Source organism: Melitaea cinxia, chromosome 30, assembly GCF_905220565.1.
Source record: "Melitaea cinxia chromosome 30, ilMelCinx1.1, whole genome shotgun sequence".
NCBI classification, from domain to species: Eukaryota; Metazoa; Arthropoda; class Insecta; order Lepidoptera; family Nymphalidae; genus Melitaea; species Melitaea cinxia.
The window spans coordinates 1,736,763-1,880,941 of record NC_059423.1 but is presented as its reverse complement, the minus strand read 5'-3'; the positions used below and the strand labels follow the sequence as shown (position 1 = coordinate 1,880,941).

The window sequence follows — 144,179 nt, the reverse complement described above, 5'->3', positions numbered from 1 at the left end:
TATTTAAGGGTCCCATTTAAAAAACCGTGATTTTTTAAATCGTTTTTGCTCCATATTAATAAATTCACAGAACATTTAGTTAAATATTCACTTTAAAAATAAATAGTTAAATTAATATAAAATAAAAATTTAAGTGGGGCTCCCATACAACAAACATGATTTTTTTTTGCCGTTTTTATATATAATGGTACGGAATCCACAGTGCGTGAGTTTGATTCGTACTTGGTCGGTTTTTTAAGTATTTGCAAAGTGATCCGTTGTAGATGATGAATTAATAATCCCGTAACTAACATAGATTTTAGTTTCCACTACACCATGAAGATCGTCACGAACTCACGATGTTTGATATTTATAGACGAAGAAAAACAGGGTCGAAACGTGTTAGTGTAAACATGACCGTTATTGGAATGGCATCTAGACTTAGTCACGAGATTATGATATCTCGCTGGAAACTGGTTTAATTACAAAAAAGTTTCATACTATTTATAGAATGAAATATAAATCTATAGGTACTTGTATCTATTAGTCTGTCTTAGGGCCTGTTTCACCGGCTTTGGATTAATTTTATCCCGCACATAAGTTACGAATAGTCTATTGGGGCCTTTCTCAGCTTAAACTAATTTATGACTTTTTGAATCATATTTGCGAATAGAAATAAATAAATAAATAAATATCTAAACAATACACACGTCTGTTCCTAAAGTAAGCAACTCAATGCTTGTGTCAGGTATAGGTAAAAGCCGACTGGTATAGCTACATATATTTTTTTTTTTTTTTGATAAACCTACTTATAAATAATACGTATATAAATAAATATATATATTACACCCAGACTACGGGTGGGAATGGGATCTTCTGGATCTGTGCTAAAAATGGGCGTTCCACAGGGGTCGATTCTGGGTCCATTTCTTTTTTTAATATATATAAATGATCTGCCATTTTATGTTGAATATATTTGTGATACAGTGCTATTTGCAGATGACGCTTCTCTAATATTTAAAGTTGATAGGAAAAAAGTAAATTATGATGACGTGAACGCTTCTTTGTCGCGAATTCAAGATTGGTTTAAAATAAACAACTTGGTTTTGAACGCCAAAAAAACCAAGTGCGTTGTGTTTTCGTTACCTAATGTTAAGCATCCAAATTATAATTTTATAATAAATAACGAGAGGCTACAGATTGTCAATGATACTACAGTTTTCTTAGGGATACATTTGAACTCAAAACTTCAGTGGAATTCCCATTTGTCATCCTTGAATGGTAGACTCAGCTCCGCGGCATTCGCAGTTAGAAAAGTACGACAACTGACCGACGTTGCAACTGCACGCTTAATATATTTTAGCAATTTCCATAGTGTTATGTCTTACGGCCTGTTACTGTAGGTTATGCTGCAGATATTGAGACTATATTTATCTTGCAAAAAGGGCTATTCGCGGCATTTACGATCTTGGAGTTCGAGTCTCCCTACGGGATGTTTTCCAAAAGGTGGACATATTAACGATCGCCTCGCAGTATATTTATAACAATATTATGTATATCCACCAAAATATTGATTGTTTTGAAATAAATAGTAATAATCGCATTGTAAATACGAGAAGGAATAACAAAATTGTAACTCCAAGTTTCCGTCTGCGCAAAGTAAACGTTTCCTTTCTGGGTCATAGTATTCGCATGTATAATAAAATACCACAAACGATTCTGGAATTGTCTCAACATAAATTTAAAGTTTTTATTAAAAAAAAATAATAGATAAAGCTTATTACTCGGTGCAGGATTACGTAGTTGATAAAGATGTGTGGACTTAGTGACGCTGTATTTGCAACATGTTTCTAATTTTGCACTAAAACACAGTTTTAAATGAAATGAAAATGAATGAAAAAAATATTTATTTCAGTACCATCGAGTTATTTTTACATATTGTGATTGACTCCCTCAATTAGGTGCAGAAAGCACCTGAGCCAGATGGAGTCGCTCTTCCATTATAAACTAAATTCAAGAAAAAACAGTACTTAGCGCTAATTCATATAATATATATATATATATATACTAACTGTGCCCGCGGCTTCGCCCGCGTTTAAATCAGTGTCACAAAGTTTTCCTGGCAAACTTCCAGTGAAACTCTCATCAAAGTCGGCTTAGCCGTTCCGTAAACCTTCCTCTTGAAGCCCCCTCTCCTTTGGTGAAACCGCATGAAAATCCGTTCAGTACATTTTGAGCGAATCCATCACATACACTTTTGGAGACTTTGTTTTATAATACACTAACTGTTGCCCGCGATTACGTCCGCGTGATTATGCAGATATGCATTACTATTAAGATGTTTAACGCAAATTATTTTTTTATTTCAGTCACTTGAAATGCTTATCAAACTGAGTAACTTTTTAAAAGGCACAATTTAGTATAATTTAATAGTTATTTTTATAAAACCTCTGTATACACCACATTTTTAGTTTTATTTTCAGGCTGTATATGTTTCATACAAACTATCAACCCCAATTAAACCCCCTTAGCGGTGGAAATATCGCAAAATCCGTTCTTAGCGGACGTCCACTACTACACTATAATCTACCTCCCTGCCAAATTTCATTTTTGTCCATCCTGGATTGATGGACCATCTAGCGGTTTTTGAGTTCTCGTGATGAGTAAGTCAGTGACCTTTCTCTTTTTTATATATATATTACGATGCATTATTTGGACATCTTCTCATCATCTATAGAGCATACATTTTAAATTTCAAGTCTCTTACTTCAAAAATATAGGACTTTGATACAAATTCCAACCCCCATTTTATCCCTTTAGGGGTCGAGTTTCAAAAATCCGTTCTCAGCGGATGTCTACGCCCTATAAGAAACCTACTTGCCAAATTTCTAGTTTATAGCTGTTTTAGTTTTGGAGATTTCGTGATGAGTGAGTCAACCTACCATCCCCCGTTTTAACCTCAAAAAGGAGTTGATTTCTAAAGATACATTAATTGAACACCTTCTCACCATCTAAAGAGCAAACATTTTAAATTTTAAGTTTCTTACTTCAAAAACATAGGACTTTCATACAAACTTCCATCCCCCGTTTTATCCCCTTAGGGGTTGAGTTTCGTAAAATAAGTTCTTAGCGGATGTCTACGCCCTATAAGAAACCTACGTGCCAAATTTCAAGTTTGTAGCTGTTATAGTTTCGGAGATTTCGTGATGAGTGAGTCAATCTACCATCCCCCGTTTTAACCCCAAAAGGGAGTTGCTTTCTAAAGATACATTATTTGGACACCTTCTCACCATCTATAGAGCATAAATATTAAATTTCAAAAACATAGGACTTTCATACAAAATTGCAACCCCCGTTTTACCCCCTTAGGGGTCGAGTTTTGTAAAACCCGTTCTTAGCAAATGTCTGCGCCCTATAAGGAGCCTATCTGCCAAATTTCAAATTTGTAGGTGTTATAGTTTCGGAGATTTCGTGATGAGTGAGTAAACCTACCATCCCCCGTTTTAACCCCAAAAGGGAGTTGATTTCTAAAGATTCATTATTTGGATACCTCATCATCTATAAGGTATACATTTTACATTTCAAGTCTCTTACTTCAAAAACATGGGACCTTCACACAGACTTCCAAGCCCCGTGTTAAGGGTCGAATTTCGTAAAAATCGTTCTTAGCGGATGTCTACGCCTTATAAGGAGCCTTTCTGCCAAATTTCAAGTTTGTAACTGTTATAGTTTCGGAGATTTCGTGATGAGTGAGCCAACCTACTATCCCCCGTTTTAACCCCAAAAAGGGGTTGATTTCTAAAGATACATTATTTGGACACCTTTTCACTATCTATAGAGCTTACATTTGAAATTTCAAGTCTCTTACTTCAAAAACATAGGACTTTCATACAAACTTCCAATCCCCGTTTTACCCCCTTAGGGGTCGAGTTTTGTAAAACCCGTTCTTAGCAAAAGTCTACGCCCTATAAGGAGCCTATCTGCTAAATTTCAAGTTTGTAACTGTTATAGTTTCGGAGATTTCGTGATGAGTGAGCCAACCTACTATCCCCCGTTTTAACCCCAAAAAGGGGTTGATTTCTAAAGATACATTATTTGGACACCTTTTCACTATCTATAGAGCTTACATTTGAAATTTCAAGTCTCTTACTTCAAAAACATAGGACTTTCATACAAACTTCCAATCCCCGTTTTACCCCCTTAGGGGTCGAGTTTTGTAAAACCCGTTCTTAGCAAATATCTACGCCCTATAAGGAGCCTATCTGCCAAATTTCAAGTTTGTAGGTGTTATAGTTTCGGAGATTTCGTAATGAGTGAGTAAACCTACCATCCCCCGTTTTAACCCCAAAAAGGGGTTGATTTCTAAAGATACATTATTTGGACACCTTTTCACTATCTATAGAGCTTACATTTGAAATTTCAAGTCTCTTACTTCAAAATATAGGACTTTCATACAAACTTCCAACCCCCGTTTTACCCCCTTAGGGGTCGTTTTTCATAAAATTCGTTCTTAGCGGATGCCTACGTCCTATAAGGAGCCTACCTGACAAATTTCAAGTTCCTAGGTGTTATAGTTTCGGAGATTTCGTGATGAATGACCTTTCGCGTTTATATATATTATAGATACATACAATAAATAAATAAAGAAGTAGTTAAATATATATACATAAATATACATGTGTTTGTGTACGCGTGTATGAGTGTGTGTACGCGTGTGTGTGTGTGTACGCGTGTGTAGTGTGTGTGTGTGCGCGTGTGGGTGTGTGTGTGTATGGGTGTTTGTGTGCGTGTGCGCGTGCGCGCGCGCTTGTATGTTCGTGTGTGTATGTGCGTAATTGAACGTATGCGTGTGCGTGTACATGGTTCAGCCTGATTTTATTTTATTCAGAAGATTTTCTGTCTGGTCGTAATCTAAGGTTTTAAGCCAATTCGACAACTTATGTCTACATTTACGAAGTGTCAACGGATGAATATTTAGGAATTTATTGATATTATTATATAAAAACGATGACATATATCCGAACTGACACTAAGCGAATTGTGAGTACGTTTAGTGGCAAAAACATTATTCTTTCTTCTCTTCTTAAAATTTACTATATTGTAATCTGAGGAGGTATGCTTCCTTAAAACTGTATGCTGAATGTAAAGTTTTCTGACTGATAATACCTCCGATGTTGTGTAAAGGCTAGTGGTCGAATATTGGCGTTTTTTAAAATAATAAAAGTATATACAATATTATTTTCAAAAAAGTAACTGCGGAGTTTCTTACCGATTCTTCTCTGCAGAATCTACATTTCGAATCGTTGGTAGCTTCACTTTTACAAAAATAATAATTTATTTTTAAAGTTTTAATTTGTAAAATGACGATTCTAAAGTGCTCTTGGAGCCTATTTGAATAAAGCTATTTTTGATTTTGATTCGAACCCACAACCCCCAAAAAACCGTCTCATTAATATAGTGAAATTTGATATTAAAAAAGTATAATACATCAAAAAAATTTATCTGTTGGATACCGTTATCCCTCAAATATCGCTAACGATAACCGGTGAAACAGAACGTTAGTGATTCAAAGCTATTAGCCAGTAGGTATAGGTATTCGTAATTATCTGCCAACCCGCATTGGAGCAGCGTGGTGGATTAAGCTGATCATTCTCCTACACGGGGAAAGAGGCCTATACCCAGCAGTGTGATATTACTGGCTGAAGCGATATTCGTAATATATTTTGGAATGTTCTGTTACACTTTGGGACGATTTCATCAGTTTTTGATAAAACTTCGGAATTATCTGACATTAAGCGGTATTCAACAGATAATAATTTTATTAAGATTTCTCTATTTGGCCATTAAACTCTACATCATCTCTAAGATATTTTTATTTAGAAACTGCAAAAGCAAAAAATTGTATTTTCTTAAATGAAACATGGCTAAGAAACGTAGCTAAGACCTGTTTTTACCTCATCCCGATTAAGACAATTTATTTATAACTTATTTACGGACAAACTTTTTTAACAAACGTTGAAATACGTTTGATATTTAAATATTGGTATATGTGTGAAAACAAAGATAGTAGAATCGCATAAAATTACTACTTTTTAATTAAAAAACAATTCAAACATTTTCCGGTAATTATCATTCTTAACGATGTGATTATAGTACCTACTTCTTTATTTGATTACGTATCTTAAAAGAATGTTGAGTTTAGCTTATCTAAAGGTAAGAAACACAGAAGCGTACAAGGAGACATATTTTGCTTACAATCTGGATCAGTCTTGACTGGGGAAGTACCTCGACCGTACAGAAGAGCACAGATAAATAATAATGGTTACTCCCCAGAGCCAGATTCCGAGCTCCTGGGGAGGGTCAGGGGTAGGGTTGGTAACTCGCTTGCGATGCTTTTGGTGTTGCAAGTATCCTTAGGCTACGGTAACCGCTTATCATCAGGTGGGCCGAACGCTTGTATTTTTTATACGATTAAGGCGAAAAGAAAAGAGAATAACGCTGTGTACGATAGGCATGTGCATATAGCAGCGCTCCATTTTAAATAGAATATAAGACCTTAAAAATGTATACATTGTTGCACTCACCCTGAATATAAACAATTGGAATTATAACGACAATGTAGGGCGTTGTTTTGTTTCAAGGTTTCTTAAGATATGGTTGAAAGAATGTATTTTAATGACGTTTATATTTGCAATTATACAGTTTTGAATGCGGTATAGACATTTGGGTATATTTGACACGATTAGGCCGGCAAACGTACGACCAATATGATGGTTAACGGTTACCATAGCTTATAGACGCCTGGAACACCAGAGGCATCGCGAGCGCCTTGTGAACCTACCCCCGACGTTTCCTACGAGCTTTAGCCACCTTACTCACCACGGGAACACAGCACTACTTGAAAGCAGTATTATTTGCCTGTGATATCCTGTAGGTTGGTAGACTATGTTGATCTCATCAAAAACCTCTCGATTGCAAACGTAGACTCGGACTCGATTGATTCTTGTAAAGATTGTTATTCTCAGAGGTGCGGAAAAATATCGCCATAAAACCAGCATATGTTGTAAAATTGAAGTAGAAATCGCTAGAGAGATTTAGAAGCGTTAAGACTGCCTGTTTTAAATTCGATGTTAGAAAATAGCCGGTACGAAGTTCGAAGAGTCAGTTAAATTGTACTATTTTTATCGGTGTGTAAAGACGTCAGTCAGTCAGTCAGTTCAGCCTATTGCAGTCTGCTGGACGTATGCCGCCCCAAGTTCGCGCCAGACATCCCGGTTTTTCGCAATCCTCATCCAGCCCACATCGGCAATCTTACGTAGATCGTCGGTCCAATGAAAAAAAGACGTAAAATAAATAAATAAGAACAGTTGTGATAGAAAAGACAGGATCATCCACCAAGAAGGCCTTAATGCTTTGTTTCAGCCACATCGTTGTCACAGAATCTTTTACCCTCTTTTGTTCCTTGAGTATAAACATCAGCTTATTGTTATGTGAAAAGATTGTAACCATGCGCAAAGATACACATATGCTTATGTTGTTCATGCATGATATTATAAATTTTGTACTAAAACCCAGTTTATATATTATTTTCAAAAGAGTAACTGCGGAGTTTCTTGTTGATTCTTCTCTGCAGAATCTACATTCCGAATCGGTGGTAGCTTCACTTTCAATAATAATCACATCAAAATTGTAATTTGTAAAATGACGATTCGAAGGTGCTTTTGGGGTCTATTTGAATAAAGTTATTTCGAATTTTTTAACCGACTTCAAAAAAAGAGGAGGTTACTCAATTCGACCGTATACATTTTTTTATGTATGTTCGGGGATAACTTCGTCGTTTATGAACCGATTTTGTGGATTCTTTTTTTGCTGGAAAGGAGATATTCTAAGTGTGGTATCATGATAAGGAAACTATCTGATGATGGCATCCCAGAGTAATCGAGGGGATTACTTGAAAATCGTAGTGACGACTAGTGCGTTTGTTAATTTTTTTTAACTATTTACGTTGTTATTACTTGTCGATGTAATTGAAGTCGTTTTTTTTTCGTTTGCTATCAAATCCAATTATGATTTTTGTTTTTGAATGTTTTAGCCACGTAAAATTATCCTTCTTTGAATTAATTGTAGAGAAAAACGAATTGTAGAGAAAAAGAAATTAAAGTAATACTTAAAATATAAATATTTGGTGACCCTTTTTGGAAAATATTTGATACTACTCGAATTTATCATACAACAGCTTGGTTCGGAGAAACAGTTTGGTAACATTACACACGGGCATATAGCAGCAGGATGCCAAATTGAGTTTTTAAAAGGAAACGAATTTATATCTCGTATCGGATATCAAGAAATACGTATTGTCACTTAGGTACATAATACTTTGTCTGGTCTTCGTATTTATTCGACTTTATTACTTTCGATTATTCGTACTTTATTGTACACCACAAATACATTACAAACAAAGCATAAAGATAGTTTGTCAAAGTAAAGTACAATAGGCGGACTTATGGCTTAATTAACCATTTCCATTTCGTCCAGACAACCCAGGTATAATCATTGTTTTAGGTACATATAAGAAAATTTGACTCGATCATTAAACGGTAAACCGTTATACGAAAACGATTGTTTACGATATTAGCGGTGTTATCAAACAGACCGGTTTTATTCTTGCATTAAAAACGCATAAGTGCCATTTTGTATTTCCGTCGATAATAATCATTATGAGTGCATTTGCGAAATACGGTTGTTTCCAAAACATTGTTAATGAGTTGATAAAATATTTACATATAATTAACTAAGGATATATTATTATCTCCTACATGGAGTAAGAGGGCCCAGCTGTCGGATGTTATAGGCGCGATGTTATAATGAGATTTTACGATATCGATGTGGATATTATACCATCATGTGAAATTGCTTAAATTGAGTGTTTTGTTGTCTGCGCTATAACAGTAGTAATTATAAGTCAAGTATTGGAAACATAAGTAGAATGTTACAACATTAGTGTAGATAAAATTAATTATGTTCGAATTTCGAACTCTGGGCGACCACTAGTAAAGTTTAATGTTTGTCATTTATATCTTACTTGGTCTCTTTTTCTTCTTGATATACTCTTACGAAATAGTCAAATGCATGAAATTAAAATAATCGTTACCTTTCTGTTTATTTAATTTAATTTTCTGAGAAATATTTAATTTTAATTTTTTTATCCATAAGAACTTTTAACAAAGTACTATTTTTTTTTTTTTTGGCTAGAATTGGTTTAGCCATTATTGAGTATTGCGCTTAATAACACATTCAGCGAATTATTTTTATCAATAATATAGATTGATTAATTATAAACTAGTGAGAGACCATGCTTTCTCAAAAAAAAAAAAAAAAAAAAATGCCTATAATTTAAATTTAAATTTTTTTGTAATATATGGATTTATAGGGACGAAAAAGTAAATCTAGCTAAGACTATATATCTAGGGACAAACTATACTGCTCAATCCAGGTACTAATAAGTTAGGTATTTTTATGGATATTGATCGCCTAGCGACAGAGTGAAGATCGCTTAGCGCATCGACAAGAGCTCGTAATAAAACAATAATTTTGTTCAGTATAAAAATAATGAATGAAATATTTCGTACCTATACTCATTAAAATATGTTAATAGGTGACGATAACAATAAAATACAAAAGTATAGAGATATGGTTCTAATAATTTATGACAGAATAGCAAGTTGAATGGATTTCAAATCATTAACGGGGCCTTGATTTTATAGTTTTTTTCTGTTAGGGCCATGGTGGACACCATGTAGTCGACACACAATTGTTTCGTTGGTGCCGCGACAGACCCACATGACCGCAAGCCAGAGTCGAGAGAGAATAATTGTGTTTGCAGACAAACGAAAAAAAACCGACTTCAATTACATCGATAAGTAATAAAACGTAGATCGACTAAAAAAATAGTCAAGTAACTACGCGTTATCAAAGATTACTTAAAAAGTAGTTGTCAGATCTCGATAAAATTTAAATGTGACCATATGATGAACATCAGCTTTTCATTAAATTACAAATTTAATAAAACACTTTTTTCGGATTTTATCGCGGTTTATTGTTAACTTTTGATTCCCGACGTTTCGGATACTTTACAGCAACCATGGTCACGGGAGGACTCCTCCCGTGACCATGTAGTAAAATTCGCGTAAACATAAATTACAAATTATCAAAATCGGTAACCCAATAAAAAGTTATTGCGTATTTTCGAGAGTTTCCCTCGATTTCTCTGGGATCCCATCACCAGATCCTAGTTTCCTTATAATGGTACTAAACTAGGAATATCCCCTTTCTAACAAAAAAAGAATTATTCAAATCGATATATCCAGTAGAAAGTTATGCGGTAGGTATAATACAACGTAGGTCGGCGAAAAAAGCGTCAAGTAAAAACGCATTATTAGATATAACTCGAAAAGTAGTTGTTAGATCTCAAATAAATTTAAATGGGATCAATTCACACACACCACCTTTCGATTAAAAAAAAATTGTCGAAATCGGTCCACCCGGTCAAAAGTTCTGATGTAACATACATAAAAAAAAAATACAGTCGAATTGAGAACCTCCTCCATTTTTGGAAGTCGGTTAAAAATAAGTAAGTTCTGTAAGAATGGGTATGGTAGTGCAATAAAAACTTATTATTAAAATTTTGTGAATAAGCGCTTTTAAGCTGGCTCCAACGGCACCAACGGCTACATAAGTGAGGTCCAATGGTGACCCCCATTGCGTTCAACGTGAATTTTCATAAGTAGGCTGACGTAGGGCTTACGTGTGGGCGGTATAGCGCGTGGGCGGGCGTGAGTGTGGGCGGTTCAACGCTGCCGTATAAATAAAACAATGCCTTTGTACGTGTAACATTTATGAAATTGTTTTGTACCTTTAGCCGTTAGCATGAATATTACACACGTATTTCGTATATTTAAACGATATTTTTTGTTTACGAATTTAAATGGTTCCGCTACCCCGACCGTCCCCAGGTCCTCTGACCACCTTGGTCACCCAGGAATACAACCAAAATCAAAATCAAAAACAGCTTTATTCCAATAGGCTCCAAGGGCACTTTTGAATCGTCATTTTACAAATTAAAACTTTAAAAATAAATTTATTTATTTATTTATTTATTTTATACTTTATTGTACACCACAAGTATATTACAAACAAAGCATAAAGATAGTTACAGATAGTGAAGTACAATGGGCGGAATTATGGCTAATTAACCATTTCTTCCAGACAACCCATTAAAATTAAATAAATTATTTTTTTTGTAGAAGTAAAGCTACCACCGATTCGGAATGTAGATTCTGCAGAGAAGAATCGGCAAGAAACTCCGCAGAACTTACTCTATTGAAAATCTTAATATATATAAATCTCGTGTCACAATGTTTGTCCTCAATGGACTCCTAAACTACTTAACCGATTTTAGTCAAATTTGCACACCGTGTGCAGTTTGATCCAACTTGAAAGATAGGCTATATTTTATTTTGATATATTATGTTATTATTATATTTCAGAAAAAAATAAGGTGATACGAAGTTCGCCAGGTTAGTTAGTAATATATAAAATGTGTTTTAGTACAAAATTAGTAACATGTTGCATAAAATGCAGAGTCACTAAGTCCACACATCTGTATCAACTATGTAATGCTGCACCGAGTTTAGCTTTATCATACATATTAAGCTTATTGAGCTTTATCTACATATTAATTTATTTTTAGATAAAAACTTTAAATTTATCTTGAGACAATTCCAAAATCGTTTGTGGGATTTTATTATACATGCGAATACCATGACCCAGAAAGGAAACGTTTACTTTGCGCAGTCGGAAACTTGGAACACAACACTAGTTAGTTTAATTCGGCATTATTTAGCTGTGATCTTCTGTAAGTTTGACCCACCTTTATGCTGTCCCTCAAAAACGTTAGTCTTATATAAATAAAAATGAAATGCCAAAATGTATGTACTTAGGTACGTACATTTTGGCGTTTCATCACGTACCTACCGGCCAAACATAATACCATATTACCATATACTGTACCAATTCCGCCACGTTGGCGCAACGGTCACGGTACTGGTTTGTGACTGTTGGTCATACAGATGTTTGACGTGGTCCGGGTGTTTGTGCTGTCCTTGTGGATCACCCCACCGTGCCTCGGAGAGCACGTTAAGCCGTCGGTCCCGGTTGTTATCATGTACACCTGATAGCGATCATTACTCATAGTAGGGAATATATCCGCCAACCCGTATTAGAGCAGCGTGGTGGATTAAGCTCTGATCCTTTTCCTACATGGGGAAAGTGGCTTATGCTCAGTAGTGGGATATTACAGGCTGAAGCGAAATAAAAATGAAACGCCAAAATGTATGTACATGTACATGCCCGTTGGGGTATGACTTAATGTCATATTACTGTACCAATTTAGATAATTCTGTAAAATATCCATTCGAAAAGGAAAGATTTATTCACGAAAAAAAATGGCGTTATGCGTTGGTCGTAAATTTTATAAAATTTTCAGTAAGATCTCGTCTACAACCTGTCTATTATGTATGTATTATAAGTTCATTAAACTAAACAATAGTACTGTTTATAATATTTTATATAAACAGCTATTATGAATGAATGTTTATATAATTTCTATAAAATACCTCCGCCATGTTTTGATTTTAGCGCGCACGTACGCCATTGGTCGTTTGACTGTCAGCGATGACAGATTATTAAATTTTTTATTTTTTATTTTTTAGATAATTTTGTAGGATCTTTTTGGTCAGTAACAAGTTACAAAAAAAAACTATTTGTGAATAAGGCGCTATTTGGTAACTATATTTTACATTTCGATTTTTTATTATTTAAGTTCATGTAACGATATGTGGATATGATACGGACTAGGGCGTGCGTGTTCAGAAATTTTTTACTTTGAATTTTTTGAAGAAGATTTTTAACAATCATAATATTTACTAGAAATCTATACTTTATTAATATTATAAAGCGGAAAAGTTTCTTCGTTACTTTAAACGCACTAATCTCAGGAACTAGGTAGTGGTTCGAATTGAAAGATTATTTTTGTGTTGTATAATCCATTTATCGAAAAAGGCTACAGGCAGTATAAAATCACTCTACGACCAAAAGGAGATGAGTATTAATAAGAAATGTTAAGAAAGTGGAAGTGAAGGAGTGAATATTCTTTTTTGAGATCTTCCCTCGCGTACGTTGTTTTATCGGTTAGTTACTCAAAAATTATATTTGAGAGAATTGATCGCCAATTAATGGGTGTAAAAAAGGCCTAAAGGTCTAAAAGTAGTCTTTTTTTTTTCATGTCACTAGGTCGGCAAACAAGCGTATGGCTCACCTGATGGCAAGCGATTACCGTAGCTTATAGACGCCTGCAACACCAGAAGCATCGCAAGCGCGTTGCCGACCCAATCCTCAATCCCCCTCGTCTTCGTCAGCATACGTCTATCTTTTAAGGCTAACTCATTTATAAACTTTTTACGGTTATCAAGTTTGTTCTAAAATCATGGATTATTTGCGAAGGTTTTATAGACATGATATAAATCCTTATCAAAATAAATACGTTATTCGTCACAAGTATTTCTTTTTGAATAGAATTGTCCTTGACATCGTTTGATTTCAATGATTATTATCTTAGAAGATATCATAGTTTTAATATAACTCCACTATACTAACTGAGGTAGGGCACAACAGGAAAATTCCTGATCAAAATATGCAGCAGCCCGACTGGGGTAAGTACCTCGAATTTATAAAGATCACAGCTAAATAATACTGGTTTCAAGCAGTAATGTGTTCCTGTTGCTGAATAAGGTGACCAGGACTCCTGGAGGAATTGATGATAGGGTCGGAAGTGCGCTTGCGATGCTTATGGTGTTGCAGATTTCTATAAGCTACGGTAATCGCTTACCATCAGACGAGCCGTACGCATGTTTGCCGACCTGGATATATACCGTAGCGTGCATTTCATATAGGCAGAAAGGTACTGCCTACCTTGTCATGTTACTAAAAATGATATATAAAACATGAACATTACATATTTTTGAAAAAGACAAACCATATATGTAATTCAATTTAAATCCTCTTCAATTGAAAAACCCGCCGTCATATACCTATGCGATATCAGCGAATCGACGACGGGCCTTTTATGAAACTTCTGCCTAAAATCGCTAAAAAAATGTTAGCAATGACAGTAGGACATTATATAATCCTACAATTTTATAATGTCGCTCGTCATATGGAATACGAGTATTGTGTTTTTAACATTGGTCGGTTTAACAATGACAGTAAGCACAGCCTAAGAATAACCTGTCAAATCAAATTGTCTTGAATTCGATACCGTTTTTACCAATAATTATGATTTTGACATGGTCGCATAATCGTAACATTCCACAGAGTAATTTAGTAAGAGTAGTAATTCGCTTTGAATTTTTCGTTTATGCGTTCTCTTTATTAGTGAAAATATTAATATATTAGTGATGAATAAGTTTACTTATGAAATATGTAACGGTGATGTGTGTTTGATGAAAGTAAATAGTGCATCGAAATTCAACACGTTCGATTTTACGGATAAATTAAAAACTCTTCAGGCGTATCGATTTAACACATAACATATAAATAACAATGAGGATATAATTTTTCATTTATTAATAAATAAACAAGTACTTTAATTAAGCATACAATTTCGTAACCAATTAATAGTGTTATCAATGATTTCCTATGTTTGACACAAACGAAATTATTAGAGAGCCGGCCTTATGAGGTCACAGTCTATCCAGTAACTGATTTCTTTGATAAGTATCAGTTGGTTGCTGTACGTGTATTTGTATGCCTGCATTATTATAAGTATAAATTCACTTTACCTGTCCAATAATTTACTTGTCTGTTCTTGAAATTATCTAAAAGTCTCTATTCCCAAGAAAATTAAAATAAATTAGGAAAAAATTGCGAGAAAGTAAGTGCAGTGTGGCTGTTCAAAACTTTTTTTGACTGCCTACCCCGTCTAAAAACTTTATGCACGCCACTGGATATATCTATAATATAAAAATGAGTCGCTGAATGTGTTGCTAAGCGCAAAACTCGAGAACGGTTGGTCCGATTTCGCTAATTCTTTTTTTAAAATATTCCTTGAAGTACGAGGATGGTTCTTACGGAGAGAAAAATTCTAAAAAAAAAATAATAAAATTAAAGAATCGACTGTTAGGCGATACGAAGTTCGCCGGGTCAGCTAGTACTATATATATATATATATATAGATATATAATTTACCGTATACCCTATATCTTCTCTACAGTCTAACCACTTTCTAGGAAGAAGTTTACATAGCTTGAAGGCACCTTGCAGGAAAATTGTCTCATATTTATTTGTATCCGTGATCGACCGGATCTGCAAATGTACAAAACCTTTACCCGGATATTTATAAATATGCCTATCAAACACACGGTCGTTTAAGGTAGTCAACTTGTTATAGGTAAACAGTTTGTTCATATAATATTTATTATCATCAATACATATAGTAGAAAAAAAAATGTAAATGTAATATGTTTGTGCACGCTAATCTCAGAAACGGTTTATCCGATTTAGATGCGGTTTTCACTAATATGTTGTGGTAAGTTTCACTTAACATAATTAGTATTTTCATGTCAATTGGTACGTAGATAAAAAAGTTATGCCAATTTAAAGAATCACGTTAAACATGTAAATTGAATACCCAAACGACTGTGTTTATAATCCAAAATAGACCAAAAGATATATCCTAAATATGCTGTCCTAAGTCACTATACCGCGGGACGAAGTAGTATCCGTAGGTAGGTTCCTATTTTTTAACCGACTTCAAAAAAGGAGAAGGTTACTCAATTTCATAATTCTTTTTTGTTGAAAAGGAGACATCCCTGGTATGGTACCATGATAAGGAAACCAGGATCTGATGATGGAATCCCAGAGAAGTCGAGGGAAACTCGAAAATCTGCATAACTTTTTACTAGGTGTACCGATTTTGATAAATTTTTAATTTAATCGAAAGCTGATGTTTATCATGTGGTCACATTTCAATTTCATCGAGATCTGATTACAACTTTTAAAGTAATCTTTGATAACGCGCAGTTACTTGAGTATTTTTTCGTCGATCTACGTTGTATTACTCGTCGATGTAATTGAAGTCGGTTTTTTTTCGTTTGCGAGCAAATACAATTATTATATTTTTAATCTGTAATATTTATATGTACCGCGAGTTTTTTCCTTCAGCTTATTTTTACGGACATTACTTTATGTTATTTATTTTGTTATTTAATAAAGCCGAAGATAAAATAGGAAGGTAATGTCTACCGAGACATTAGAAATTTTGAGTAACTTAATATTTTGACAAAGTTAAGGTTGCTTATAACACTTGGTACATTACCTTTTTTTTTTTTTTGATATCGCGGGGTAACCCATTCACGTCAGATAGCTTTATTAATAACCGGTGAAATGTATCCAATTTTTTTTTTTGAATATCGAATTTGTATCCTTCCATTCCGAACCAGTCAACCGCAGGTCCACAGATAATTTTAACTGCAATTACATTAATTAAAACCATAGTAGGTATATAAGTATTATCATCTAATAACATCACTATACAGTATACACACGACACTATTGTCGATAAATAAAGCGATGCAGCGCTCGAAATACAGCGGATTTTATTTTATATGAATTATTTTAAAATTATAACTTTTTCTTAAAGCGTAACTGTGGAGTTTTTTGCCGATTTTTCTGTGCAGAATTTCTGTGTACATTCCGAATCGGTGGTTTCTTCACTTTAACTATAAGTAATTAAATAAGAAATATATAATTTTAATTTGTAAAGTGTGATAAAGTGTCGGAAGTGCTTTTGAAGTCTACTTGAATAACGTAATTATTGTCCCTACCCCAATCCCTCCAGGAGCTCTGGTCACCTTACTCACCACAGGAACACAACACTGCTTGAAAGCAGTATTATTTAGCTGTGATCTTCTGTAAGGTCGAGGTACCCCAGTCGGGCCGCTCCATATTTTGAGTAGGATATTACTGCTGTGCTCTACCAGTATACCTACAAAGTATTACAAAACTTAAAAACCAAAATACGTGATTCGGTCCAGCCGTTCTCGAATTATGTACTTTGAAACACATCCAGCGCTTTATTTATATTTATATGGATACAATAGTTTAATATGATTTACCGCTTTCAGCATTGTAATGTTCAAGTTTTATTTAATTTTAATGTAATTGTGTTACATAATTCGAAATTAAATTATAATTATCTTAGAAATTAATGGTAAAATGTAAATTACAATACAATGAGCGCTTTTAAAATTTTTACACCAAAAATATATAAATAATAATATATTCACTTGAGCGTTTGCAGCGCTTTATTGTTCAATATTTGCACACAGTACGTTGTGTGACGTCACGTTCCAGAGTCTTACCAGTTAAGACCTAACTGTACAATAATTGTGTGGACAAGGAAAATTTTGAATCGTTCAATAATTTTAGGAAAGTGAAGTTTGAATGTTGTTTTGTGTTATCAAATCGTCATCAGCGATTAATGTAAGTCAATCATTTTGTGTAGTTGTCCGTGCTCTGCTTGTACGACGATTAGACGATTTTGAGCAATAAATCTTCCCTGAACTTCCACGAATATTTCAAGATCAAAATCAGCCAAATCGGTCCAGTCGTTCTCAAGTTTTAGCAAGACAAACTAACAGCAACTGATTTATATATATACTAGCGACCTCTGTCCTTCCATATCTTTTTACACGATAATTAATCACCAACATATCATACACTAAAACCTTCTCCGAAACACGCTGCATCTTATGGTATAAGTATTATTCCGATCGGTTCAGTAGTTATCGTAGAATACCGAAGAAAAAAAAACCGGCTCTCCATTTATTAGTATACTAGCTCCTGCCCGCGACTTCGTCCGCATGGAATAGTTACTTTGGGCTACACTTCAGCCTGTAATCTCCCACTACTGGGCATAGGCCTCTTTCCCCATGTAAGAGAAGGATCAGAGCTTAATTCACCACGCTGCTCCAATGCGGGTTGGCGGATATATTCCGACTATGAGTAACCATCGCTATCAAGTGTCCATGATAACAACTGGGACCAACGGCTTAACGTGCTCTCCGAGGCACGGTGGGGAGACCCGCAAGGACTGCACAAACACCCAGACCACGGCAAACACCTGTATGGCCAATACAAATGTTTATCACGTGCGGGGATCGAACCCACAACAGCCAGCGCAACAGGCACAATCCATACCTGTGACCGTTGCGCCAACGCGGCGACAACTTTACTTTACTATTACTACTTTGGGCTATCGTTAACTTTAATAATTTGCGAACTTTAACTGTTTACGCAGCGCACGCAGTGGAAGCTCTCAAAAGGAAAAAATTCCAATTTTGAAACATTCTTCATTGGTGCTCTGCTTCTATTGATCTTAGCGTGTTATTATAGCCTATAGTCTTCCTCGATAAATGGACTAACACTGAATGAATTTTTCAAATCGGACCAGTAGTTCCTGAGATTAGCGCGTTCAAACAAACAAACAAACTTTTCAGCTTTATAATATTAGTATACATAGATAGATATTTTAATACGCGTGAAACTAATATGAAAGAAAATTATGAGACGAAAAAGCAGTGTCCGTGTGTATGTCAAAGTAAGAAATCGAAAAAAGTTCTATTTGAAAAAGATTAATTTAACCAAATACTCTTTGGAGGATTTACTAAAGTAATAGATAAATAATTAAACAACATACGAGTCAATATAAGATAGTATGACTTTGTCAAAATAAATATATATGTGCGTATATCGTGCGCATTGCATGAATGGGCTAAATTTCTCAGAAACCGGTTTACACCGGATAAGTTGGATTGCAGTTGGTACTTGTGTAATGTTCTACATTTTGTGATATTATCGAGTGAAGGCGGCTTCACACGTAATGCGGTGATACTAGCGCGATTTTACTTTATTTTATGTTCTGGTAGAGCCTTTATAAACTTGATCCTTTTCTTAACAAGTGATAACTACTGTTAAATATTTTACATATGTATTGAAATTGTCAATTTAATGTTTTTGTTTACGGTAATGATTCGTAAACCATTGTTTAAATTTGAAAAAGTTGTTTTGTGATTACAATTTTTTTTTTTTTTTTTATAATTCATCCGTGAGAAATTCAACAAAAAAGTTAGTTCTAAAATAAAAGTAGCCTAAGTTACTCCTTATTATATCAGCTATCTGCCAGTGAAAGTCCCGACAAAATTGGTCCAGCCTTTTCAGAGATTAGTCGGAACAGACAGACAGACAGACAGACAAAAATTGTAAAAAGTGTTATTTTGGCATATGTACCGCGTGCATTTATATGCGGTAATTTTAATATTACAAACAGACCGTTTCTAGGGGTAGTACTTCGACCTTACAGACGATCACAGCTAAATGATACTGCTTTCAAGCAGTTTTGTGTTCCTGTTGGTGAGTAAGTTGATCGGAGCCTCTGTTGGGAATTGGGGATAGGGTCGGCAACGTGCTTGCGATGCTTCTGGTGTAGCAGACGTCTATAAGTGATGGTAATCGCTTACCATCAAGTGAGCCGTACGCTTGTTTGCCGACTTAGTTGTATAAAAAAAAAAAACATAGTAATACCGTGTAAACCGACTCTTACATCTTTTATACACCGTGAGACAAATCTGTTTTATTCTCAAGGGCAATGGCACTATTGCTGTGACCTTACTTTTACTACTGTCTTAGTGTAACCAACTGAACCATTTGAGTGAAAGATAAATTGATTGTGATTTTTGAAGTTAAACTTTTTTTACGCATACCTGATTTGAGGAGTAAGCTAGTGAATGTGTAAAGTGCGAGCTGTAGAAGTTTTACTTCAGTCGTGTGGTCTAAAGCACACTCGATTTTTTTTTCTTAGACTAGTCTCACTCAAGTATAGGCTTCAAATTCAAATTAAAATAAAGCAAATTTTGCAATATTAGTTACCCATACCACATACAAGACGAAATTGTATTGTATCTACCGTTAGCCTGCATATTCCCACATACATTATATATGGCGAACAATAGAGAAATGCCTAGATTGTTCAATTCATAAAGTTTACAATGATTGTGTTATTTCTCCAAAAAAAAGTGACTTCAATTTACACCAACGAGAATAGTACAATTAATAATAATTAGTGGTCGCCTAATGGTCGAAATTCGACCAGAATTCATTCAAATTATAAGTTTGAACATTATTAAGGTTCTGTTGTCAGAGACTTCTATAATAATAATAAAAAATAGTATATATGCATGTGTGTGTCAAATACACGGTAGTATGTGTAATGTTTTTGAAACGAAGTTCCTTACGGCAGGCTTGACATTTGGCTGGGCGACCGAACTGAAAAAAATGTGATACTAAAACCGAAGTGACGTAATATCAGTCACACGACTGTATAATATGACGTTTGTAAAACTAAAATATTACTAGTAAACTTTTTTTAAAATAATATATGTAATTTTATACTGTCGACAAAAATAACTAAAGGCATATGTTTTTTTATTTCACTTATAGTTTCACTTTGATTTATTTTATTTTACGGTAATATTTGTTATTTTCTAAAATACTAAATTTCCTAAATACTTTTATGTACTTAATTAAAAACCAATCAACAAAAAAAAAAAAAAAAATCAAGAACTAGAATATATAATATATAAAGTTAAACAATTTTTTTTTTCAAATTGTGTTGCTTCTATACTATCCGAAGGAACGTTGTTCCTACCTGGTATCCCATGACACCACATTTTTTTTATTGATTTTACGTGTTTTTTTATGTATAATTAAAAAAATAGCATTCTGCACTCCTCTATATCTATACATAAGTCAAAACTGTACATTGAATATTTTTTTAAAAGAATACTTGGGGTGTGATCTACCATCGATACCGAAGCCAAAATATGGTTTTTCGAATTTTTGTCTGTTTGTCTGTTTATAGTGTGAAGCTAGCTTGTACATATATAACGCACGCAATTTTTTTTTTGTATGCTTTATAGTATGTTTAATTCTGCGTCAGTGGTCCGGAAACACAAAAGACCAGACCATGACAAACTGCTGCATGGCCTGTACAGACTTTCGCAACATGTTATAACTAAAACAATCGTCAACGAAATATCCAGTTACTGTGACTGCGTTAATTTGTCACTACATTGTTTTTGTTAGAATTATCATTAAATTTAAAATACAATTGTTCCAAACTAGTGTGTCCGCTTGATGGTAAGCGCCCACCGTAGTCTAACCGTAGTCACCGTATTTTTGTAATTACCATCAGGTGAGCCGTAAGCTTGTTTGCCGACCTAGTTGTAAAAAAAAAGTACCATGAATACCACAAACCATGTCCCTATACTTAAGGATTGAGAAATAATAAGTCTCTTAAGAAATAGTCGCCTACAACATCCGGAGTATCGCAAACCCATTTTCGACCTCACACTCGACCTCTCCAAGATCTCTGATATTTCCTGATAATCTATTCATGGCGTATTTTTTTTTTTTTCAAATATATATTATACGCTGAATAGTATTTAATATGTAAGCAAATATCGTTACGTTAACTGAGGTAGGGTAGATCAGAAAATATTCTGCTTAAAATATGTAGCAGGCCGACTGGGGAAGTACCTCGACGTTACAGATGATCACAGCTAAATTATACTGCTTCCAAGCAGTGTTGTGTTCTTGTGGTGAGTAAGGTGGCCAGATCTGATTGGGGGTATGGTAGGCAACGTGCTTGCGATGCCAGTGCTGCGTGCGTCTATACTTTAGGCCATGGTAATTACCATCAGATGAGCCGTATGTTTGTCGTATGTTGCCTAGTTGTATAAAAAGAGTACCGTGAATATCATAGACCATATACCCATACTTAACGGTTGAGTATTTACTCATAATATCCTATCTCCAAAATAAATAAGATAAACACTCTTCTAACTTTGATAAAACTTATCGAGCAAACTTCCTACAACTGATATTTTTATCAGCTCCAAATGTATGTACATGATCTGTATTTATTTATGTTATATTTATAGCGCTGTGAGTCTCGTTTTAACTTTGGAAACTATTTTGTTACGATCCATTGTTCAGGGGCCGTACCATTAAATATGGAACTCGAAATTGGAACTATAGGATTCTGCTTTATGCTCTGGTCTTTGCTAACTAAATAATAATTATTTTGTTTAATTCAACGCTAATGAAGTCGCGGGCACATTTAAATATCACATAAAATAAGAAATATTGACAAGATATCGTATATAACAGTCAAGTTTACACTAATGACTAACGCAAACAAGAAGCAGAAAACAAACATAGTGACAAAAATATTTGGAATCAGAAATGAAAACATTAAAATCATAAATTTGAACTTTTTAATTAAAAAATATGCAATTATTTGATTAAAAATTTTTTAAAATTAATATAGGATATATAATTGTGATGTGTTATTTTTTAAAATTTATACTTTTATCACAATAAAGTATGCATAATAATAATGTACGCCTGCTACCTAAAATACATTAAGTTGGTAAAGATACCCAATCTTAGGAACATACGACCGTACGTATATTAAACAAATTTTTCTTTTTAAATAAGTCTTTTCTCTGAAAGGTACGCTAAGATGACTAGCGCTAATAAAACAAGCCGTTAAAATTGATTTATTTAACGGTCAACTTTAACAGTGTTTTGTAACGCATCTCAAACAAGTAATGATCACGTTCTTGTATAATACCTATGGATATTCGTCCTTCTATATAAACGCAAAATTTAGTACCACAGTAACTTTGCGAGGAATTTGACCCTATGTGTTTATCCAGCGTCTCCTATACTAGTAGTTGAGATACTTTAAGACTAATTAATACCTTAACTGAGGTAGGGCACAGCCGGAATTTCCTGCTCAAAATATGGAGCAGCCCGACTGGGGTAGTATCTCGACTTTACAGAAGATCACAGCTAAATAATACTGTTTTCAAGCAGTATTGTGTTCCTGTTGGGTGAGTAAGGTGACCAAAGCTCCTGGGGATTGGGGATTGGGTCGGCAACGCGCTTGCGATGCTTCTGGTGTTGCAGGTGTCTAGAAGCTACGGTAATCGCTTACCATCAGGTGAGCCGTACGCTTGTTTGCCGACCTAGTGACATAAAAAAAAAAACTAATTTCAACAGGCTATCAGTAGGGGTTAATATAACAACTTACGGTTTTTTTACGATATCGTTTTCTGTACATGAGAAATCTATACTAATATCATAAAGAGGTAAAGTTTATAACTTTGTTTGTATGTAGGGGGTAATCTTCGCAAAGACTGATCCGATCATGAAAATTCTTTCACTAACAGAAAGCTACACTATTCAGGAGTGACATGGGCTATATTTTATTGTAATTGAACAAAAAAAAAATTTAATCAAATAATATCAAAATGTTAAATAAACTAGCGCCATCTATCGCTGTTAGAAAACAATTTATTAGTCTTTCGACGTTATTAATTTAGTCTTATTTTAGTCTATCGACGACGTTTTCTCGATTTTTGATAGATGGCGTTGGAGCAACATATTATTTATTTAAGTGCTATAAGATTTGTTGTTTAAAGTATGTTATTTGGTTCTGTAATTTAAAATAATAAATACACGGGAGCAACATATTATTTATTTAAGTGCTATAAAATTTGTTCTTTAAAGTATGTTATTTGGTAAATATAATAATAATTAACGCCCAACGAAGTGGGCACGGGTCGGCTAGTATTTACTAAAAATTAATGAGTCCCTAATAAAAATAGGACTAAAAAAATTAATTATTTTTAGCATTTGCTCATTCTATGTTTGTACCGGTGTTCGGTAGATCTAACTTGTATCTGGTGTAGGTATCCTAATTCTATTTCCTTATTTTTCTTCCAGTTACAATTTAAGAAAAAAAATTCTAATACATAAAATCGATCATATATCGCTGGCCCCGGGCAATAAAGCGGTATACGCCGGTTACACCCTTTTTAATGTTATTTGATTTTTGGCTTCTCTGAGTATCAATCTATCACTCTAATTTTTTTCAGTTTTTTTTATTAATATTTCGTTAGAATAAATGACAATAACCGTTTTATTGCATGGATAATTCTCTTACGACTAAGCTATGTATTATTGCATTACTCTAAGAAACATAACACAAAAAACCGGTGAACATCTTTACATTAAATTTCTAAACAAAAAGTAACAGTAATAAATTTAACCACGTTTTTGGAAATAAACGTATTATATCAATAAACTGTAAACACTTAATACTAAGTAATCGCAAAATATTTTATTCTGTACAATGCTATTACGCCTTTCTTCCCGGAAACTTATTGTAACCAATTCAGGCCAAGTTTATACTGGTACTAATTCGAAAAAAAATTTTGATTCCAAAACGATGAAGGAAGCCTGTAAATGTAATAAGAAATGCGGTGAAAATATTTCTCAAGTCTCTCGGCAGGCTATATTTGACGAATTTTGGAAACTTAGTGATCACGAGGATCAGTGGCACTATATCTTACGATATGTAAATATTAAAAAAATGCAACTAGTTAGAACAATAATTGTGTTTGCTCGCAAACGAAAAAAAAACCGACTTCAATTACATCGACAAGTAATACAACGTAGATCGACGAAAAATTGTCAAGCAACTACGCGTTATTAAAGATTACTCAAAAAGTTCTTATCAGATCTCGATGATATTTATATGTGACCACATGATAAACATCAGCTTTCGATAAAATTAAAAATTATCAAAATCGGTACACCCAGTAAAAAGTTATTACGGATTTTCGAGAGTTTCCCTCGATTCCTCTGGGATCCCATCATCAGATCCTAGTTTCCTTATCACAGTACTAAACTAGGGATATCCCCTTTCCAACAAAAAAAGAATTATCAAAATCGGTACATCCAGTAGAAAGTTATGCGGTATAATACAACGTAGGTCGACGAAAAAAGCGTCAAGTAAAAACACATTATTAGATATAACTCGAAAAGTAGTTGTTAGATCTCAAATAAATTTAAATGGGACCAATTGGCACACACCACCTTTCGATTAAAACAAAATTTGTCGAAATCGGTCCACACGGGCAAAAGTTCTGATGTAACATACATAAAAAAAAAAAAAAAAAAAAAAAAAAAAATACAGTCGAATTGAGAACCTCCTCCTTTTTTGGAAGTCGGTTAAAAAACAGGACACAAACTATAAGGTATTTTTTCAAAATAAATGGATCAGAACCAATTGACGTTTTAAAAAAAATTTTTTTGAATACACTTAGCATTACCGAAAAAACAGTTTATACAGCAATAGAGAAAGGGAAATTTGAAGAAGTCAAAGATAACAGGGGACAGCATAAAAATAGACCACGGAAAATGAGTGTTTTAACTGAGCAAAGTGTTATTGCACATATAAAACAATTTCCAGTTAAAGAATCACATTATGTCCGAAGAGATACTAAGAAGTTATATTTAGAAGAAACACTGAACATTTCCAAAATATACAGGCTGTATTCTGATGAATGGTTTAAGAGTGCAAATTATCCAAATGATGTAAAGATGGCCTCAAAACGACAGTATGAAACTGTGTTCAATACAAATTTCAATTATTCTTTTCACAAACCTAAAAAAGATATGTGCGGCCAATGTACATTGTATCGTCAAGCTTCTGGTGAAAGAAAAGACCAGCTCCAAGAAGCTTACACAACGCACATTAGAAACAAGGATTGTGTACGTGAACTCAAAACTAAAGATAAAATAGAAGCCGATTCTAGGACTACTGTCGTTGCTATCTGGAAAAAGTCCTGACGATTCCTCAATCAGACGTGGGAATCTTTCATTACAAGCGAAAGTATCCTATATATAACTTTACAATTTACAACTCATTAAGTGGAAGAGGTTACTGCTATCTTTGGCACTATCAAGTGGCCAAAAGGGGTGCCAATGAAATCGGCAGTTGCGTCCTAAATTTCATTCAAACTGAGACACAACGTGGCATCAAGAATTTTATATTTTATTCCGATGGTTGTGCTGGGCAGAATAAAAAAAGGATTATCTTTGCTCTGCATTTATATTTGTTCAAAAAGTATGGAGTTAATATAACACATAGGTACTTTGAAACTGGCCATAGCCAGTCTGAAGGAGATTCGATGCATTTCTCTTATTGAACGCGCAAAAAAGAACCATACGATTTATACACCAGATCAAATGTATGGCATAATTATGAATGCGAAAATCAATGGTGAAAAGTTTCATCTTAAGGAAATGGAACAGAATAATTTCTTTGATTTAAAGGAGTTAATGAACAAAAGGCACTGGTTAGGGGCAGACCAAAATAATGAAAAAGTTAGCTGCACAAAGATTCATGAAATAAAGATTACTCAAGCGCATCCAGATGTTATTTATTTAAAGTATAACTTTGACGATGAGTATATTTCTTTAAATACTGCATCAACCACCAGATCTTCAAGAGGAAGATCCAAAAAGACGCCAGTGACTGATGTTTCAGCAGATGAACTGAAAAATCTATACATAGAGCCAATCGCCTTACCAAAACCACTTTATGATGATTTGATGAGCCTTTGCAAAACTGAGGCAATCCCGAAACATTATCATACATTTTACAACAATTTGCATTGTGTTGGGAACTGTGAAGAAGAAATCGATATTGAAAGCGAAGATTCAATTTAATTTTTTTTTGTAACTATATCGGATATTTTTTTTTTTTATTTAAGCGTACGGCTCACCCGATTGGTAAGCGATCACCGTAACTTATAGACGTTTGCAACACCGAAGCATCGCAAGCGCGTTGCCGACCCCATCCCTAGTTCCCCCCAGGAGCTCTGGTCACCTTACTAACCAACAGGAACACAACACTGCTTAAAACAGTATTATTTAGCTGTGATCTTTTGTAAGGTCGAGGTACCCCAGTCGAGCTGCTCTATATTTTGAGCGGAATTTTCCTGCTGTGCCCTTACCTCAGTTGATGTAGCATAATAGAAATCTAATTTTTAAGATTTTGACCATTTTATTTTTGTTTCCGAAGTATAATAGTTCATAAAAATTATGTGATTTTATTCAAATTAAGGCAATATAGTATTTTTTCTTTTTAAGGGTTTTTTGTTTCCAAAGGTTAATATTTAATAAAAATTATGTGATTTGAAATGATTTTTTTTTTAATAATTATCATTTAAAATTTAAGGAAACACAAATTAGGTAGTAATAACATTAAAAAAAGATTAATTTTATATAATACTGTCAAAAATATGGTTAAAAATAAAAATAAATCACATTATACGGTCAGTCTGTTACAATGGTTACATAACAAACAATATGTTTGATAGGTTTCTAAAATGGCGATTAGTGAATAATACAGCTAACATTTGGCTATAAAATTTCCCTGAAGAAGGTGGTAATCGACTAGTACGCTCGAGATCTAAAGTGGAAATTGCGTCGTATTATTCTCTTACATTTCTGAATCTCAGTGGTTGTTGTGTTTATAAAGTTGTTAATGATCTTGCAATTAAAATAGTATCATCTATGAATTGTATTATACATTTTTTTAATTATTTCATTAAAAAATTATACGATTCCAATTATTTTTTAAAGGTTAAATTGGTAAAAAAAATAGCTTTCATTTGACATATTCAACGTCTGTTTTGGATCACTGTACACTGCACTATAAACAAATTAGCTTCTTTTATTTCTCCTGTAAAATTTGATTTTTGATATTACCGCTTTATTGCCCGGGGACAGCGATATAATAATCATTATATTATTGGCGTAAGTAAGCGTCATTGGTCACATTTACTTGTACAAGCTAAAATATTTGCGACCCCTGCGCGATGCGAAAATCGATCCCTAGTCTGCCGCTGAGCGCTCAATATCCGTAACAATAACCATAATAAAAAATTAGATGAAGTCGCAAATGCCTGATAAAAAGACTTCGTAAATGTTAAACTACCCTTATCTTATTCTAATCTAATGCAAGTTTAACTAAAACTTCTTTTCCCTTGTCAACAGAGATTCCGGTCAGGAGCTGGTGGCGGTTCGAGTGCCAATCAATGGCATGACATGCCAGTCCTGCGTGCGGAGCATCGAGGGTTCAGTACGAGAGCTGCCTGGCATCCAGCACGTTAAAGTAAGTTTTGATATACTATTATGTGGTTAACAGGCGTTTCCCTGCTACACCGGGAGCTTCACTACGGCGTTGTCTTATCCTAGAACCTTACCAGTAGCTCAAGCTATTTCACAGGCATACAACACCGCTAAAGAACGGTATTATTTGGCTCTGAACTTCTTCAAGGTTAAGGTTAAGGTCAACTAAGTCGAGCTACTTTGAAGTTTGAGTTAAAATATTTCCAGCTGTGCCACTTCCTCGATGAAATCAATTCGAAGATATCACGATCACGAAAGAAGTTAGTTGGGATGAAAATTTCAGTGATTTTTATTGCCCAGTACTTGCTTTTGTACGAAAAAGAGGGATATCATGTTTTTATTATTTACCAACAAAAATAAACTAGGTATTGACTGATTTTTAACCGACTTCAAAAAAGGAGGAGTATTTTTATCATTTAAATTTCATCGAGATCTGATTACAACTTTTGGAGTAATCTTTGATAATGCGTATTTACTTGACTATTTTTCGTCTACCTACGTTGTATTACTTGTCGATGAAATTGAAGTCGGTTTCTTTTCGTTTGCCAGCAAACATAATTATTATTAGTAGTACTGGAATTAAAAGAAATTTATCTATACAGTGTGTGATAAAAACATTTTCGTCTCCAGGTAGAGCTATCAGAACACGCAGGATACTTCAGATATGATCCCGGCGTTTGTTCTGTTGAGGCGATTCGCTCTCACATAGAGGATATGGGGTTCGATGTGCCTGCCGACAGCAACGACGAAACGAGGTTCGTATATGTGGTCTACCATAGAAGACCATAGAAGACCATAGTAGACCCTAGTAGACCCTAGTAGACCATAGTCTTCTATGATATGTTAAGTTATTTTACGATTTGCTATGTCATTAATGAGCAGTTAGCACGGTGGAAACTAACTCCATTACTGATATGGTCTTCTTTATGGTCTTTGGGGTTCTTCCTGAAAACCGCCGTGTGAGGATACTTTTTTACCTTGAGTACTACTATATTCATAAGATAATTGTATTTGCATATATTGATCTTAAAGTTGCAGTTTAGGAATTTTGGAGAAACAGCTTTCTAATGGATAATTCAATCAAACAGTTGAACAGATTATAAACAGTAAATGTCTAAGTTGAATTTTATATGAAAAAGAAGCTAAATATTTTTGATCTTGATATATATTAAAATACTAGCTGACCCCGCAAAGGTTGTTTTGCCATAAGTGTTACTAACCCCTCCTTAATCCCCCCCCCCCCTCCCCTAAAATGCACACAAACTTTCATAAAAATCAGTCCAGCCATTTCGGAGGAGTATTGTAACTAACATTGTGACAAGAGAATTTTATATATAAGATGTTATATCATATAAAAGACGACTGACTTCATACTATATTTGTTAATTTTGGTTAACTTGTTCAAACAAATAGACTTTTAATACGTTTCAAACCAATATTGAAAAAAAATGTTTTTCTTCAAATTTCCAGGATTCTTCTCCCCCGCGAGATACCGACAGACTTGCTTATCGACATGACGGGTTCGAGTCCGGCGAGTGAAAGCACAGTTCTCATATCCGTCACAGGAATGACTTGTCAGTCCTGCGTCAATACTATTGAGGGTGTGTATGTGTTCTTCTTTCGTACAATGGCTTCAGATAGTGCCAAGACGGTACAATGCTTTCGCTATATCGCTTATCATGTAGAAGCTTATGCATTACTATAAACCATGGGCGTACCACAAACCGGTCACCAACCCGCCTGCCCAGCGTGGTGACTATGGGCAAAACACATGAGTTCACGTTATTTTTGGCGTAAACTTGTGGAGGCCTATGTCCAGCAGTGGACTGTATAGGCTGTAATGATGGGCGTACCCACGGTGGGGCGTGGTAATGTTATGTTATTTTTAAATTAATGTGCATAAACAGTTTGAGGTACGATTAATAAGATAACAAAATCCACAAGGGATAGTGCGTAATGCAAAACAAATATTTATCTTTTAGACAGTTTTAGAACTGATGGTCTGAAGTAAACTATTGTAAAAAAAAATCTCATGCCGATATTAAAACTAATATTTTATGTAGTACAAATGGTATGGACAACTAAAATCCCGTGGATGTTGTTAATATAATTAAAAAAAATGTAAAAAAATAATAGTGTATGCAGTGTCTATCAAGTAATAATAGCAAACAATACGATTCAGCTCGTAACACCCCACTGCTGGGCATAGGCCTCTTCTACCATTCAGGAGAAGGGCCGGAGCTTAACCCACCACTACTCATTAAGCCATACTCATGTCAGGACCACGAATGTGTTAAATATTAATGGCAAATCTGAGCTTCTGAGTAAATTTGTTTAAGTAAAAATCTGTAGTAATAATTACTACATTTTTTGGAATTTTACAATTTTCTCCTCAATTTTCTTATTGTTTTCACCCATAAGAACCTTATAAATTAACTATAAAATATGATTATACTCAATCGAATGAAAATTCAGAAGCACTTTTTAAGTCATCTTAAATAAAACAAATTTAAATTAAAAAAAACGTAAATAAAAAAAATAGATAATAAGTTTCCTTTTTTATGTCTGGGTTGTCTGTAAGAAATGTATAATTAGCCATAAGTCCGCCCATTGTACTTCACTGTCTGTGACTATCTTTATGCTTTGTTTGTAATATATTTGTGGTGTACAATAAAGTATAAAATAAAATAAATAAATAAATAAAACAAAAATTAAATCTGAATTTTTTCTTATATTATCTATCTCTATCATCCCTATACTGAGGGGCTCTACAGAGAATTTACAGTTAAAAACGAGTCATGAGACATCTTTGCAGATAACCTAGCTATATTTAAGAAGAATCGATTAAAGTCCTTTGATTCCTCAATTCAAAAGCTATGTAGCACTAATATTAATTTCTAATAGTAATAGTTATTTAGTTCTTTCTTTTGTATGTATTTTTTTTTTTTTGTTTAAATCATGAATGTTCAAAATTTTTTTAATAGGCAGATGATTTAATTATCTAAAGCGCATTCTGTAACTATTTTTAAGAGGTATATATGTATACAATATTTAATACCTTGGCATATAACTTGTAATTTTTTTTTAACATGTAATTCTGTTGGTGGTTCTTGCTAAATAAATAAATAAATCTCAGTATAATCTGTAAAATCGTATTTTTATAAAATAAAAAAAAAATGTTCACAGGTAGTCTAAAAGAAATGCCAGGCGTGATCCATTCAACTGTCAGTCTGTCTGACAACACAGCCCTTGTTAAGTTTACACCGAAGTCGATAACTCCTAAACAAATAGCTGACGCCATTTACTCTTTGGGTTTCGACGTCAATATCATCAGTGTGGACGATCAAAATTATACAGGTGAAGAGATATATTTAAAAATATATATAGTTGTTGCATTGGTACAATAATCACATCGTCTGGCAAATGTGCATTGCGGGTTCGATCACTACTCATGACAATTGTTTGAATACTCTAGTGTACACAGATAAATAATAAATAAATAAACGCTTCACACTCAACGGCCCCCAGTAGGATTTTCTCCTGTGTCGGGGGTCCGGAAACACACACAATACACGAGCACAACGCCCAGACCACGACAAACATCTATGTGGCCAATACTTGTCGAACTCTGAGCTTTTTTTTTATGTAAACTTAAAAAAAAAGAAAAAAAAACTTAAATTTATTTAACTCAGAGATCTGTGGCCCATTAAAATTTCACTCATAACCTAGCAACACGCAGGCTCTCCTATACTGGCTCTAATATACTTGATCTTTAGAAATTCTTATCTGTCACATTATGTAGCTATATCAGTCGGCCATTACTTATAACGAAGCGTGTCGGTGCGTGTCGGTGCGTGTCGGTGCGTGTCGGTACTTGTCGGCGCGTGTCGGCGCGTGTCGGCGCGTGTCGGCGCGTGTCGGCGCGTGTCGGTGCGTGTCGGCGCGTGTCGGCGCGTGTCGGTGCGTATCGTTGCGTGTCGGTACGGGACGGTGCCTGTCGGTGCTTGTCGGCGCGTGTCGGTGCGTGTCGGTGCGTGGCGGTGCGTGTCGGTGCTTGTCGGTACGTTTCGGTTCGTGTCGGTGCGTGTCGGTGCGTGTCGGTCGTGTCGGCGCGTGTCGGCGCGTGTCGGCACGTGTCGGCGCGTGACGGCGCGTGTCGGTGCGTGTCGGTGCGTGTCGGTGCATGTGCGTGTGCGAGTGCGTGTGCGTGTGCGTGTCCGTTCGTCCGTGCGTCCGTGCGTCCGTGCGTAGTGTGTAGTTAATATCTTAACTAATATATTTTGAAACCACAGAACATAAATAGAAACGTCCGAACCCAGTCCCAGTCCGATTCCAGAATCGAAACAACGCCAGTTACACTATTGCACTAATATATTTATTTAACCAAATATTTATTCATTAATCAAGTCATGTACAATATTTTTATGTCATTTGTTACAGAGTTGTCACAAAATAAAAGCGAAGAAGGTTCAGGAGATCGTGTTAAAACGTCGCCCGTTAAAAATAGGACGCAGCAAAATGTAAGCGAAAATACTAATTACTAATACAAATTCTATGTTTTCAATATAATCTAGTTCCTAAACAATTTTATAAACTTTTACAAATATAGTTCGTCGATTACTCGCCGGCGGCAGCACTGTGGCTCGCTTGGTTGTATTGCTTCTGAATTGTCACTCGACAGCAACAATTGGACAATTATTGCTGTCATTGCAAACGACTTTATGGACCCGTTCCACCGGTTCCTGATTAAGTTTATCTTGTAAATAAACAGATTTTAATGTAACGTAAATTAAAACAGGCCCCATAAATCGTAACAAGCAGTTGAATGATATTAAATATTTCTGATTTGCTTATATTTTTAACACAGTTTCTTAAATTTAAGTAAAACTTATAATTAATCTTAATTATTGAAGTAAAACTTCATGACGCACTTTTGAATTGGGGCGTAATATGGTAAATGTGTAACGAGAGCGCTACGAAAAGTGTGACCGGGCAAGGCGAACGGAGCAAGAGAGAGAGGTGCACATATTTTGTTTCTCTCTTTCTCTCATAGCCAGTTACGTTTCGTATGTCCAAGATACAGTGCAAGCCTATTGCTAAAGAAGTTTTACTTCAGTCGTGTGGTCTAAAGCACATTTTATTTAACCGAGTTCAAAAAAAGGAGGAGGTTTAATGAAAATGTAACGGACAAATGACGGAAATGAAATGGACTCCCGTGACTATGGTTGCTGTAAAGTATCCGAAACGTCGGGAATCAAAAGTTAATAATAAACCGCGATAAAATCCGAAAAAAGTTGTTTCATTAAATGAGTAAAATTCGCGTAAACATTAGAAAACAAAGGAGGAGGTTACACAATTCGACCATATATATTGTTTTTTTTTATGTATGTTCGGGGATAACTCCGTCGTTTATGAACCGATTTTGATAATTCTTTTTTTGTTGGAAAGGAGATATCCCTAGTTTGGTACCATGATAAGGAAACCAGGATCTGATGATGGGATTCCAAAGAAATCGAGGGAAACTCTCGAAAATCCGCATAATTTTTTACTGTGTGTACAGATTTTGATGATTTTTAATTTAATCGAAAGCCGTTATTTATCATGTGGCCACATTTAAATTTCTTCGAGATCTGATTACAACTTTTGGAGTAATCTTTGATAATGCGTACTTACTTGACTATTTTTTCGTCTATCTACGTTGTATTACATGTCGATTAAATTGAAGTCGGATTTTCTTTGTTTGCCTGCAAACACAATTATTAAATATTCTATTCGTATCCCAGGGCACGATATCTCCTCCAGGGGAGATAGCTCGCTGCACGCTTGAAGTCCGAGGGATGACTTGTGCTTCTTGTGTTGCGGCGATAGAGAAACACTGCGCTAAGATTAACGGTTTGTTTTGTTTATATTTAACACACACACACACACAAACAAGGTTGTTTATTCCTAAGGTAGACAACTAACTCCTAACTAATATATGTATATTTTTATTTACCCTACTCTCGAAGTAGGACTCGAACCCGTGACACTGCTATCACACGACCACTGTAAGACGCTGTAGTCTAAAATTAAAAAAAAAATGTTGGTTACTGCTATATGGGTGTCAAATTAAAAAGCTCGTCATGAGGATTTTTATCAAATTAATGTATCTAAATTATTTTTAACGAGCTTTTACCCGCGGCTTCGCTCTCGCATTGAATTTTTTTTAAATAAAAAGTATCAAAGTTTCATGATGATCGGTTAAGTAGTTCTCGCGTGAAAGCGTAGCAAACAAACTTATTTTCACATTTATAATTTATAATATTATATACATAATGACAGAAAAAATAACAATACATATAGAAAAATCCTAAGCAGCTGAAACTATATAGTCAATTGGATTGGATATTGACGTGACCGTCGATAATACAGTGCAACGGTATTAGAGTACTCAGGGTTGGAACTTCATTACTGGACTGCTAAGTGGCGTTGAAGTAGCTAGATTTCGAGATTTTTTGAAAACAATTTTTTTATTTTTCGTAAAAAAAAAATTTCTTTTTTTTTTATAAAAAGTATCCTATGTTACTTCTAATACCTCCAAGAATATGTGTACAAAGTTTCATGACGATCGGTTGAGTAGTTTTCGCATAAAAGCGTAACAAACAAACTTACATTCACATTTATAATATTAGTAGTATGTTATGTATTATGATGATGTCATATAAATGTTTGAAAATAAATATTTTTAAATATAATTGTAATTTAAAGTTTTTTCAAAACACTAGCTGTGTTCACGACTTCGTTCGTGTGAAATAGTGACCAGGGACAGCATTTTTTGGTTTATTTTAGATGATAAACACCGTCGTTTACGTATTTACATGTTCAACGTAATTCTTTCAATTGGCATAACTTTTTTATTTATGAACCGATTGACATGAAAACACTAAATGTTAAGTCAAGTTTACCACAACATATTAGTGAAAACCACATCTAAATCGGATAAGCCGTTTTTGAGATTAGCGTGCACAAACATATTACATTTAAATTTTTATTATATGTATTGATCTATGTAAGTGTTAATTAAGTTGAGGATAATCATTATGTACGTAATTATAATAATATAGCCACTAGCCCGTTGTCGCAGTTTGTAGTGGCCCTGCTTTCTGTGGCGCGGTTTGCGGGTTCGATTCCCGCTGAGTCCGGGTGTAATATTTGTATTTATATATTTCTATGTATATTTATAAAAAAATATATAGTTATAACAGTCGGCTGTTACCTGTAACACAAGCATTAAGTTGCGTACCATAGGAACAGACGACCGTGTGTGTATGTTATAAGATTATATATATATATATATATATATAAAATAAAAATTTAATACACACGTTACTTATTTACACAGGGGTCCACTCAATAGTGATAGCTCTACTGGCCGCTAAAGCTGAAGTCAGATACGAGCCGGCCAAGGTATCAGCTCTAGCCATAGCCGAGTCCATCTCGGAGCTGGGCTTCCCTTCCGAGCTCATCAGCGACAGCGGCGCTCCAAGGGATCTGAACCTATTGGTGAGTCTGACAATCAAATCGAATCTAATAATAATTAATTTAAATTATAAGTTTCAACATTATTAAGGTTCTGTTGTCATAGATTATACTTCTGTAATAATAACCAAAATAGTATATGTGTGTGTGTGTCAAATAAATGGTAGTGTGTGACGGTTTTTTTCATTTAATGTCTTTTTTAAGCATAATTTAAAAAAAAATATTAACATTCTGCACTCCTCTATATAAACTATAGGTATGTAAAATTTCATACAGTATATAAGTGTACAAAGTTTTTGCTTCGCGTAATAATATATATATATATATAGATGTTATGCTTCGAATCAAAATTGAAATAAAAATTACTTCATTCAAATAGGCTTCAAAAGTAATTTCGAATTTTACATAAATAAAGAATATAAACGCCTCACACTCAATGACCCGCACTATTAACTCCTGTGTCCAGAAACAATACACAAGCATAAACGCCCAGGCCACCTCAAACATCGGTATGACCAATACAAATGTATAAAACATTGTATACAGGCTGTATTAGATCATGTTATTTATTTTACAGATAAAAGGCATGACTTGCGCGTCGTGTGTTAACAAAATAGAGAAGTCAGTACTTAAACTAAACGGTGTTGTTTCCTGTTCCGTCGCCTTGACTACGTCCAAGTGAGTATATTGTGGGAGTCTTTGGTGTGCGTACTTTTGTGCGTGCGTGTGCGTGCGCGTGCGTGCGCGTGCGTGGACTTATTAAATATTTATAAAATATTAAGTAAGGTTTAGATCATCGCTCAATATACGATCAACCATAAAAACTTATAAAGATGTTGCCGCGCTTTGGGTTTGGGGGGTTGTAGAAATAGAATAATATACTAGTTTTTAAGTTATAAATTTTTAATAGCACGCGGTCAGAAAACAGGGGGTAGGTTCGGAATCAGGCGCGTTAGGCACCTGATTTTCAGCCTTTATTTCCTTAGCTGGCCCACGCCGCGACAACGTACCTTAGAAAGTAATATGGAAGGACACTGGCCTGACTAATTCCCGGTGATGATGGTCTTCAGTTCCGTCTTCGTCCGATGACCGGCGGAGATCTCCACCGGTGTAAATGCCGGTAATCAGTCAGCCCGATATTAATCGAGGGCAGTGACTCGATTTGTAGCAAAGTATAATTAAAGATATAAATCTTAAAGTAAAAATAAATCCTGGAACGAAGAAAGTTCCGAGTCAGGAAAAGAATAATTCAGAAACCAGTGTCACAATTAGCAAAATAATAAATAATTACAATTTTCTCGTTAAGTTAAGAACACCAGCAATATGTAATTATAATAGATATCATGAGAACTTACCCCAGCGGGATTTAAGCCGAGTTAGGGTCGAGGTTAGGTCTCGAGGTTCGGCGGCAACGAAGTGCAAAGAAAAAGAGAAGCAAAGACACGCGAGCAAGGAATATTGACAAGCAAAAGTCTATGCGTTAAGCATAGTCTGTATTTTTATAAATTATTAAGTTTAAATTTAGATATTAAATTATTTTATAATTTAAGGAGTAGACAGGAATATTAAATTTAGAATTTCTAATTACAATTAAATTGATTTTATTAAAGAAAGATCAATAATTACCAAAAAACATCAGCGGCATCTATCAAGTCCGTTAGAGAAAAACGCCGATATGAAACACCAATAGTCACGAAGTGTTGAAATATGCCGATAGATGGCGCCACTAGTAGAAGCATGATAAAAATAAAGTGAAAAAACTTAACTTTTAGTACAAGATCTTATTTATTAGAGTAACGTTCCAGCACAACGTTACAATGTATGAAAGCGGTTCAAACACATATTTAACGATGTTTCACTTTAAATGTATTAGTATGCGTGCGCACGAAAGTGTGATTGTTCGAGTCTGTGTCATCTCTTCCGCCAACCCGCAGTGCAGCAACCTGGTGAATTAAGCTCCAATCCTTCTCGTACATGGAGAAAGAGGCCTATGCCCAGCAGTGGGATGTTACAGGTTGAATGCTGGTCGTCTCTTATTTTACACAACGCACCAAATTCAAGGGACTGATAGAAGGAACCCAATATTAATTCTATATCGGCATTCTTAAATTTTCTTTATTAATTATGTTTAATAAAATCATTTAATATCTGATACAAGCATCGATCAATATTGTATCATTAGAATTAGTCTAATTGTAACATTCATTAATAATTTTAATAAAGTATTTTATAAGTACAAAATTTAAGTTCTCCGACTATCGCAAACGTAATTCGTGTGTAGGTTTGTGTGTGTGTGTGTGTTTGTGCGTGTGTGATCTCATGTACATAAGTGATTTTATATCATTATGAATATATATTTTATTTAAAATATGTTTTTTCTTTTCCAGAGGTAAAATAAAATACGACCCCGAGATAATCGGAGCTCGTCGTATATGCGACGCGGTGACCGAGCTGGGGTTCGAAGCGACGGCCATCAGCTCACAGAACCGCGGGACCGCGCACTACTTGGAGCATAAGTGAGTTAATCTATTTCATATGTATTTATAGTTAAGTAAAATAAAAATTACACCAAAATGAAATATCGCTTTATTCGATTATTCGGCTTTCGAAGCGATTTGAGTTTACATGTCATCAAAATAAATTTTGTTCATTAGCTGTGATCTTCTGTAAGATCCGAGGTTCTTCCCCAGTCACGCTGCTCCAGATTTTGAGCAGAATATCTCCTACTGTCTCCTAATTTAAATACCCGACCTTACTTTAAATATTTTTTCCAGGGAGGAAATTAGAAAATGGCGAAACGCATTTCTAATATCACTATTATTTGGTGGTCCCTGTATGGTGGCCATGGCGTATTTCATGGCTATGATGGGACACCATACCGCTGAAGATATGTGCTGCATCCTGCCCGGACTCTCGCTAGAGAATCTGTTGCTGGGGTTATTGGCTACACCAGTACAGGTAACTGAGCTATTACGGGTTCTGTTTTTTTTTGGTAAAATACGGCTCGAAGGACCAAATTATTATATAGTTGATTTTGGTTTATTTTTAAACTATGTTTATTATGTACAGTACTGGATACTTCAAGTCTTAATATTAAAGAAGAATTTTAGAAGTAAATAAACTAAAGCAATAATAAAGTTGAATTCAATACAATTTGAAAATATTAAAATGTATAAATAACCGAATTTCTTGCAAATTTTATTTGATGATAAAAAAACGATAAGTTAACGGTTTGGAATGTATTCAACTCGTTTGAATTGGCACTGAACCACATAAATTACATAAAATTTCTAAGCCACATTCAAAACAACAGTCCAATAGAAGACATAGTTTCAACTTAACTAGTAAAAGTATCTTAAAAATGGTATGTAGTGTATCTCACTTCAGCCTATCGCAGCCCACTGCTGGACATAGGCCTCCACGAGTTCATGCCAAAAATGTCGTGAACTCATGTGTGTTGCCCATAGTCACAACGCTGGGCAGGCGGGTTGGTGACCGCAGAGCTGGCTTTGTCGCACCGAAGACGCTGCTGCCCGTCTTCGGCCTGTGTATTTCAAAGCCAGCAGTTGGATGGTTATCCCGCCATCGGTCAGCTTTTCAAGTTCCAAGGTGGTAGTGGAACTGTGTTATCCCTTAGTCGCCTCTTACGACACCTACGGGAAGAGAGGGGGTGGCCATATTCTTAATGCTGTAACCACACGTCATTGTGTATGTGGTTTAATTAAACGCCTCTCGCTTTGTATTCAACTTGTTAATATTATTAATTTCTTTTCCTCAGTTTATTGGTGGATGGCATTTCCACAAACATGCGTACAAGGCCTTAAGGCACGGTACTTCTAACATGGATGTACTTATATCACTGACGACCACTATCAGGTAATTATTTATCTATATTAATAAAAAATGTACTAAAAACTGTACTAAAGCTTACCTTGGAGAGTGAGCTGGTGAATGCGTGACGAGAGCGTTACGAATAGTGTGATCGGGCGAGGCGAACGGAGTTAGAGAGAGGTTCGAGCACACATTTTCTTTCTCTCTTTCTCTCATAGCAGAAGAAGAGAAGTGCAGAAGTTTTACTTCAGTCGTGTGGTCTAAAGCACGCTCGTTTTTGAAGTTATAATTCTTTTGGTGTGTTAGAGAAAAATCACACACCACACCGTCACGACAAAAACCAACACCTTAGCTAGTCAACAAAGAAGAAGTTAGCTACGTAAAATTAGTTAACCAATGTAGTGTAACTTTTTACGTGCGTACACACGTTTTTTTTAAATATATTTTTTATAGGTCCGATATAGTTACAATCAAGGTTCATTTTTCAAAGATTTATAAATGCGACATCACAGAGATTTACAAAAGATTATATATTATAAAATATTCACTAATCCACAGATAAAATATACATAGAATAATAATGAACCGCTAAATGCTAAGGGCAAAAGTCGAGGTCGGTTTGACTGATTCGGCTAACTTTTTCAAGTTTTCCAATACATTGTAGAAGGTTCTTAAGTGAAGAAAAATTAAGAAAATTGAGGTGAGGCAAAATAAAATTTTTGCTCAAAATCTAGAGCAACTCGAGCTTACAGAAGATCACAGCTAAATAATACTGTTGGGGAGTTGGGTATAGGGTCGGCAATGCGCTTGCAATGTTTCTGGTATTGCAGACGTCTATAAGCTACGGTAACCGATTACCATCAGGCGGACCGTACCATATTATAGCTACGATAGCACTAATATTGCTAATAGGCTATATTTGTTCCAGTTACGCCTACTCCCTAGCGGTGGTGATAGCAGCGATGGCGCTTCAGAGGAACACCAGTCCTGTCACATTCTTCGACACGCCCCCTATGTTGCTGGTCTTTGTGTCTCTAGGAAGGTGGCTCGAACACATCGCCAAGGTATACATATTAAAGCCTAGACTCTTGTCTTAGTGAATAACTTGTGAAATCTGGTAGTTTCTAACTCATCGTAGGTAAGTAATTTAGACTAGCCCGTTGGTGCTGCAGTTTGTAGTGACCCTACTTTCTGTTCCGCGTTTTGCGGGTTCGATTCCCGCTTGAGTATTATTTCTATGTATATTTATCAATCAAAAACATTTAGCTGTATCAGTCGCCTTTTACCTATAACAAGCTTTAAGTTACTCACCTTAGAATAGACGATTGTGTGTCTGTTACAAGCTATAAAAAAAAATACTATGCTCAATACAGACTATTAGTACTCATTATTAGACGATGCTCTGATGCAGCGGTCACAGCACTGCCTTTTGCCCTAGCGGTGGCGGGTTCGATCCCCGCGCATGGCAAACATTTGTGTAGACCACACAGGTGTTTATCGTGATCTAGGTGTTAGCGTTTGTAATATTTATTTTTGTACTACCCACACTTAGGGAATTCTAAACATTTTTAATATCATATCAAAAATCGACCGTTCCAGCGGGGATCGAACCTGTATCTACGACTCACCATGTCAGCCAATTAAACTATGGAACATGGAATATATGGAAGATATGGAATATTGAACTGTCGATTTTTTGATATGATATTAAAAATTGTTGAATTCCTTGTGGGTAACGCAAAGTACTGGGTCCATTGAGGATGAGGCGTTTAATCTAATATTAATTATTACTATTAATTATAATAATTTCGTACAGGGCAAGACGTCCGAAGCGTTATCCAAGCTGTTGTCTCTGAAGCCGACTGAAGCAGTTCTGGTGACCTTAGATCAGGAAGGTCGTGAGGTCGGCGAAAAAAGTATACCAGTGGATTTGGTTGAACAGGGCGATGTTCTAAAGGTTAGAAGGAATTTTTATATGTTTTTAGAGATTAATTAATTTTGATATCTGATCTCAAATAGATATTGTAATTTATTAAAGGCATTTGATTGCGTGAAGCATGTATAAGCATAATATACAGGCTGTTCGACTCCTAACTGCGTTCCATCAAATGAAGGGTTCTGTAGGTGTATTCGATTAAAAGTAAAAGACGAGATTCTTTTTTCCATTCTATTTTTTTAATGCTACCTCATAACTTTTTTGGTGCACGGAATTTTTTTTTTTTTTTTTTTTTTTTTTTTTTGGCGTTGCTTGTAGGGCCCCATCGTCATTGTGTGAGATCTGACGGCTAGTTTTTGAGTTTATCTAGTTTCACATTACTTGTAACTTCCACCAGGTAGTACCCGGTGCGAAGATACCCGTTGATGGCAAAGTTATATCCGGACAGAGTACCTGTGACGAGTCTCTTATAACCGGGGAATCGATGCCGGTTGCAAAGTCGAAAGGTGAGTCTTGTATTGTCTTCACATCTATAATATAAAAATGAGTCGCTGAATGTGTTGCTAAGCGCAAAACTCGGGAACGGTTGGACCGATTTCGCTAATTCTTTTTTTAAAATATTCCTTGAAGTACGAGGATGGTTCTTACGGAGAGAAAAATTCTAAAAAAAAAATTTAAATTTCCTGAAAAAGTCTAAAAACAACACTTTTCTATACTCCCATACAAAAGATTTGTGATAATACTTAAAAGTCAATTTGAACTTTAATACCATACGATAAAGTTTGTGTTAGGCGATACGAAGTTCGTCGGGTCAGCTAGTTTAATATAATTATTAGAAATAGCAACTAATTAATGAGTATGGTTGGAAAAGACTAGCCCATTCTTTCTGCTCCAGTGGCTGTGAGTTCGAATCCTGCCTCGAGTCTCGGTGTAATATATACAGTATTTATTTATATAATGTAGTTTTTTTTACATCCACGGGCTCTTAGTATCGTACGGGCTTAGTACGGGCTCTTGTATATATATACGGCGTGCGTTTTTTTTAACCATAGTTTTATAGTATAATGTTTCTAGCTGATCCCGCAGACGTTGTTTTGCCATATATGTTATTAACCCACCTGAACCCCCCTATAACTAGGGTATGAAAAATAGATGTTGGCCGATTCTCAGACCTACCCGATATGCACATTAAATTTCATAAACATCGGTCCAACCGTTTCGGAGGAGTACTGTAACTAGCTCTGTGACACGAGAATTTTATATATAAGATATTATTATCTATTATTTTCTAATGTTTACGCGAATTTCACTCATTATAATGAAAGAACTTTATCAGATTTTATCGCGGTAGGTATTTAGTGAAACGTTCAATCGACACTTGAGTGCCGGCTCACCCTCGCCCTACTGCGGTAATGCCTACATTTCCTAGAGATAGTAATGAAAATTCCCTGAGGCGTGACAAATTCTATTTCGCTTTACATTACGCTGTAAATACGTTGAATTAAGTTTTTTAGATGTGTCCGACGTTTCGGATAATTTACAGCAACCATGGTCACGGGAATTTATTTTCCGTTTGTGAAATTGTTAAAGAATTTTGTTATATATAAATATTACTCTATCTCTATTATTTTACTAACGCAATAATAATATTTTAATAATACAGTAATTACCGACATTTTTATGGAAGTGAAGTAAGACGAGATTCGTTTCTAAAAGTTCACCAGAGGCGCCCTCGATCTACTCGTTCGGAAACCCGTACTAAATAATGATGTCAAACAATTTATTTATTTATATAAATAGCAAATTTATATCTAACATTACAAGGAAACTAATGTGTTAGTTAAGTTGATTACAAGACAGATTTTTATTATAATCCTACAGATTTTTGTACTACAGATAAATAACATTAAATTTAACAATTAAAATTCAATTCAATGAAATTTTTTAAAAATAACAATATTAATTCTGAGTTTAATTAATTTTATTTGTTCACCAGATTCGATGGTGATCGGGGGTAGTATCAACCAGCACGGGGCGCTATTGGTCAGGGCGACACATACGGGCGAGGCGAGTACACTCGCGCAGATCGTACGACTGGTGGAGGACGCGCAGAGCAGTAAGGCGCCGGTACAACGCCTCGCCGACACCATCGCCGGGTGAGACGCTCCGACTACTGCTTTCGTTTATAGAAACAAATAAAAAACCGTTAACAACCGCTCTGGTGTAGTGGTACGAGTAGTCGACTAAAACATCGACGGTTTGCGGGTTCGATTCCCACTCGGTATGGATATTTGTATTTATATAAATATTTCTTTCCGATCTGGATGTCTGTCCTTATTGGTCTCCTATTTTACTATTTAATTGATTGATTCATTTAACTATTATAATTTTAATATTATTATTATTATATTATTATTTTTTTGGTAATCAGATAAACTTTCCTAGACGTTCCGCCATTATCAAAGTATAGTAGCCTAGGGTGGCAGTCACTGCAAATTTTGATGTTCTTTTTTGTATATTTTGTAATTAATAAATAAACATCCCAACTTCAGTGTGAGTATTTCACAAGGTGCAAGGCTTATGTCATCCAGCCGTGCTTGAGTATATTCCAAAATTTTCGCTTGGGCTCCCCCTACTATCGTGTACTATAAAGCAGATAATACTGAACATAGCATACTAAAAACGCATTTAAGCAATGGCTAATTTAAAGTCATTAACCGACTTCAAATGATTGTGTTTGCTCGCAAACGAAAAAAAAAACGACTTCAATTACATCGACAAGTCTACCTACGTTATATCACTCGTCGATGTAAATGTTAATATTCAAATATACATTTTTATACTCTAGGTACTTTGTGCCGATAGTGATGTTCCTGTCCGTACTCACTCTGGTCTGCTGGATCATCACCGGAGCGATTGACATCAACAGGATCAAAGACATAACACCGGTAAGTGACGTCTAACTGAAGAAGTGGACTGGTCGATACAATCTCAATCCCTGTAAATAATGTGATCAAGTACATCTTCTCTTGGTATTCTTGTGGTGTAAAATATGTACAGACATAAATATTTAAGAGAATTGACCTAGAACCTAGATTCGGTAATTAGGTAGCCTAGTAACGAGCTAATTGAGATGTTTATTTATTTCAAAACTTTTATTAGGATTACATTTTTTACCTATCCCTGTTATTATTTATAATTTGAAGTTGATAATATCACAGACATTTGACACACATGACATTATTGACAGTAGAGTTTTTAATAGCAGATTGCTAACTTGACCGATGACAATATGTATTCAGTCTGTATCATCCCACTGCTGGGTATAGCCCTCTTTCTCCATGTTGAGGAAGAATTAATCCTCCACACTGCTCTACTGAGGGTTGACGAAAATGTTAGGTATCTTCTATGAGTAACGATCGCTATTAGATGTACATGATAGCAACCCGGAGCGCCGGCTTATCGTGCTCTCCGAGCCACGGTGGGGACCACGGTGGACACCTAGAGACAGACACCCAAACCGAAAAAAAAAATTATACAAATACAAATATCCATCCCGAGCGGAAATCGAATCCGCAAACCGTGGGTGTTTTAGGCGACTGCACCAGTGCGGTTGATGACAAGTATCAATAATGCAGTTTATGTTTGTGCAGGAGATGTACCGGCCCTCCGGGGAGTCCCCGTGGGAGCTGGTGCTGCAGACGGCGTTCCACTTCGCGCTGGCCGTGCTGGCCATCGCGTGCCCGTGCGCGCTGGGGCTGGCCACGCCCACCGCCGTCATGGTGGCCAGCGGCGTGGGCGCGCGCCTGGGCCTGCTGCTCAAGGGCGCCGAGCCGCTGGAGAACGCGCACAAGGTGAGGGGGCTGGGGCTGGGGCTGGGGCTGGCCACGCCCACCGCCGTCATGGTGGCCAGCGGCGTGGGCGCGCGCCTGGGCCTGCTGCTCAAGGGCGCCGAGCCGCTGGAGAACGCGCACAAGGTGAGGGGGCTGGGGCTGGGGCTGGGGCTGGCCACGCCCACCGCCGTCATGGTGGCCAGCGGCGTGGGCGCGCGCCTGGGCCTGCTGCTCAAGGGCGCCGAGCCGCTGGAGAACGCGCACAAGGTGAGGGGGCTGGGGCTGGGGCTGGGGCTGGCCACGCCCACCGCCGTCATGGTGGCCAGCGGCGTGGGCGCGCGCCTGGGCCTGCTGCTCAAGGGCGCCGAGCCGCTGGAGAACGCGCACAAGGTGAGGGGGCTGGGGCTGGGGCTGGGGCTGGCCACGCCCACCGCCGTCATGGTGGCCAGCGGCGTGGGCGCGCGCCTGGGCCTGCTGCTCAAGGGCGCCGAGCCGCTGGAGAACGCGCACAAGGTGAGGGGGCTGGGGCTGGGGCTGGGGCTGGCCACGCCCACCGCCGTCATGGTGGCCAGCGGCGTGGGCGCGCGCCTGGGCCTGCTGCTCAAGGGCGCCGAGCCGCTGGAGAACGCGCACAAGGTGAGGGGGCTGGGGCTGGGGCTGGGGCTGGCCACGCCCACCGCCGTCATGGTGGCCAGCGGCGTGGGCGCGCGCCTGGGCCTGCTGCTCAAGGGCGCCGAGCCGCTGGAGAACGCGCACAAGGTGAGGGGGCTGGGGCTGGGGCTGGGGCTGGCCACGCCCACCGCCGTCATGGTGGCCAGCGGCGTGGGCGCGCGCCTGGGCCTGCTGCTCAAGGGCGCCGAGCCGCTGGAGAACGCGCACAAGGTGAGGGGGCTGGGGCTGGGGCTGGGGCTGGCCACGCCCACCGCCGTCATGGTGGCCAGCGGCGTGGGCGCGCGCCTGGGCCTGCTGCTCAAGGGCGCCGAGCCGCTGGAGAACGCGCACAAGGTGAGGGGGCTGGGGCTGGGGCTGGGGCTGGCCACGCCCACCGCCGTCATGGTGGCCAGCGGCGTGGGCGCGCGCCTGGGCCTGCTGCTCAAGGGCGCCGAGCCGCTGGAGAACGCGCACAAGGTGAGGGGGCTGGGGCTGGGGCTGGGGCTGGCCACGCCCACCGCCGTCATGGTGGCCAGCGGCGTGGGCGCGCGCCTGGGCCTGCTGCTCAAGGGCGCCGAGCCGCTGGAGAACGCGCACAAGGTGAGGGGGCTGGGGCTGGGGCTGGGGCTGGCCACGCCCACCGCCGTCATGGTGGCCAGCGGCGTGGGCGCGCGCCTGGGCCTGCTGCTCAAGGGCGCCGAGCCGCTGGAGAACGCGCACAAGGTGGGGGGGCTGGGGCTGGGGCTGGGGCTGGCCACGCCCACCGCCGTCATGGTGGCCAGCGGCGTGGGCGCGCGCCTGGGCCTGCTGCTCAAGGGCGCCGAGCCGCTGGAGAACGCGCACAAGGTGAGGGGGGGTGGTCTGGGGGGACCTGACCCTGACCTGTGTAGTGGGTTGTGTGGAAGGAGGGTCGAGAAACGTAGGACTTGGTCCTCTGGAGTGCCCAAAAGCTGTAAGAAGTATGCGTAGTTGCTGTGGTGAGTGAGGCTAGAACTCCTTAGCAGGGTCGGGAGTTGAATAGGTTACGTACGTTAGTGCTTTCCGTGATTTTTTTATACCCATATTATACCAAATAAACATAGAATCCGCCAGACAGCTGTCAACACATACACATACCTTACAACAGAAACACGTGCCTTCTTTAGAGTAGTATCATTCGTCTGTGATCTACTATATATAAGATAATAAAAAAGTGTGTGTGTGTGCAATTCACACACAGCAGAAGTAAAACTTCTACAAAGTCCGTAGGAAGATAAGCCGTTACGATTTGTTCCGTCGACGATGATCACTGTCTCGTGAGAAAGGTCGTAAGCGCCATAGTATGGGCAGTTATGTATTCTGTCTCATTCTCTCCTATACATTTGTGTTTGTTTCTTTATCGTGACGCATTTTCGTTACATCGAGTTTCAAATCACAACAATTCCGAACAAGTATCAATACAAAATTGCAATGTTTATTTGTCGGGCAGCAAATCTCCAACGATAAAGTCGAGGTACTTCCCCAGCCTGACTGCTGGCCACGCTGTGCCCTACCGCAGAAATGTAGAAATTATATTCTTCAAAATATTATTTTTTTATAAATGAACTGGATCATCATCATAATCATTTCAGCCTATCGCAGTCCACTGCTGGACATAGGGCTCCACAAGTTCGCGCCAAAAATAGCATGAACTCGTGTGTGCTGCCCACAAACTGGACAACATCAATAATGAAATGGATATTTCTTACATTCAGATGACATTATAAAATTTGACATTATCAACTTAATTTATTATTTGATTTAATTTTGTAACTCTCCGTACAGGTCAAAACGGTAATCTTCGACAAGACAGGAACAATTACACGCGGTAGTACGACAGTTGCAAGAGTTTCACTACTGACGGGCGAGCCGTCAATGCTACCGGAAGTACTCGCTTGCATACTATCCGCGGAATTGAACTCCGAACATCCAGTTGCGTCTGGTAAGAAAATTGATTAAATTTGTACTATAAAATCAGAAATTTATTTATTCAGGGAGGCCTCCAACTCACAATAAATCGTCATGTTACTTGTTAAAATTATTTTTGAATTTAATAAATTATTATAGACTAGCATCCCGCCCCTGCTTAGCACGGGTATTTAACAAAAATATCAACATAAATTGAACCCAACAGTGAAAGAATTTTTCAAATCGGTTCAGTAGTTTCGGAGCCTATTCATTGGCAAATAAACAAACAATCAAATCGTTCTTTATAATATTAGTATATATAATGTGTAGCTACCACCGATTTGAAATGTAGATTCTGCTGAAAATAATCGACAAAAGTTAAAAACGGTTCAAGTTAAAAATGGTCCTTCGAGCCGCATAGTTTTACTAATTATATGTAACCACTACAGCGATAGTGAAATGGTGCTCAAGTGTGGTGGGTGACGCTCGGGCTACTTGTAGCGGGTTTGCTGCGGTGCCGGGTTGCGGGCTACGCGCTAAGATTACATTGAGAAGTGATTTCCAACAATCTCCTCAGTTGCAGGCAGCTTTGGCTAATGCTAGGTAAGTTCAATTTCATATATATTCCTATCTGATATATAAAATTCTCGTGTCATAATGTTAGTTAAAATACTCCTCCGAAACGGCTGTACCAATTTTTACGATACTTTGTGTGCATGTTGGGTTGGTCTGAGAATCGGCTAATATCTATTTTTCACACCCCTAAATTATATGGGAGGAGGGGTTAATAACATACGGCAAAGCAATGTTTGCGTGGCCAGCTAGTTATAAAATATATTGTACTTTGAAATTAAATTATATTGAAATTCCTTGTGTAAGAAACTATTACTATAGAAACTATCTTTTATTGGTTATCCCCTTTATAAATAAATACATCTTTAAATGACAGTCGTAGATTTGTCGGAGTAAAATCGGCAAGAAACTCCGCTAATACTTCTTTAAAATAATTGTAAATGAATCCCTATTTCCATTGATCACGCCATAAGCTTAGAAAATTGCACATGAATTTAGAATGTTACAAGAAAAGTAATATTAAATTTCGCGCGTACGATGACAGGTCTAGCGTTTGACAGTACAACGTATGTCGCCAGACAACTAGATAATATACATTCAGATGCATAAAGAAATAGCTAATTGAGGTATAGTATATAAGTAATTTAAAATGTCGTAACAGGGAAGGATCAACGATCCAGCTGCAAGGTGTTCCAGTGGAAGTGGTGGGGGGAGCGGGGGACGCGGCGCTCAGCAGCGCGCAGGCCGCTGCGAGGCTACACGCTCTCATGCCTTCTACTGGAGAGGTGGGCCACACGAGTTAGAGACCTGCGTAGGCCCAAACTTTAGCTCTATTTGGTAAACAGTGGGTTTTGAGGATAAGCAGCAGAGTACAGTAGAGTAAAACTTTGGCCCTACTCAGCAAATAGTAGGTTTTGAGGATAAGCAGCAGAGTATAGTAAAGCAAAACTTTTGGCTCTACTTGGTATACTAGAAAAGGGGTTAAGAAGATTAGAAGCAGAGTAGACTAAAGCAGAACTTTGGCTCTACTCCGTAAGCAGTGGGTTTTGAGGATAAGTAGAGTAGATTAGAGCATAACTTGGCTCTACTTAGTATACGAAAAGGGGGTTAAGAAGATCAGAACAAAGCAAAGGTTGTTAGAGAGTTTACTTCTAGCAGAATAAAGTAAAAGTTTGGTGATAGAATTCTCACGTATTTTTATTAGGATAAAGGCATACTTATGAGATGCTGTGTGGTTACGGCATCAAATAATATAGCCTCTCTTCCCGTGGGTGTCGTAAGAGGCGATTAAAGGATAATACAGTTCCAACTACTACCTTGGAACTTAAGAAGTCAATCGATGGCGGGATAACCATCCAACTGCTGGCTTTGAAACACACAGTCCGAAGACGGGCAGCAGCGTCTTCGGTGCGACAAAGCCAGTACTGCGGTCACCAACCCGCCTGCCCAGCGTGGTGACTATGGGTAGGCCTATGTCCACTAATGGACTGTGAAAGGCTGCTGTGATGATAATGATGATACTTGAAAGGTAGATTTCTTAATAACAGTTAAAACAATGCGGATAAGTTTTCGTTGCAGTGGGTATATTAATCTATAAAAATATTATAAAGCTGAAAAGTTTGTTTGTTTGAACGCACTAATCTCAGACACCACTGTTTCGAATTGAGCTTTTATTTGTGTTGTATAACCCATTTACTGAGAAAAGTCATAGGCTATATTGTATTTAAGTGCTTTTTTTTTTCTTAAACTAACGCGTGTGTACTGTGTGTGCTGGGAACAGCTAGTAGAATAATATAACCAAAATACTCTTTTGTGCAATGGATGAAATAAATATTTCTGCTATTTTTCCTCTATTATTGAAGTAAAAGTTCTTTCGCACGCTTGACTTGGCTAGTAAGCTTGGGAGAATGCGTGACGGGAGCGTTAAGAAAAGAGTGATCGGGTTAGATGAACAAAGCAAGAGAGAGAGAGGTGTGAGCACACATTTTCTTTCTCTCTTTCTCTCATAGCCAGTTACGTTTCGTATATCTAAGACACAGTGCAGGCCTATTGTGCAGAAGTTTTACTTCAGTCACATGGTCTAAAGCACACTATTTTTTTAAATTATTATTATTTATTTTTAATTTTTCTTTAAAGGTAACAGAACAATTAGTGCTAATCGGTAATCGAGAATGGATGGCGAGAAACGGAGTATCGGTACCGCGAAAGGTCCAAGAGACCTTACAAAGGGATGAGGAACTTGGTCGGACCGCTGTACTGGCGGCTATTAATGGTAAATATTATTTTTATAACTTTGACTAAATTTTGTCTGACCCATTTGTACGATTTCTATTGACTCTGCCTTCTGTTCCAAGGATTTTGGCTTTGATTACTGAGTCCGATGGTAATAATATGATTATATGTATATTTATGCGATCAGCTCATTGATGCAGTATGCAATGACACAGCTATATTATCAAGCAATAACAGTTGGCTATTACCTAATAACACAAGCATTGAATTATTTTAGGAACAGACGACCGTGTATTTGTTTTTTTTTTTTATATCACTGTCGGTAAAAAAGCGCTTGCTTCATCTAATGGTTAGCGACTACCGTAGCCTATAAGCGCCTCCTAAGCGCGTTTCCAACCCTTCCCCGTCACCTTACTTACCAACAGGAAAACAACACTGCTTGAAAACTGTAGTAATCTTCTGTAAGGTCTAGATACTTTCCAAGTCGGGCTGCTCCATATTTTGAGCAGGAAATTTCCTGCTGTGCCATACACTGATGTTGTTTAATATATATTTTAGTTATGCAACCTAGTTTCCTCCGTTCAATACCCATTTCAATGGGTAATATTCAAAGGTCCGTATGTACACCATAGAAAAGACATATAAAAAATATTTATACGTTTGCCACCCAAGCAAGATAACCAAAAAAAAATATAAATCAATTTATCAAGTTTTAAACATACAATAATATTTCCAGATCAGCTAGTGTGTACAATCGGAGTGGCTGATGAAGTTAAGCCGGAAGCACATCTAGCGGTCTACTGCTTGAAGAAAATGGGCCTAGAAGTGTGTCTTCTCACTGGTGATAACAGGAAAACTGCGGTTGCCATTGCTAGACAGGTATTTATATTAAAATTAGCTGACCTGGCGAATGTCGTAGTGCCATATTTGTCATCGTGAATATATCGATTTGATTTCCCAATGTAATAGAGAGATCATTACAATTATATTGCATTGTTAGTAATATTTAAAGTTACGCATAATTCTTAGTGTTTCGGAGAGCACGTTAGGCCCTCGGTCCCGGTTGTTATCATGTACACCTGATAGCGATCGTTACTCATAGTAGGGAATATATCCGCCAACCCGCATTGAAGCAGCGTGGTGGATTAAGCTCTGATCCTTCTCCTACATGGGAAAGAGGCCTATGCCCAGTAGTGGGATATTACAGGCGTAAGCGTAGTTACGCATAATTCTGAAACCGAACTCCACTTCCACTGAAAACCGAAATTTCCAAAAAATTAGGTTTACAAAGTTCGCCTCATAGCGAGTAATTTTAAAATTTACAAATAATATATGCAATAAAGACGGATTATAGAAATATGAACATGTAATTATGTATTTTATTCATAGGTTGGAATAAACAAAGTGTACGCAGAGGTGCTGCCCTCACACAAGGTGGCGAAAATACAGAAACTACAGGAACAAGGACAAAAAGTTGCTATGGTAAAATAAATTTTAATATATTTAACAGTAAAACTTTTTTATGCACGCTTGAATTGAGGAGTAAACTAGTGAATGCGTGACGAGAGCGTTACGAAAAGTGTGATCGGGCGAGGCGAACGGAAGCTGAGAGGGAGATATAAGTTAGTGAAGATAGAAAGAGAGAGTTACGTTTTTACGTCTTTCACGTTTTCATAGTACAGACACAGTAATCGTATGAGGGTATACAGAACCTAATTCTATGTTAACCCCTCTTCCCCAGGTGGGTGACGGTGTAAATGACAGCCCGGCTCTAGCTCAAGCGGATGTGGGCGTGGCCATCGCCAGTGGTACTGACGTAGCTGTGGAGGCTGCAGATATTGTTCTTATGAGGGTGAGTGACTTCTAAACCCCCCCCCCCCCAATTTAGTACAGGACCCCCCTAATGTAGGTGGGACATCAACGATAGAGTAGGTGCAGCAACAACAAAACCGCGAGTTTACATTGTAAAATGTTCTTTATTATGTCTGTTTCAGAACTGTTTATATAGAACAGTCACAAAGAATTTTTTTTTTTTTCGTATCCTTAAAAAATCCATGGCCATAGCGTCAATGAAAAAACTAAGAGAACTGGCAGTAACAATTTAACTAAAAAGATTACAGTAGAGATTAGTTTTTAGTCGATCCTAAAAAACATGTTCGAAAATATTGTACAGTGCTTACAAACCTTTGGTACTTAACCAAGGTTTTCTGACAGTGGCCTTTGACACTTAAACGACCTATACCCAAACATTTTTCGAGAAGCTACCATTTTAATATAGTTCATTGATTATAAAACCTTTGGCGCTTGATCAAGTTATATAATAGCAGTTATAAGCCTTTTGGCACTTAACCAAATTTTCCCAATTTTTTTTTCCAAAAGTTTACTCTTTATAATTATAAATTTCCAGAACGATCTGCTAGACGTGGTCGCGTGTCTGGAACTCTCCAGAACGACGGTTCGACGGATAAGATTAAACTTTCTGTTTGCCTCCGTCTATAACCTACTGGGTATACCGCTGGCCAGCGGAGCGTTCGCTGCTTATGGGCTACAGTTACAGGTAATGTGCTGTTTTATGTTATTTATATCTAAGCTAATATTTGTTAAGGCAATTCACATTTTTTGCTCATTTCGCTTAAATCAAACTGCCTTAACTCCATAGATCCTTTCATTTTAATTTTTTGCTTGCGTAGTTGCAAATTATCAGCCTTTTATTTCAAATTCCTTTCAAATAACTCATTTTGCATTAATTAATTTTGTGTTGGTAATATATATATATATCGCTTCAGCCTGTAATATCCCACTGTTGGGCATAGGCCTCTTTCCCCGTGTAGGAGAAGAATCAGAGCTTAATCCACCACACTGCTCCAATGCGGGTTGGTGGATATATATATATATATATATATATATATATATATTTCTATGTTTTATTTTTAAAGGGTATTTATAACTAGGATTAATTTATCTATACCAGTCGGCTGTTACCTATAACACAAGCATTAAGTCGCTTACCGTAGGATCAGACGACCGTGTGTGTGTTAAAGATATCTTAATAAATATTTGCAGACTATTTACGCCAGTATCTGTGTAATTTCATACCTTACTTACCTTCAATTTTTAGTACACTTTTTTAGTTGCGGTATGTTAGAGGGAGTGACATTAATGATTCATAGTTGTTATTGTGCTTATTGCCAACATTAAAATACCCAAAGTCCTAATAAACATAATATCATCCAAATGGATAGTATAATGTTGTACTGAATTTCATAATAACATTGCTTTTTTTTCGATTCCTTCTGCGCAAATTGATTATTTGAACATACAACCACATTCTTAACGCTCGATGTATGAATTAAAAAATATATATCATTGTCAGTCATGCGCGTTTCACTACCAGGACGCCGCGCGCAAAAAAAAGTAGGTCATTCGAATTCCCGCCATTTTTCTTCGATATATATATTTTATATATCACAGGTCGGCGAACAAGCGTACGGTTCCCCTGATGGTAAGCGATTACCGTAGCGTATAGACGCCTGCAACACCAGAAGCATCGCAAGCGCGTTGCCGACCCTATCCCCAATCCCCCCAGGAGCTCTGGTCACCTTACTCACCAACAGGAACACAATACTGCTCGAAAGCAGTATCATTTAGCAGTGATCTTCTGTTAGGTCGAGGTACTTCCCCAGTCGGGCTGCTCCATATTTTGATCAGGAAATTCCCGCTGTGCCCTACCTCAGTTTATTTATTTCCCCGTCATTTTATTTATATTATGGGTGTAGATAAAGTCTTGCATGCAACTGTTGATAATTAAGTATTAAAACACTCATGTGATACTATTATCACACGAGTGTTATACAACAGTTGGATAAATAATAGTGCAGAGTAATAGAACGATCCGACATTTTCCAGCCGTGGATGGCGTCAGCGGCTATGGCGATGAGTTCAGTGTCCGTTGTTTGCTCAAGTTTATTGCTCAAAACGTGAGTATTTGTGTACTGAGTTGATAATATTGTTTCATTTTTTTTCATTGTTACGACCGTCGATGGCCAATGAAGCGTTTTTGTTTTTGATTTGATTGTAATGTGTGATTGTATTCAGCCTGTAACATGCCAATGCTGAGCCTATGCTCATCTCTTTCTCCATGTAGGAAAAGTGTTTTTTATTTATTTAAATATAAATTTTACATCTATGGGCTCTTAAGTGCCATGCCTTTTTATTTACATTTTAATTTTCAAAGCGTTGAGGCGTATTATTTGCAACACTGCTTACTTCAAATTACGAACTAAAGCTTATTTTCTCTAATTCGATGGTGAGTCCAAAACTGACCATGAGAGATTTTTATAACACACTACATGCTATATACATTACACGTGTAACTCTACAATGTTAATTTACCGCATTGTCGACGGCCACTCTCATTTTTCTAAAACAGCGCCCGCCGCCAGCTTCGCGAGCACATCCTCAATAACGTTCGCATCCCTATTATGGATCGCCATTTTGAGTCTGTGCTCGAGGATTTGTCAGAAGTTGGAGGCAAACCGTAGGAAAATTCTTGGAGCTTAATCCACAACGCTGCTCCACTGCGGGTTCTCTACTGTAACGATCGCTATCAGGTATATAAATAATAACAACCGGGACCGACGGCATAACGTGCTCATTCGAACCGGAGAGAAATATTTGTACAAATACGAATATCCATCCCGACCGGGAATTGAACCCGAAAACCGTCGGTGTTTTAGGGCACCACTACGCCAAAGCGGTGTGTGGTCATTTGGTGGGTGGCTTAAGTAATTTTTGATTCATATTTTGCAGCTTTAGAAAACCAACAGCCGAACAGCTGAGGACAAACGAATATCTCCAATCAATACATATAGAAGAATTGGACTCTGTTTCTGTCCATCGAGGGTTAGACGAAAAGATAGACCCCATAGACAGGACCTCGCCACTAGCCAAGTATGTATACGGTACATTTAATCGTTTTGCTAGCCTAAGAAAAATCGTACCTAAATATTATATAGTCTGTAGCCTAGTCTGTAAGCCTTCCTCCGTAAATGAACAATCCAAAACGAAATTAATTTTCCAATTAGAACCAGTAGTTCCTGAGATGAGAGAATAAATAAACTGCTTACCTTAACAATCTTAATATATATAAATTACGCGTCACTTTGTTTGTCCGCGATGGACTCCTAAACTACTTAACCGATTTTAATCAAATTTGCACACATGTGCAGTTTGATCCAACTTGAGATAGGCAATTTTTTATTTTTATATATGTAATTATTATATTTAAGAAAAAAATAAATAAAATTTAAGGTGGTATGCAGTTCACCAGGTCAGCTAGTATTAGTATAAATAGTAAATCACAAATATATGATTGGAGTTCACCACTTAAACGATATAACTTAGAAAAAGAATAACGCCTTATGGACTTTTGACTAATTAGCCATTTCTTTAACACTTAAATATTAAATAATGTAAGAAAAAAAAATATTTATAAGACATAGGTTCTCAAACTTTGTGCTATTAATCCCCTAGGTCATAAAAATATCACATATATTACTAGGCCGTAGGCACAGTGTGCAGTGACCCCGTTTTCTGCTCCGTCGGTTGTGGGTTCGATTCCCGCCCCGAGTCTGGGTGTAACATGTATTTATTTATAGTTTACATGTTTTTTTTACCTACAACACAAGCATTAAGTTGCTTATCGTAGGTATAGAGGATCGTGTGTGTATGTTAAAAATTTAGTAATTTAAATTTGGTAGTAATTCTTTGGATTCAAAAGACACTTTCAAGAAATATAATGCCGATGCCGCTTTGTTTGCGGTAATTTACGGTTAACGTTTGTTTCACCGGTAACTTCCAGATAGTTATCTGATATATAACGATATCCGCAACAAAAGTTTTTGATATTTTTTTTTCTTAACAATTTTAATATCCTATCAAAAATCGACCACTCCAGCGGGGATCGAACCTGCATCTCCGACTGACCGTGTCGGCGCTCTAATCAATTTTTTTTTAATTTGCTTATCAAATAAACAATATTGTACATATTTAATATAAATAGCATTAAAAACCACGCAGGTTTATGACAATGCTATTTAGTAACCAATGAACTAAATATATATATAAAATAATTACATAATTATCCACCCTCCTATTAGAAGCAAGCTGGCAAACTCAAATAAAAAGATGCACACCCCTAAATATGTCAAGTCACAATAGTATCATGAAAGTAATTTTTAAGTTTATTTTTTAAGTTAATTGGTGTAAGACTTTCAATCAATTTTGATGATAAGTCATTAAGCTATGGAACGATGTACCCGCTAGATCGAAATTTTTGATATGATGATTTTATATTCGGTGTAAGCGATCGTGGCGCCGTCTATAGTAGTAGTGTTTTTTTTCTTGTGTCATTGTCAAACTACACTTTATATTGAAATATTTCTGTAATTTATTTTGCATACAATATTATGATTGGATATCGGATATAACTTTATCAATAAGAGTTTAAACAGGCTCTAGCTATGTATTTAAATCGCTCTTTGATTGAAATGTTATGTAGAAACTACCTGAGCCGCAAACGTTATTTTGCCATATATTTTATTAACCCCCTTAGTCCCCCCCCCCTATAACGTGGGGTATGAAAAAAATAGATGTTGGCCGATTCTCAGACCTACCCGATTTAAACACGAAATTTCATAAAAATCGGTCCAACCGCTTCGGATGCTAACTAACATTGTGACACGAGAATTTTATGTATAAGTTTGGCCTTCAAAAAGCGAATAAGGCCTGCTTATTGAGCATATATACGTAAACGTAGGCTTTATTTACAATTGTATTTTATATCCGCACATATAATATATATATAAGCACATTGTACGCACTTTATCGATACATGTGTTCCGAAATATAATCCAACATTATTTACGAAAGATATATTTTTTTTTTTCATGTAATTGAAATTAAGTTTTTCAATGGACCTTATCCATATTTAAGGAATCACATGTCTGTGATACGAGAGTATATTTCGGATAGTAATTCAATTCATATAATATCTGAGCCAAGAAAGTTAAGCGTAATAAAGACTCAACAACAAGTAGTAACAATACTATTATAGAGCCTTTACTCACGAAATATTAGATTTATTATTTTGTGAATTTTTTTTTAATAGTTAATTTTATATACAAATGGACTTTGTGGTCAATTTTTTTGGTATTATTGAAAGCCACAAATCTAAATTAATGTTTGTAAATTTTCCCATTTAAGAAGTTTCGGCGTTAAATCTCTCAACTTTCTTTGAATCAGATATAAGTACATTTAAATCAATAATATAATAAGTTTATCACAATTCACCAGAAAGCGAGATTCGCTGAAGTCCGCACTGTTAAAGCTATGGTAATGATAATTGATATTTTTGTCTGTTTGTGTGCGTCGTTTGACGGTGATGGTTTTATGTGAGTTTCTAGATATATATACTTTTTGCTTCGTAAACTTTATATAGTCATATTATATATAGTCCTGATTTCTATATTCACAAAACGATCCGTTAGGCTAACGAATCGTTCTATATTAAAAACAGCAAGTTTGTAATAATAACAATAATATGAATACACGTTGATTAATATAATAAAACACCTATCTGTACAATCTATTCTACAGATAAAAATTTATAGTACTAAAACTCTTCGTAAACAAAACGAACCGTTTTATGATTATAGAAATTGGCTGTCGACCTTTATTTTGATTAATCATAATATGACATTATGAAGTAAATAAATGCCACGTACTTACCATTCACTCATTTTGAATACTATTTTTTTACGTATTATGTATGGCACGTTTAATCATATGGGGTTGTGGATTTCCAGTGTGTGTTTGGGTGTTTATATATGTGTTTGCGTGTGTTTTTATAAAGTCGTGGTTTTAATTTTAGTATTTAATTATAACTATGACGTTAAGAATTACGTTTGATGGATTGATTTAGCCTGTAACATCCCACTGCTGGGCAAAGACCTCTGTATTTATACTGTATAAACGTAATTCTTAAACGTTTCGTTATTACAAATATTTCTTAAAACAATGCTGTAATTAAATACAATATAAATATATAAGTTATCGAATATATAAATTATTTAGTAATTTTTTACAAAAGCATTGTTTGAATTAAACAAATTTAAGACTCTTATTAAATAAATCATTTGCCTAGTTATCACAATTTGTAATTCTTTAAAAGTTAAGAAAATGCGTTCAATTATTCCTTTAGAAATATGGTCGAAATCTTTAAAAACAAACACCTTTTAGACCTGACAAACGCATATCAAAAAGTGAAATTACTGTAACAAATATGATATATATTCTAATATTACTAGAAATCCATCATATTTTATATAGAAATAACGAAAAATAACTTTTTCCAAACAGATTGCTATACCGCAGTAAGTCTTCAAACGGCTGCCTCCTACAAGGTGAAGATGACATGCTAACAGTGTCGTTCATACCGAGACGACCCACCCGGGACGCGCCCAGTTTGAACGGATAAAATTACTACAAGACAATTACTACGAGAAAATTGTTAGAAGACACGCGTGGTTTCGCTTGGATGTCTTTATACGCTGGGTGGCAAATTTTGACAAACGCTGGAAAATTTGTTAAAGCATTTGTAATACATTTGGTAATATTAGTCTCCAATACCTTATTTTTTAACCCCCGTTGTTTAATTATTTACAAAAATCTTCGTTTAACTTAAAAAAAACTGTAATTCCTTACATAAAGCTTCCATCAAATTCTAAAGGAATGGGTCATTTAATATATCATCCATTGAACGGGTAAGATTACCAGAAGACGCGCGTCATTTCACCTGGATATCTTTACAGATCGGGGGTTTGACAAACGCTGGGATATTTTTTAAAGTATTTGTAATACATTTGAAGTTTATTAAGGCTAATGCCTTATTTGTTAGTTTAAACGGGTAAAATTACTAGAGGATGCGCATGATTTCACCTGGATATCTTTAGAGATCGGGGGGGGGGGGGTTAGGTTTGACAAACGCTGGGAAACGTGTTAAAGTATTTGTAATATATATATATATATATATATTAATATTGGTCTCCAATACGTTGTCTGCCAACCCCATTATTTAATTATGGAAATAAAGATTTGTCTAACTTGATAAAAAACATACCTTAATTCTTACCTTAATAGTTCAATCTTCTCCCAACACCAAAAAAAAAAAATGGATCATTTAATCAATCTACCAATCACTCATTCAATCACTCGCTCAATCACTCGCTCAATCATTCATTCAATAAATTTAATAGATTATTATTGTACAGTAAATCGTACAACTGTGTACAAATTGTAAAGAAGTTCTCGCAAATGATTTTAGTTGATCAAAAGTTGGTGTAAATATTTAATATATAGTGTTTTTGTGTGAGACTTTTTTGTTTTGTTATTTTTTGTACTATTTTGATCAAATTTACAAAATAATCAGTAAAAAAAACCATCTTTAGGTGATATAAGTAATAGGCATTGAATTAAACCACAAACGCTACGTACCATTTATAAGGTACTTGCTATACTACGGCTTTGCAAGGGTGTAAAAACTATCAGTGTTCCTCTACTATATTATGCATGTGTTATACATATAAATCTTCCTCTGGAATCACTCTATTTTCTAAAGAAAACCCCATCAAAATTCGTTGCGTAGTTTTAAAGATCTAAGCATACAGACACCGTGAAGCGACTTTGTTTTATATTATGTAATGATAGTTATGATGTTTTGTGTGTAGCTTACAAATGGTATGTAGTGCATGAGCTCTGAATCATTAATCCTATATACTTTTTATATACATTTGTTTTAAAAGATATTTCTCGAATCAAACATTTTTAAGCATCATTTTTTTTTTAATGAAAAATGATTTTCCAATTACCATTTTTATTTATTTTTGTAATAAATTTTTGACGTTTCGAATACTGTATATACTATATAAATGTATTGTACATAATGTATAAGCACAATTTTTAATTGCCTATAAAGAAAAGTCTCAAATTTTTAATTCTAAATAAAATATATAACTAAAAATTAAATTATAATCTTAGTAATAAATATATAGTATAACTTGTATATAAATACATATTTTGATACAGAAATTGTAATTGTAGAAATATATACAAATTAATTTATATTATTATTGTCTGATTTTAAAAAATAAAAAATTTTCTGTTATATTTTTACTGATATAATTTTCGTCATCCAAACAAAATTTCTTCGAGGCTAGTTACCAGTATTTATATAAAGAATAAATGAAAAGGACGCGAATTTTTCAAGTGTATTATTTTCACCTTTTTTCTATATGTAAGCTTACCAATTCTACAAAATACGTTTAAATTACTTTAGTTATATTATAAATATCAACTTTTCTCTTTTAAAGCTACGCTTAAGATTGAAAAATTGACTCAAAGACTGACAGGCAATAAGTACTAATAGAATATAATACATTTGGATATGGAACCCTTCGTCTGAAAATAATCTAATAAACCTCGTAAAACATAGACAAATACAAACCAAATTCTCATACCAAGTTTCATAACTTCTGTTGTATCTGATCTGTATGTCTATGTCTACTTTATTTTCATATTCATCATTTCAGCCTATCGCAGTCCACTGCTGGACATAGGCCTCCCAAGTTCGCACCACAAATGATTTGTTTTGCCATAGTCACCCCACTGGGCAGGTTGGTGACCGCAGGGCTGGCTTTGTCGCACCGAAGACGGTTTTTATATTAGCCGTATCATATTTGAGAAAAAAGTTTTTTTTTATTTTTTATGTCACTAGGGCGGCAAACAAGCGTACGGCTCGCCTGATGGTAAGCGATTGTCTTAGCTTATAGACGCCTGCAACACCAGAAGCATCGCAAGCGCACTTCCGACCCTATTATCAATTCCTCCAGGAGTCCTGGTCACCTTATTCAGCAACAGGAACACATTACTGCTTGAAAACAGTATTATTTTGCTGTGATCTGTAAGGTCGAGGTATTACCCCAGTCGGGCTGCTCCATATTTTGAGCAGGAAATTCCTGCTGTGCCCTACTTCAGTTAAGAAAAAGTATAAAGTATTTTTATATATCAATACAAATATAAAATGTGTCTCCTAAATTACCAAACTACCCTCGTGACCATCGTATCACCCTTCTCCCATTGGCCGATTAAATTTAAATATAGTAACGCCATCTAGTTGTTGACGCATGACTCACAAGCTTACCGCGTCGCGATAGTGGGGCACCGTACCTGCAACGCCTGCATTTATACATGTTCTAATGAGGCTTATTAGATTTTTTCCATTGGGTTATTAATAACAAAGCTATCTAATAAAAACCTAAAGATAAATAAAAAGTGTTACCACATTTTAAAAGTCTTAAACACAAAATTTTTATTGTTATTATATGAGAGGAAAATGACATTTTCATGAACGCACACAAATTTCTAAAATACAAGTAGCCTAATTTACTCCTTATTATATCAGCTATCTGCTAGTGAAAGTTCCGTCAAAATCGGTCCAGTCGTTTCAGAGATTAGCCGGAACAAACAGACAGACAATCAAAAATGTTAAAAAATGTTATTATGCTATATATGTACCGTGTATACATATGCATTTATTTAGTAAAAAGCGGTTATTTTAATATTACAAACAGACACTCAAATTTTATTTATTTGTATAGATAAAGAAAGACTATTACTTAAGTTTATTAATACTTCCATTATTTTTCTGACGTAATCACGCAGTTTTTTGTAAAATATGGATCATTTCTAGAAGTCTTAGAAAGAATAAAACAAATCTCAAACGTTAATATTAATTTTAAAGACAGAGAAAACTAAACTTTCTAATTTAAATAAAAATAATATACTAAATTGTCATTGCAACATGGCATGGAATAGCCATTTTTAAAACGTAAAATGAAAGGGAAAATAGAAAAAGTTTTAAAGTAAATATGTGGCAAAGGTATGCTAATACATAGTAAAATAAAACTAATTACATATATATTTATGATTCTATAAAATAATTATATGAAATAATATAAGGTGCCAATATAACCAAACTCCCTCAATGTAAAAGAACTTACTTCATCTGTAATACATATTTTATATGTTTATTATAAATAGTTGTATTGTTGTACGCAATTGTTGTAAATAGTAATTACATGAAAATTGTATATTTTTTATTAAATAAATCGTTTAATCTGACTTTATTTTTATTTTAATCTTACTTTATTAACCAACTTCAAAAGAAGGAGGAGGTTGCTCAATTCGACGGTATATATATATATATATAAATTTATATATAAAATATATATATTTATAAATATATATATAAATATATATATTTATAAAAATATATATATATATATATATATATATATATATATATATATATATATATATTTAATGTATGTTCGGGGATAACTCCGTCGTTTATGAACCGATTTTGATAATTTTTTTTGTTAGAAAGGTGATATTCCTAGTTTGCTACCATGATGAGGAAATCAGGGTCTGATGATGGGATCCTAGAGAAATCGAGGGAAATTCTCGAAAATCCGCATAACTTTTTACTGGGTGTACTGATTTTGATGATTTTTAATTTAATCGAAAGCCAATGTTTATCATGTAAGCACATTTAAATTTCTAACTTTTGGAGTAATCTTTGATAATGCGTATTTATTTGACAATTTTTTCGTCTACCTACGTTGTCTTACTTGTCAATATAATTGAAGTCGGTTTTTGTAAAAGAAATATCGACATTTCACTGGTTTTATTTTATTTAGTGCTATTGTTATCTCTCATATTGATTGATTCAGCCTGAATCACCTCAATGCTGGTCATAGACCTCTTCCTCCATGCAGGAAAAGGGTCGAAGCTTAATCCACCACGCTGCTTCGCTGCGGTTTGGCGGATATGTTCCCTACTACGAGTAACGATCGCTAATCGCTTTACTCATTGCTGGACATAGGGTTGTATAAATAAACAACTATAAAACTGAAAGGAAGTAGAAATAACTGATACTTCTTTACGCACGCATGACTATGACTTACGAAAAGTGTGATCGGGCGAGGCGAACATAAGTTAAGAGGGAGACAGGGGCGTAGCTACCGCCGTATCAGCCGTATCAATGATACGGGGCCCCCGGACTACATGGGCCCCGTATCATTGTGCCCCGTGCCACACATAACGTGTATAAGCAAAAAAATTAGTAAAATGTTATCCATAATGTTACTTAATTTCGTGCTTCCCGGGATTTCCAAAACTTACTTTATTATAATTGGATTCCCCATTTCTAGGAGGAAGTGATAACTTATAGTCAATAAATATTTATTTTAATTTAATGCAAGCATGTTTGTTTCTTTTGTGAGAAATCTTTACCCTGCTTTTGGGAGCCCAAACTAAATTTGATACAAGGCCCCTCAAAAGCACGCTGCGCCACTGGAGGGAGATGTAAGTTAGTGAAGCTAGAAAGGGAAAGAGTTACGTCTCGTAAGTTTTACTTCATACATGTGGTCTAAAGCGCACTTGTTTTTTTTTTTTTTTTTAAATTAAACATCATTTAATGAACAATTTTATTGATTAGTACCTCGTATTTCATTTATTATCTGCTGATTAACAGTTTTAAAACGCGTTAGAAAAACTTCCACATCCTGTCTTGTCTCTCTTGCCAAGATACCTAACAACTGTGCGAACTGAACCAAACTCATTTCTTCTCTATTAGGACACAGTCGTTCGAATGAACGTGTAAATAAGTCTTCTGTGACGTATCTCCCGTCGATAATTTTACAAATGTCAAACCACTTATGGATGGCGTCGTATTTGGCGCCCTTTCCACCGCTGGCACCTTTTAATGTTGTGTACATTTCTTCTATAGTGAAACTCATATTTTTTCTAATTTAAATTATTTTATATGATTTAGTAAACGATAAATTGGTTATATTTGCTTAATTAGTATAAATTCAAGATGGTTGTGATTCGCTAGAATTATTTCTTGTGTTGCGTGTGTTCAGAGTGTTCATATGTGGTGAATTGGGCTTGTGTTGCTCCTGGTGTTGCAGGCGTCTATTGTCTACGTTGGTCGCATACCAGGTAGAATGTATGCTTTCTTACCATAATTGTAGTATAAAAAATATTATGCATGAAGCAAAGAATACTACATTGATTATTTTATCGCTGTTTTTAAGTTTTTTAAATGCCCGACGTATCGGATACTTTACATCAACCATGGTCACGGGAGAACACCCCGTTGTCGGGTATGTAAAAAACTTATATTAAACTTAAATATATCAAGGCCTTTCTTAACTTTCCTTGACAATTTTTTATGAAAATGTTTAGCAAAAAGTTTACATTGTGATCAACGGACTTTAAAATTAACGGCTTATACTAGTGCTGAGACAGAAAAGGTTTTATGAATAAATAAATTTTGACATTTACTTAATGCCAAAAACAGATTGGTTTTTTGACACCATTATAAAGTTATACATTACAATGTATTGAAATTCAGTTTCTATAATGGAAGAGACGTTTAACAAACTTAAACAAGATCGACGAAATTCTCTCGATAATCTTATACAATGGATGAAAGATTGTAAGTAGACTGTGTAGTGATGCTAGCTTGATCTTCACTAATATCAAGAGCAAGAAATGTCCTGCTCAAAATCTGGAGCAGCCCGTCAGGGAAGTACCTCGACCTTAGAGATAGCAGCTATATTATATTTCTCTCAAGTAGGTTTGTATTTTTGTGGTGATTAAGGTGACCAGAGCTCCTGCGGGGATTAGGGGTAGAGTCGGCAACGCGCCGACCGATCATAATCAGTCAGTCAGTCAGTGCAGCCTATTGCAGTCCGCTGCTGGACATAGGTTTGCCAAGACGCGGTCTCCACTCCAGGACCCGTCTGCTCCAACGGCCATCGGTCCTGCGACACAGATGTCCAGCCCACTGCCACTTCAACTTGCTAATTTTATGGGCTATGTCAGTCACTTTCGTTCTCTCGCGGATAGTCTCATTTCTAATCCTATCTTTTAGAGAAACCCCATCATAATGCCAACTTCCAATACAAGATTTAGTACATTAACTTTGTTTTGATGCTATTTAATCTTTATGATCTTGTAAAAGTATCATCATAATCAACTTAAATAATGTAATGTTTTTTAGCAAAAGTCATTGATGGTGTTAAAGTTACAGAAGATAAAGCGCGAAAACTCTTCGAAGACGTCGCTGATGCTAAAAATATAGAAATTGGTAAATTCAAAGAGGCCTTGACAAAATTAGCTTCAGAACAACAGAAGAATATTGAAGAATTCACCAACATTCTCGCCAAAGAAGGTCCTAAGTTTGTAAGCGCTATGCTAGAAGCAGCAAGTGCAGCTGCGAGCACGCTTAAAGAAAGCTTAGCAAAGAAATAAATGCGTTGAATTTATTTGGAATTTTTATTTTAGAAAATCTGCGCTTGCGACTTCTTATGCAACACATTTTGACTTTCTTCCCCTCTCCCAACGCAACTGAACTAAATTTCACAATGAAAAATGTCAGTATTTGGCTCGTGACGTAGAATTAATCAACTTTCTAATTAAAATCGATTCAATAGTTTCAGAATAAAGTGTGAGGTTACAGACGAACAAATTTGAAAATTATAAAAAAACAGCTTATCTTTTTAACCTCTTATTACTTCGAAATCCTATAAAAACTTAAAATCTCTTCAAAGTATGTAAATAGTAGGTACTGTTTTATCATTATGTATAGGTTAAATTATACTATAGTGGTTCATACGCCATATAGGCGTTCATACGTCCACGATTTCTTAGATGGGATGAGGATGGGACTCCCCACCGCGCTTTGGATAGCACGTTAAGCTGTCGATCCCGGTTGTTATCATATCTGTAAGCAATCGTTACTTATTTTAGGGAATATATCCGCCAAACCGCAGTGGAGCAGCGTGGTTGATAAACCTTCAATCCTTCTGCGTGTAGAGAGAGGCCTTTCCCAGTGGTGGGACGGTACAGGCTGAAGCGATTCTTTATTGTACACCAAAGAAAAATACAGTATATTAAGATTAGTCTTAGCTTTGTACAATAGCCGGCCTTATCGCTAAAAAGCGATCTCTACCAGGCACCCATGTTGCGGAGGATATTATGACCAGTGAACACAGACAGACATAGGTGTACTTATAACATATAGAATAATATTATTGTATATTTATATAAATATATAAAAATAATAATAAGAAGAAAATAGACGTAACGTACATGTCTTATAGCACATATGAGGCCTCTATCTCCATTGAGAAGAAAGTTTGAAGCTTAATCCACCACGCCGCTCTACTGTAGGTTAGCGAATATGGTCTTACTATGAGTAACGGTCCCTGTTAGGTGTTTATGATAACAACCGGGACCGACAGCTTAACGTGCTTTATGAGGTACAATGGGGAGACTCACGTGGCTAGACTTGTGGTACAGATGAAACAGAAATATTTTTACAAATACAATTGGATTGAATTGCAAAAAAATATTTATTGAGGCTTTTCTTAAGTTTGCACGATAAATTTTCATCCAAATGTTTAACAAAAAGTTTACATTGTGATGAATTGATTTTAGAATTAGAGAATAAGTAATTTTGACATTAACCTACATGTCAAAAAAAACTGTTGTTATCTTTTTAGTGTAATATATTTTTTGTTTATATGAGAAAAGGATAAATTTATTATGATATTTTTCTATAAATTTGGTAACGAAGTCTTGTATCAATTGTAAATTATTGTTTTTTGGTCTGTAATATAATGGATCTGTAAAAAAATGGAAGAAGCTTTTAACAAATTGAAACGAGATCGACAAAATTCTGTCGACAATCTTATCAAATGGATGAAAGACTGTGAGTAGATCCGTTTTGAAGATAGTTTTCCAATTGTAATTATGGCAATATTTCTGTGTATTAAGTTTTTATCGCGGGTTCGTACCTCAAAAGTTCCGATCTCATATGAATATCGGAAAAAGTGGCCAAGTGTCATCTTTGATTTAACTATCAATGTACCGAGTTTCATTAAAATAATTTCAGTGTTATTTTGCGTGAAAGAGTAACCAACCTCCAGTCATCGATCTACTTATACATCAAGGCTAGGCTTTAGATTAAGAACCGCATTTTGAAGTTAGATAGGTTAGGGTTATTTTTTTTTGTAACCAAATTACGCCGATAAACGGTTAAATTTTGAGCATATATAATTCGACGGTTCTTAATCTAAAGCCTTACCATCCATCTGTCTATCCTTCAATCCTCGCGAATTTCGCACTTACAATAGAAGTGGTGGAACCACTTCTTTTGCTGGTTTGTTTAACATCGCGTCTTGATTCTTTAAATGTTAGGTAATTTATTAATCGATGTTCATTACGCCAGCAGGGATCACTGACAAGCTATGGAGCTAGAACAGCAGCGGTGGTGAATTCAACCCTTGCCCATTGTAATTGCTCGTAAAGGTCCTATAGATGTTTGCCATGGTGTTTCTTGATTGTGATTTCAAATTCTTGAAGTAGAATTTCCTCTTACTTAGGTTCTAAGCTTTCATCGATTTTACCATATTATGACCTTTTACATTTTTTTATACTACTAAGTCGAAAATGTAGCGTACGACTCACATTTTGGTAAGCAATCACCGTAGCTTATAGATGACTACAACACTAGAAGCATCGCAAACACGTTGCCAACCCTACTCCTAATCCCCCCCCCCCCTCAAGATCTCTGGTGACCATACTCACCACAGGAATACAACACTCCTTGCAAGCAGTATTCAGTAGAGTATATCAAGGTACTAACCCAGTTGGGCTGCTCCAGATTTTGAGCATGATATATTCTGCTGGCCTTAATCTCAGGAAATATTAGTAAATTGTAAAAACTATAGTTACAATATTAATTTTAGCAAAAATCGTAGACGGTGTTAAAGTAACAGAAGATAAAGCACGAAAACTTTTCGAAGACGTCGCTGATTCTAACAATATAGAAATTGATCAATTTAAACAGGCGTTGACGAAACTAGCTTCAGAACAACAGAAGAACGTTAAAGAATTGACTAAAACTCTTGCTAAAGAAGGCCCTAAGTTTGTAAACGCTGTGCGAAAGGCATCAAGTGCAGCAGCTAGTACGTTTAAAGAATCTTTAGCAAAGAAATAAATGCATTTAATTGATTTTTTTTTTTCGTTTTCATTTCAGACAATCTGTGCTCGAGACTTGTTACGTTTTTTATTTTGACTTTCATCAACTTTTCCAAGGGGATTAAACTGTGTTTCATAATTAAAAAGATACTGTATTAGCTCGTAGGATAGACTTAAATCGTGTCACGTCAGCTTTTTGCTTTCATTTCTGTAAATTCAAATTAATTTAATAGTTAAAGTTAAAAAAAATATTTTGACTTCTATGTAAACGTTAGTAACCATAGAAAAAATTTAAAAAAATCTTCAAAATACAGAATGGATTAGTTTTGACTGACTTCCACTTATAATTTTATTATGAGTAAAGATGGAATAATCATTAAAGTTTAAATAAATTTACAATATATTATTTATCTTAGTCCCAGATATTTAACTCTAACGTAACCGTATCCAGACAGATAACGGTATCCAACAAATACACGTTTCTGATATGTTTTTTCTGCAACACCATTAACCTACACTTCATTTGTCAAACATAGCAAGCTGTTAGCCAGTGAACCTTAAACCTATAAGTTTATCTCGCACGCAAGTTACAGATGTATTGGTTAGACTGTCTTAACTACCTTTTGAGACAATTTTTAAAAACCGTAAAACCCTCTAAAAGAAGTGATTTATGATTGGTTCAGACTGTCATATTACACTTCTGGAGACAGGTCTCTTTCCCATGTAGAGGAAGATAAAAAATGAAGTAGTCAATCGTTTAAATCAAATTAAAACGTACTCGAAACCTCTATGCCGCTTTATTCTTATTTATGACGATGTGTTGGCGCAGCGGTCATAGCACTAGCTCGTACGCTGGCGGTCGCGGGTTCGATCTCCGCTCACGACAGACATTTGTATCGGCTATATAGATGTGTAGTGTGAAGAAATGAGAGATTTTTTTAGACCCGACGGGTGTTGTGTCCGGCGGGCTACTGCGCCCCGACAGTTGTTGTCGGGTTCTTGTATATATATACTTAATTACTTTGAAAACTCTGATAGCGCGATGTAGCATACGTCAATTTTTTCTGTTCGTAGTCATTCATATTTCGCGTGATAGATGTCGTCACAGATGTTTGTCGTGGTCTGGGCATTGTGCTTGTGTATTATGTGTGTTTCCGGACCCAACACAGGAGAAAATCCTACTGGTCCTACCGTTGAGTGTGAAATGTTTATTTATTTATTCATTCCCTTTTTCTTAAGGTTGTCTGGAAGAGATCTCTCAGCCATAAGACTGCCTTTTGTACATTTCTTTTTTTTTGTTATTTTTTCTTGCATATTTGATGTTAAATGTATTATTTCTGGTTGTACAATAAAGAATATTTGTATTGTGTTTGTATTTGAAATAATACAATTACAATAAGATTAATACAAATGTAATAAGGACAGACTTCTGTTTCTGTATATTCTATAATCGATTCGTATATAATCATTATATACTTAATACATAATGACATTCTTAACACATTTTACATAGCTATAAGTTTTATAAAGTAAAATCTTTTTTCCCCTCGAACATTATCACGAAGGTACGTATCTGAGTTGGACGTAGTGTTATGATGTAGTCTTGTTCAGTTTGCTCGGCACTCTGCTCAGGTTGATCTTCGACAGCTCTTTAAAAAAATAAAGTTTAAAATATAAAAAATGTGTTGATTTTTTTTAATACTATAATACCGTGAATTTGACTAGCCCGTTGGCGCAGTTTGTAGTGCAGTTGCTTTCTGTTAAGGGGGTTTTGGGTTCGATTCCCACCCCGAGTCTGGGTATATCTTGTTTTTTTTGGAAAAGTCCTATTTGGTAAACAAACCGCTGTCAATCGTAATTCACGTTTTTTCCGCATTTATCACTCACTTTCACAACATATTAGCTTACGGACATTTGCAAAACTCCATTTACTATTTATTTCACTAAAAACAAATATCAATTTATCATTTTAAACACATAAAAACTACAAAATACGAATTCCGAGAGTACAGATAACTAATATTTTCGAATATGACATTTCAATATCTTTTTTTATAAGGCAAATAGGGATGTGGTCATAATATTTTTAGAAGTGAATACGTATAAGTGAATGAACAGCATGAGCGATAAAATAGGCCATGTTCTTTAACTATATTTTAAAATATCACGAATTATAACTTGTTAAATAATATTACAGTAAAGCGATTTGTTATTTATTTGTATTTTGTTATTAATTGTTTTTTTTTTTTCTTCTTTTTTTTATGTTGAGCGCACAAAAAAATGCTTACAAAATATTGCAAATGTCAATCATTTATGGTAAAGTGTTCATTGTAAAGGTTTTATTTTATATTATGAATATTTCTGAATATCAATTTCATCCTGAACATTTTTAATGCTATCCCATATAATATTAAAGTATACCACATAGAAACGGCATAAACGTTTACTGTAGTTCACAGGAAAAAAATTTGAGACTTTAGGATGAGACTTAAGATTACCCAATGAGAGCTTCGTGGAGTACAATGTTATTAGTCCTTTTTTTAGATGTTAGAGAGAGTGTGCCGCCGGCGCAAGGTTTTTTATTCATAGTAAATACAAATAATGTGACAATAATATTAATAGGGTCGACTTTTTTTAGACACAGGCGGCCCCTTTATTTTGTTGTAAATTTTATTTTTGGCATCTTTTTTTACCGACCATATCACATAAACGAAATATATAGGGGACTGTCCACTTTGTATGGGGGTTTCGGCCCCGAGTGGACAGTCACTGAGAATAATAATTATATATTAAGTTAGTAGTACTAACAAGTATGAATTAGAAAAATGATATAGTTTTGTATGCAGGTGTTTCATTTTTTGTTTTTTTGTGGATAATTACAAGAAGGTTTCTGAAATAAAAAATCATTGTTTTGTTATTTTTGTTTTACTAATCGGATTCGTACGTTAACAGAATGTTATCTAAAAACTAGGCAGGTAGATTTATAAAATCTTGAAACCTTTTTCAGCCCAAAAACCAAATAATTTCATGACATGGGCACAGCAACCTACTGTCCGTCGACCAACCATGCAGTTGCAATAATATTTTTTTATGGCTTCTCTGCCTGACCTTTATTGTTTACATATAAAATAAATACAAAATATATTTTCCTACTTATGAATATGCCTACTGTGTATTTTACGTCGCAGTAGTGATGAATTCTCAGTTGACGGAAAACCTTTCAGTAGGTTGCTATATCACTATGAAAGTATGAAAGCATTAGGCAAGTCAAATGAATGTATGACGCGACGCGTCTGTAGTTTAGGGCTGCCATAATAAATGATATTTTCAATAAACAAATAAATCGATTAAATCGATAATCGAATTTAATATAATTAATTGCTTGCTTTTTATTTAGTCAATAACAATGTTTCTAAAATAGTTTATTTTTCACCAAAGTTAAATGTTTTTTTTAATAAAGACACTTTTATAGACTTTTTTTCTTTTTTTTTTTTTTGATTTAAAAATATTTTAAAATCGATTGTTCGTTAATAATAATTGTTTGTTTAAGACTGGCAACGTGTTGTAATCAAATCACCAACCGAAAATAAACTGGAAGTATATAATTAATGAATTAAAATACTTATTAAATAAACTTTTCATCAGTTTATATTGATAAAACTGCAATTCACGAATAAACATGATTTAATATATGAAAATTTTTGGTATATTTGTTTTTTTGTATGAATTCTGTTCACCTTGGGCCAAAATGGACAGTCCCCTTTGTTGCCTTTTATGCTCGATGCTCGATTAATATTTTTTTTCGTAATTCTGTACCTTTACTAATTATTACCAAATTATTTAATATATTATTAGTTTTTGAAATAATTTCAGCAATATGGTATCATTAAATATTTCGATGTAAAATTAATTTTACTTTGTCTATGGCTTATTGATATTGTTCATTCATTTGCTCTTTGTGTCACTTCACTAAGCTACACTATACTCTAATTCTCTGTGGTCATAAGTACGCCATATTTGTTTACCAATTAGGACTCTTCCAAAAAAACGGACCTTACAAACACCACGACACGAGAATTTTATATATAAGTCAATTGTCAATAAATAAATAAAATAATAATTATACAGTTTTTTTTGTTTGTGACAATCACAAAGTGTTCATTGCTCGCTATGTAACAACGTAAATGTAATTTTTTTATTTTAATTGGACCTTTTTCGTTTTAATTTTTCAATATCATAAAATAACTGAGAGTACGGAATGGATAAATGGTTATATAGGTTAGTATAAATAAATGATTGTTGTGTGTCTGTGGTGAGTAAAGTGACCAGAGCTCCTGGGGGAGATTCGGGGTAAGGTCGGCAACACGCTTGCAATGCTTCTGGTAATCGCTTACCATCAGGTGAGCTGTACTCTTGTTTGGCGACCTAGTTGTATAAAAATATTATAAATATTTATTATGTCTTATTTTTATCATAACAGTTAGGACAATTTTTTTTATATTATCTCATCTGTTATGCTACGAAAAGAGATACATTTTTTCGATTTTGGAATATTTTTATTTTATTGATCGTTGTAGCGTAATATTTTATAGATTGCTTTCGTCAATGAATTGGCTCTCAAATATCATATCATATATTATATCAATACACTTAGGTTAAGATGTTTGCCTTCCTATTTGGGAAAAATCTCACAATTACTCCACATAAATTGTATATCGCACTGTGAGGATTTATGGGTTAAACTTGAACTGCTAAATACCAATGGTTAAACTGATTATCTGTACATTTGCACCGTTTATATTCCCCCTCCGGTACAGAAACATATCTTGGAACACTTCATTTTAAATGCAAATCATATTATTGATAAACTTAGCTCCTTTAACATAATCGTTCTTGGGGATTTTAACTTGGGTGGTCTGTGTTGGAGCTAGACGACTGGCCCTGCACTGACTCCGATAACAACGAATAATTTGTTGAATAACATGATTACTGATTTAATGTCATCAAATGCTCTTACCCAGTATAATCGTTGTAAAAATAATAAAAATCGCGTTTTAGACCTAGTAATTAGCTCTCTGGTTATCTCCCAATTGAGCGAAAGCAAGGACCCTCTTTCCGGGATAGAACCATTACACCCTCCTATTGAGTTTTCCGTTAAAATTAACTTTCAGGAAAACCTCGAATCTTGTATTGGGGCTAGGTTCCGCTTCTACAAAGCTGACTATGACAAAATTACAAGTGCCCTGTATAATATTCTTGGGAGAAGAAATTGTCGAGTTATGATTGCTGACACGGTCTAGTAAATATCCGCTATGGTTTTCTGCAGCACTGATAAAGTCATCAATGAAAAATTTAAATATCGTAAAAATGACAACCCTCGTGATTTAATTACTTTTAAGTTGCTCAGAGAGCGTGATTTAATTACTTTTAAGTTGCTCAGGGAGCTTCATAATCTAAACTATAAATTGTATTTGAATAGCCTGGAAACAACTTTGTCTTCAAACCCTAAACTTTTTTGGAGCTTTATCAAGCGCAAAAAGGGTAAGTCAATTTCCTATCCTGCTACGATGTCCTTAGATGGCGAAGTGGCTTCTTCCGGACCTGGACCTATAAATATCATAAATAACGATTTGTTATTAAACAGGTTTATTATTTTTGTTGGCGTCCTGTCCTGTTGGCGCATTGGTGTGTTGGCATGTTGGCGTGTTTGCGTATTGGCGTGTTGGCGTATTTTCGTGTTGGCGTGTTGGCGTATTGGCACATTGGCGTGTTGGCGTGTTGGCGCATTGGCGTGTTGGCGTGTTGGCGTGTTGGCGTATTGGCACATTGGCGTGTTGGCGTGTTGGCGCATTGGCGTGTTGGCGTGTTGGCGTGTTGGTGTGTTGGCGTATTGGCGTGTTGGCGTGTTGGCGTGTTGGCGTGTTGGCGTGTTGGCGTGTTGGCGAGTTGGCGTATTGGCATATTGGCGTGTTGGCGTGTTGGCGTGTTGGCGTATTGGCATATTGGCGTGTTGGCGCATTGGCGTGTTGGCGTGTTGGTGTGTTGGCATGTTGGCATGTTAGCGTAATGGCGTATTGGCGTGTTGGCGTATTGGTGTGTTGGCGTGTTGGCGTATTGGCATATTGGCGTGTTGGCGTGTTGGCGTATTGGCGTATTGGCGTGTTGGCGTATTGGCGCATTGGCGTATTTGCGTGTTGGTGTGTTGGCGTGTTGGCGTGTTGGCGTATTTGCGTGTTGGCGTGTTGGCGTGTTGGCGTATTGGCACATTGGCGTGTTGGTATGTTGGCGCATTGGCGTGTTGGCGTGTTGACGTATGGGCGTGTTGGCGTGTTGGCGCATTGGCGTGTTGGCGCATTGGCGTGTTGGCGTGTTGGTGTGTTGGCATGTTGGCGTGTTGGCGTATTGGCGTGTTGGAGTTTTAGCATGTTGGCGTGTTGGCGTATTAGCGTGTTTAAGTTAAGAGGACAATAAAAAAAATGTCGATGTTTCCGACTTTAGTAATTTTCCAATATGCAATGAAACAAAACTAATGAATGAATACTATTGCTAACGGGCGTCAAATGTAGCCCGAACGACGACCATTGACTACTGCGCTCAGTCAGGCGTTATACACATTATATAATTTATATGTAGAAAGCCGGTAGAGATAACTCTAGAAAAGTCTCTTCCAGTTGACCTGCGGTAGTTGTTTTATTTATTTTTTATTTTATTACTGGACTTTCATTTGGACAAAATCTCTGTGTTGTTACGGCAATAAAATATATAGCCGCCCCCTATCTTCCCGTGGGTGTCGTAAGAGGCGACTAAGAGATAACACAGTTCCACTACCACCTTGGAACTTAAAAAGCCGACCGGTGGCGGGATAACCATCCAACTGCTGGATTTGAAATACACAGGCTGAAGACGGACAGCGGCGTCTTTGGTGCGACAAAACCAGCCCTGCGGTCACCAATCCGCCTGCCCACCGTGGTGACTATGGCAAACACACATGAGGAGCTTGAGCTTGCGGAGGCCTATGTCCAGCAGTAGACTGTATCAAGCTAAAGTGAAGATGATGATGATGATGAACACGGAATCGACTATCTGTTTAAGCGTTATATCAAGTCAGTCAGTCAGTCCACTGCTGGACAAAGGCCTCACTGAGTTCGCGCAAGACATCCCGGTTTTCCGCAATATAACAATATATTTATATATAATTACTAGCTGTGCCCGCGCCTTCACCCGCGTTTAAATCAGTGAGTCACAATTTTCCCCGGCAAACTTCCAGTAAAACTCAAAATCTCATCAAAATCGGCTTAGTCGTTCCGTAAACCTTCCTCTTGAAGCCCTCTCTCCATTCGTAAAACCGCATGAAAAGCGGTTCAGTAAATTTTGAGGGAATCGATCACATACACTTTTGGGGACTTATTGTTATAATACACTAACTGTTGCCCGCGACTAACTTCACGTGGTTATGAAGATATGCATTACTATCAAGATGTTTAAGCAAATTATTTTTTTATTTCAGTCACTTGAAATGCTTATCACGCTGAGTAATTTTTAAAAGGCACAATTTAATATAATTTATTAGTTATTTTTATAAAACCTCTCTATACACCACATTTTTAGTTTTATTTTCAGGCTGCAATATAAATAACCTTGCAGGCGAACTTATAGCTGCTGTATATGTTTCATACAAACTATCAACCCCAATCAAACGCCCTTAGCAGTGGAATATCAAAAAAACCGTTCTTAGCGGACGTTTACTAACTATAATCTACCTCATTTCATATTTGTCCATCCTGGATGGATGGACCATCCAGCGGTTTTTGAGTTCTCGTGATGAGTGAGTCAGTGACTTTTCTCTTTTATATATATAGATTACGATGCATTATTTGGACTCCTTTTCACCATCTATAGAGCATACATTTTAAATTTCGCCTCTTACTTTAAACACATAGGCCTTTCATACAAACTTCCGACCCCCGTTTTATCCTCTTAGGTGTCGAGTTTCCTAAAATTCGTTCTTAGTGGATGTTTACGTCCTATACAAAACCTACTTGCCAAATTTCAAGTATGTAGGTGTTATAGTTTCGGAGATTTCGTGATGAGTGAGTCAACCTACCATCCCCCGTTTTAACCCCAAAAGGGAGTTGTTTTCTAAAGATACATTATTTGAACGCCTCCTCACCATATATAGAGCATACATTTTAAATTTCAAGTTTCTTACTTCAAAAATATAGGACTTTCGTAGAAACTTCCAACCCCCGTTTTACCTCTTTAGGGGTCGAGTTTCATAAAATCCGTTCTTAGCGGATGTCTACGTCCTATAAGGACCCTACCTGCCAAATTTTAAGTTTGTAGGTGTTATAGTTTTGTCGATTTCGTGATGAGTGACTTTTCGCTTTTATATATATATATATATAACTAGCTGTGCCCGCGGCTTCGTCCACGTTGAAATCAGTGTGTCACAAAGTTCGGCTTAGCCGTTCCGTAAACCTTCCTCTTAAACCGCATGAAAATCCGTTCAGTAGATTTTGAGGAAATCGATTCCATACAATTTGGGAACTTTGTTTTATAATACACTAACTGTTGCCCGCGACTACATCAGCGTGGTTATGAAGATATGCATTACTATTAAGATGTTTAACGCATTTTTTTATTTCAGTCACTTGAAATGCTTATTACACTAAGTAGAGAGTAACTTTTTAAAAGGCACAATTTAGTATAATTTAATAGTTATTTTTATAAAACCTCTATACACCACATTTTTAATTTTATTTTCAGGCTGCAGTATAAATAACCTATCGACGAACTTATAACTGTATATGTTTCATATAAACTATCAACCCCAATTAAACCCTCTTAGTGATGGAATATCGCAAAATCTCTCTACTCTACTACTATAATCTACTAACTATAATCTACCTTCCTGCCAAATTTCATCTTTATCCATCCTAGATGGATGGACACTCCAGCAGTTTTTGGGTTCTCGTGATGAGTGAATCAGTGACCTTTCTCTTTTATATATTATATAGATTACGATGCATTATTTGGACACCTCCTCACCATCTATAGAGCATATATTTTAAATGTCAAGTCTCTTACTTCAAAAACATAGGACTTTCATACAAATTTCCCCTGTTTTATCCCTTTAGGGGTCGATTTTCATAAAATCCATTCTTAGCGAATGTCTACGCCCTATAAGAAACTTACCTATCAAATGTCAAATTTGTAGCTGTTATAGTTTCGGAGATTTCGTGATGAATGAGTCAATCTACTATCCCCTGTTTTAACCCCAAAAGGGAGGTGATTTCTAAAGATACATTATATGGACACCTTTTCACCATCTATAGAGCATACATTTTAAATTTCAAGTCTCTTACTTCAAAAACATAGGACTTTCATACAAACTTCTAACCCCCGTTTTATCCCTTTAGGGGTCGAGTTTCGTAAAATCCGTTTTTAGCGGGTGTCTACGCCCTATAAGGAACCTACCCTATAAGGCCCTATAAGGACTTCACCTTGTCGAGTAGAGAAACTCGTGCTGCCCTTACAAAAAAATATACCATTTTTTTATAACGCAACACTGGTATATTTAATTTTTTATTGAGTACTTTTAAATTACTAAACAATTCCCTTCATCAACCGACTTCCAAAAAAGGAGGAAGTTCTCAATTCGAGTGTATTTTTTTTAATGTATTACCTCAGATCTTTTCACTGGGTAGACCGATTCCGATATTTCACTCACTTTTTTATTGAAAGACATTTTTATGCCTCAATATGTAAAAATTGTACACCTAAACCTAAGTCCTAACAAATAATAAGAAAAAAACTAACTATACACTATTTTTAATCGAAATCTAAACTATATATACAATGAATATAAACACTAACTAAATATTACTAACTTACAACACTAACTAACTAACTATTAAACTAATTTAAAAAACAAGAAATATAAGAATCTTAAAATTTCGCCTATCACTTCCAAAATTCAAAACACTTTGTAATTCGTTCGATTATGAAATTTTAATAAAGAAGGAATTTCAAAAATTAAACATTATCAACCATAATCACAACTGAATATCATTCTTATTTCTTATGTCGTAAGGTTGAATTTTGACCAATCGTGCCAAACCGGGATGAGCCAACGTTTGGATTCACAGTATAATTTCAAACGAGTGACACATGTTTTATTTAACAATGTTCTCGGCCTTTTGGCTAAGATAAAAAGTGTATATCTAATTTTAAAAATCTAATATGGAAAATAAAACGGCGTAAGTAAATGAATTTAATTATATATGTAAAACAATATGCTCGTGTTGTGCTTTATATCTTGTCGCACATTAGATAATTGTAATTCTATCACGTATTGTTTTAGAATAAGAAGCAACAGGGCGCAAATACGTTTTTTGTGCCATTATATGGCACACTTCACTCGACTTTTCGCGCTTCCCGCTCTTCGTATACCGAAATTATATAATTATAATAGGGAAACGCCATGGTATACAAAATATAGGCACCCGGTTTTATTTATTTTTTATTTATCGTCTTTCTCGTCGATAATATTGAAAACGAGAAGTTTCTCTTCTTAAAACGTCAAAATTCGACAAAATTACGATGTCATGTTAGCTCCCGTAGAGATAAATATCACAGATTAAAAAATTTAATGATTATCTCTTCTATTGACGTAACGAGAAGAGTATCGCGTGCACGCATGTTAGCTACTTTAGACATAGAGAGATAATACGAGAAAAGGGGTAGACAAAATTTTATCGTCGCGCGCATGCTAGGCCTGCAGGACCCTCCTAATAATCAACTCCCCAGATAAAAATTAAAGTTAATTATAAAAACATACCGCTTCTTTCTTCTATTGTCGTAATCTTCTTCCTCGTCTGTAGTTGATTCATCTTGTGACTCTTCTGTATCATTGATTTCGTGTCTTTTATTTCTATTTCGATTTTCATGTCTTCTAGTACCTTTATTAATAGTTAAATTGTAAGTTAGTGTTTTATAACACAAATAAATAAAATTGGACTGTCTGTTTTGTAATATTAAAATAACTGCCTTTTGATGACTTAGTTATATATAAAAAAACAGACGGCTATTTTCATTAAAATTTTGCTTTACATTTACAGACTATATGCACACTACGATGATACATTTAAAAAATTTCTAGTCAATCTATTTACCGTGTGTGTGTGTTATAAGATAGATATTATTTATTTATATAATTAATGCGTCAAATTTCGCATTAGTAGTTCTGTAACTTAAACTTTAAAAGTTATAACTTCTTATGGGAGGGTAAACCGCTTCGTTACCTAACGCGTTACGGTGCCAGTCTGGCTTCCCTTTCTCTCACGCATACGGCAGCGGTAGGCAGGCTCCCCTACTCTAACCCACAGCGTTAGATTAGTTTAAGTTATTACTTCTGTCGGCGTCCCGAGACAAAAACATTTTTTAAAGCGATAGGACACGTGTATCGTCCGTCTGATGTATGAGAATATAGGAAGAAACTACGAACACTCGCAAGACTAAGTTAAGTAAGCGCGTTGCCGACTCTACTCCCGACTTTCCCAGGAGCTCTGATAACCTTACTCACCACAGAAACACAACACCACTCCTCAGTATTGTTTAGCTGTGTTGTCTGTAAGATTACGTTACTTCAGTCGGGCCGCTCCATTTCAAGAAAGGTACTTCCTATTGTCCCTTATTCCAATAAAAGACTTATTACCACAACTTGATTTAACATGTTTAAATTGCCTTACCTTTAGAATAAAAACCATTGTTACGCCTTCTTCTGTTACCATCACGTCTTTCTTCACAAGAGTCACAATAATCCATTCTTCTATCCTCTACTTTTTTGTTATATGAATATCTCCTATTTTCAACAAAAAATGGACTTTCATCTGCAATTCTTTTCTTACTTCTCCTATTTCTTCTAGTAGTGAATTCAAAAGAGTCATCATTGATTCTCTCATTATGTGCCTCTTTAGTATCTTGTAAATATCGCAGATAGCGTTTATTTGGTTTTGCCTTGATTCGATAATACATATCATAAATAGATTTTGTGACACCATCGTCTGTTTCTCGACTATCTGCAAAATGTTTCAATATATTCGTAAATTTACTGTCTGCTTTTTCCTGGACCAGTTTTTAAAGATTTTTATTTCTCATAAAGATTAGATAAGCCTAATTGTTTTGGCCTTATTTTATTTTTTCTGTAACCTGGTATAGGTTATAGTTTTTATCATAAATATTTTTAAAAATTTAGTATTATAACTAGCTGTGCCCGCGACTTCATCCGCGTGGTATTAAAAAAAATCTTGTTCAGCTCACAGAGTTACAAAATAAAAATATTTCTAAAATAAAAGTAGCCTAAGCTACTCTTTACTACATCAGCTATCTGCTAGTGAAAGTCCCGTCAAAAACGGTCCAGCTGTTTCAGAGATTAGCCGGAACAAACGAACAGACAAAAATTTTAAAAAATTTCGTATTGGTATATGTACTGTGTATACATCCATATGCATTTAGTAAAAAGCGATTATTTTATTATTGCAAACAGACACTCCAATTTTATTTATTTATATAGATAATTTGTATGGGAATCGCGGTGAATTATTGTAGGCGTGTACTACTTTTTATGATAGAAATTCCTATCAGTAATATAATCAAAGACTGTTTTAGCACAAATTAAGACTAAAAACACTAATGGTCAAAGAAATTCTAAGATATATTCGAAAATCAAGATAAATTATACTTGCTTAACATCTGAGCTCATACCCTTTTTTTTTCAATGGATAAATTTACAAGCTGTGTGGCTACTAGTGTTCTTATAGCCACCCCCTCTCTTCCCGTGTGTGTCGTAAGAGGCGACTAAGGGATAACAAGGTTCCACTACCACCATGGAACTTAAGAAGCCGACCGATGGCGGGATAACCATCTAACCGTTGGCTTTGAAACACACAGGCGACCAGCCTTCAAGACGGGCAGCAGCGTCTTCGGTGCGACAAAGCCAGCCCTGCGGTCACCAACCCGCCTGCCCAGCGTGGTGACTATAGGCAACACACATGAGTTCACACATTTTTGGCGCGAACTTGTGGAGGCCTATGTCCAGCAGTGTACTGCAATAGGCTGGAATGATGATAAAGAAACTTACGAGCTGCTTCATTTTGAAATTTCTTTCACCAGTCGAATGCTACGTTATCACAAAGTAACATAGATTATATTTTAACGTGAGAAAATGGATCTGCCAAAGAAGTGTAATCAGGTGTAAATGTTGCCAGAAAGCTAATTAGCGATATAATTTACTTACTTGAAATATCATCACGTTTGTAATCCTTATTCCTAAATCGCATCTTTTTCATTGTCCCCTTTTTCTTTCTTATATCGTCTTCAGAAGAAAAATCGTCCCTTTCTTGACTGCCATCATTAGTCTTCTCTGGCATTTCTGAAGTTAGGAAACCCAGTATTGGTGTTTTGGTTGTTAATAGTTTTATCGGATTCCCTTTTTTGTAATTTCTTGTTTTATTAATAATTACATTAGGTGATGTTTTATCTTTGAATGAAATACTTTTGTTTTCAGAATTATTTAAAAAAGCATTTATTGTAATGTTGTTTTCATTAAATTCAGTGGAATTTATTGATCTCTTTCTTCTATCATTGTCTCTTTGTGGTATTTTATATTGACTTCTACCAGCTTTTCTTCGATTCGGCGTTTTCTTTCTTGAATACGTTTCTTCTGAGTAATTTTCTGTAATAAATTAAACATATTGTTGTAAAGAAATTCATATTCTGTAATACGCTTCAGCCTGTAATATCCCATTACTAGGCCTAATAGGCCTCTTTTTCCATGTAGGAGAAGAATCAGAGCTTAATCCACCACGCTGCTCCAATGCGGGTTGGCGGATATATTCCCTACTACGAGTAACGATCGCTATCACGTGTACATGATAACAACCGGGACCGACGGCTAACGTGCTCTCCGAGGCACGGTGGGGAGACCCACAAGGACTGCACAAACACCCAGACCACGGAAAACACCTGTATGGCTAATACAAATGTTTGTCATGTGCGGGGATCGAACCCGCAACCGCCAACGCAATAGGTACAATCCATGGCTGTAACCGTTGCGCCAACGCGGCATCAATATAATAACATAAAACAAATAATATAAATAAGGAGTTGTCACTGAAAACGTATGTATGCATACCGCGCGATTGGATGTTTCTATTTTTTTGTTCTTTACAAAAAAAGGAGGACGGAAAAGGTTTTGAAAAAATAAATTCATACAAAAACAAAATATTTGAATATGTTTTGCCAAAATTCTTCTTTCTTTTATTACGGTTACGATCTTTAAGTAGAAACGTCTTATAATTTTTTTTTTTTTTTTTGGGATCAGCGATCAAATATAAACAGACTAAAAAAGCTTTTGAAGTTACTTCTCTTACCAGAATCTTTCATTTCCGTTTGTTTACTAAATTTTAGCTCTTCATTATAATCAGGGTTGTCCTCTGGTAGAATACCGTCATCTCCTCCAGAGTACACATACCTACACGATGTTACATATTTATAATTAGAATATATAATATTTTTATTTTTTTATTTTTTTAATAACTGTATTTTATTTATAGAAAATATTATACATATTTACAATTCACAACTTAAGAACTAAACATTTACAGATAGTTTTGGTATAAATCATGTCCGCGTGGAATTGTGCCAAGAATGCTGGCAGCATTTCCCCGTTGAATCGCTATGCCAATTCTCTGGGCAAAAAATGCACCAGCCCTCTTGTCACCAGTGGAGGCAATAAGGCGAGGTGTTATCTCATTTAAAAAATTTTTAGCACTGCTACTCCAAGGTCCAAGTGTTGCGACTGCAAACGGCACAAAGATGTAATTTGGAATAAGTGACGAATATTTGTGCCGTTTAGTCGTTTCAGCTTTTTCCGCTGCGGCTCCCGCTTTTAAGGCTGTTTCCCTGACATGAGATGGAGTGTGTCGATGCAGGTTGCGTCCCACAAAAGCGCCCGTCCCCTTTCCCAGGGAACAAACGTCAATCCATCAGGTCTCTTGCCATCATTGCGACTAACTCCAGTAGGCTCGATAAGAGCAGGAACGTCGATGGTGGCAAGAGCTCTTATGGTATCGTTTAGGAAACCGTGGCGGGAAAACCTACCTAAACTCTTGTTACAGGAAAGGCCGTGTAGTCCGAAAGAATCGACCTCTTTTCCGTACGGACATCTGTGTTCAAAGCACAGTGGAGCTCCCAACCGGAGACCGAGAGCAATTCTAAAACTCTCTTTGTCTAAAAGTGTCCCAAGATTTTTTGACGACATTGCGTATAACTAGTGACCTGACTCTTTATTTGACACAGCTAGAAGCCTGGCACGGTTTTTGTCACTTGTAAGATTTTGCGTCAAACTTATATGAGTATTATGAACTATTGGTATATCCCAAAGTTTTTGTTTTGTAACGTCCTTCGGGATATCGCTTTTAGGACACATTAACTACCAGGGGATCTATATATATATAAATTAAAATAATTGCAGGCAATTAATTACTTTGAGATTTAGTACGTTACTTCCTTTACATTTAGATAAACCACACTGTCTGATGACAGACAATGACTTTCGAATTTTTCGATTCTTTTCGAAATTTTAAGAACGCAATAGCTAAAAGGAGTAAATTAGAGGCCTACAGTTACAACTTTAAATATATGTAGATTGTAGGTATTTGTTACGGTATATCTGAATATCACAGACTTGGGTGACGATCAAAAATACTGTTAAGGACACACAAAGAAACTAGCGCCATCTAGCGGCAACCATTGAATCCACGCAAAGACAGAGACCGCATGAAACTCTCTACTCAATACTAGATGGCGTTAGAGGAACAACTGTGGAACTATATAGAAGTATAGTGTCGAAAACCGGGTACATGCGCGAACTTTCCAGAATGGTCTGGGCCTCGTCTCGGCCGATATAAATAGCCGCAGCGAGGCGAGCGAGTTGAGTTCAGTTTGAGCAATCTTCGAGGCGACTACAAAGTGAAAACTAGTGATCAAGAGTGATACCAGCGAAACCTACGACATTGGCTACGACTGAGGATATCGTGAGTGCTTAGTGTTTGAATTTAGTGCTTAGTGTTTGAACCTAGTGCTTTGTGTTGAACCTAGTGCTAGTGAATAATCTTGAAAAGAGTCAGCAGGTCTTTCTCTCCAAATCCTTCGAACCCTAACACGTAACAACTGGTGTCAGAAGTGGGATTTGGAGATGCCATTGACTCCGAGAGAAGACTTTAAGGACGTCAAGGCCGTCAGGACAAGGGCGCAACGAGCTGCGGAGGCCACACCTACTGGGGACCAAGCTCCGCCCACCGTGGACCAAGCCCCGCCCACTGACCCCGCCTATCATGCCCCGCCCACTGACCACGCCCACCAGGCCCCGCCCGCACTCGGGCTCAGGCCCCGCCCACTCGGGCTCAGGCACCGCCCATTCAGAGTCAGGCCCCGCCCACTCAGACTCAGGCCCCGACCACACCACACCAGCGACACCGTAGCTTCTACAGACCCTCAAGTGGCTCTTCAATTAGGAAGTTTAATTAAATTAATTGAACAAACAAGTTTCAAATTGCAAGAATCACAAGAGCAGCAAAGAGCTGAAATTCGTTGTGCTTTGCAAGAATCACAAGAGCAGCAAAGGGCTGAAATTCGTAGTGCTTTGCAAGAATCGCAAGAGCAAACAAGTTTCAAATAGCAAGAATTACAACAGCAAACAAGTTTCAAATTGCAAGAATTACAAGAGCAAACAAGTTTCAAATTGCAAGAATCACAAGAGCAACAAAAAGAGCTCCAAGAAAAAACGCTTTGGGCTATAAAAGACGTTAGCGACGCGGTGACTAAGCTTCGAAAAGATGTCGACGTAGTGGAAGAACGAGTTACCGGGTTAGGATTGGATGTTGAAAATGTGAAAACCGGCCTCACTGAACTACAGAAGAAAGTAGTGCGCCTTGAAACCACGGGAGTCGTGATGTCTAGTGGGAGTACCGGAGTGGCGCAAGGACCGAGAGTGAAAGTGCCTCCGTACGACGGCACTACTCCGTGGAACGCTTATCGTCAACAATTCCAGACTGTGGCTACTGCCAACAGATGGACGAAAGAGCAATGCCTGACCGCTCTCACTGTTGCGCTTAGAGGGCAAGCTTTGTCGGTTCTGGAAGCACTGCCACATACAGGAAACGGGTTCCAAGGCTTGATGGAAGCACTTGAATCCCGATACGGGGAGCGACAACTGGAGCACGTGTTCCGTGCCCAACTGCGTGACAGAGTCCAACGCTCAGGAGAAGGACTACAACAATGGGCGTTGGAAATTGAGTAACTCGTCAGGAAGGCACACCCAGGAGTCGACACCAAGATGGTAGACACGAATATTGTTCAAGCATTTGTCGACGGAATCAAAGACCTGGAGGTCAGAGCTGCAGTGAGGCTTCGACACCATACCTCGTTAAAAGAAGCATTGGCGCATGCTTTGGAGGTCAAGGCTGTTCGCCATGACATACGGCAGACCCATAAGATCCGCGAGGTCTCTGAGGAAGTCAAGGAGGTCAAGGCTCCTACGAAGAAAAGCTATGGAGTCATGTGCTACAAGTGCGGCGAAAGGGGCCATCTTCAGGTCAACTGCCCGCAGAAGGAGACCCAGATAGCAAGGATGAAAAGGATCGAGGAACAAATAGAGGAGCTAAAGAAACAAGGGGCTTTGTCCCCTGCCCGGGAGCAGGGAAACGAATAAAAGCCGGGACTAAGGGGCGAGTACTGGCTGACGCGGAGGAAGCCCCAATAACTGTTATCTCCCAGGCATGCAGCGGGAATAGTCTTGCGATTCAGGGGACTATTAACGGGACGGATTGCAAAATGACTCTAGACACAGGCGCCTCTAGAACAATAGTGAACCCAAAGCTGGTAAAAGCCGCAAACAAAACACAAGAGGAGAATTAACTGTCGGCTTCTTACGGCCTCCGGTCAGCCAATACCCGTCCTGGGAGAAATGTCAGTTACGATGTATGTAGGGAGGTCCCCATACTCTCATAACGTTGTCGTAGCTGAGATTATGGATGATTGCATCTTGGAGTTTTCAAGTGTGGTGAAGAAGAAATCTTCATTCTTGGAGGTGCTTGCGGGAAAGTCGCATGTGTAAAGAAAGTCATTATACCTGGAAGAGCGGAAGCTCGGGTGTTGGTGAAACTACCGCCGGCTGGAAAGAAAAAGTCAAACAGATGCGTGTTGATTGAAGACACACCTACCAAGACATCGGCGCAAAAACTGATGACGGCGAGAACCCTTGTTAGTGGAAGCAGTAACGCTGTGGTCAAGGTTTTGAACCTTGATGATCGCGAGATCTGCTTGAACAAAGGTGACGTTATTGAAAAGTGCGAAGAAGTCGTCTGGATGAAAAAGTGTAGTTCGATGACAGGCGCAGACTTGCCAAAGAGCAACAACTACGGTTTAGTGACTGAGCTACTCGATGACTTCAAGAGTAATCTTACTTATTCGCAGAGCATGAAAGCCAAGAAGTTTTTACAGCGCTACGCGAACATCTTCTCCAGTCACGAAGGGGACCTTGGAAGAACCTCAGTGGTCCAGCACAGGATAGATACCGGAAGCGAGAGACCAATTCGTCAACGAGCAAGACGGATACCAATCGCAAAGGAAAAAGAAGTTGAAGGCCTTTTGGAGGACATGAGAAGGAATAAGATTATTGAACCGTCTGCAAGTCCGTGGTGCTCACCTGTTGTATTAGTGAAAAAGAAAGATGGTAGCACGAGATTTTGTGTGGACTATAGGCGTCTCAATGATGTCTCGAAGAAGGACAGTTACCCGTTACCTCGAATCGACGACACTTTGGATACCTTGAGTGGCATGAAATGGTTCTCAACCCTAGATCTAAAATCTGGATACTGGCAGGTGGAAATTCATCCAAAAGACAAGGAGAAGACAGCTTTCTCAACCGGTAAAGGTTTATGGCAATTTAAAGTCATGCCTTTTGGGTTGTGCAACGCACCTGCCACATTCGAGCGACTCATGGAGTGTGTACTGGCAGGCTTAGTTGGAGAGGCTTGCTTAGTCTACTTAGATGACGTCATCATTGTCGGCCGTGACTTCGAGGACCATTTGCAAAACTTGGAGCGAGTTTTCGCTAAAATAGAGGGGGCCAAATTAAAGTTGAACCCGAAAAAGTATCGGTTATTCAGGAATAAGGTCAGTTATCTCGGCCATGTTATCTCCAGTGATGGAATCCAGACAGACCCGGAGAAACTGGAAGCAGTCCAAAAATGGCCTACCCCTAAGGACAAAACCGAAGTGCGGGCATTCCTCGGTCTATGCTCATACTACAGGCGTTTTTTTAAGGGATTTTTAGAGATAGCCAAGCCATTACATCGGCTGACAGAAGATAAACGACAATTTAGTTGGGATGGGACTTGTGAAGATTCTTTTCAGAAACTGAAAAAACATTTGTGTGAAACACCAATTCTGGGATATCCACAAACCGAAGGTCGGTTTATAGTCGACACGGATGCAAGCAACGCGGCCATTGGAGGGGTGTTATCTCAAAAACAGGGTGAAAGAGAAGTTGTTATTGCATATTTTAGCAAATCTTTATCCAAGCCAGAGAGAAAATACTGTGTGACAAGAAGAGAACTCTTGGCTGTTGTAAAGACGCTACAACATTTCAACAAATATCTCATCGGCAGACAGTTTTTACTGCGAACTGATCACGCAGCCTTGAAGTGGCTACTGCAATTCAAGAACCCGGAAGGTCAAGTAGCTCGATGGATTGAGCAGCTTCAGGAGTACGACTTCAAGGCGGAACACCGCAGCGGAAAATTGCATGGGAATGCCGACGCACTCTCACGAAGGCCGTGTTCGGAAGACTGCAAACATTGTGTTAAACAGGAATTTAATGAAGTAGCATTAAAGCTAACAAGAACAAGTCCTTTGGGTGTCTGGGAGAATGATGCTATGAGGGAAGCTCAAGAAAGAGATGACGACCTTCGGCACATCCTCACGTGAAAGAAACGGGGTGATGTAAAACCAATCTGGAGTGAGGTTGCACCCACTGGCGCTGTCACTAAGGCGTACTGGGCTCAATGGGACAGTCTGATACTTCAAAACGGAATACTCTACCGCAAATGGGAGAAGACTAACAGCAGAGAGTTCCACCTTCAGATAATTGTCCCAAGAACGAGGCTACCAGATGTTCTCCGTGAAATAGATGATGGCGTATCAGGAGGTCATCTAGGTGTCAAGAGGACGTTAATAAAAGTGCGAGAACGATTTTACTGGTTACATTGTCGAGATGATGTACAGGATTGGTGCCGCAAATGTACTACTTGCGCTGCTGTAAAAGGACCACAGACCAGGATCCGTAGGAATCTGCGGTTGTATAACGTCGGTGCACCATGGGAACGAATTGCAGTTGACGTAGCGGGGCCATTTCCTGTAACGGAATCGGGAAACAAGTATTTTATGGTCGTAATGGACTACTTCACCAAATGGTCCGAAGCGTTCGCCATACCAAACCAAGAAGCTACAACAGTCGCTTCTAAGTTAGTCGAAGAAGTGATATGTCGCTTTGGCGTGCCTCTAGAAATCCATTTCGATCAGGGCAGGAACTTCGAATCGCAAGTATTCCAGGAAGTGTGCAGAATTTTGGGCATGCATAAGACGAGGACCACTGCGTACCATCCACAGTCTGATGGAATGGTTGAGAGATTTAACCAGACCCTTGAGAGGCATTTGGCGAAATTGGTAGACGACAAACAAAAAGATTGGGACAAGTATATACCACTCTTCCTTCTGTCGTACCGAACCGCCGAGCATGAGAGCATAAAAGCTACCCCAGCGTATGTCAATTACGGTAGAGAATTACGAATACCAGTAGACCTATTGACTGGAGGGGCACTGGAGGGACCAAATACCGTACAAGACTATGTCAGCGATTTAAGGGAAAAAATGAGCTATATACACGCCTTGGTTCGGGAAAATGGGTTACATTCAAGCGAGAACATGAAAACCAGATACGACCGGAAATCGAACACGAGCGGCTTCAAGGAAGAGTCACTGGTGTGGCTGCATAACCCAACCCGCCAGAAAGGGAAATCGCCAAAGTTGCAGACCAAGTGGGACGGTCCATACAAAGTGGTTACCCGACTGAATGATGTGACTTACAGGATTCAAAAGCAACCAAGAGGGACATTCAAAGTGGTACACATAGACCTTCTGGCGCGTTACCATGGCAGTAACAACGATGCTCGGGACGAGCATCTCTAAGAGGGGAGTAGTGTTAAGGACACACAAAGAAACTAGCGCCATCTAGCGGCAACCATTGAATCCACGCAAAGACAGAGACCGCATGAAACTCTCTACTCAATACTAGATGGCGTTAGAGGAACAACTGTGGAACTATATAGAAGTATAGTCTCGAAAACCGGGTACATGCGCGAACTTTCCAGAATGGTCTGGGCCTCGTCTCGGCCGATATAAATAGCCGCAGCGAGGCGAGCGAGTTGAGTTCAGTTTGAGCAATCTTCGAGGCGACTTCAAAGTGAAAACTAGTGATCAAGAGTGATACCAGCGAAACCTACGACATTGGCTACGACTGAGGACATCGTGAGTGCTTAGTGTTTGAACTTAGTGCTTAGTGTTTGAACCTAGTGCTTTGTATTGGACCTAGTGCTAGTGAATAGTCTTGAAAAGAGTCAGCAGGTCTTTCTCTCCAAATCCTTCGAACCCTAACACGTAACAATACATTTGAATAATTTGAATATATTGTGTTACATTGAATATGGTTGTAGGTTCAGATCCTGCCCTGAGTCTGTATATATATCAGTTGACTGCTACTTTGAATACAAGCGCATTAAATACATGCCTACTTTAAAACAAAGAAAAGAAAGCAGCAAAAGGTAAGCGCAGTTATTAAAAAAAATACAACTGTGGCTGATTAAAAAATTACCATAATTACCATAAATAATATAATCTAACTTTTTTGCCCTAAATACGTATCCATACTATACAAATGTACATAAATACACCAAAGCAAAGCAATGCCATCGCCTAGCGGACTATACCTAGTACTCCAATCCATTTGTCTGGCATCTTGCAGCCACTGGTTACCAGCGAGTGTAGTCTCCTTTATATCTTTAATCTGGTACAGGAATATCTTGCGGATATCCACCGTTATGTGACTGTTTACTTGATCAAGTTGTTCTGCATCTAAATTTGGAGAACCTGGAACATTAATGTTTATTAGAATTTTAACCGTTCGCAGTTACTATCAACGATTTTGCTTATACGGGACTTTCCGTGATTGTCATTTTGTAAACTCCCGATATTTCGGAGACAATATCGATGCCATGTAGACAGCAATAACCGTGGTAAATACCTTATTAATAAAAGCGATGAGAAAAATACTATGAATGTTCAGCTTCTTAAATGATAAGTTCATTATTTCGTGTTGTACTAATTATGCATTACTAAAAACCCTCTCTGAATGATGGAATGAATTTACAAATTCAAAATAAAAGTTTGTTACTAGCCAGTATCTATCCCGTTTACACACAGTACAGTTACAGTGTCAACATTGCAGCTCAAGAAGTAGGAGAGATAAAATCGAAAAGACTTCTTTACGAAAGACCTGTTTACTTCAGTCTTACGAAAATACTTTATTTCCTTTATCTCCGGCTTCTTTTAATTCCTTTTCATCACAGCAGCCTTTCGCAGTCCACTACTGGACATAGGCCTCCACAAGTTCACGCCAAAAATGGCGTGAACTCATGTGTTTTGTCCATAGTCACCACGGGGTTGGTGACCGCAGGGCTGGCTTTGTCGCACCGAAGACGCTGCTGAAGACGGGCGTCTTCGGCCTGTGTATTTCAAAGCTAGCAGTTGGATGGTTATCCCGCCATCGGTCGGTTTTTTAAGTTCCAAGGTAGTAGTGGAACTGTGTTGTCCCTTAGTCGCTTCTTACGACACCCACGGGCAGAGAAGGGGTGGCTTTGATGCCGTAACCACACAGCATTCCTAATAATTCCTTTTAGTGAGTATAAAATACTCTCTCTATCTCTTTTCAGCCTATCGTAGCCCACTGCTGGACATAGGTCTCTCCAAGTTCATGCCAGACATCCCGTTTCTCCGCAATCCTCATCCAGCCTCCATCGGCAATCTTACGTAGATCGTTGTAGATAAAATACTCAACCTTCCTTAGATTAAGTACGAAGTGACACAGGTAAAAAATATATCAAAACATCACCATGACTCTTCTCCAAAGTGTTTTCCAATCTTAGGAGAATGGAGCCAGCTTTCCAAGGTTCCAATGTCAAGATGTGGACGTGACGAGGTAGTCCGTGGAGCCGGAGAGCCGTGTACTAAAAAAATGGGATTAATATTCCTTTTTATTCAGTAACATCACATTACTGGGCATAGGCCTCTTTTCTTCGTGTGTATTTCTAATGATGATCAAATTTCGTAATGTTATGATTTATTTATATTTTTTAAGAATAGGGGAGTTTAAAAACAATTAATTATAATTTAGATGTGATGATAACGTGCTATTCATGCGGAAGGGCACAGCAGGGAATACTCTCGTCTTTTTAACCGACTTCAAAAAAGCAGGAGGTTACTCAATTCGACCGACCATACCGACCATATATATATATATATATTAGGGGATAACTTCGTCGTTTGTGAACCGATTTTGATAATTCTTTCTTTGTTGGAAAGTAGATATCCCAAGTATGACAACATGATAAGGAAACCAGGGTCTGATGATGGAATCCCAGCGAAATCGAGGGAAACCCTCGAAAATCGTAGTGACGACTGTTGCGTTTGTTAATTTTTGTCGTCTACTTACGTTGTATTACTTGTCGATGTAATTGAAGTCAGTTTTTTTTTAGTTTGCGAAGAAACACAATTATATCTATACAAATAAAGTTGGAGTGTCTGTTTGTAATATTAAAATAACCGTTTTTTATTAAATGTATATGGATGTATAAACGGTATATATTGCTACGTGTTAAAAAAAATGTTTGTTGGGCCAGAGAGTCACCCACAATTCCTAACACGAGACTACAAGAGAGAGAGTAAAAAAAATCCTACAGAATCTTAATCTTCTTTTTCAAAAACTCACAAAATCAACTTTCATTAATGCAAAGCTTATACCATAAGAAACTATAATGACTCACCCACAATAAATTGCACCCAGATCTTAAGGCGGCGAGAGAATCCAACCCAAAAAGAAAGCAAACACTCGCCCTGAGGCTTATATACAGCAAACCCAGCGCGTCGCGACACAACTACCCCCTAAGGTGAACCGCGACGTAATACGATACGAGGGTATTCCAAAGAATTAAATCAGTCGCCTAGAAAAAGTAAATAGCAATGCTAATGCATAACTGTGCTATTAAAAATATATGCTACAATATTATTTTGGTAGCTGGACCGATTTTGACAGGATTTTCACTGCCCGATAGCTGATGTAATAAGGAGTAGCTTGGGCTACATTTATTTTAGAAATTTATTATAGCTCTTCAAACTGAACAATAACTTTTTTTTTGATTTCATGCGGACGAAGTCGTCAGCACAGCTACTTGTAAATAAAATAATAGCTTACTCTCTTATTTCTCACATTCTGCCACTTTCTTCTCGTTATCTTTTCCCCTGGAGTCATGAAAAGCCAGGGCTCCAAGTTCCATTTCCTTGCTAGTTGTGCTGCTCGCTCGAAAAATGATAAGTCCTCGACTATGAACAGGAAGTTTAAAACGTTCTCAAAAATTCAATGTTAAGATAATAAATTAAAAAATTTATCGACCTAGAATTTTCATCAAATTCTAATTTCGATACTATTAAGCTTGATATAACCGACCGCTCTGGTGTAATGGTGCCATTGCCGTGTCGGCGGGGCCTAAACACGAACTGTCGCGGGTTCGATTCCCGCTCAGAGTGCATATTTGTGTTATAAATATATATAAAATTTTTTATTTCGTTCTGGTTGTTAGTCCTCGTGGGTCTCCTCACAATGTTTCGAAGAGCACTTTAAGCTATCGGACCCAGTTGTTATTATGTAAACCTGAAAGCAATCGTTACTCATGGCAGGGAATATATCCGCCAACCCGCATTGCAGCAGCGTGGTGGATTAAGCTCTGATCCTTCTTCTACATGGGGAAAGAGGCCTTTGGTTCAATTGCCAGCACTATTAATGGGATTTAACTTTCTGTCCGTCTATTTGCCATAGAGTTACATATTTTCAAAACTATTATATGCTCATAACATTGACATCTTTGCAGAATACATAAAAATCTGGTCATTGAAACGAGGTGGGATAAAGGTATACAAAGAACTTTTGCTTGGAAGCTTTAATTACTTCATCTTAACAAATTGGCACGTAGTATTTCTATAGGAATACAGCCACAATATTTTAGTTTAAAATGAAAATAAATCACCCTTTTTAAATACATTTCCAACTTACCATCTTGTTTATAATTGCCAAAGAATATTCTGTGCTTTCCTCTCACAACCAGCCCTACTCCAAACGCTTCTTCGTTCAGAGACTCTTCCAGACCAAAACCATCATCTGTTAGTAGTCTTCTGTGCACCTAATCATAATTTGTTTCATGATCATTATTTTTTTATTGTAATTCTATAGAATCAAATGCGTTCATAAGCTATTGCTTATAAGCGCATTATAAATGAGATAGCAAAATGGACATTACATTATGAGCTAATTTGTTTTCAAAATCTCAGATGTGAATAAAAACATGGCAAGGAAAGAGATTCGCCATCTTACAATTCAGAAAAAGTCCAACTGCTCCCCTATTTGAAATATAAGTCTCATAATAGAAGTATTTACCGAAAAAAATCTATTTCGTCTATAGGACATTGCAGGAGTAGAAGAGAACATATCCAACCAAGTTTTAAATCTAGATTTTAGACTATATTTTCTATATTTTCGCATCGCTCATGTCTTAACCGCCAACCCGCAGTGGAGCAGCGTGGTGGATTCAGACCCAATCCTTCTGAGGGCTGAATGCGATGCGATGCAATGTCTTAAACGAAAGGCACTACATAACTTATTTTATCAGACATTTATCTAATATTATTAGGCTGAAGAGTTTGTTTCTTTGTTTGTCTGAACGCGTAAATCTAGTTTTAATTGAAAATGAGGAGGATACATAATCATCAAATATTGCCCCTTCAAAATCTTTCTTTCTCCAAGATAACATAAATATTCATACCATTAGTTCTATTTCTCCATCGTTATAAGAAGTAGCCGCCTGCGCCCTGTCTGTCAGCACGCACAGACCCGCGCTGCTGTTCAAGCTTTGCAAGCAAATTCTTGAAGTCACTGGGTATTGACAAGCTGGTAGCGGTTTCTTTTGTGGGTGGCCTGATTTAAATAATTACATGTATGTATTATCTTGTCTTGCGAACTGTCAAACGTGTAAAGTTTAAATAATCGTTACGTTGTGCAATTTTTCCAACCGACCGACTTCAAAAAAGGAAGCGGTTACTCAATTCCACCGTACATATATATATACTAGCTGTGCCCGCGGCTTCGCCCGCGTAGAAATCAGTGCGTCACAAAGTTTTCCCGGCAAACTTCCAGTGAAACTATTATCGAAATCGGCTTAGCCGTTCCGTAAACCTTTCTCCAAGCCCTCTCTCCATTGGTGAAATCGCATGAAAATCCGTTCAGTAGATTTTGAGGAAATCGATCACATACACTTTTGGGGGCATTGTTTTATAATACACTAACTGTTGCCCGCGACTACATCCGCGTGGTTATGAAGATATGCATTACTATTAAGATGTTTAACGCATTTTTTTTTTATTTCAATCACTTGAAATGCTTATTACTCTGAGTAACTTTTTAAAAGGCACAATTTAGTATAATTTAATAGTTGTTTTTATAAAACCTCTCTATACACCACATTCTTAGTTTTATTTTCAGGCTGCAGTATAAATAACCTATCGACGAACCTATAGCTGCTGTATATGTTTCATACAAACTATCGATCCCAAGTAAACCCCCTTAGCGGTGGAATATTGTAAAATCCGTTCTTAGTGGACGTCTACTAACTATAATCTACCTCCCTGCCAAATTTCATCTTTGTCCATCCTGGATGGATGGACCATCCAGCGGTTATTAAGTTCTCGTGATGAGTGAGTCAGCGACCTTTCTCTATTATATATATAGATTACGGTGCATTATTTGGACACCTTCTCGCTATGTATAGAGCATACATTTTAAATTTCAAGTCTTTTACTTCTAAAACATAGGACTTTCATACAAACTTACAACCATCGTTTTACCCCCTTAGGGGTCGAGTTTCGCAAAATCCGTTCTTAGCGGATCTCTGCGCCCTATAAGGAGCCTTCCTGCCAAATTTCAAGTTTGTAGCTGTTATTGTTTCGGAGATTTCGTGATCAGTGAGTCAACCTACCTACCCCCGTTTTAACCCCAAAAAGGGGTTGATTTCTAAAGATACATTATTTGGACGCCTTTTCATCATCTATAGAGCATGCATTTTAAATTTCAGGTCTCTTACTTCAAAAACATAGGACTTTCATACAAACTTCCAACCCCCGTTTTACCCCCTTAGGGATCGAGTTTCGTAAAATCCGTTCTTAGCGGATGTTTACGCCCTATAAGGAGCTTTCCTGCCAAATTTCAAGTTTGTAGGTGTTATAATTTCGGAGATTTCGTGATCAGTGAGTCAACCTACCATCCCCCGTTTTAACCCCAAAAAGGGGTTGATTCTAAAGATACATTATTTGGACGCCTTTTCATCATCTATAGAGTATACATTTTAAATTTCAGGTCTCTTACTTCAAAAACATAGGACTTTCATACAAACTTCCAACCCCCGTTTTACCCCCTTAGGGGTCGAGTTTCGTAAAATCCGTTCTTAACGGATGTTTACGCCTTATAAGGAGCCTTCTTGCCAAATTTCAAGTTTGTAGGTGTTATAGTTTCGGAGATTTCGTAATCAGTGAGTCAACCTACCTACCCCCCTTTTAACCCCAAAAAGGGGTTGATTCTAAAGATACATTATTTGGACGCCTTTTCATCATCTATAGAGTATACATTTTAAATTTCAGGTCTCTTACTTCAAAAACATAGGACTTTCATACAAACTTCCAACCCCCGTTTTATCCCCTTAGGGGTCGAGTTTCGTAAAATCCGTTCTTAGCAAAGGTTTACGCCTTATAAGGAGCCTTCCTGCCAAATTTCAAGTTTGTAGGTGTTATAGTTTCGGAGATTTCGTGATCAGTAACTCAACCTACCTACCCCCGTTTTAACCCCAAAAAGGGGTTGATTCTAAAGATACATTATTTGGACGCCTTTTCATCATCTATAGAGTATACATTTTAAATTTCAGGTTTCTTACTTCAAAAACATAGGACTTTCATACAAACTTCCAACCCCCGTTTTACCCCCTTAGGGGTCGAGTTTCGTAAAATTCGTTCTTAGCGGATGTTTACGCCCTATAAGGAGCCTTCCTGCCAAATTTCAAGTTTGTAGGTGTTATAGTTTCGGAGATTTCGTGATCAGGGAGTCAACCTACCATCCCCCGTTTTAACCCCAAAAAGGGGTTGATTTCTAAAGATACATTATTTGAACGTCTTCTCATCATCTATAGAGCATACATTTAAAATTTCAGGTCTCTTACTTCAAAAACATAGGACTTTCATACAAACTTGCAACCCCCGTTTTACCCCCTTAGGGGTCGAGTTTCATAAAATCCGTTCTTAGCGGATGTCTACGCTCTATAAGGAGCCTACTTGCCAAATTTCAAGTTTGTAGGTGTTATAGTTTCGGAGATTTCGTGATGAGTGAGTGACCTTTCGCTTTTATATATATTATTATAGATATATAATTCTATTTTCACCTAATTATGTTGTATTACTTGTCGACGTAATTAAAGTAGTTTTTTTTCGTTTGCTAGCAAACACAATTATTACTTTTTATTTTGAGTTGTCAATTTTTAATATTATGGTAATATAATTAAAACCAGCTTATCACTATATAAAAATGTAGAATAGTAGATAACCTACACATGTATAAGGGATAAACTCACTAGTGGTCAGGTTCCAGCAAGTTCTCTTCATCATTTGTCTGCCATTGGAGTCGGTGTAGAATACGCCATTGTTGCTGATGTTAGTACTGAAGATGGTCACCACTTCTTTTCCTAAGTCGTTTCTGAATAAAATGAAATATAGAAGTAATGTTTTAAGTGCAGTTTTCGAAAATTAAATCTGTTAACAATTTTGCAGAAAAATCCTGAATAGGTTCTTCTTCTGCTCAATTCTAGGAGTTTTTAAAAGTAGTCTAATAGTTTTTGAGTTCAGCCATTACATACTAACAAACAATGGTATCTTTCTTTGTAATAACACTAGGTGTACTACACTTATGGTGTTGTCTGGAAGAAATGATTAACTAGCCATAAAAGCCTTTGCTTTTAATGTATTTGTGGTGTATAATAAAGAAATAAGTAAATAAATAAATAAATATTATCTCGTATAGAATTATAGATAAGACACCAATTTTTTACCCAATCGGTACTGGTCCAATGATCCATTCAACTTCAACGAATTCCTCTCCTCGATACAATCTGATGATCTGCGTGATCCAGTCACTGAACCTTTGTCTGATCTCCTTCACCAACGGTCCTCGTATGGTGTGGTAAGTGACTTTATCGGTAACCTTAGAAATGATGAGTTAATACTAAAAGTCTTTTTGGAACAATATTTTTCGTTTAGTGATATGAAATTATGGTTGTGAAATTTTTTTTTCAAAACGGACACATTTTATTTTTTATTTTTAATAAAGTAATTTTTGGTAACCTTCCTAAAAAAGATTAGCGAAAATTAATTATCGGTAACCTTCACTTACTATCTCAGATTCTCGTACTATTTCAATTACAGAATATCTACTAATTACCAACCAAACCCACCAAGTTTGTAATATTGAGTACTGTAATAGTTTTATGGATTAATAATTTGTAAATTAACGATTTAAGCCTGCTAATACTACTAATAATACTACAATATTTAAACAAGGGTTTTTCAAAGCAGAAGTAGTTTGTAAAATCCTTCTCTTCAAATTGACTCTAGTGACCTTCCCCAATTTCTGCATATCTTAAATTCTAAGACTTTACTAAGAAAATATATAAAATATGTCATGTATGTTACTTCTAGATAACTTACACAAGAGTAATTCGTCAAATACGATCAAAGTTTTTACTTAAAAAGCTTCAAAAACAAATTAGTACAGATAACTTACAGGTGTAGGCCTGTCTTTGCCAGGTCTAAAGCTGTACGCTCCAGACTGCAGAACCTGCTGACCTTGGCTGTAGTAATACCAGTTCTGGCTGATGAGGATCTTTATACCATCGATATGTTGGATGGATTCCAGGAGACCAGTAGATTTATTTATTGCTACTTTTATATACTGTAATATAATATTGAAACTTTGAGAAAATATCGCTATTGAAATAGCATTAGTAGATCCGGTACAATCGGTCCAAGTCTTGTATTTTAAACTTCCCATTAAAATTACTATTCTAAGCTCTAGGGGGGCGTTAGAACTAAGGGACACTACAATAAAAATATATCAGTATATAATTACTAGCTAACCCCGCAAACGTTGTTTTGTCATATATGTTATAGAGGCCCCTTAATCCCCCCCACCCCTCTTTATAGCTTAAGAGTATGAAAATAGATGTTGTTCGATTCTCAGACCTACCCAATATGCACACAAAGTTTCATGAGAAGGTCAAGCCGTTTCGGAGGAGTTTAACTACAAACACCGCGACACGAGAATTTTATATATTAGATTTGTAAGTAATTATAATATTATACCTCATTAGAAATTGTAGCTACTATCTCTTGTTCTGTTTCTTGATTTTGTGTTTTCTTAAACTGACCCTCCGCCTGAAAAAAATGTTTTAGTGCATGACAACATTTTTCAAAGTCTATAATTGTAACTTCTGGAAATATTGTAATCATAATTCTTCCTGCTCCTTTATTAAACATTTTTTAACCGACTTCCAAAAAAGGAGGAGGTTCTCAATTCGACTGTATTTTTTTTATGTATGTTACATCAGAACTTTTGACCGTGTGGACTGATTTCGACAAATTTTTTTTTAATCGAAAGGTGGTGTGTGTCAATTGGTCCCATTTAAATTTATTTGAGATCTAACAACCACTTTTTGAGTTATATCTAATAATGCGTTTTTACTTGACGCTTTTTTCGTCGACCTACGTTGTATTATACCGCATAACTTTCTACTGGATGTACCGATTTTGATAATTTTTTTTTTTTTTTGTTGGAAAGGAGATATCCCTAGTTTAGTACCATGATAAGGGAACCAGGATCTGATGAAGGTATCCCAGAGAACTCGAGTGAAACTCTTGAAAATCCGCAATAACTTCTTACCGGGTGTACACCGATTTTAATAATTTTTAATTTAATCGAAAGCTGATGTTTGTAAACATATAAATTTTATTGAAATCTGATAACTACTTTTTGAGTAATCTGTGATAACGCGTAGTTACTTGACTATTTTTTCGTCGATCTACGTTGTACCACTCGTCGATGTAATTGAAGTCGGTTTTTTTTAGTTTGCGAGCAAACATAATTATTCCGAGTTAATAATAAATCTATATAAATAAAAATGAATGTTGCTAAGCGCGTAACTCAAGAATTGTTCGACCAACTCGGCTAATTTCTTATTTTTTGGAATGTTCCTTAAGGCCCACAGAAGGTTTTAATACTAAAAAAATATATATTCCAGATTTGTTTTGTTTATCAATTATTTTAATTTTGATTACCATAAATAAACTTACCAATTGGTCTCGTATGGGCGATATGTAAAAAGCTGTGAATCCAAGGGGCGGTATATTTTCCGCTTCAAAACATAGCTCTTGCAAACTGTTTGATGTGCGTCCTGGCAGGTTGATGACCGCTGTCGGAAGTGGTACCAGTTGGTACTCCACTTCTTCATCTGTTGATGTTAAATTCAATTCTATTTCATTTTCCATGCTTAGTCGTCTTATACGGATTTTTAAGCGACTTCAAAAAAAGGTTTTTCTAAAAAAGGATTTCGTATTTTTGTTTATACGTATTTTATCTTTCACTATTTCTTATAATATAGCCTTTTTAGTTCTTTCTTGTTAATACCTTTACGCTTCAGCCTGAAATATCCCACTACTGGGCATAGGCCTCTTTCCCCATGTAGGAAAAGGATCAAAGCTTAATCCACCACGCTGCTCCAATGCGGGTTGGCGGATATGTTAATACCTTTATTCGATATAAAATCTGTTTTTACTCATCTAAACGCATATTATTGCCAACTAAACCAAAATTATTTGAATTATTAGCAGTTCTTAATTTCATCGGTCATGCCATTGTTTGCAATTAAATATTTGATAGTTGTTTGATACGTTGACAATGTTATTTATCTAATAATCTAATCAAAATTTCACATACCATTGTAATCGCGTATAGAGTAATGCAAGGCAATGGCTGGTAGTTGCAGGTGGAAGTATGTTTTGACGCTCAGAGGATTGTACACGATGAGCAGTATTGATTCTTGAGTTTCTGTGAACTAAATAATATTGTACTTTTAACATCGTCATCATTATCATCATCATTCCAGCCTATTGCAGTCCACTGCTGGACATAGGCCTCTACAAGTTCGCGCCAAAAATGCGTGAACTCATGTGTGTTGCCCATAATCACCACGCTGGGCAGGCAGGTTGTGACCGCAGGGCTGGCTTTGCCGCACCGAACACGCTGCTGCCCGTCTTCGGCCTGTGTGTTTCAAAGCCAGCGGTTAGATGAATATCCCGCCATCGGTCGGCTTCTTAAGTTCCAAGGTGGTAGTGGAACCTTGTTATCCCTTAATCGCCTCTTACGACACCCACGGGAAGAGAGGGGTGGCTATATTCTTTGGTGCCGTAGCCACACAGCACACTTTTAACATACATAATTTAAATGTTCTACAGAAGACGAAAAAAGTGACATTAGCCCTAAGGAATGCTTATTATAAATACATGTATCAATTACAAGTGAAGCTTATGTTTTGCGATAATTACAGAGAATATATTAATAATTAATAATATATAATAATTCTATCTGTGTGAATTTGTAATTGGTTGTGGTTTTGTGCCAAATTTATTATTATTAAAATATTATTAATAAAAAATTATATAATTGTGTATTATTATAACTGTAAATTCACCTTAAATAAATAAATAAAATAAATAGATATGGAGTTAGAATTTTAAAAAATGTAATGTTCTATTTTTTGCAAAACTATTACACATTTAGGCTTTAGTGGGATTTAAAGTGTTAGTAGATTTCGACAGATCTAAGATGTACTTAAAAATTTGTACTAAAAATGTAGTAATAAATAAATGACAGAACAATAACAATGGATGTGTTATGTAAGGTAATGTGGCTACGAACAAAATAAACGGTTATATGTATTACAGCAACTAAGTAGAATGTTTTAACTAAAATCACATTTTTGAAAGACATGATACTTTTGGCGCTACCAAAAGTAAATATAATTAAGTAATTCTAAACATTTTTTTTAATATCATATCAAAAATCGACCGCTTCAGCGGGGATCGAACCTGCATCTCCGTGTTACTGTGCCGGTTCTTTAGCCAATTAAGCTATGGAACGATGTACCCACTAGATCGAAATATTTGATATGATGATTTTATATTCGGTCTCGTCGGAGATGCAGATTCGATCCCCGCTGGAACGGTCGATTTTTGATATGATATTTAAAAAAAATTGTTTAGAATTTCCTAATGTGTGGGTAACACAAAAATAAATCGTACGAATAATTAAGTTAACTTACTCTACACTGACTTATGTTAAGTTGATGACATGTGATGAACTGCTGACTATTCTTGGGTCGTCTACTTCCGCCCCATGTAGGTGTTAGGACACTGTATTTGTATAACATGGACATTTAAATGTAACATATATAAAGAAGATCTCATTTACTAATATTGAATTGAAATCGTTTCAGCCTGTAATATCGAGAGGGTGTGGCTATATTTTTTAGTACCGTAGCCACACAGTACAATATACAATATATACAAAATGTTAAACAATAAAAAACTGACCTTAAAAGTTGAGAGACTTTTTTCGTACTAGCTTCGATAGCCTCAGACAATATTCTTATGAAATCGTTTGTTACATGCTGTTGACTTGTTCCTACAATCAATATTATTCTTAAATGACATAAAAATGACAAAATAACATAAAATATAACATCGAAATGGATACTGTAACACTGTAAGATGAAATAAATACTTTTGGACATAAAATACCTACTTGTAGTATGACTTTTAAAACTTAGCTTTATTTTTGGCAGCTTTGAATACACAATAAATATTAAAAAAAATACTTTTTGAGAAAAAATGTGTGCTTTAGACCACACGACTGAAGTTAAAGTTTCCCGTAACTTTAACGTAACTCTTTCTCTTTCTATCTTCACTAACTTATATCTCCCTCTCATATTCCGTTCAGCTCGCCCGATCACACTTTTCGCAATGCTCTCGCACGCATTCACCAGCTCATTACCGACGTCAAGCGTGCGTCAATAAGTTTCACTTCTTAGATAGGTATTCAACGATTTATATTTATCAAAAAGGAAGGATTTGTGTGCTGTCAGTATTAAATTATAAATTTATTGATCTTATTTGATAGCCGTTAGATGATTTTACGCAGTAATCAGACGCTGAGTATCTCGTATTATTGATCTCGTGTGTATGATATTCCATTACTCGTATGAACTAGTCCATCTTGGTAACTATTAAGGCAAAGTACTTAGATAACTTAGTTAACGAAAACATCTTCAAAACGCCTTCGACGGACCTATACCACTATCAAAGTGTGTTCGCTCAAACGTACACACTTTATTGAAAAGGGGAGACATATTAATAAAAAAACCTTGAGCAATGGTAGAATTTAACACTTTTATTTAAAATGTTTCTTTACCTGTGATAGCATCATGGTGTAACACCAAACCAACTGCGTGGCGTAACAGGTGAAGTTCATACGAGTCACCCATTCGAGATAGGACTGACAGTTGTTTCACGACCTGGAGATTACAAACACATGTATGTATGTCAAGTAGTTTATTTCCTTTAATAAGTTATTTTATACTTTGAATCAATATACTTAGGGGACATCCATTAATTACGTGAGCTCAGAATAGGAGGGGATGGGTCCAATTAAATCTCACCAAATCCTATTTAAACGCGGGGGGGGGGGGGATCATCGAAAATATCACCTGAACATCAAGAAATATAAAATATTACAGATATTAAAAAAATATATTTTGAGTGTTCATTTTGACGGCTAAAATAAATCTCATCGCTATTATCATTTCGTTCAAAAGAAATAAATAAAAAGATTTAGAGTAAGCTTAAAATATTTTTAAGCTAAACGTCCATCTCACGTAAGGGGAAGGGGGGGTCCAGGAAAATCTCACTAAAGGGGGGAGGAGTCTAAACTGATCAATAAATAGCTCACGTAATTAATGGATATAGCGCTTATATATAGCGCTACTACCCATTTTTTTTTGTCATTTTCCTTCTGGGACATTACTGTCTCGCAGAAGGAGACCATCGCCGTCCAGGACTCATCGTCGCCGAGCATCGCGGTGATGACGCTCGGCAGTGACGAGTCCCCTCCGAGGACTGTCGTCAGATCATGACGTAGCGCCGCCCATCTCAGGCAGCACTACTACCCATAGTTTAGTGTGATTTATACTTACTAAACTATACTCACCAGTAACATTATCTCCAAACGAAACTGTAGTGTGTTTTTAACTTTTAACCACATTCCGCTGTCGAATCATATTTATTTATCAGTTATTTTTACTACTTAAAATAATTAAATTTAAGTAATGCTTGATTCTATGGAGCCATATATGAATCTTTTACCTAATTAAGTACATAGCCAAAATATTGTAATATTTATAACTAACTGTACCCTGCACGCGTTACTACGCTTTCTTTTTTGGTCGTACCAACTCAGAAACCTTTGTGGGCTCATGCACGACACTTTGCGGAAGATCATGCCATAATCAAATGCATAGTTTACGATTCTATAAAGGACATACAGACAAACATTAATTTATATATATATAGATTTCTAAACTGTTTTTAATTTGTATTATATCCCTATTATAATCTATCCGCCAACCCGCATTGGACCAGCGTGGTGGATTAAGCTATGATCCTTCCCCTACATGGGGAAAGAGGCCTATGCCCAGTAGTGGGATATTACAGGCTGAAGCGTACGCGGCGGATATATTCCCTACTATGAGTAACGATCGCTATCAGGTGTACATGATAACAACCGGGACCGACGACTTAACGTGCTCTCCGAGGCACAGTGGGGAGACCCACAAGGACTGCACAAATACCCAGACCACGGCAAACACCTGTATGGTCAATACAAACGAACCCGCAACCGCCAGAGCAACAGGTACAATGGCTGTAACCGTTGCGCCAACGCGGCGTCGGCTGAAGCGTATATCCCTATTATTTAATATTATAAATGTGAATGTAAGTTTGTTTGTTACACTTTCACGCGAAAACTACTTAACCGATCATCATGAAACTTTGTACATATATTTTGGAGGTATTAGAAGTAGCATAAGACACTTTTTATTTAAAAAATTCAATGCGAGTGATACCGCGAGTAATAGCTAGTATTAGAGAAATATATACCTGTAAAAAAGCATGTGCCCTTTTCACATAATATTTCAGACTGGGCCTTGAAGTGTAGAAGCCTGTCCAGTAAGTGTTAGCGTCGCTGCCGTACGGTAAATGATCAGCCTAAAACAAGTCTTTATTATTACAGCCATAAGAGAAATATTGCCGAACTTTGTATTACCTAATCTCTTTTACTATGCCTTTATCGTAAAATTACTAGCTCCGTTTAAATTTATAACTCTCTGTATACTTTCTAGATTGTCTGGAAATGGTGACACTAGGCTATAATATTGCGTAAGTCGTATATAGTATAAAGGCGAAGTTTTTAACGAGATCGGGTGGAGGAAGAAAATCAGTTGAAATTTTTGTATCAATTGCTAGTGTTTATGAACTGTAATCATTTAATAATAAAAATACAACAGAAGATAATTCACTATTAAAATAATAAAAAATTATCTTTTCAGTGTGTTTAATTGTATGGAAAAAAAGTCTTTAAACATACTTTACCTTTTCCGTATAAAGTGCTTTATCCCTCCTCCCATAAAGGTAAATGGACTTCAAATAGCAAGATGGCGTCGAATAAAATATGTTTACATCCGAGATGTTAGCTGGGTGTGTGGTCACGTGACTGCGAATACGAAATATCGTTTTAAAATAAAGTGTCTAATACTCAATACTACTTTATACTAATTCTTACAGTAGGAATATTAAAAAAATGGATCCGAGGATAATTTTGAACTATTTAAACTTAACGCGTACGACAGTTTGTAAGAATGGAAAGCTAATAAGTCGAAAATGATTGAATAAGCGTAGCAAAACCATAATAATATAAATCAAATTAACTGAGGTAGGGCACAGCAGGAATTTCCTGCTCAAAATATGGAGCAGCCCGGCTGGGGTAGTACTTCGACCTTACAGAAGATCACAGCTAAATAATACTGTTTTCAAGCAGTATTGTGTTCCTGTTGGTGAGTAAGGTGACCAGAGCTCCTGGGGGGATTGGGTCGGCAACGCGCTTGCGATGCTTCTGGTGTCGCAGGCGTCTATAAGCTACGGTAATCGCTTACCATCAGGTGAGCCGTACGCTTGTTTGCCGACCTAGTGACAGAAAAAAAATTCTCATTTGTTTATAAATAATAATAAATAATAAATAAATAAACGCTACACACTGGCTCCCAGTAGGATTTTCTCCTGTGTTGGGTCCGAACACACACAATACACAAGCACAAACGCCCAGACCGCGACAAACATCTATATCTATAATATAAAAGTGAGTCGCTGAATGTGTTGCTAAGCGCAAAACTCGAGAACGGTTGGACCGATTTCGCTAATTCTTTTTTTAAAATATTCCTTGAAGTACGAGGATGGTTCTTACGGAGAGAAAAATTCTAAAAAAAAAATTAAATTTCCTGAAAAAGTCTAAAAACAACACTTTTCTATACTCCCATACAAAAGATTTGTGATAATACTTAAAAGTCAATTTGAACTTTAATACCATACGATAAAGTTTGTGTTAGGCGATACAAAGTTCGCCGGGTCAGCTAGTAGCCAATACAAATATCTGTCGTGAGCGGGGATCGAACCCGCGACCACCAGCGCGGTGTCGTCATTTATGAAACTGTTTTCTCAGTTATATAAAAAAAAATTACCTTGATCTAAATATTAAATTAAATCTTAATCTTGAACTGTCACATTATTTTATATTATCATAATAATCCTCAGAAGACTATTATTATTCATAATTTTTTAAATAATTTTGTACCATTTAATTGCATAATAAATAAATAAATAATGAGGTAGAAATATCCTGGGGAAATAGACTGAGGTAGTACCTCGACCTTAACCTTACAGAAGCACAGCTTTTTTTTTTTTTTTTAAATATATAGACTAGCGCTTGACCGCGATCTCACCTGAAGGTAAGTGAAGATGCAGCCTAAGATAGTGCGCGCTTGCCTAGAAGATGCCTATTCACTCTTGATTTGAAAATACCCAAGTTGTAATTATTTGGAAAAACGGAAGCCGGAAGGGCATTCCAGATTTTTGCGGTGCGTATTAAGAAAGAGGAAGCAAAACGCTTAGTGCGAGATCGTGGGATTTCAACCACGTAGCGGTGCACACTCAAGCGATGCCTAGCGGTTCGGTGGTAGAATGGTGATGGTGGAACCAAATTGTGCAGCTCTTGGGCACACTCTCCGAAATATACTCTGTAAAATACAGACAGACAGGCAACCTCGCGCCGATGTTCAAGACTTTGTAGTCTAGAGTTAACCAGTGGTTCATCACCGATGAGTCTTCTGGCGCGTCGATCCACAGACTCCAAAGCAGCAAGCTGGTACTTGGCAGAGCCATCCCATAAGTGACTGCAGTACTCCATACTCGATCGAACTTGAGCTTGGTACAGAGTGAGAAGCTGTTCCGGTGTGAAGTACTGCCTGACTTTATTGAGGATACCAAGTTTCGTACCGGCGATTTTTGCCTTGGATTCTATGCATTGTCTGAAGTTCATATTAGACGAGATATTTATGCCTAAAAGATCAATATTATCGGTGATCGGTACAGATAGCTAAATAATACTGCTTTTAAACAGTATTGTGTTCCTGTGTTGAGTAAGGTGATCAGAGTTCCTGGGAGAAATTAGGGATAGGGTTGGCAACGTGCTTGAGATGCTTCTGGTGTTGCAAATGTCTTTAAGCTACTGTAATCGCTTACCATCAGGTGAGCCATATGATTGTTTGCTGTCCTAGCTGTATAAAAAATACTTTAAGAATCTGCTTCATCAGTTTCTGATAAAGCTATCTGATATTTAATGTTATCTAATAAATAAAAACTTATGATACATCGTTCTTATTCACCCTGAACTCAACTAAATGGATCAGATGTTTCTATTGCAGCTCGGCTTTATACTTCAAGTACTGTTTTTTCGGACCCCAGATACAGGGAAAATCCTACGGGCCGTTGTATGTGGAGCGATTATTTACTAGTTTATTCTATTTATTTATTTATACAAAATCAGTAGAGTGACTTCAAGTTTGATTTTTTTCCGTTATCTAGAAACAAATGTCAATCTGCACTTGAGCATGATGACACGGTTCAATGAACGCTTCAGATAATACTCTGAAAATTGTACAAATCTGCTTCCTTCCGAGGTTTTTCCACGTTTTTCTATTTACTCATAAACAAAAACATTAAAAAAGATAATGAGGCTAAACTAATCAAAGTCCAAAAGCGTTTCCTTTGTTTAGATTTAAAATTGAGGAAGTTAGTTGGTGACTGGCTTTTTTTAAAATTTTTGTTTATGCTAAATAATCTTATATATAAAATTCTCGTGTCGCGGTGTTTGTAGATAAACTCCTCCAAAACGGCTTGACCGATTTTCATGAAATTTTGTGTGCATATCGGGTAGGTCTGAGAATCGAACAACATCTATTTTCATACCCCTAAATGTCAAGGGTAGTCCATCCCAAATTTTTTTATTCTTTATTATTAGATAAATTATTTATTTTTTATTTTATTATGATTTGGCATTGAAAAATACATACAACCCTATATTTTCACCCTTCTACCACTAACCCCTATTTTTAAATAGCGTTTAGCGGCAAGACAACGTTTGCCGAGTCACGAAACGAACGAAACGGTGTTCGTCGCCGACAGAACAAATCGCAACGACCTACTTTCCTATGACTTTTCTGAAGTTTCACTTCTGCGTGTGCGAATTGTACATACACGAGATATATACACTCACACACATTTTTTAAAATTTAAACTTCACTCGTTTGCCCGTTCTCAAGATAAGGCAACGCACCTATGGAATATATTTTTTTTAATATATAGACTAGCGCTTGACTGCGATCTCACCTGATGGTGAGGATGGTAGGGAATATCAGTTATACCGTCGCTAACTTTTGTGTTTGTGTATAAATTTGAAAGAAGGATATGCTATAAGAAGGACGAGATAATGATACAGTTTTCAGAGAATATGGTATAAATCAAATCAAATATTACTTTGTTTGATAATGCCTTTAAAGCAATTTGAACCTTTTTTTACATATTATAATTATATTTGTTGTAATTAATTAATTATAGTTATGAAATGAATTGAAATGAAATGAAAACATTTATTTCGTCATAGGGTGATATACACACTTAACGAAAGTCAAAATAATGTCAATTACAAAAATCATAATACAAATAAATTTTAAAAAAAAACTCGACTGATAAGTCAAGTTACCACCGATTCGGAATGTGGATTCTGCAGAGAAGAATTGAAAAGAAACTCCGCAGTTACTCTTTTAATTTAAACTGCGTTTTAACATAAATTTAGTCATATCAACATGTACCAATACTTACTTAATCAATTTGTCAATGTTAATAAACCAATTCGCTGCGCTCTGGTACGTGAAGTCTCCCCCCATCGTGACCATGATGTTGTCGTGGTCGTAGTACTTCGCTTGGCGTTCGATTTGTGTTATAAAGTCATTTACCTAAAAATAAGTTCGAGTTAATGTGGCACCATCGATTTAGCTAATTACACACCAAATGGAGAAGATTTTGAAAAGGGAATTTTGTGCGGTCAAGATCCCAAAGTCAATTGAATGTTACGAATGAACCTGAAAAAAGGTTTTAATGTATTTTCAATTCTACGTGATATTGGCAAAATGGTCATTCCTATTTTTGAAGAATAATAAACAAGCCAAGTGCGAGTCGGACTCGCGCTCGAAGGGTTCCGTACTAAATATTTGACTAGGTAAAATATTTAAATATTTTTTTATTTTAATGTTATTATTTATTATTAAAGTAAATATACAATTAAGTATTTTGTGAATATTTCAAGTGCCTACCTATTACCATTTATATATTTAAGCCAATATATATTTTATTTTGTTTTTAGTATTTGTTGTTACAGCAGCAACAGGAATATATAAATATATTTATGAAAATTTCAACTGTCAAGCTATCGTTACCGTGACAGGCAGACGGACGGACGGACGGACGGACAGACAGCGAAGTCTTAGTAATAGGATCCCGTTTTTACCCTTTGGGTACGGAACCCTAAAAAGGTATTATGTCAAAACAAGTTGCAGGACAAGTTTTTATTATTGGGCACATGAATCCTAAAATTAATATTCACCTCTGAAATTTTTATTTCTAAACTTACTCGTTTGTCAGCATTATAGGCTTTGCTGTCGGGATCTTCGACAATGGGTTCATCACTGCAGAGGAAGTCGAAACAAAATCCTTCTGGTGCGTTGTAAAGATTATACATAGTGTGTGTCATTATGTCACACATTTTACCTGAAATAATTCGGTATATAAACTTCATAAGCGGCGATTATCACTTGAAATGCTAAAAAAAGTATCTGATTGCCAGTATTTTTATGAAATACAGGAATAGTATTTATAATACTATGATATTAACTGTAATATTATCTCTATTATATTAACAAAGCTGTGTGGCTACGGAAATATAATATAAAGAATATAGCCACCCCCTCACTTCCCGTGGTTGTCGTAAGAGGTAACTAAGGGATAACACAGTTCCACTACCACCTTGGAACTTAAAAAGTCAACGGATGGCGGGATAACCATCCAACTGCTGGCTTTCAAATACACAGGTCGAAGACGGGCAGCAGCGTCTTCGGTGCGACAAAACCAGCCCTGCGGTCACCAACCCGCCTGCCCAGCGAGGTGACTATGGGCAAAACACTTGAGTTCACGCCGTTTCTGGCGCGAACTTGTCGAAGCCTATGTCCAGCGGTGGACTGCGATAGGCTGAAGTGATGATGATGTGATTAATTAAAATGATTGAAAACAACCTAAGTACTGGGCTTTTCTAGTCTACTTGGACATCTTTCTCAACTCTCAGACTTAACAAAAATAACATAAAACTTTATTTTACTTATCTTTTTATTACGACTTACCAAGCATATCACTGCCTCTCCACATAAACTCCATTTTATCTTCTTCAATCATCATTTCCCTCTCTCTATGTTCTACTCTTCCTATCAGAAAAGAGGCTTGTAAATATAAAGTAATATTTAATATGGCAGGCTAAATAAATAAATAAACGCTTCACATTCAAAGTTTATGTTTTAAGGCTTCTTCCCTACCACCGATTCCCTGTTTATCCACTATTTACGGGAGACATACAATTGAATTGTAATCTTACGCATACCAATTTTTTTTATAAAACTAGCTCGATAAACAAGCGTCGTCAGATCACCTGATGATGCTATTACCGTAACTGAGGTAGGGCACAGCAGGAATTTCCTGCTCAAAATATGGAGCAGCCCGACTGGGGTAGTACCTCGACCTTGCAGAAGATCACAGCTAAATAGTACTGTTTTAAGCAGTATTGTGTTCCTGTTGGTGAGTAAGGTGACCAGAGCTCCTGGGGGATTGGGGATTGGGTCGGCAACGCGATTACGATGCTTCTGGTGTCGTAGGCGTCTATAAGCTACGGTAATCTCTTACCATCAGGTGAGCCGTACGATTGTTTGCCGACCTAGTGATATAAAAAAAAGACACCCGGAGCAGTGAAAGCATTGCAAGCAAGTTGCCGACTCTACTGTCGACCCTCCTCAAGAGCTCAGGTCACCTTACTTAGACAGGAACGTATTACTGCTTGAAACCTGTATTATTTAGCTCTGATCTTTTGTAAAGTCAAGGTACTTACCCCGGTCGGGCTGCTCCATATTTTGAGCAGGAAATTTCCTGCTGTACCCTACCTCAGTGACCATTTCTAAAATTTATTTTTCATCCATTTTACTATTGGACACATTATATACAGTACTGAAAATTGGAAAAAAAATACCACAGTCGGTGCCATGTTTTGTTTGTTATTATGTATGGATCAGCGTGGTGGATATACCTACAATCCTTCTCTTATATAGATAAAGAGGCCTATGCGTAGCAATGGGATGTTACTGGCTGAGTTTTTTGGTTAGGAAGCGAATCAACTAATTTATTGAAATATAGGAACAGGATTTAATAAAGATTACCTATAAAAAGTCCATCGAAGCCCATTTGTGCTAACAAAGAAGTGTGTTCCCTTGTGTGTCCGTATGTGTCTATCTGCCATGCTGCTTTAGGTTTACCGCAAGGACCTAAAGTGTCGTTAAGTTTTCTGGAAAGGGAATAAAATTATTTATTAAAAATAATGATAACAACTTACAAATTTTTATAGTATGATGGATTAAGTTTTTTATTGTTATTTACTCATGATTACTATTCACTACTCTTCAATTTTTTTTTTCTTTTTCAATCAATCACATCAATGCGAGCGAAGCCGCGAGTGAAAGCTAGTACTTAATAATAATGTTTTAATTATTATAATAATAATTCCAAAATAAAATACCTCAGTCCCCAAGTATACTGATCCAAAAGCTGCAAATAATCAACAGTAGCCTCATCACTTTGCACCCAGCCACCACCAGCAAATTCTATTCGACCTTCGGCGACCAGAGACCTGAATGTAGCCCGAGTTGTTCCGCGCTGTTCCTTCCACCAGCGCCAGAAATATGCTGTTTCTGAGAAGGTGAATCTAAAAACAAAAATTAAAAGTCTTTCAATTTCTTGTTATTTAAATCTATTTCAGATAACATAATGCGCTTAAAAGCATAAAAAACTCGGGCTTAAACTGAAACGCGTGAAATCACTGAAGTTAAAATTAGGTAACGAGGTCATTGATTAGGTATTTGATTCGATACGGATGCCTATCTCTTTAACTGTAACGGTGATCTAGCCAGCCTAGATTATTTTGGTCCATATCATACCAGATAATTTAGATTATAAAGTTGATATAATATGTAAAACAACAGTTTTTTAGACAGGACACGATACGAAATATCCTGCTCAAAATCTGGAGCAACCCGATCGGGGAAGAACCTCAACTTTACACAAGATCACAGATAAATAAAATTGTTTTCGAGTAGTTTTGTGTTCCTACGGTGAGTAAGGTAGTCAAAACTTCTGGGGAGAGTTAAGGCTAGGATTGGCAACGAACTTGCAATGCTTCGCCATAGTGGAGCGTGCCGTATTGTTGTATGAATCTATTTATTTTCATGTTAGGACGATCATTAGTCCTACAATGAGACGCTTAGAGGCGGACGCTTACTGTACTGTAATTTAATGTCAGTTTTATGCTTATAAAGTAAATAATTCAACAAATTTTTTTGGTCTTCATAACTTGTCTTACAAATTATATGACTGTTTCTTGCATTGCTTTGCTGCTTGTATTTACTAATTTGTTGTTCGTTGAAATGGTTGAAAATGAAAGATATGAGAAATTAAACAATTCTGTATTGCAAATTACAATATTACGCAAACACTTCGCACGACGAGAAGAAGTAAGGGAAAGAGAGTTCAAATGTCAAATCACTGTCTTATATACCTAACGTTCTGTCACATCACTGATTGTCTATTGCACTCACAGTTTATAAACACTTCACACCGATGACTGATAAATTAAAGTGCGGACCACACGATGTGAACCAAGAGTTGCAACGCAAGATGTGAGACGTTCCTTAACATACTCCCCCCGTTGAAGAATCAATATTCTTCAACTTTGTGTGTTCATTGTCGAGCAAGGGGGAGAGGCGAACCAGAGGGCGGCGATAACAGCCTGTAGTGGGCCGAACGCGAGAGCTCCCGTCTGGCCCCGGATATAGTCTGGCTACTGGCATCCAGTACTCCAATATAAAGGTGGCAGGTCTCCAACCTTTAGCTTAGTCTTGTTTGATTTGCTTGATACGTGCGTAGCGTTTTAATTGTGATTCCCTTTCATTCTCCAAGGCGCGAGCCGGCAGCTCATTTAGTAGTCTTCCGATTAAGAAGTGCCCTGGGGAGAGGAAAAGGAAATCGTCAAGGGAACATGGATAATGGGCACAAGGGACGACTATTCAGAATAGCCTCCACTTGTGCAAACAAAGTTAGAATTGCTTTAAAAGTTAAAATTTCTTCAAAAGTTAAATGAGAATTCCCATGACTCGTTTATATATTATATATATGTTTGTTTGTGTGATGTATTATTGATATGATGTTTTGTCGGTCACACCGGCCTCCCATATGTCGCCGAAGTGAGGAGCGTAAGACACAATGAATTTAAATTTTGATGCTTTGCTGAGCTGTAAATTCAGTTAACGCGATGTTATGTATATCGGTGAATTTACTGAGCTCTCTTGCCGCTCCTACAAAATTGCGTTTGCTATTGGAATAGATGTCCGCTGGCCTACCGTGGCGCGAAACAAATCTATGCAAAAATCATGATGAAGGCATCTTTAGATAGGTCATCTACATAAAAATCCTTTTGTATAATAATTTTGATAAAACTATCGTCGCATTCATCTCCTATCTGCCCTAGACATCGCGTACTTAAATAGCTGGCACTTGCGGTACAGCAAGTGACAGTATTTAGTGGCATTGCTTTGATTGGTAGGGACTCATCTTCTCTCCATAAATCAACCGTAACTAACTCGAATTAATATGGAGAAAAGAGAATCCCGAATGTTGTGTTATCCAACCATTAGCAAACATTGATTGAAAAACCAGAAGAAGAGAAAGCGGAACTATCAAATATGACCCTAAGCTTAGTAGATTAATTAAATATTTTAAAGACAGCATGATTACAAAAATAAGAAGGATCTGGTAAAGCAACTGTAGATTCCGACGGATGGCCTAAATTTTGATATTCTCTCATGAAATGTATGTATTGAGATTTTAATGAAGTATATTTTTTGAAACGTTTTTCTAAATTGAATAATCGCCTTTTTGCTAAGTTATATGTTTCACCTAGACAATCAGGTGAATTGCGTAATGGAAGTCTGACACTAGACCTGCCAGAAGGAAGCCGTGAAGTGTGAGACCGAAAGTGGTTCTCACAGGCTAATTCTTTTTCGCTTAGAATAGTTTTTTGGTGAAGCCTTTCTAGCTTCCTAAATTTTGCTAGTAAATTGTTAATTTTGTTTTTCTTTGGGAGGTTATCGTTGATAACTGAATTATTGCAAAACACTTGTTTAGCTTGATATGAAATAGGACCACCAATCAACCAACCGAAACTGGAATATTGTAATGTAGGCTTGTTTGCACCTAAAGAAATACGTTCATTCTTCAAGAGTTGCCAAAAAAGATCGGCTCCTATTAGTATATCAATAGGAGCTGGCTGATTGAAATCGGGGTCAGCTAAATGCAAGTGCGATGGTATGTTTAATTGTTGTATATTTATAGGTGCCTTAGGCAGATTCCCAATCAGCCTATCAAGCACAAGACAATTTAATTTAGTCTTATAATTATTGTAAATGGATTTTAATTGGATCACACAGCTTTCTTTTGTTTGTTTATCTGAGTGACCGATACCAATAACATTTGTAGAAATTGGATTTGAATGAATTGCAAGTTTTTGTTGAAGAGATTTTGAAATGAAGGATGACTGACTGCCTGAATCCAACAAGGCCCGTACCTTAAGAGGCTCTTTAGTGATTGGATTCAAAATGTATACTTGGGCAGTAGTCAATAAAACTTTATTTGAATTTTTGTTTGAAAAGTTTACTATAGTTTCAGAGACTTCGCCAGAGGCACTGTTGACCTTTGGTTCGTCAACTGGATGCAATAGAGTATTATGTTGTTTCTTGCATATTTTGCATGGCCCTACTCGACATTCGACTAAAGAGTGACCCTGCCTTAAACAATTAATACATAATTTGTACTTGGAAATATCGTTTAATTTATCCTCTCTGGATTTAGATATGAATATTTGGCAATCATAAATCCTATGATTTTGATTGCAGACAATACACCTAGACAAAGTGCTATTGTCCTTTTGATTTATAGCAATAAATGAATTTGAAATTGGTCGATCACGCTTAATGTGATGATTATAATGATTATGATAATTGACAGGCCTTGAATGTTGCATTTTACTATTGTTATTTGTTGAAATGTTATTATGAAAACTAGAACCTTGATCATTCTTATTGTGACGCGTACATTCAAGAACATAAGCCCTATCAATCAAAAATTTATTGAATTCGGTTAAACTAGGAATTTCACCTAAACTATTGCGTTGCTCTTCCCATTTAACAAGTGTTTGCGTATCGAGTTTAGATGAAACCAAATGTATAATTAACGTGTCCCAGTGATCAGTAGGTTGACCTAGGTTAGCTAAAGCATGTAAATTTTTTGAAACATGATCGACTAAAGAGCGTAATGAAGTGTCCGATTCGCGGTTTATTTTTTCAATATTGAATAATGATTTAATGTGATAATTTACAAGTAATCTTTTGTTATTGTAACGTTCATAAAGTAATTGATAAGCGCTATTATAGTTGGCTGCGGAAACCTCAATGTTTGAAATTACCCGAGCTGCATCGCCTTCCAAATAAGAAATTAAATAATGAAACTTTTGAATCAATGAAATGCGGCTATTGTTGTGAACTAAATTATTAAAAGTATCTCGAAACTCTAACCAACGGAAGAACGAACCATCAAACTTTGCAATTTGTATTTGCGGCAAGGTTATAAAATTCTCATTATTATGATCGCGAACACATTGAGCATCTTGGAATAAGGACTCACGACGTCTCTTATCCTGTTCTAAATTCTTTAATTCATTTTGTTCTTCAATGATATTTTTTGCCATCGCGGTACATAATATGAAATCTTGCTCAATGCGTTCACGCTCATCGAGCTCTTCGTCTAAATTGTCAGAATTTATCAGTTCAATTTGAGTTTGCAGCTCATCGTATTTAGCGGACAGATTCTCAAAGCGACTGAGCTTCAGTGAAAGCTCAGCGACTTCGATACCCGTCAGTTGAGATTGCCTTGTAATCTTGTCTAAATAGTTTTTGAATTTAGTAATTTGTCCTTTTATAGAACTGCGCTTTACAATTAAAACCTTTATCCCGGATTCTTTGTCAATAGTTGATACTGAAGGTTCGGACATTGTGAAAAATATAGATAGAAAATATTTTTGTAATTATTGAAAATAGAAAACTGTATGAACTAGAATAATACTAAAATTATTTGTATATGAATAATATTAAAGTTATTTGTATTTGTATATGAATATGAACTGGATTAATACTAAAGTTATTTGAATTTAAATTAATTAATTACAAGACACCTCAAAAAAGAAAAGAAAATAAAATGAAATGATGCAAATGTCTTAGCTGAAGCTCCTCAATAGACGACACATAGAAGACAGGCGCGTAGCGGCAAGACAAGATGGCAGAAGCCCCAACCACGTTGGTGCGCTTCATGTACCGCAACGCTGAAATAGTCGGCCAAATCGTCTAAGCATCGCACAATAAATAGGATTGAGGCTCAATATCGCCTTTAGAATTGAATTAATTTTGAAATGAATTGAATCAACCTATGAAATGAATTGAATTATGTTGTTAAGTTAATGTTGTATCAAGTAAGGGAATTTAGAAAAAGTTAAATGTAATTAAATTGAATTAAGTATTGAATAAACATTTGTATTATCGTAGTTGTATAAAAAATTTGATGCTGTTGACTCGAAATCTAATATAATAAAATATTAAGTTTAATTTGTATTAAGTAATGGAATTTAGAAAAGTTAAATGTAATTAAATTGAATGAAGTATTGAATAAACATTTGTAATAATGTATGGAAAACATTTGTATTAGGTGTGACACACCTTGAAGTAAAGAAATAAAAATCTGAAGCGGTTAAACTAGTAATATAAAACATTAAATTTAATTTAAAGTAAATTTGGAAAATAATATGCAAGTAAATTAAAAACTACTGTTATAAAATATTAAATTTAATGTCTTAATGAAAGAAATTTGGAATAAAAAGTTATTGTGAAATATTAATTTTAATGCATTGATGAAAGAAATTTAGAGGTTAAGTTGAAAAATATTATTGTAAATTTGTATTAAATGAAGAAATTCGAACAAGAAAATTGAATATAAGAACACATGTTTGTTGAATGTAGTACGGCAATTAAGAAATTAAACCAAAAATCATTGTAAATTTGCAATAGCAGAATGCTAATTTTGAAATATAAATGGAAATAGGAAAAAAAGAAATGTAAATTTAGGAGATTAGGATGGATTAGGATTTAGGATTGGTAATCATGATTGTTAAAAATAAGGAAAAATAATTTGGAAAAAGGTTAGGATCGATTAGGATTGATTAGGATTGGGGATCATGGTTTGGGCACTTATCTTATCATGGTTGCGAGGTGAGGCTTTAGCCGCGTCACTGCTCGATCCAAGATGTCGGCCATGTGTTCCGGTGATCCTGGGTTGATTTTGAAGTCCCTGTTCGGGCGCCAAATGTTTCTTGCATTGCTTTGCTGCTTGTATTTACTAATTTGTTGTTCGTTGAAATGGTTGAAAATGAAAGATATGAGAAATTAAACAATTCTGTATTGCAAATTACAATATTACGCAAACACTTCGCACGACGAGAAGAAGTAAGGGAAAGAGAGTTCAAATGTCAAATCACTGTCTTATATACCTAACGTTCTGTCACATCACTGATTGTCTATTGCACTCACAGTTTATAAACACTTCACACCGATGACCGATAAATTAAAGTGCGGACCACACGATGTGAACCAAGAGTTGCAACGCAAGATGTGAGACGTTCCTTAACAATGACTATATATATAAATTTTCTTTTCCCAATGTATGTTCCAGATAAACTCCGAAAATACTGAACCAATTTTTGGTACAACTTGGGAGATAGGGTAGTTTTTATCTCAGTTGGACTTAGTAGGTGGCGCTGCTATCAGTATGTAAGCAATCAATTTTGGTAGCTGTTTTCCGGGTAGAGCAACGTGTGCCGCTAGTGTAAATATAAAATTTTTAGAGAGGACATTGCACTTAATTTTTAAAAACTGAATAATCCAATAAAATACGTACTTCCTCCTTTTATCATGCAGAAGTTCTGACAGTACCGAATGGTATATGAGTTGTACATTCGCTGAACTGACGCTGCTCTTAGCTGAAAATATTAGTAAAATATTACTTGATTGATTATTTCTCGCAATCAAAGCGGCTACCAGATGTGTTACTTGTGGATTTGATCCCAGATAGGGTTTTGATACTTATGTAGTCTGTCTCCAGACCCAGTACCAGATTATGTCGCACTAGGAACTTGGGGATTTCAAGCGGGGGGTTTCAATGAGGCTGGCAACGCACCCACAAAACTTACCACGTTTTTTATATAACTTGGTCGGCAAACAAGCGTACCGCTCGCCTGGTAGTAAGCGATTACCGTTGTTTATAGATGTTTGCAAGACTAGAAACATCGCAAGCGCATTGCCGACTCTATTGCGCCAAAAATGGCGTTAACTCATGTGTTTTGCCCATAGTCATCACGCTGGGCAGGCAGGTTGGTGACCGCAGGGCTGGCTTGGTTGCGCCGAAGACGCTGCTGCCCGTCTTCGGCCAGTGTATTTCAAAGCCAGCAGTTGGATGGTTATCCCGCCATCAATCGGCTTTTTAAGTTCCAAGGTGGTAGTGGAACTGTGTTATCCCTTAGTCGGCTCCTACGACACCCACTGGAAGAGAGAGGGTGGCCATATTCTAACTGTCGTAACCACACAGCAATAGATATACACATATAATACTTTCTCCTATATGGAGCACCACTCATCCCAGAGGTGGGACTTTAACAGATTTATTAAGTTTAGTTCAGATATATGGAATAAAATTAATGAAAACATTCTTACTGCCAAAGTAATACTCATCGAAAGTCTTCACCCAACCGGCGTCCATGTGTGAATGCGGTATGATGTGAACATTCAGCGCTCCGTCCCTCGTGATAGGACATTGCTGTAAAGTGAGTAACATATCCAATAATTGTCTTAACGAAAAAAAAACCGACTTCAATTACATAGACAAGTTGACGAAAAAAAATTAACAAACGCACTAGTCGTCACTACGATTTTCGAGGGTTTCCCTCGATTCCTCTGGGACTCCATCATCAGATCCTAGTTTCCTTATCATGCTACCATCCTTGGTATATTTTCTTTCCAACGAAAGAAGAATTATCAAAATCGGTTCATAAGCGACGATCTCCGAACATACAGTTAAAAAAAAAAAAAAAAAAAATATATATATATATATATATATATATATATATACGTTCGAATTGAGTAACCTTTCTTTTTTTGAATTCGGTTACCCTATACCGAATAACTCGGTATGAGAATTTGTTCTGTATTTGTCCATGTTTTTGATTTTTTTCCATAGAGTAGTTAATAATCATCACTAATTAGAAGATATATACGTACTATATACAATCACTATCATCATCATCACTTCAGCCTATCGCAGTCCACTGTTGGACATAGGCCTGCACAAGTTTGCGTGAACTCATGTGTGTTGCCCATAGTCACCACGCTGGGCAGGCCGGTCGGTGACCGACTATATACAAAGATGAACTATTATACCTATACTGGTTCCTGTAAACAATTTTTGGATAATAAAGTAAGATAGAAAAATAATATAATGAAGATATATTACCTTATATCCACATTCGGTAGTCTTTGCTGTTATATCGCTTTTGTGTATAAAAATTATAATAATTATATGTTTTAATAACATTGTAGTTTTGTAATAAACTTCTTAAAAATCTTAGATTTGTTATACACTTAAGACAAGCACTTAAAACTGCATAATACTATATATATATTTTTAAATAAGACATAATTTTTTTTAAACACAAATTTTTAAGTTTCTTGTAAGTCAGGGTCAATTTTTATTTATTAATTTTATTAAAGAAACGTTTTCAATGTTAAATATTTATTTACTAAATCACAATCTATTAATGTATTAATAAATGTACACTTAACTTTTGTAACAAATCTCTATGTAGGGGTACAAGTGAACTAATTGCACATTTCAGAATCACGTAATCGTACAGTTATTTAAGGCAAGTTTACAGTTGAGTTAATTTTTTAAGTCCTCCTTAGCAATTATTATTCAACTAGCTATACGAATATTAAACTATCCGTAGGAATATTATTGCTATAATATGGTACGGTACGGTATAAATATATGATAATACTAGCTGACCTGGCGAACTTCGTATCACCTTATTTTTTTCTGAAATATAATAATAACATAATATATCAAAATAAAATATAGCCTATCTTTTAAGTTGGATCAAACTGCACACGGTGTGCAAATTTGACTAAAATCGGTTAAATAGTTTAGGAGTCCACTGAGGACAAACATTGTGACACGAGATTTATATAACTATACTAGCTGACCTGGCGAACTTCGTATCACCTTATTCTTTTCTGAATAATAACATAATATATCAAAATAAAATATAGCCTATCTTTTAACTCTTATTATCCCAGTGTTCCATTTTTAAAACGGTTACATTTTTATTTTTTATTTGAATTTCTGAATGCATCTTTAAATTAATATTTTTATGTTGGTATTACTAACAATACTAGCTATCAGTTGTATAAATGTCATTTCTCTTCGCGCGGTTTTTTCTATCCATAAACCTATTATTGTTTGAAAGTTTTTAGTGGAAATTATGGCAAACAGAAAAAAGTAAGTAACTATAATGTTTTGTAGTACACTATTGAATATTTATGGTTTATGCACATGTTGTATCATTGTTATATCGTGTCATAATACGTTTTCACAAATAAAAGTTGTTATTTGTGGGTAAGTGTGATGGTAATGTACCGTTCCATTATTTGAGCAGTAGGAACATACGCACATGTAATTTTTATACATTGAGATTTATACTTTGTCAGTATTGCATCAAAATTGTGGTATTATTTTATTGCAGATTAAATGTGGATCAAATAATCTCCTATTTAGAAGAAGATGACGATGTGTTTTCCGCTGATATTTTCATCACACCTCCTGATAATTGGCAAAATAGCGACGAAGACAGTGGTGACGAAGAGTTTGCAAGTATAAATAATTTGTCAAGACATCAATTACTTGCAGAAGCTGAACTTCGGGTCACCAGATCGTTTCATACTGAATCTACCGTAGTGAATGAGCTCGTTGGAGATGAAGCTAAAGTGGACCCAATACCTTCCACATCGTCAGTGACGCAGTCTCCACAGCCCAGCTGCTCGTCGTCAGTGACACAGCCTCCGCCAAAAAGAAGACGCGTTGAAGTCACAAGAAAGTGGAGGTTTGTAGATATTCCAGAAAAGGCTGGAAAAGAGCACTGTGAACCAGATTTCTTAGAAAACCTTCGAAATCCTATTCAGTTTTTCGAACTTTTTTATGATGAAGAGGTGTTTGAATTACTCCGATCAGAAACAGAGAAAAATGGAATACAAAAAGGGAAACATGGATTTCGAGTTTCAACAACAGATATAAAACATTTTATTGCTATTTTATTATTGTCTGGATATAATAGTGTATCGAGATACAGAATGTATTGGGAGCAAAAAGTTGACTGCAGTTTTCCAACAATTGCAGCTCTTATGTCAAGAAATCGGTTTGAAGAGTTATTGCGTTATTTCCATGTTGCTGATAATAATAATCTTGACCGTAATGATAAGTTTGCTAAAGTACGTCCTTTATGGAACCTGCTCAATGCTAGGTGGATAAAATATTATCCTGGCGATAAAAACTTGAGCATCGACGAATCGATGATTCCATATTATGGTAAACATGGAACCAAACAGCACATACATGGCAAGCCCATTCGCTTTGGTTACAAAAATTGGTCCATTTGTACGCGGCTGGGCTATTTAATATACGGTGAGCTTTATCAGGGAGCTAGTACCGGAAATACTCATCCTGAATTAGGTGTTGGTGCCTCAGTGGTTCTGGATCTTATCTCAAAATTGCCACAAGGTAGCTACAGCTTTTATTTCGATAACTTTTTTACATCTCTACCACTTCTTGACGAGTTGCAAAAAATGGGTCACGACGGAACGGGGACTATACGAGCTAATCGAACTGAGAAGGCACCTTTGAAAGATCCAAAAGAAATGAAGAAAACAAGTAGAGGATGTCATCACCAATGTACAGATACATTATCTAACATCACTCTTGTAAGATATAATGACAATAACATTGTCACAGTGGCCTCGACTCAATGTGGTGTTGCACCTATAAGTAAAGTGAAACGTTACTGCGACAAACAAAAAAAAGACGTTGAGCAACCCCGTTGCATTGTAAATTACAATAAATATATGGGTGGCGTGGACCGACTTGATCAAAATGTGGGTTGTTATAGAATCGCGATTCGTCTGAAGAGATGGTACTGGCAGTTGCTCATGTTTCCATTAAATGTCGCAGTCAATAATGCTTTCCAACTTTACAAAATATCCCCAGCTGCAAAAAAACATAACGGTACGCCACATGATCTTTTATCATTTACGAGAGATATTGTCTCTACATACTTTCTGATGAAAGATTCAGCCCCTACTACTTCAACCATGTCAACTCCTAGATCTTCACTAGCAGTAATAAAACGTGTGCCCGATGATATTAGATTGGATGGTAAAGGACATCTAATTGACAAACAAAATAAACAAACACGATGTGGTTTATGCCACAAAAATACAACAATGAAGTGTATCAAATGTAATGTTGCATTACATAGCAAATGTTCCATTTTTTTTCATACTGAATAACACATATATCTAACAATGATTGTTACGTAATAATTATAAGATTTAAAATATATGTAAGTTTATCTAATTTTTTACTAGTGCAATAAATAAAAAATGTGAATAAAATAGTTTTATTTCCAAACGAAATCCGTAGCCACTAATAGTATTTTACATGTATGTATAAGCCTAGTGTTCCATTATTGGAACGGTTACAAAACTAAAAATCTAAATGAGATATATTTTTTTTAAATATTTGGGTATAATTATACTTCTATAAACACGCACCAATCCTATTTTCATAAAAATTAGACCTGTTTTACTAAGGTTGGGATGATATGGGTTAAGTTGGATCAAACTGCACACGGTGTTCAAATTTGATTAAAATCGGTTAAATAGTTTAGGAGTCCATTGAGGACAAACATTGTGACACGAGATTTATATATATTAAGATTAAGATGGTATGCGACGCGGCGGCTTGTCCAGATAAACTCTTGTGAGTTTTCGTGGCAGGGTTATGAATAAGTGTTACGTATGTGTCTTTTTGTATTTTTGAACATATAATTTGAAAAAAAAAATCGTACTTAATAAGTATAATAAATAATTATTACACATACACTTTACAAAATTACAAAAAAGTATTCCGTCAATCATGTTGACATTGTTTCAAAATAAAATCCGTCATATATATAATTTTAATAATTAATTAATTTACATAAACAAAAACATCAATAAATTTTTTAGTTATGGAGGCCGGTAGAGCAAGCAATTATCTATAAAATGATATATAATTTATGTGAAGTAATTGTAAGGTTTTTTCTAAAAATGGAGGCAAACATCATAACCTTAGCGTGTTAATATATATTATTGTTTTAAAACAAAGTGTGTATTTGACAAACACCAGAAAAAGAAGGAATTTTAATATCCAACTGCTGGGCATAGGCCACTTTTTTCGTGTAGGTGAAGCTTAATCCACTACGCCGCGCGCCGCTCCATTGCGGCTTGGCTGATATATTCCATATCACGCGTAACGATCGCTGTCAAATGTCTATAATAGTAGCTTTACCTTCTTAGAAACGGTAGCAAGGTACCTGAAGAAAAAATACCAGATCGCAAACAGATATTTGTTCAAACACAAATATCAATATTTACGCACCGCTCAGCCAAATCCACTCCAATTTATTTAGCATTGTGAATGATACTTTACAAATTCAATACGACCTGGGTTCGATTTCTCGTTAATATCAACACGATCGTTTTTCCTAAACATTCATTATTCACGACACAATTGTAAGAATCCGTTTGTTTCAATTTCAACCTCTGTATTTACTTTCTAATTAGTAGTAGAATGAAATTAATAATAATCATTATCATTGACCTTAATCCGTCTATTGCAGACGATTTAGACAGTGTCAGAAAGACACTGTGTCGCCTAGGACACTCTTCAGGAAAACGTAGAGTTGCCTAAGTTCTGCGCCACCCTCTCGACCTCACTGGCTAGACCCACAGGAACGACGAGTCGATACGTGTGGAGCCAGTGCGGCTGCAGGAGTTTTTCGCATTTTAGAGCTATGCCATGAATGCTTGACGGAGACCAAATTCCGGGTTTCAAATGAAGTTTTCCTTCTCCAGGACCCTGATGATTTTGAGCCAGGTTTATCCCTCGGTCGCTTTTTACGAGCCCCACGGGAAGAAAGGGGGTGGTGCTATTCTACTCGGCCGACACCACACGGCTCAAAATAATAATACACTCAAACGTTAACTCACACCAATAAAGAAAAGCTAAAAAAGTGTGTGTGTCAGCTCCGACGCACGACTGGAGTTTACTCCTTCAGATCGACTGTAAATAGGCACAAAAAAGGCTTACTAGGTTAAGAAAAAGATGAATACCATATCAAATAAGCGAATCAAACAACAACGTAAACAACGTTTTACAAAAACGTAACGAGGTCATTCGTTCAGTAGTTTTCCTCCTCACATTTTTTTCATACCGGGAGTAATAAATGAAAATCGATTATTAGGAGTAAACTCCTAAAACAATATAAAAGTGTAACTATCTTGCAAAAAGAGCTATTAATTATGTTATAGCTCGAGGTCTGGAGTTCGGGGTATTTTTTTAATAAGGTAAAAAAAATATTTTTATGTTTAAACGCACTCAAGCAGGGTCGTATGTTCCTCTGCAACTGTCGATAACTTTGTATTAGGTCAGCCCACTGATATATATTCTTATTAATATATTTTCATATAAATCATACATATGAAACTATAAATATAAATACTATAAATAATTAAAAAAAAAAACGAGTGTCCTTTAGACCACACGACTGAAGTAAAACTTCTGCACAATAAGCCTGCACTGTGTCTTAGATATACGAAACGTAACTGGCTATGAGAGAAAGAGAGAAAGAAAATGTGTACGCGCAACTGTCTCTCTTGCTCCGTTCACCTCGCTCGATCACACTTATCGTAACACTCTCGTCTCGCATTCACCAGCTTACTCCCCAAGTCAAACGTGTGTTTTACTTTGAAAATAAAACTTCATCGAACTCGAGATGGGCATGGACCCACAAATTTTGAAATAATTACTTATTAACCATATTCTTTAATGTATCAACATAAAAAAGATAAAACCGAATGATCCAAATTTAATATCGATTTTATTGCCATGTAAACGTTTAAAAAATATTAAAATTATACAATGCAATGGTAAATAAATATCATAATTATGAAACCAATGTTTATTATTGGCTACATAAATAATATTACATTATTTTTACGTAATTGTTATACGAGATTTTATCCGTAACACTTTTTATACGTATCCAAAAGTGTGTTTCTTCTCTGACTAAAAGAAAACTGACTTCAATTTATTTTTAACAAATATATTACAAACAAAGCTTAAAGACGGTAACAGATTATTTATTTTTATTTATTTACTTGAAAGCCAGCGTAATACATACATGCGTGACCTGTTTTACCAGTTCTGGTCCGCAGGCTAGATACAAATTTGGACAATTATCTCCTCTCAATTGAAACTTCGTAAATACGTATACCTTATGAATATTCGCGACTGTCAGCTGCAACTCCGTGGGGCGGATAGTGACAGCCGGGCAGTGCCTCCCACGCATGAGAAAAAAAATAAGTTTTTTAGTAATTTCCTCCTAAATTCAAATTTGTCGGATTATAGTTTACCTAATATTTTGAAGCAAAAATAAAGTCAGCTAACCATAACATGGTAGATTACACGTCAGCTGGCTGCTTGAACATGAAAAAAATATATATTTTTAAGATTTCCTTTCAACTAAAAATGTACCTGTGGTAGTTTATATGCTAATATGAATGAAAATTAATATCAGTTGGCTGTATATTGATGGAAAGTTCATCAGTTGGTACCTTGAAAGATGTAACAAAAAGTTTTTACAAATTTTAAAGTCGGACGGTGATGTCCACTAAAACTACCTTCGACCGTGCCCTGTATTATTATTATTAAAAATATATAAATAAATTTCTAAAATAAAAGTAACATAAGTTACTTCTTATTTTATCAGCTATCTGCCAGTGAAAGTCCCGTCAAAATCGGTCCAGCCGTTTCAAAGATTAGCCGCAACAAACAGACAGACAAACAAAAATTGTAAAAAATGTTCTTTAGGTATAATGTGCCGTGTATCCATATGCATTTTGTAAAAGCGGTTATTTTATTAGTACAAACAGATACTCCAATTTTATTTATTTGTATTAATAATAATAAAAAATCAATAAATACACAATAACCGCTTAAACACAAATAAAAAAACATTAAAATAAATTATATTTAATCATCACATATACGAAAATCGTTGTCGATGCGTTCAAATGTGGTGCGAGTGACAGCGGTTTGTAACTATATTTATCTTTGTAAATATTTATCCGCCAAACCGCCGTGGAGCGAGGTGGTGGATTAATCTCCAAGCCTTCTCCTATATAGAGAAAAAGGTCTATGCCCAGCAGTGGGATGTTACAGGCTGTATCGTATATAAATAAATAAAAACGAGTGTGAAAAAATGAAGCAAAACTTCTTTACTATAGGCCTGCACTGTGTCTTAGACATACGAAATGTAACTGGCTGTGAGAGAAAAAGAGAAAGAAAATGTGTGCTCGCACCTCACTCTCTTGTTCCGTTCGCTTCGCCGGATCACACTTTTCGCAATTTTTTCTTCAATAAATCACTATCATAATCAAAACGTATACGCATAACTTTCGAATGACTGCAAAGGATTGGAAACTTCTTGTTGGAACGAAGTTCCTTACGGCAGGCTTGACATTTGGCTGGGCGACCGAACTGAAAAAAATGTGATACTAAAACCGTAAGAAATATATATAACGGAAGTAACGTAATATCAGTCACAGGACTGTATAATATGACGTTTGTAAAACTAAAATATTACTAGTAAACTTTTTTTAAATGATTTATGTAATTTTATACTGTCGACAAAAATAAATCAAGACATGTTTTTTTTTCACTTAATAGTTTGAATTATTATTATTATTATTTTCTTTGATTTATTTTATTTAACGGTATTTGTTATTTTCTAACATACTAAATTTCCTAAATAATTTTATGTACTTAATTAAAAACCAATCAACGAAATAAAAAAAAAAATGAAGAACTAGACAATATATATAAAATTCAATTATTTTTTTCAAATTGTATTGCTTCTATACTATCCGAAGGAACTTCGTTCCTACCTGGTGTCCCATGACACCACATCATTTTTTATTTTTTTATTTCGTTATTGTATATTGTTAGGGCAGGGTTTGTATAACACAAAATTTAAGAAAATAAATGATACACTGATTTCGCTGGGTCAGCTAGTTGAGGCTTATTCTGCTTAAAATAGTTGAGCTTATCCTGCTTAAAATCTAAAGCAACCCGACTGGGGAAATACGTCAATCTTACAGAAGACCAGAGCTAAATAACACTGTATAACCTGTGTGTAACCTGTGTAAGATAGTGAGCTCCTAGGGAAGGCAGGGTCGACAACGGGCTTGCGATGTTTCTGGTGTTGCAGGCTCTTATAGGCTACGGTATTCGCTTTTCATCGGATGGACCGTAAACTTGTTTTCCACCTTTACTTTTAAATATATTTTTATATTATTTCCGCAATATTCACTAAACCTTTCCACCGCTAACAGTGGCGCTACACTCGAGACGGTTGATGTGTTACTGCTATCGAGGTCTGCCTGCTGCTTTATGGTTTTGTAGTATATAAAAGTTTCTTAGATTAATCGTAACAATAAAAAAATTAACTTTATATATATATATATTTATATTTTTTTCTTTCTTCACGAATACAATGAAGAATAAAAGAGTAATCAAAGATTATTTTTAAAAAAAATTAAATTTGTTTCACATTACAAAACCAGTTTCTTGATAGAGTTTATAGTCCATAAAACATGATATGATATATATCATTATGTACAAAGGAGTAAATTTTTAACTAAAGTAGGAGACAGAAGGAAATTTCTTTCTCAAAAGCAGTGGAGCAGTCTGACTGGGGTAGTACCTCGACCTTACAGAAGATCACAGCTAAATAATACTGCTTTTAAGCAGTGTTGTGTTCTTGTAGTGAATAAGGTGACAAGAGCTTCTGCGGGGTAGGGTCAGCAACGCGTTTGCGACGCTTCTGGTATTGCAGGTGTCTATAAGCTACGGTAGTCACTTACCATCAGGTGAGCCGTACGCTGACGACCTAGTTGCATTAAAAAAGTTTTTTTTTTTTTTTTTTATATTACTAGTTCGGCAAACAAGCGTGCGCCTGATGGTAAGCGATTACCGTAGCTTATAGACGCCTGCAACACCAGAAGTATCGCAAGCGCGTTGCCGACCCAATCCCCAATCCCCCCAGAAGTTTTCAGATTACTCTAATCTTTCACCTTATACTGTCGAGTGCAACCTCGCTCTACATGTAAGACGCGCTACATTACATAACGCAACGTGAAAAAACATTATAATACTTTGTATTTCAACGTAGTAAACTATTTTATTTTATTTATTTACAATACTTATTTTATTACGTGAAATTAAGGCTTCTTTAGATAACTTAATGTTTATAAGTAAAAGTTCTTTACGCACGCTTGACTGAGCTCATGAATGCGTGACGAGAGCGTTACGAAAAGTGTGATCAGCGAGGTGAACGAAGCAAGAGAGAGAAGTGCGGTCACACATTTTCTTTCTCTCTTTCTCCCAGTTACTTTTCGTATATCTAATACTATTTTCATATACTTTGTTAATGCTACATATGTTACATTTAATATATTTACGCCGAGTTGCACGAAACAAAATTAAAATTTAAGTAGAGATTAAACTAATTTAATCACAAGAATTTCATAAAATTCTTGCGATTAATCACTACTTAAATTTTAATTTCTTTTCGTGCAACTCGGCGTTAGTTTTTAAATGTAAATCCAACGTCCTGTGCTGGCAGCATTTGTAAAGGGGCGGACTCAAAAGCTATAAGCTGAGTCTACGACCTTTTCACCAGCATTTTCTCTAAAATTTCTGTAAAGTAAACTTCAAGAAGTCTTTTGTTTTTTTTATGCTTGGTGAATAAACGTCTTTATTATAATAATTAGATCTCTAATAATAATAAAGACGATATTATATATATAACGGAGCGTGCTATATTTTAAAGGATATAATTAAATTTTTATTTGATTAATACTGTTGCCATGTGAAATTATTTAAGTGAATAAATTTAATTACGTATTTTATTACGATTATTGTATTTTGGAGCGGGTAAACACCGGATGGAGTTGTCAGTCAGGTGTCAGTTCGGTTGCTGGTCACGTATACTTAATCTGTGGGTCACCTTTTGGATTGAGTGCGGACGTGTGACATGTACTTGCAAATCCATCAGCTCCGAATCAGTTTGTTTCTTTGTAATATTTTCAAAATTAGTTTCTTAAATTATTTTGCCAATTAAAATTAGTTCGATAATATTTCGTGGTGGTATAATTATTAGTTTTAAAACCTTTGTAAAACAACATCCATCATGGAATATCGATTCAACAGGAAAATAATGGTCTAGTAATCTTGACACCATTCCACGCGGACGTGATTTATACCGCAGTCATCAAAAAGTAATTAATAAATAAGTATGAATAAATATCTTATAACATACACACAACAACTTAATCCTTGTATGTGTAACAGCCGACTTATATAGCTAAATATTTTTTGTTTTTTAATAAATATATATAGAAGTTATATATTTATAAATACATACATATCCAGATACATTCGACCATTTTATTTTTTATTTTATTTTATTTTTATAGATACATCCACAGAATACATATAAAACATTATGAACCATTATTACATTATTATCAAATATGTATCCCATTATGGAGTACACAATTATCCACAACTAGCTGACCCGGCGAACTTCGTATCGCCTAACACAAACTTTATCGTATGGCATTAAAGTTCAAATTGACTTTTAAGTATTATCACAAATCTTTTGTGTGGGAGTATAGAAAAGTGTTGTTTTTAGACTTTTTCAGGAAATTTAAATTTTTTTTTTTTGAATTTTTCTCTCCGTAAGAACCATCCTCGTACTTCAAGGAATATTTTAAAAAAAGAATTAGCGAAATCGGTCCAACCGTTCTCGAGTTTTGCGCTTTGATATTATAGAAAGATATACTAATGTCATGAAACAAGTATAATAAAATTACTTCACATAAAATTTTTAAAAATTGAACTGACAACCCGCGGAGCAGAAAACAGAGCCATTACAAACTGCGCCAACGAGCTGGTCTTATTAGTTATTAAGTAAGTTGTGTATTGTAAAAAAAATCTACCATATTTTTTTTTACAAAGTCCGCCACATTAGATAGTTAATTAGTAGGGTTTATACCACTATACCATATTAGTTAGTATTCAAACTTTTTTATATGTTTTTATACAAATAGGGTAGAAAATAAGCGTACAGTCCTGATGGTAAGCGATTACCGTGACCTATGGACGCCTGCAACACGAGAACCTCCCGAACTCAACGCTACCTGTAGGGTTATTTAGCTGTGATCTTCTGTAAGGTAGAGGTACTTCCCCAGTCTGGCTGCTCCAGATTTCGAGCACGATATTTTCTGCTGTGCCCACCTGAATAAAATGCATATATGGCACATATACCAGAGTGGTAATCATTATACTCTTTAATATAATTAAAACAACCATTTATAAATAAATAAATATCTATAACATACACACACGGTCGTCAATTCGTAAGGTAAACAAGTTAATGCTTGTGTTATAGGTAGGCTGACTTACACACCTGCTAATTTTACGTGGTAACAAATGCAGTAATATGTAAATTCTTATTATACACAAACTTGAGGTTCAAATCGAACCCAAAATTATGGATCCGAAAGCAGGTTCATGGCATACTGCAGCAACTGGCCTGCTTGTTATAGTTATCACGAATGACTAGTAATATGTACAGCTAGGTACCGGTCTAGATCACCTTGTGTTAGGCCTTTCCATAATAGTCACGAGTGCCCGTTCTATTGCCAAATATTATTGTTACTAATTATTGTTAGGAACCCAATGTCGAAATTGAACTGATACTTATTAAAATTAACATTTTTTACGCATTATTTGAATAATAAAAACCAACTCAACACACACTACACAGAGTTTTTTTGCGATTATTGTATTTTAAATTCTTTAACGGTTATGATGAGTTTCGCTTTTGAGACCTAACGTGACGTTTTAAAGCCAATGAATTGAACTAAATTAGCCTGTAAATATCTCACGGCTGGACAAAGGCAACTTCTCTGCATAAATATAAAAGAAAACTCGGAACTTTTTGAACCCGTGGATAAGAAATTTAAAAAAATGTGTGTGGGACGCCCTTCGGTCGGCTGGACCGGGTGGTGGCTAAATGAGAATTGCAGAAAACCAGGATGTTTGGCGCGAACTTGGAGGAGCTTATGTCCAGCAGTGGACTGCGATTGGTAGAAATGAAGACAATACAGAAATTTACTAAAAAGTAATTAAATTAATAATTTCATTTCGACAATTCGTTACTTCTTAAAAAACAATAATAATTACAGTAATAGTAATTGCTCTAATTACACACAATTATATACTTTAAGCGGTTCATATTTTTTGTTGGTATGGACTTAGAATCTGTTTAATTACTTATAAACTAATTAAGAGTTATCAATTAGCAATAACTACATGCAACGATCATTACTTTGATAGAATTAAAAATAGTGTTGATTCATAATTTTTTATATAACTAAGTCGACAAACAAGCGTACGGCTCACCTGATGGTAAACGATTACCGTAGATTATAGACGTATGCAAAACTAGAAGCATTGCAATGGCGTTGCCGACCCTATCCACAATTCCCCCCAGGAGCTCTGGTACCTAACTCACCAATAGGAACACAGCATTGCTTGAAAGCTGTATTATTAAGCTGTGATCTTCTGTAAGGTCGAAGTACTTCCCCAATCGGGCTGCTCCATACTATCAAAACTTAGCTAAAATTCTGGACCTACGATTTCCATAAGATCGCCGATGAGGGCACGATAAGGACGCATATGTCGAGCAGTGGACTGTAACAGGCTGAAGAGAGCAAGCAAGCTATAAGCCTATGTAAGACTAATTGCATAGAAAGCGCACTGGCAAACAGCAATACTGACTTTACTCACCATAGGAACACAAAACTAATTGAGATCAATATTATTGAGCTGTGATCTTATGTAAGGTCGACGTACGACATATATGTCGGACTGCACATGATTCTGTGCAAGATATTTTCTGCTCTGCCCTACTATAATAAAAAAATATTTTTGAATTATTGAAATAACCTCGAAATGTTCTTGTAGTTCAAGAGAAAATTCCTAGAATGTGAAAAATTTAATTAACTATTGTTTTAATTCAGATTTCAATGCAATATCGTGAGAAATAATGATTTTGTTTTTTTAATTGTTATTAAAAAATCCTCCAATCGTAATCTTTTTAGTGACAGATAAAGGCTTGATGCTTACAACAATCAAAAAACGGTTTTATTACAACAAAATGGTGTGATTAGGTTATGTACTAAAAGCTAAAAAATAATTCTTTAAGACCTAGCTACCAGATGACACCAATCTTCTCATCAATCTTGGGTATTGATCAGACAAATAAAATCGTTGGGCACGCGAACTTTCTATTATAATGTTTACTCTGGATACGCTACGTCCAACGATTTTATATTTTGTTTCCGAATCCACGACACAGGGGAAAATCCTACTGGGGTGTTGACTGTGAAGCGCTATTTATTTTTCATTATTAAGTACATACTCCGTGACATTTTAAAGATATATATCATTATTATTCTAAAGGTTTCTAGACAAAAATCTTGCATTATCAATCACATCAGCCTTTCGCAGCCCACTACTCATCATTCCAGCCTATTGCAGTATACAGCTGGACATAGGCCTACACAAGTTCGCGCCAAAAATATGTGAACTCATGTGTTTTACCCATAGTCACCACGCTGGGCAGGCGGGTTGGTGACCGCAGGGCTGGCTTTGTCACACCGAAGACGCTGCTGCCCGTCTTCGGCCTGTGTATTTCAAAGCCAGCAGTTGGATGGTTATCCCGCCATCACTCGGTTTTTTAAATTCCAAGGTCGCAGTGGAACTGTGTTATCCCTTAGTCGCCTCTTACGACACCCACGGAAGAGGGGGTGGCTATATTCTTTAATGCCGTAACCACACAGCATTATACATAATTCAATTTTATATTGTCTTTGATCCCTGCACTTGACAAATATTGGTAAAGGTCATACAGATATTTTTTTTTTTTTTTTTTTTTTTTTTTTTTTTTTTTTTTTTTTTTTTTTTTTTTTTTTAGTTATGTGATATATCCACAGGCTTATTATGCCCGTGCTTTTGTTATTCCATATATTGTTATTATTATTTTTTTTTTTAACATGCATCGGTACTTCACCGCAACTTAGAATCCAGAAGCCTTAATAACTAGTCTTAAAATTTCAAATTTCTAAAAGTCGACGCGAGTCCACTGACCAAGACTATTCTACATATTGCTTATTTTATATTCTTATATACTAATTATTTTTATTATATTTACACTTATTTGCTAACTAAAATATATGTACACTTATTTTCTAACTACAATATATGTACACTTATTTGCTACTTACAATGTACACTTAACCTATGTTATTGTTAGTAGTTAGGTACTTTTTTTTTTTTGTGGTTAGGAATCGTTTTGTCCATTTAAATTTAATTTTTTTTTTTTTAATTTTTTTTTTTTTTTTTTTTTTTATTAATATATTATATGACTAATCCTATCTTATTAAGTAAATATATAAAGCCTTATCATTACAATTACATTATCCTATTCCTATACTATTACATTCAATTTTATTATTTATATTACTTACTTTACACTTTTATCTACGCATAATTTATACTTACAATACAATAATGTCTTCACACCTCTACATTTTTCAACATTTTGAGCACATTCTCAATGACGGCAGCATCTCTATGGTGAATGGCCATCTTGAGACTATGCTCAAGGATTTTCTTGTCCGTCATCTCCGCTGCCCTCGCCACAAAGCGACCAATTGCGTCGTCACGGTCGTCGGTGTAATAGACACAGGTGTTGGTGTGTCTAGTCACCGCGACTACAGCGTGCGAAACGCTGTCGTGGATCTTGAGCCTCCTTGTATTTGTCTGGAGGACGATGACGTCCTCATAGGTCTGGCCCTGCGCCTCATGAATGGTTAAGACGCGCGATCCCTCACCGGACCCGTATCCCTGGTCAGTCAGCAATCTCTTCTCCTCTTGCGTAAATACCAGGTACAGGGTTCGGTCCCTTCCTACAGGAATGCGCGCGCCTGTGAGACTCTCCACTCGCAAAGATCGGATCTTTGTGCTTGAGCTGTACACGGACTTGTAAACCTCACTGATGGCAAAGGCGACATCTTTGGGGTTACGATGCGTGCACGACAACTCGCACGAAATAGTCGTTATAAGGGTTGGTCTACAATACCGCATTTCGAACAGGTTATCCCTGTCGATGTACGGCAGTTGGTTTATGTCTCCGATGAGGACTACCTTCTCAGCTCCCGATAGTCGGGCGGCCATTACTATGGCTCCGAAATGGTTCATGAGGGCTTCGTCCACCGTTAGGCGGTTGATTTTTAAACCCTCACGGAAGCCATTTACCAGAACGGAGGCCATAGTACGTACCCTTTGCTTGACCTTGTTGCCATAGCGGTGCACCAGTTTTTCTTTTAGATCTTTAGCCGCCTCGACTGTGGTCGTAATCACGACTTCCGTGTCCCCATCGAAGTCCCTGACTATTCGGGTTGTCTTGCCGCATCCTGGTACCCCGTTTATCCACTCCAGTGATGGTAGTTCCCAGGTCACGTACGGTAAGCCGGCTTCGGCCCGGTCGCCCGTGATGGTTTTTGCCATCCGTAGCATCCGGTCGCCCAGCATTACTTTCGTGCATCTCGCCACTACCACCACCGGGTCCCCTTCGGGTGTTTCAAAGGTTTGTGACTCCTCGTCATTACCCTCAGACTCGACCGCGCTCACGAAGCCTGCTGTGATGTTATATGCGGCCATATACCTACCCGACATCTTGCCCTTGAGTATTTGTCGGGTATCACTGTTGTATATGGCTGCTTCGGCTTCTTCGAGTTCCACCTCCAGTAATCTTTGGTGATCGTACTGGTAGGCCTGCATGATCTTTTTGCAGGTGGCCAAGCTTACCTCGCGGTTTGCCTTAATAATGGCCAGGAACTCGATTAGGGCATTTTCCGCGTGTTGAAGCGGTGTGGACGCCGGTCGAAGTCTCGGTGGTGATACTTGTCCCATATCGGCCCTAGTTCGAGCGGCCGGTGACGCCGCTGGTTGCCTCGGACTATTGTCTTTGGTGAACCTGCTCAGCGCCTCCGATAGTCGCTCTCCCTGTCCAGCCTTTTTGGGAGAGGGGTGATGGGGAAGCTTACTTTGCTTCGGGGAGATGGTTGCCTGGATAAATGTCGCCAATGACATCGAGCTCGGCTTAGATTTGGGTGCGGCCGTTGCCCTACGTAGTTCCACCTTCTGGGCCTCGACCTTTAGTTGTAGGCGCTCCGAGTCGCTCGGTGCGGCTTCCCCGAGAGCCGGCGATGCAGAGGGTGAAGGTGATTTTGATTTTGGTCTTAAGTAACCAAGGTCCTCCCCCCTGTCTTCGTAGACAATGACCTCACTGTTCTTGGAGGCCATTAGGCAACCGTACCTATCTGATACGTCGCCTCTATCATAGCCGACTCTCATCGAATCAACACTGATTCTTCCGGGGATTCCCCCGGGGATCTCGCTCATCCGCTGTAGCCACAAGCTGGACTGCGCGAAGGCGGACGTCTCTCCCCATTCGAAGAGTGCGATCTCTTTGTTTTTTAACCGCAACAAACGATAGGTCGAGTCGCCCTCCTGCTCTTGCGCTAGCGCTGTGATTTTTGTGCGCCTTATGCTTGTCTTTTGAGTGCTACCGTTTATCAATAAGGCGAGTCCCGGTGAAATCGCCAGCCGATTGAGTTCTTCGGAGCGACAGAAGCTTATCCCCATCCTCTCCACTTCGCTGTCCATGAATAGAGCCACGCATCTGGTCCTAATACCAACTTCTCCACTTCCATTCACTTCACTGGGCGAGGATTGTGTCATCCTGCTCTGAGTCGGCTGCGGAGGTGCGTTTTGGTTGGCTCTATTCCTGAACAGGTCCTGGAGTGAGGAAGACATGGTCCTAGTTATTTGGCCCAGAAGGGTGCGGCCAGGAGACATCCGCGGAGCTGTTGTGTTATCTCGCTGAGCGGCTTGTTGGACACGGTTTTGCTCTATTTGTGCTTGTGTGTAGTGTATCTGAGTGTGTGTTGTATGAACGACGGTGTTGGCACTCTGCGCAGGTGTTAAAGCCGGTGATGGAGAAAGCGTGCTGTTTCTCTTTGCGGCTGTATTGACGGCCTTTCTCGCGAATGTGAGGAAGGACGTTCTGCTGGCCTCGCTCTCCAGGATGGTATGGAGCGATGGCTGGTCCAGTTTAATCTGGAGTTTGAGTTCCAGATCCAGCCTTTCCTTACTGAACCTCGGGCAATTCAGTATAATATGCAGAACTGTCTCCTCACAATTCGGGTCGCAGATACACGAGGGACTGTCAGTGAGGTGGAATCTGTGAAGATACGCCGCAAATCCTCCGTGGCCGGTCAGAATTTGCGTGTCGACAGATGTTGGTGCCGATTTCCTTACCAGTCTGTAAGCGGTCTTTACATCCGGTAGGAATATTTTCGTGACCGAGCCAGTCTTCGAAGAATTGTATCTATCCTGCCAGACCCTGACAGTCGCTTCCCGGATCTGCCTTCTGACATACGAGATTGGTACTCTGTCGTAGTCAGGTGCCGTATTTTTTGTTAAAGCCGCCCTTTTGGCCAGCTCGTCCGCTCTCTCATTGCCCGGTGTTCCAACATGGGCCCTCAACCAAAAGAACCGCACTGTCTTATTTTCCTCCCGGAGCTGTCTGATTCGACTCTTCATTTCCACGGCCAGAGGGTGAGTCACTGAGGGGCTCCTCAGCAGATCCAAAGATGACCTCGAGTCGCTCAAGATGTTGATGGAGCGTGACTTTGAGGTTTTTGCTATTTCCACTGCTCTGAAGAGTGCGTACATCTCGGATTGAAAGACAGTGTTGTGCGGCTCTAACCGGAAAGTGGAGTATCTTACTTCCCTGTCTTGGTCCCAACATGTGAGGGCGGCTCCAACTTTACCCTCTATTTTGCTTCCGTCGGTAAAGATAAGAGGCCCGACGATGCTGTGTTCCTCAAGGACTTCGGGGTTCAGACTCTCTAAGCGCTCATACTCCGTTGTCATGAGTAGAGAAGGGTGGGGGTTTTGCATTGGTCCCACCTTGCGCTCCAGCTCTCTTCCCGGTGGAAGAAGGTCCGTGCTGTAACCCTTTTTGGTCTCAAATAGTATGGCCGCCTCTCGAACACGAAGGTCTAACGGGAGCAAACCTGAGAGGACTAGTGCCGATGTAAGCGACACCGTTCTGTACGCCCTGCACATTTTCAGAGCAAATCCTCTCTGCAGTGAGTTTAGTTGCTTTCGTACCGTCAACTTCTCTGCTGCAGAGGACCATACGCTCGCTGCGTACAGAACAATGGGCTCTATCACCGCCAGATAAATGGTCCGTACAATCTCTCCGTTCAGACCCCAAGTCACTCTCGCCGCGCGCGCAAGCTGTTTATAAATGTCCGCAGCTTTTTTGCATACTGCGGATACGTGCGCGTTGAAAGTAAGCTTCGAGTCCAAAATGAGCCCCAGCAGTTTTATTTGACCTACAAGCCTCAGTCGAGTGCCGGACATATGGATTATGGGGATATCGTATTTCAGCTTTTTAGTGAGCACCATCGCGTTGGTCTTATGCGCGGCGAAGCTCAGTTTGTTATGTATACCCCACTCTTGTACGGCAGCTAAGGTGGTTTCGGCTGAGGCCTGTAGGTTGCCGGATTTTTGGCTGGAGAAGACGAGGACCACATCGTCCGCAAAGGCCTGGCAATACACTCCCATATCGCTGATCTTTCTCAGCAGCGAATCCAGTATGAGGTTCCAGAAGGTTGGCCCGCCAATGGATCCTTGGACGCAACCCTTCGTGGTCTCCTTCTCACTGGTCGCTCTGGCGTAATTAACAATGACCTTTCGATCCTGGAGGTATGAGGCGACCATAGCAAATAGGTTTCTCGGGCAATGCTTGTCCACCAGCTGTTTTTTGAGAGCCGGCCACCATGCATTATCGAAAGCGCCCTCTATGTCAAGCGATACCAGAAGTACTATCTTCTTAGAGTCCATTTCCTGCCTGATATGCCTGACGAGATCGTAGAGGGCGTCTTCCGTTCCCCTCTGTGGCATGAATCCGTACTGGCTTCGGTGCAGCGTAGGGAAGAGCCTCCACTGAAGTCTACCCACCATCATTTTCTCAACTGTCTTTCCTAGGATCGACAGGAGTCCGATAGGTCTATAGGACTTCGGGTGAGTGTAGTCTTCTTTGGCTGGTTTGCGGAGGATGCATACGTGGGCGACCTTCCACTGCTTGGGGAAGTAGGATAGCGATAGGCATTTGTTCGCCAGCGCTAGGAATAACTCCCTGTTGCAGTTTATTGCCGCCGCGCATATATCCGACGTTAACCCGTCTGGGCCTGGAGCTTTTTTGGGATTTTGGCTCAAAAGAACCTGTTCCAGCTCTGCGGCCGTAAACGGCGGGTCATACAGATATTTGCCGTAGTTTGGGAGTTTGTATGTTTTATGAATTTCTGGACTCCCGACATAGGATTCTCACCCATATGGGGCCGTATAGTATAAAACGTCTATTTATTTTTATTATATACCAGCTGTGCCCACCACTTCATCCGCGTGGAATAGTGACGTTGGACAGCATTTTTTGGATGTATCTTTTGGTTTATTTTGGACTAGCTGTGCCTGCGACTTCGTCCGCATTTTGGGCATTTACAAGTTCAATAGATTCTTTAAATTGGCAAAACTTTATTATTTATAAATCGATTGACATGAAACAAACACTTAAATAATAACTGAAGCCTACCAGAATATATTAGTCAAGACCAAATCTAAATCGGATAGGCCGTTTCCGAGATTAGCGTGCATAAACGCACCGACAAACAGACAAAAATTCTAACAATCAATATTTTTTCTCATATATCTTCCATGGACATACAGCGATTCGTTACATTTTTATTATATGTATTGATGATATAATAAGCCGCGCTAAAAGCCGAAAAAGTTGTTTCATTATAATAACCGTGAATTTTTTACATTATTGTAATACGAACAATCTTACTGTAAATAAACGTCATTAAAACAAAAATTCTTTGCGCGCCAAAATTGTTATGTCATTGCAACTTTTTTAAAATGTGACAAGGTCTAAAAACAAAATACTTTAAGTCGACGGAATTATCGAATTATTAACAACCCAATAATTATTTAAAAAATATATATAACAAAATTGTGGTTAGTTGTGGTGGTTGGCCGATGTTTATACTTGAAAGGAATTTGAGAAAAATTAATTATAGTGAAATTTGTGAGAGCCATAACGTAAAGCCTTTATTTTTAGATTTATACTGTTTCCGCTGTGATGATTAATTTTTGAGCTGGCACTAAGAACCTTTACGACCTATTGATAAATTATATCAGTAACTTACCTTATAGATAAAAACGTAACAGCGACCAATGAAAGATATAATAAGCAACTCAGATAAATTTACGTGTAAGGAGGTTTTTTTTTGTAAAGCATGAACCGACCTCTGACTTCCACACAGTCCATACCATGAAGGACATTCTAATTAACTGTTAAGTATTAGATTAAGTTTTGTCTTAATTGTTGCAAAAAATATATAAATAAGAACTGTCATGGTTAATCAGGTAAAACCGGGGTCGAAACGGTTGACATGTCACTTTAGTTTGGCGAAATTTAGTGCCATTTTTGCACAGATTAAACAAAATGGAAGGTGAAAATACTAAAATGTGATAAGTTAGTGTAGAAGTTGGTTAAATATAAATATTTTGTTCTTGGTTGTTCAGTTTTAATTTTTTTTTTATTTATAAACTTATACCCCCGGTGACCATACCGGTCACCAACCCGCCTGCCCAGCGTGGTGACTATGGGCGAAAAACATGAGTTCACGTTATTTTTGGCGTGAACTTGTGGAGGCCTATGTACAGCAGTGGACTGTGGTAAGCTGAAATGATGATGATGATGATGAAACTTATACAATTGGAAAACTTTTTTATAAATTATTTCTTGCACAGTTACGAAATTATAATTAAGTCGAACTACTCAACCGATACAATTATATTTTTCTATTTTACCATCAAACTCTAATTTATCTGCCAGACGTTTCTGCCGCTAATAAAATCTATCAATAACATATATACTGGATAAAGTAGATAAAATTTAATAGTAACCTATAAAATAGGTCCTAAGGCTTGTATATTAATCAAAAAATTAGGTCCAATCCTGCGACCTCGAACAAATCTCGGTCCTTAAAAGCGAAAGGTATTTTTAGTTGTTTCGCTTGTTACGAAATATTATTTACCAGCTTTGTCATACAGTTCTGTGCGCATAGATTATTTAAAGTAAGCGAAAATATTAAACAATGAATAGGCATCTTCTAGGCAAGCGCGCACCACCTTAGGCTGCATCTTCACTTACCATCAGGTGAGATCGCAGTCAAGCGCTAGTCTATATATTAAAAAAAACTATATTTTTAAGTGTTAGAGTAAGTGATATACTTGCGAATCTACCAAGTAGCAAAATGGTGGACAATACTTCAATATCCCTACTCTAGTTACCATGCCGTAACGCAAGAGTTAACCTTACATAGGAAGAATGCATGGAATGCTAGAACAAAGGAACCATCGAATCATTAATTTGATTGTTTTTCAATTTTTAGACTAGCCCGTTGGCGCAGTTTGCAGTGGCTCTGCTTTCTGTTCCGCGGGTTACGTGTTCGATTCCCGCCTGGTCTGGGTGTAGTATTTGTTTTTATATATTTATATATGTATTATTTCTATGTATATTTATCAAAAAAAAATATCGTTATAACAGTTGGCTTTTACCTGTAACACAAGCATTAAGTTGCTTAACATTGTATCAGACGACCGGTTGTGTATGTTCTAAGATTATTATTTATTTAATTTAATTATTATATTATAAATTTAATTCAGTCTTATATCAACCATCTCGTTGAACCGTTTTATTATTTAAATATTGTGATTTCATTTTATATTTTGAATAAATAACTATTGTAAATTTAAATAAAATTATATTTAAAAATACTTCATTGGTCGCCATATCATAACTCTCTACGTAAAATTTTATATGATGCCTCAGATTTTCTAATAAATGTTGGTACAGTTGCTATCAATATGCCATCATAATAATATAAAAAGCTATCTGACCCGCAAACGTTGTTTTAGCTAGTAACCCCTCTTAGCACCCCCTCCCCCCTATAACTTAGGAGTATGAAAAATAGATGTTAGCCGATTCTCAGACAAATCGGTCGAGCCGTTTCGGAGGAGTATGGTAACTAACATTGTGACACGAGAATTTTATATATGAGTATGAGGAGGACAAAAAAACCTATTGGTTTGAAAATATATGTTTGCCCCAAGTCGAAAAATTTCAAAAAAAAACCAGAAAAACGCACAAAACACGGCAGATATCAATATAATATATATATTTTAATCCAGTCAAGATTTATTGCTGTTACAGGATTTTTTTTCAGTATCAGAAGCATTAAAAGAGCATTGAGGACCCTACCCCAAATTCCTCCTAGGAGCTCTGGGTCCTTAGTTAGTAACGGAACACAACACTACTTGATATCAGTAGGTACTATTTAGCTGTGATCTTCTGTAAGGTCGAGGTACTTCCCTGCCCGACTGGGCTGTTCCCGATTTTGAAACAAATATTCTTGGCTGTACTCCTCATTGGTTATGATCTTTGATAAGGTATAACTTCCCCAGTCAGGCTGTGACAAATTTTAAGCCCAATTTTTTTACTATACTTATTATTGTATATAACCATAAAAAATAAAATTTAATGTTTATAATCCAACTTTAATTAATTATAAAAACATACATTCATAAAATAAGTCGTAAAAATATCGCACATATTAATTACGCAGTTAAAAATCGACCTTAATATAATCATACAAGTCCGCTTGACGTAAGTTTCAAATGAGAATTTTAAAGTTATTTATACTATTTAACTGAAACAAGACAATCTTCATATGTACGATTTTATTTTTGTGTTACCCACACATTAGGAATTCTAAACATTTTTGAATATCATATCAAAAATTGACCGCTCCAGCGGGATTCGA

At 36.6% G+C, this 144,179-nt stretch overlaps 4 protein-coding genes across 4 annotated transcripts; 3 read left to right on the top strand and 1 right to left on the bottom strand.

Annotated features, from left to right (window-relative positions):
• The first annotated feature begins 26,271 nt into the window (after nucleotides 1–26,271).
• LOC123668079 (copper-transporting ATPase 1) lies at nucleotides 26,272–59,872 on the top strand. The gene is made up of 30 exons (XM_045601873.1): nucleotides 26,272–26,360; nucleotides 28,072–28,189; nucleotides 28,837–28,961; nucleotides 29,677–29,807; nucleotides 31,393–31,563; nucleotides 32,647–32,726; nucleotides 33,990–34,098; nucleotides 35,588–35,748; nucleotides 36,302–36,402; nucleotides 38,112–38,240; nucleotides 38,499–38,682; nucleotides 39,503–39,600; nucleotides 40,484–40,619; nucleotides 41,372–41,512; nucleotides 41,889–41,997; nucleotides 43,488–43,647; nucleotides 44,340–44,439; nucleotides 45,145–45,345; nucleotides 47,779–47,935; nucleotides 48,351–48,504; nucleotides 49,136–49,259; nucleotides 49,337–49,348; nucleotides 50,611–50,746; nucleotides 51,443–51,585; nucleotides 52,096–52,188; nucleotides 52,448–52,558; nucleotides 53,114–53,263; nucleotides 54,613–54,683; nucleotides 55,516–55,656; nucleotides 59,125–59,872. Exons 1-30 carry the CDS (start codon nucleotides 26,272–26,274, stop codon nucleotides 59,240–59,242), a joined length of 3,753 nt encoding a protein of 1,250 aa, XP_045457829.1. The 3' UTR covers nucleotides 59,243–59,872.
• Nucleotides 59,873–65,250: 5,378 nt separating this feature from the next.
• LOC123668078 lies at nucleotides 65,251–66,144 on the top strand. The gene is made up of 2 exons (XM_045601872.1): nucleotides 65,251–65,326; nucleotides 65,894–66,144. The coding sequence occupies exons 1-2, from the start codon at nucleotides 65,251–65,253 to the stop codon at nucleotides 66,142–66,144; spliced, it is 327 nt and encodes a 108-aa protein (XP_045457828.1).
• A 4,091-nt stretch (nucleotides 66,145–70,235) lies between these two features.
• On the bottom strand, nucleotides 70,236–121,242 carry LOC123668077 (lysosomal alpha-mannosidase-like). Its single transcript, XM_045601870.1, has 29 exons — nucleotides 121,162–121,242; nucleotides 120,366–120,468; nucleotides 119,554–119,635; nucleotides 113,021–113,206; nucleotides 112,665–112,789; nucleotides 111,585–111,665; nucleotides 110,822–110,958; nucleotides 110,014–110,147; nucleotides 106,174–106,294; nucleotides 105,682–105,789; nucleotides 103,940–104,042; nucleotides 103,063–103,153; nucleotides 102,792–102,882; nucleotides 101,408–101,525; nucleotides 100,765–100,922; nucleotides 99,778–99,849; nucleotides 99,200–99,367; nucleotides 98,469–98,620; nucleotides 97,995–98,116; nucleotides 95,148–95,299; nucleotides 94,382–94,508; nucleotides 93,527–93,654; nucleotides 92,174–92,282; nucleotides 90,987–91,146; nucleotides 83,310–83,410; nucleotides 82,175–82,612; nucleotides 80,628–80,957; nucleotides 79,718–79,838; nucleotides 70,236–70,526 (listed from the first exon to the last, which is right to left on the bottom strand). The coding sequence occupies exons 1-29, from the start codon at nucleotides 121,240–121,242 to the stop codon at nucleotides 70,400–70,402; spliced, it is 4,026 nt and encodes a 1,341-aa protein (XP_045457826.1). The 3' UTR covers nucleotides 70,236–70,399.
• A 946-nt stretch (nucleotides 121,243–122,188) lies between these two features.
• On the top strand, nucleotides 122,189–124,365 carry LOC123668076 (piggyBac transposable element-derived protein 3-like). Its single transcript, XM_045601869.1, has 2 exons — nucleotides 122,189–122,205; nucleotides 122,450–124,365. Exons 1-2 carry the CDS (start codon nucleotides 122,189–122,191, stop codon nucleotides 124,263–124,265), a joined length of 1,833 nt encoding a protein of 610 aa, XP_045457825.1. The 3' UTR covers nucleotides 124,266–124,365.
• The last annotated feature ends 19,814 nt before the right edge of the window (nucleotides 124,366–144,179 follow it).

Coding starts and splice junctions, on each gene's coding strand:
- LOC123668079 (XM_045601873.1), top strand. CDS start 26,272: ATGAATGCGAAAATCAATGGTGAAAAGTTTCATCTTAAGGAAATGGAA. Junction 28,962..29,676: donor GACAGCAACGACGAAACGAG/GTTCGTATATGT, acceptor TCAAATTTCCAG/GATTCTTCTCCCCCGCGAGA. Junction 50,747..51,442: donor TGTACTGGCGGCTATTAATG/GTAAATATTATT, acceptor TAATATTTCCAG/ATCAGCTAGTGTGTACAATC.
- LOC123668078 (XM_045601872.1), top strand. CDS start 65,251: ATGGAAGAGACGTTTAACAAACTTAAACAAGATCGACGAAATTCTCTC. Junction 65,327..65,893: donor TATACAATGGATGAAAGATT/GTAAGTAGACTG, acceptor AATGTTTTTTAG/CAAAAGTCATTGATGGTGTT.
- LOC123668077 (XM_045601870.1), bottom strand. CDS start 121,242: ATGTTATTAAAACATATAATTATTATAATTTTTATACACAAAAGCGAT. Junction 110,959..111,584: donor GAGAGGCAGTGATATGCTTG/GTAAGTCGTAAT, acceptor GAATTATTTCAG/GTAAAATGTGTGACATAATG. Junction 83,411..90,986: donor CAAATGGATTGGAGTACTAG/GTATAGTCCGCT, acceptor AACATCGTGTAG/GTATGTGTACTCTGGAGGAG.